The 144,179-nt window shown below is 32.4% G+C and overlaps 6 protein-coding genes and 2 pseudogenes across 7 annotated transcripts; 3 read left to right on the top strand and 5 right to left on the bottom strand.

Annotated features, from left to right (window-relative positions):
* Positions 1–14,887: 14,887 nt before the first annotated feature.
* LOC128180709 (uncharacterized) lies at positions 14,888–20,638 on the bottom strand (annotated as a pseudogene).
* A 3,378-nt stretch (positions 20,639–24,016) lies between these two features.
* LOC128180109 (uncharacterized) lies at positions 24,017–67,727 on the bottom strand. The gene is made up of 8 exons (XM_052847972.1): positions 67,653–67,727; positions 62,089–62,278; positions 61,873–61,983; positions 60,856–60,913; positions 52,814–52,914; positions 38,035–38,139; positions 26,448–28,201; positions 24,017–25,853 (listed from the first exon to the last, which is right to left on the bottom strand). The coding sequence occupies exons 1-8, from the start codon at positions 67,725–67,727 to the stop codon at positions 24,300–24,302; spliced, it is 3,948 nt and encodes a 1,315-aa protein (XP_052703932.1). The 3' UTR covers positions 24,017–24,299.
* A 3,507-nt stretch (positions 67,728–71,234) lies between these two features.
* Positions 71,235–75,282, bottom strand: LOC128180111 (uncharacterized; annotated as a pseudogene).
* Positions 75,283–78,084: 2,802 nt separating this feature from the next.
* On the top strand, positions 78,085–79,568 carry LOC128180114 (uncharacterized). Its single transcript, XM_052847976.1, has 5 exons — positions 78,085–78,217; positions 78,334–78,398; positions 78,499–78,636; positions 78,918–79,010; positions 79,212–79,568. The coding sequence occupies exons 1-5, from the start codon at positions 78,147–78,149 to the stop codon at positions 79,322–79,324; spliced, it is 480 nt and encodes a 159-aa protein (XP_052703936.1). The 5' UTR covers positions 78,085–78,146; the 3' UTR covers positions 79,325–79,568.
* A 14,886-nt stretch (positions 79,569–94,454) lies between these two features.
* LOC128180710 (pancreatic secretory granule membrane major glycoprotein GP2-like) lies at positions 94,455–97,456 on the bottom strand. Its single transcript, XM_052848835.1, has 4 exons — positions 97,331–97,456; positions 96,226–96,434; positions 95,621–95,973; positions 94,455–94,707 (listed from the first exon to the last, which is right to left on the bottom strand). Exons 2-4 carry the CDS (start codon positions 96,283–96,285, stop codon positions 94,455–94,457), a joined length of 666 nt encoding a protein of 221 aa, XP_052704795.1. The 5' UTR covers positions 96,286–96,434; positions 97,331–97,456.
* A 14,658-nt stretch (positions 97,457–112,114) lies between these two features.
* Positions 112,115–116,422, top strand: LOC128180110 (uncharacterized). 2 transcript variants are annotated; one of them, XM_052847973.1, is made up of 9 exons: positions 112,115–112,450; positions 112,870–112,989; positions 113,494–113,655; positions 113,954–114,055; positions 114,166–114,463; positions 114,801–115,083; positions 115,195–115,428; positions 115,660–115,736; positions 115,882–116,422. In XM_052847973.1, exons 1-9 carry the CDS (start codon positions 112,206–112,208, stop codon positions 115,996–115,998), a joined length of 1,638 nt encoding a protein of 545 aa, XP_052703933.1. In that variant the 5' UTR covers positions 112,115–112,205; the 3' UTR covers positions 115,999–116,422. The 2 variants fall into 2 exon arrangements, with proteins under 2 accessions (XP_052703933.1, XP_052703934.1); XM_052847974.1 differs by lacking the exons at positions 115,660–115,736; positions 115,882–116,422 and having other exon boundaries at positions 115,195–115,637.
* A 26-nt stretch (positions 116,423–116,448) lies between these two features.
* On the top strand, positions 116,449–117,904 carry LOC128180711 (uncharacterized). Its single transcript, XM_052848836.1, has 4 exons — positions 116,449–116,457; positions 116,551–116,765; positions 116,854–117,018; positions 117,219–117,904. Exons 1-4 carry the CDS (start codon positions 116,449–116,451, stop codon positions 117,466–117,468), a joined length of 639 nt encoding a protein of 212 aa, XP_052704796.1. The 3' UTR covers positions 117,469–117,904.
* A 325-nt stretch (positions 117,905–118,229) lies between these two features.
* On the bottom strand, positions 118,230–119,630 carry LOC128180113 (P2X purinoceptor 7-like). The gene is made up of 4 exons (XM_052847975.1): positions 119,459–119,630; positions 119,003–119,209; positions 118,630–118,869; positions 118,230–118,493 (listed from the first exon to the last, which is right to left on the bottom strand). Exons 1-4 carry the CDS (start codon positions 119,468–119,470, stop codon positions 118,230–118,232), a joined length of 723 nt encoding a protein of 240 aa, XP_052703935.1. The 5' UTR covers positions 119,471–119,630.
* Between the last annotated feature and the right edge of the window lie 24,549 nt (positions 119,631–144,179).

The raw sequence follows: 144,179 nt of genomic DNA on the forward strand, positions 1-144,179 counted from the left end.
TTTGATCATTTATATCGGAAAACGGAGAAACATTTTGAAAAGCAATGTAGAACAAAAGTTGCTCAAAATAATGTTCTGTACAATATGCCTCCTTAAATTTTTTTGTTGATGGCCCCATTAAGGAGTTTAAGGGTCGGCCCCTTAAACACATTTGTACAGATATCTCGAGAACGGTTAACTCTTTGTGAACACTTGGTGAACAAAATATGTTTATATTTGCAAGACCTTTAATTTGATATCAAGAAAAAGGGGCTGGTCCCTCAAATTAGGGGCCAAGAGGGCTCTAAAATCGTCTTACAATAACTCTTTACTGAACAAAAATTTGTTATTAATTATAGAAGCAAAAATGTTCACTGTACAGCTGTTTATCTTTACAGTACCATAGCAAAGTCATATATTACGTAATTAGGGGTTTCAAGGGGCCAGAAGTTCAAAACTTTGACTATTAATATCTGAAAAAGGAGAAATATTTTGAAAAGCAATGTAGAACACAAAATGTTAAGAATAATGTTCTTAACAATATGGCAACTAAAAAATTTTTGTTGGTCGCCCCGATAAGGAAAGGTCGGCCCCTAAAACACAGCTGTTCAGATATTTCGAAAACGTTTAACAATTCGTGAATACATGTGAACAAAATATGTTTACATTTGGGAGACCTTTATTTGATATAAAGAAAAAAGGACTGGCCCCTAAAAGGGCTAAAAGGGCTAGTAAGTCTTTTTATGATAACTTTTTTCTAAGCGATAATTTGTATTTTTCATTTAGCAAAAACAAAGAACTTTGTAAGCTTAATCTAACACTGAAATTCGTTTTCAAATCGGACCATGCACTACAGAGAAGTTCGGGTTTAAAATTTGATTTTTCCGGAAATTTTGATTCCGCGTTCTTGATTTAAAAAAAAGCGTAAAGTTAAATGAAAAATTAATTCGTACCAAAAATAATCGTGTCAAGTCGTACATAAACACATTCGGGTTTATTTTGTTAAGATATTCTTGAAATCGAAAAAGTTTTTGTTAAGTCGTACCAAGAATTATTCGATTTTATACTAAATTGTTTTAGTTACTCTTGTTCTTGGCTTAAGAACTCTGCTTCTTACAGATACTTCTAGCTTTTCTCTTGACATTAACGGAAGACCCACTCGTTGCTTTGCAACGAGCTTTGCTCTAGTTTTTCTTTTTTTTTTTTTTTTTCTTCCTAGACGCGAACTTTGAGGCTTCATATCGTGCTCATTTCTGAACGGTTTTTGCTCAAATTTTCAGGGCTAATGGACTTTACAAAACACTATCTTCATCAATTCATAAAAGTTAGAATTCCCTTTCCGGTAACGAGTTATTCCCCTTTTAAATTTTTTTAGGGCCTTTGGTTTCCAGACAAAGGCTCCGAGACTATGATAGCAGGGAATGGGAATCCAACGAATTTGAATAACAGAGACATTGTAGTTGTGCACATTAGTTTTTGTTTTTAGATTAAGTTTTTTATTTCGGAAAAGGTAGGGGGTTAAAAAACAGGATTCTAAAAAGTGCAAAAATGTAGACATATTTTCCTTTATATCTTTTTAACGAAAAATATTTTGTAAAGACATGTAGAATAAAAGTTGTGCAGAATATCAAGGGCTTTCATTTAACACCAATGAAAAAGGGCTGGCCCCTTAAATTAAGGGCCAATAGCCTCTAAAAGTTTTTGCTTAATAACTCAAAAACGGTTAGGATTTTGATATGGCTGTCGCTGGAAAAGTTGCTTGTTGGGATCTCATAAAGGTCGTAACAATGTTATTTTGTAAGTGATTTGTGTAGTATGAGTGTAAAAAGCTTTACATGTTGACATGTACCTGTTTTCATTTGACAAGTTAACGAAAGTCTTTGTGCGTACAATTGGCATAAAGTTGCCGCAGAAAGTATGCTGGTTTATACAGGAGGCATTAATTCATAAGAATTTTTGTTGTTGTTGGAGTATAAGCTTTTCCTTTAGGAGTTAAAGTCATTGTTGTTAAGTTCTTATAGTGCACAATCATTAAAAACGGCAATTGGAAAACAAAACATTCTTTTTCTTTTCTAGTGAACCACAAAATTTGGAATTAAAAAACTCTGTGCATTACATTTTAGTTATTAACTCCATGCATTTAAAATCTACCTTGAATCAGAGCTGCATGTGTGTGTGTACCATTACGTAAGCTCTCCCTTGCCCGCGGCCGAGAAAATCGGTTACCATGCTCTCGGCTGGACTACCTAGCGGTCAGCGGTTATCTAATACACGAGAGTTGCGTCTCTCATATATGAGTTTATTTAGCCGCGAACTCAAGAATTGTTTTAGTTTTGATTACACAAAATCTTTTGTGGATTAAACGAGTGGATGTCAAGTAAGAAATAGTTCATTTAATTAATAAAAGCAATGTCATTCTCTAAAGCAATAATAGACATAGATCAATTGTGGGGTTTAAGTTTAAAATATATAACTTCTATTTGATAGAGTAAGGTCATTATACTGCAAACTTTTCAAATCTTCCTTGGTTCTGAGCTGTGCGTTTCTGTGCGTTGTACCTTTACGTAATCTATTCTTCGTCCACGGCCGAGGAGATCAGCCACGGCTGCATTACCTAGCGGTAAGCGGTTATTTAATACACAAGATTCGCACACCGCGACTTACACTTACATGCATATGAACGTGTTTGAGTTAATATAGCCGTATATACAAGAACTGTTTTAATTTTATGTTATAAAAGTTTGTCCTACTTGTATATATATTTAATTAAATATTTGAGTGTAAATGAATATTAATGAACGATATTACTCCAAATCGGAAAAATCGTTAGACATAAACTAATGGTTCGTTTGTTCAGGTAATTAAAGTACTTTAAAAACTGTACAATTAATGTTTTAAATCAACACCCTCCTTCAAATATTAAACCTTTAAATGATGATCATCCCTCGCACATGGCTGAGGAGATCCGGCGCAAGTGGATAAGTGATCCGCCGTCGGTTCGTATTCTTCTACATGTAGCTTATGACGCGTTTATGTTTCATATTTTGCACGGACACAACTATATTTTATTATGTTTTCAACTATTATATTGGTTTAAGACGAAAATATAAATTGATTTTACTTGTACAGTTGATTAAGCATTGATTTATACGATAGCGTACAAGGTAGTTTAATAAACATGAAATCAAATTATAATCAAAGTTCCATATTTGCGGTAGGGGCTAGCACGATAAAGGAATGCCCTGAATTGAGGCATTCGATTATTATTTTAAAAAATATTCACATGAGTTTAAACAACTTTAGATTAGATTCTATCGGTCACATATTAATCACTTCTGTAGTTTCATTGTGCAAGCGAACTCATTGCTGCCCCCCCCCCTTTCCTCCCGCCCCGCTGACAGGTGCTCGCTCTGGATTTTTTTTTTAATCAGAGAAAAGATAATAAGATCTGTCGAAAATCATTTTTGGTGGATTCTTCTTATGTGTAACATTTTGTTTCACTTTCCCACCCCTTTGTTTATTCGGCCAGTCTGTGTTAATTCAAGTGCCGCATGCGACCGAGAATCTTGTGTCGCTTCAGCGCACACATCTCAGAACATTTATAGCTCCAGGTCATCAATTGTTATGTAATTAAGTAACAGTTGGAAGGGTGATTTTACTACATAAAATAATAAAATCATAATATAATCTATTTGAATTGAGTACCATGCGTATAGATTCCCATAATAATAAAAAAAAATTATTTCCTCTCTATGTTTACATTTAATTTTGTTCAAATAATTAATAAATTTTCTATCATTTAAATTGTGTGCTTCATCAAATACTGATTCCGATTACCTTGAAGTCATTAATTTTCCATTGGCTTTTGACAAAAGAGAGACGCCTGACCATCCAATGAAAACAAATACACAGAGTTTGATTGACAGGTTCAGCCAGGTGCAGGTCTCACCCGATGTCCGAGGTTATGTGTGCTGTTTGTACACAGCCGAATGGTCTCAGTAAGAGTTATCAGTAGGAGTTATCGATGTAAATAAATAAAAAAAAGTAAATGCCTATCAAAACATGATCGTGCAAGTTAAAGTTTATTAAGGTTTGTTCCAATAGAAATCATGTTTCACTAACTGTATTTAATATTTTTTATGTATAGCGATTTTTAATATTGTTTCAGTACTGAAACATCGCATGAAAACGTTAAATATACATTTACTCTGTAACTAGTCGTCTTTTAATACATATACTTTCGTTTGTTAAAAATTCGTTCAATTTTGTTAAAGTAATGTAAAACACGGGCGCCATTTTGAAACAATTAACTTGTCAGAGAGTTCCGAATGAAATCTGATGAACATTTCACACGGTTCTCGCACGCTTTGCCCGAAACGCTAAACGGTTTACATGAAACTCTAAAAGGTTTACACGAAACATTTCTCGCACGTAGGCCGCACGCTTTTTTGGTGTAGTAGTACATTTTAGGGTCTGTAAATTTTGTCAGCACGCAATTCTAAACTTGCACATAGTCTTCAAAAAATTTAGAAATATTTTAATATAGAAGTTATCTTTGAGAAAAGTTTACGTGTTTTGTAGGCGGGTTTAGTTTAAAAAAGAAATACACTTCCTGACATGAATCACAAGTACATACTGTTTATAACAATGCTTGCTACCCTTTGAAAATTTAACTCGCCATTAAACATCTCATTTTTTAAAGAATGTTTGAAACGATTACATAAACTCTGCTCGACAAATAGTTTTCCTAAAATATTTTCTTCCTTTCTTTTATCAAAACACGTTTTATATACAGGCTTTCAATCACAACACGTTTTTATAACAAAAGCAGAACTGAAAGAATAGTCATTATAATCGTTTAATTGACACCATATAACATATATTTTCAACTCGCAGCAACAACGGAAGACCTACTCGGGGCTTTGCCACGAGCTCTGCTCTAGTTTTCTTATATAATTAAATAATTGAAAATAGGATAAAGGCTGTTTTATGTCTTTGATAGTTTACATTAGTGGGCAAAACCTTCTAATATGGCTTCAAAGTAGGTAAGTTTTGCTATTTCCCCATCTTTAGCCTCGATTACCATGGCAACGGTTTCCCCCAGCAACTAACTTTTAGTGGTTCTTTGCGTTTTACACCTGGGTGTGTCCATGTATGAAATATAAGGAAAATTGGTGACTATGCGTGGCAAGACCCTTTTCTAAATCATTGAATTGATCTTAATTGTCTGTGATATAACACCACTACTGTCTCAGGTTGTTAAGGGGGATGCTGGTCTAGTACTCGTGTATGCAAATATCTTCAAACTTAGTAAATTTCCTTTTCTAACACAATTGGCATAATAATATTACCAGGAAAAAAGTCTGCAATCAATTATGTTTATCTTTTAATTTCTTAAATGCTTGATATATTTTCGCACCACACAGTGGACATTTCTATGTGTTTGAAATATGGAGGTATACACTTTAAAATGACTTAATTCTATAATTTTTTTATTATGATTTTCACGCCACATACTGTGAAATGTACCTCAATGTTTGAAAATAAAAATATACTTTATAAAAATTCGTAAATTGTTGATATACGTATATTTTCACACCGCATATTGTAGAAATTTCTTCCATGTTTGAGGTAGGTATATACTTTGAAATCCATGTAGCTACAACGACCAAGCCTCCTTAATTAAGCAATATACTTACCTTTTCAGGTCATTAGGGCATGATTGTATGACATGCTCTACACGTGTTTGATATTTATTGCTTTGGCTTATGTCGGCTTTTGATCTATAATTCAACTAAACCACTGCATGCTTAATTATGTATTTATTCCCTGTCTGTTGTTTCTCAGTTGATAGATGTGTTATCCATCTTCAGCTTTTCTTTCATTCATACAATGTCATTGTTCATCAATTGTGTTTTTTACTATGATGTTATAATAAAGGATGTCACTTGCGGTCAAATAAATTCAAAGTCAAATTTTATAGGTTAATATTCTCTTTCTTTAAATCAGTGATCTCCAAAGATTTTAATTTAATTATAATTATGCATGTAGAAAGAAGCAGGTGCTTTCATCTCGGGCTTACTTCCTCGTTGTAAACAAGGAGTCATGATTTGTACAACGCGTACGGTTCCTGGGGACAGATGCTTCAAATTGATGTTGTCAAACTATGCTGCTAAATTCTATTATTAATTAAATAAACAACTATTTCTGATTGAAATGCTGAATATTAATAAAAATAACCAAGAATGTGTTGAAATTAATTTACATTACATGAAGAGACGATAACACTATTTGGTCGTTTTAGTTTGTGGTATATCAGAATCGATAAATCAATAATGCAAATACTGTATGTATTCATGCATTTAAAATCACAGATACTGGATGTACAGAAGTGCACAAAACGCGTATTCGTTTACATGTATAAAGTTTAAAACAACAGATTTTCTGTATAAAACTTCTAGTCATAGTAATTTGTTACACCACAAAAGTGTTGAATAAAAACAAACTAAGATGCCCTATTGATTAATAAACCATTTTGATGCAGCAATACTATGTACTTTAAAAATATTTTGTTTTTACAGTTTATAAAGCTGAGTACCTTGACATTCAAATGCGTCGACAAGCATCTACTAGTATTCTTTTATGAACATTTTTTTCCCTACATAATTACCACTACCCCTGTTTTTTTCTCTCACCCATACACACACCCCTATAAAAGTTCAGATGGAACACTGTTTTTTGTAAAGATCTTGGTGAAAAATACTTTGTAGTAGATACAACAGGTGTGTCAAGAAAAAGAAGATAAGGTGGGCGAAAAAGAACCGAGAAAACAGCTGGCCGCGATATGCGCATGCGTCAACATGGCCTTATTTGTTTTATCGAAAATCATTTTATCATGAAAATGCACATAAATGAAATTAACGTTTGTTTAATGCTTTCACAATTAGTTTGTCAGCTGCCGCAAGCTATCTTATTAGATTTTCAATATATTTATATTTCTGTGTGCGTGTTTGATTGGAATCAATCTTCGATCAATAATACGCCGATTCATAGTATATTAATTATATGTAAAATGTATTAAGGAAGTAACATAACGGTATGATACATGTCGAAGATAATTAGCAAAAATACATTTTAAGGCCAAACGGATACCGGCATGATAAAACATTCTCATTTCTAATAAAAAAAAATTCATCTGCCATTCCATTATATATTTGAGGGGGTAGTAGCTGGAGCATCAAAGAAAAACAAGTTCGATAATTTTGAATATTACATATCAAGTTTGTCTACAATGTGCACATTGTATATGCTGATCTGGCCAATCAGAGAAGGCTTTAACCTTAGAACTTGAAAGAAATAGGATATTAATTATGAAGAGAATTGGTAGAAATATTATCGACCACCCCATGTTTATACAAGTGTGTATTACCATTGCATTGAAAAGCGTCAAGATTCGTTTAAAAATATCTATTTGACAATAATAATATATTTGTGAAAATAAACATTTTATTAAAAAATCTTCAAATTCTTTTATGAGTCATACAGGTAATAAAAAGCTACAGGAAGGCGAAATTAAAATAAAAGTTGCATTGAAATGTAGAAAGGCCATAAGAAATCAAAATGCCTTGTGTGCAGTTCCAGGCGCCTTTTCTTGTTGTGTATGTGAATGCATCCTTGTGCATCAAGGGAGACCACAAAGGAAACACTTTGACAGAAACATCAACGACGCATCAAGAAATGTCTTAGACCTTCTTGAACGTAAAAGGAAAACCAGAGAAAATGATCCTGATTATTTTTTTTGAAAAATACTTCTATGTACATGTAAAAACATTTGACAATACAGTGCACACGTTTACGAACTAAAATGTTAAAGAAAAATATTCTACTTTTTATAAAGCATAACTCAGTCTGAATATTTTCTATGTTTTGTTCGGTTTTGTTGGCTATGAATACGATAACAAGTTTAATGTCCCCATGTCTTTTTCTCGAGGCGAAGCCTCAGAAAATAGTTGCTGTCTCGGTGGAAAATAAAATTGTTATCGTTCTCATGACCAGTTACATGTAGTATAGTACTGCAGGTAATATATAATATAAATACTACCAGACCAGTGGTCCTCACTTTTTTTTTTAAAGTGATTTAACTGCAAAGTACATTTATTTCCCCCGTTTGATTGGCCACCGTATGTGGTATTTCAATTTATTTCCACTAACTCTGAAACAATTTATGATTCTTACGTGATGGGAGCAAAATTAAACGGAAGTAAAACTGTTCCTTACGCCGGGAGTGGTTTCCTTTCATTTGCGTAATTGATTAAATAGGAACAACTCAAAGTTATATTAAGCGTTTCAGAACGATTGCATTTAAAATCTAATGGATTTCAAAGGATTGTCTTGATTGGCTGTAAAAAAACAGAATTCTTTTGACTATACTCTGTCCCAGGTTTCTGCTTCCACCACTTTTTGCATATTATTTTGACAATCATAAATACTTTGGTCCCAACCTAAATTCATCCACTAGAATGAAAAATTCCAGTTTTTCTGTTTTTGAAAACGCCCTCTCTAACACTTCAGATTTCAATACACAACCAAAATAATTTAAAAAAAAATGAAATCTTGAGAATTTTTGCAATATATTAATTTCAATATTTTCTTAATATTTAATATTCAATTTTCACTTACTATTGTACTTTGTATTTATTAAAAAAAACACACACAATTAAAACAGTTGGAAACTGTAACCTGATCAGACTTTAATGAACATGGCGCACGGCCTTAAATAATAAACTACTGTAATTAATAATTGCATTCATAATGTTCATCTGAATTTGTACGACGTTCTTTTCATTGCAAATTTAAAGCATGCACACCCCTAATCCTTCTAACAAAGGATTAGCATTACATGCATAATAAAATCATTGAAAAAAGTAGATGAGGTAGGGGTTACATGTACGTGAGTCAACATTGCAAAACATTAATCCTGGACATATGTGGTATATTCGATAGTATTTATCTATAGCAAATACCAAATGTCATAAGTATACATGACAAAATGACAATAACAAACTGTCAACCATCTCAAAACGAAAAACAAATTCAAAGCAGAGCAACACGGACATCTAAAAGGATAGAGGTAGGATCAGGTACCATCTAACTTTTACTACATCTAACTTAGTTCTTTTAACATAACATGCATATCACAAACTCGGTCCCATGAACAAATAATCGACAATACATAAACTTAAGTTGTCTAGATGGTCTTGACCATTTTTAGACTTTGTTTATCTTCATTAAAGAAAGAGCTATAGATAAAGTAATGAGAAAATACTCAAACTTAAAAGGGGCATGGTCACGATTTTGGTCAAATTTGATTTTATGTTTTTATTATTTACAATGCTTTCGAAATGCATTTTTAATGATCAAATCAAATTTGAGAGTCATTCGTAGAGTTATAAGCAAGATACAGGGCTCACAATTCTTTGTCATGTAAACAAGGCTCGTGTCCTGTTTTTGTTTACATAGGTTTCATATACCAGTAACAAATCTTTTTTCAGCTCATGTGTCTATCTTTTTATTTATTTTAAGCATAGATCAACAATTCCTTACGTTTAACGCATTCGAAATTTGTATTTCAACGACAATCAACGTTCAAAATGTAAACAAACACTTTGTTTAAATAGCAAATAATTTCAAGCTCTGTAACTCGCTTGATTACTCAACAAATGAAACTAAAATTTCGGTTTCCTGTTAAAAATGTCTTTTTGGAGCATTGTAAATATTAAAATCGGAAAAATAATTCTTGAATAAAATCATGACCATGCCCCTTTAAAGTTAATACATATAATTTCTTTCTCTTACACAATAAAAGTCTATGGCTTATAACATCATTTCTGAAAATGCATAGTAGATCGGAATATTAGTTTTTTGACTATGCATCCTCCCTTACCAATTTATTTAAATTAAATGTAATTCTATCTTCTTAAGTAGATGGGTTTTTTAGTTATTCTCTGTCATAATTTAAGAAAATGTATGCAGCTTTTTCAGTTTTTATCAGTGGACATTTTTAAAGAACAAATGCATACCTTTTTAGCAAGTGTCCTTTAAAATTTCAGTTGATAACAAGGGAACAAATAATTAAATGAATTCTAAAACAGCAATATATCAAAGTACGTTTGATTAAAATCATTTGAGACCTTTTGTGGTCAATATTGTACATATATTTTTAGTATACACATACGTGTTTCAAGAAATCAATCACTAGCAACGAACGAATAAAGTAATACATATATATATGTTTTCTTATAACTAACTTTAATTATCTTGTCCACATTAATATTGTCCACATTGTTTAACACGTGCTCAAATTATTTTACATAAATTCAACTAGAACATCCAGGTTATCTCATAGCAAGGGGAAAAAAACAGTCCAAGGAAAATGCAATTAAGAATGCAAATATACTTAAGCTGACAAATAAACTTAATGCACAGGCTAATAATACTACCTAATTCCACACCACAAATCGGACATTTGTCTTTATATTGTAAACCCCAGTGGGGAATTCTTTGGTTTAATAGTTCACTATATATATGAGATAAACTAATTGATCAAATGATTGCATAGTTGGATGTGAATGTTCTAAATGTATGTAATTGACTTCTTTCAAATTATCATTTAATGTTGCGAAATATTTGATGTATTCTAATTAGTATCATGTATACGCATTCATTTGTTTTTATGGTCTGAAAAAGTAAATTGTATATCACGATGCTCGTCTAGAATACACATGTATAACCGGTGCATTCTTGGCAGCTACTACATTATGTAGTATTGGTCGTTTTGATATCGATTCGACAATCTTAATTTTGATTTTTTTTATAAGAAAGCTTGAGTAGTTTGTTAAATTAATACTTGCTAAATTTATTAATTAATTATTAAACGAACATATAAATTTTAACTCTGATAAAGTTAAAGTTCTATGCCCTTTTATTAGCTTAATATGGCCTCTGTGAAAGATTAAATTACCTTATTTTTTGCAGTTGCTAAGAATGTAATTACCTGCCAGACCTTGTAATAAAGTAACCCACTAATGCTTTAGAGTAGATTGGCTAAATTATTACAACAGTGAAGGTGTTGTGAATTGCACATTTACATTGTTTTTGTAATATTTTATGAAAATTTGTTGGCAATTAGCGCCCCTGGAACAAAGTTTGACTCTAGCGTCGCAGGTTTAAATCAACCAGTCAAACCAAGGCGCCTGATACAGTAGGAGTTAGCATGATAAAATTCTGCATTACTCGATCGAAGTTTTAAAGATATTAACTTTATCGAAAAGTTTCATCTCTCAATCTATTCTACTATATTAAAAGAATATACTCGAATTTTGGGCGTCAATACCGAGAAATCGAAAGAGTACTGTCATTTGTTTTATATATTTTAAACATTATTGACTCTTGAAGATTACCAATTTGTTGTTTTTTTCTTAATCAAGCTTCGCTTATTAATAATCCACGAAATTGTTTTTTAAAAATCCGGAAATAATATGGATTTTTCGGATTTTACAATCTTGCGCATGCGCATTATATTCACGCTAAATCACGGAAGGCTCTTTAGTTTTTGTGTCCGTATTATCAAATTTGCATGGATAAACTCGGAAACGATATTACAAATATGTGTAAATTTTCATTGATAATTGGTCTTACATATTTTCTGTTCATCAAAGAAAATACGGGAGTAAACTCTTACTTAGTGCATTTAATATGAAAATTCCCGATTGTTCCGAATGTCAACTTGAAGGGAGTGAAAAACGTTGCTGGAGAACGTGTTGAATTCTTCAATAATACATGTATGAATGAAATTTTTAGATGAAAGGTATTTACAGCCTCATAAGGTTTATTATGAAAAATTTGACTGTTATATTCAATGCAGCTTCATTAATTTTCTCCAAAATCGTTTCAGAGCGATTCTGCAATTTTTGGCTACATTACACGTATATTGGAGGCATTTTAACTGTGGTATAGGCCTGTCCCGAGATACAGTTTTAAATTAGCATTATTGTAGGCTTAAAGCTTTATTATGTTAATGGCAACAATACGGTGTGTCGATTTATCTATTTCGTAAATGTCCGATATCATATACAATTTCAACCCGTGCACGCCGGGTCAAAGTCTAGTTTATTATATTTATGATAACGACTTTATTCTCTGTCATATGAAGATTTATGATATTTATCAAAAATATCCTCGATATCTAAATTCCAACATGCCCACACCTGGCGAATGCCCATGCCAAGGTGTTACTGGAAACCAAATTCTATAGAATTTCCGTATTGACAATACAAGTGTTTGGAAAATACAGTATACATCATTGTATAATATGCACTAACATTTTTTTCAATTTCACGAGGCTAAACTGTCGTGGATTTTGTGCGTATCCCGCACCCGCGAGTTAATGCATACCAGCGAATCCAAATCATACTTTATTGTACGATTATGTAAATATATATAACATTCAACAGTTGAAAATTTTCGAACATTGTATTCAACGAACTTTAAGGATTACACATAAAATAAGCTAAATAAAAAAAATGATAATAATGTTTTGAAAGAATATGGGCGCTTAAGATGTAGATTCGGCAGGAATCTGAGCGCACAAGGAGAATGAAAATTTCATCAATTAATTTTGAATATTGTTCAAATTATAACCGTTATTTGGTTTCTGTTGGATGTGGAATGAGTGGAAAAATATGTGAAATGCAAAAGCTTTTATTATAATATGGGTCTAAATATAGCAACACGATGCAATTCATGCAAAATCCTACTTATTTACAACTGTTTTTAAATGATTTTGTTGTCTCTGGGTCTTCTCTCCACAATTTTGAAACGTGTGAAGATAACATATTTCAACATTAAAAATGTCGTTTTTTAAAAAAAGATGGAGAGATGACCCAGAGATGACTAATTATGTACTTTTTCAAATTATTTTTTGAAGGATAAAAAACAAAGTCCATTGATATGACAGTGTTCTTTCAAACAGTACTTTATAGAGCATATATTGTCAAGTTTCGCATGGCTCAGTGGTTTCGTCCTGGATTAGTGAATACATACATTCAGTGTTTTGGGTTCAAATCCAACTGGTGGTCTTTTTTTTTTTGAATTAAACTTTTTTCTTTTAAATGTTTGTTATAAAAACATGATGTTGAATTATAATATACCGGTATATTTTAATTTGTTGTTATTGATTTCTAGATCTGCTGTATGAACACTAAAAAAAAATCTTTTCTTATTACTAGTTTTTTAGGATATGCACAATATAACTTCATTAAAATGTGTTTGCATTAACATTTCCAACTAGTTATCGGTTTACCTCTCTTCTTTGCCATTTTTTGAAAGCTTTGTGAGTTTTTTAATAACCGGAATAGCCATGTACTTCGACTCTCAACATAATATGTTTTTGTTGAAACCTGTACATAGCCTTTCGAGGTTATAGACATTTAAATCCCAATTGATTCGTGTCGAGGATTCCTGCAAACTTACAATCTTGTGCGCTCACTTTCTTTAGTAAGCATGTATGGAATGTTATTTGAAATTTATATAAAATTATAATTAAGCTGAACGACAATTTATTGAAAAAAAGAAAATACGAGTACACATCTGCTTTTGGCAGCCGCCCTCCCGCCCGCCCGCCCGCCATTTTCACCAATTAGGCGGGCGGGCGGGCGGCTGCCAAAAGGGTACCCTCATTGTACAGATATCTCCTCCTACAGTTTTCGAGATAAGAAGTTGTTCTTTTGCAGATCAATTGTACATATATCAGAGGTGTGCATATTGCTAGGATTTTGAATTCTGATAATTTATCCAAAAAATACCAGCTTTTTAACTTAGTCATTTTTTGGCAAAATATTGCATATAGGGTACCCTCATTGTACGGATAAATCCTCCTACAGTTCTCAAGATAGGAATTTGATCTTTTGCAGATCAATTGAACATATATTAGAGGTGTACATATTGCTAGGATTTAGATTTCCGATAATTTATCGAAAAAATACCAGCTTTTGAACTTAATCATTTTTTGGCAAAATATTGCATATAGGGTACCCTCATTGTACAAATAACTCCTCCTACAGTTCACAAGATAGTCACATTGACAGCTTTTCACTTGTTTAAAAGTAGAATGCTGATGTTTATCAGGATTCTTGTATTGTAAGTGGCATCTCACCTTGCCTTATTGAAAAGTCTTTTCAAGATTTTAAACATTCCAAGCAATGAAAAGAAAAATGTGTTTTAATTCCTTAATGCAATTGATACCCAAAGAATTATTGTTTACATCACTGTTCTGGAGAATTTGGAATGTACTATCGTATTACTTTATCAATCTAAAATCTTTTCTAACATGTCAGAAAGGAACGAACGAGAAGATCTGACTCCTAAATGTTAGGAACTTCTTATTCATGTTCAAAATGAATATTAAGTTGAGAAAGTAGCCTAAATTAGAAATTTTTTTTATTGGTATATTAAACATATGTCTACACAAAGATGTGGCACGAACCTTGTTTACATGAAAAAAAAAAGAATTGTTAGCCCAGTATCTTGCTTATAACTCTACGACTGACTCTAAAATTTCATTTGATCATTAGAAATGCATTCTTAAAGCATTGTAAATAATAAAAATTGAAAAATACAATTTGACCAAAATCGTGACCACGTCCCTTTTTAAAAAATAAAATAAATAATTATGTTTGATCACTAAGGCTTTCAACAATTCTGGAAAAAGAATTAAATCGGCAATTAACAACTTACACTATATCAATATAGATGAAATAAAAAATGCTAAGTTTACTTAATCTATTGTGAATTTGATTGAATGGAAAAATGCTTTAAGTAATATATAGAGTACTTTTTAACGAGTGTATCATCAGATAACAGACGAGGGGGCTTGTCCCCCGAGTCTGATTTCTGAAGATGCACAAGTTAAAAAGTTACTCTATATGTTTTGTATCGTTGTTTTCAATGCACTGAGTTGCCCATGATCTATCAACATTTTATTACGTTCCATTTTATATGACCAATGAAAAAAAGAGCACGTGATTCTAGAAGTTAAGCGCACTACATTTTATGAAAGTTCCATCTACCTCGCCCTTTTAAGCAAAAATGCCGTGGATGACGGTTGTGATTTTATGCTCTCGCAATTCTTAGCTATAGGATATAGTTGAAACCGAATTCCTTAAACAAATTAGGAAACCTGAACATTCACAATCTGTTGATATGCATCTCCGGGACGAAGATCCTAAACAGAATCACTGGTTACAGCGCTTTGTGTTAGAGGTACATAAACAGAATGGCAGTGATTACCCCCGCGTCCTCTATTCGTTGTGTGCGGATAACTGCGTCATTTGCGAGAGGAAAACATTAAATTTGAATTTTCTTGATGAACATGACGACCTTATTGCCGTTTTCCGCAAAGTGTTAGATGTTTGCATGAAGGAATTATTATCAAAGGGTTCAGGTACCAAAGTGCGACAAGTTGATTCGATAATGCCGGAAGATGAGGAAAAAATCTGGACTCGTGGAGTACACCAGATTTAGATAATTGTGTATTTCATTTCGAGTCATAATTAAGTGGCTGTTTAAGCAGTAAAAAATGATAAGTTTTCTTGTAATAATTTTTATAGCTGCTTAAAACATTTCACAGAAACGGGTATGTTCTTTGAACTTCATGAAGCACATGAATTTGTAAATGATAAATACAATTTTCTTGTTTTTTGATACTCTTTTTTTTTTAAAGTGTGATCTATCAGGAAAAAAAGTGTGATCTATCACAGATACACCACAGAAAACTGTTGTGTATCAAGAAAAAATGAATTGCTGACATCAAAGGAAAAGCTCACAAACAATGATACAAACTGAAGAATTTTTTTTACAAAAACAAGTTTGATGATATTTCAACTTGCCAAACGGGTGACTCTCGATAACTACGATAATGAAAGGCACTGTTTGGCAGAATCTTTAAAAAAATAAATAAACACTCCCGAAGAAACGAAAGCTAATTGTAACATTATTTCCGCTTCAAGAAACTAAAAAAAGACCTACTGGGTATTCTGTGAAACTGACCGAAATTATCAGAAGAGGAAGTAAAAAAGATGACGTCATATAACTCGATCTTAACGAGGCCGAGTACAGAACGAGTACGCACGCTTTCGCGCAGCGTTTCGTTTGTATTGTGACGTCATCTTTTTGCTTGGTTGACGCCATGGCGTGATAGTTTCAACTGCAGATATTCAGCGAAATTTGTTGAAAATAGCTCGTTTGATGCGTAAAATTAATGTTATTTTGTGGAATAAATATAAATGTCTCGAAGTATAAGCTATATTTGGGCTCGGGTTGGAAACGTGAAGAGGGTTCAGCAAGCCCAGCCCTCTGTCACGTTTTCTTAACCCGCCTAAATATAGCTTAATTCATATATTTCAAGACAGTTACCATGTATTTTATATTAACGACGCTTAATATGTGATGTTATAAATTTATTTATTACTTAAATATGTCTGAATGCTTTAATAATACTATTAAGATCACCATTTCCGCCTTTGTCAAATAAAAAATAGCCATTATCTGACAAATCCGGGGAATTGGGCATGCAAAAATCAACTTTGATAAGTCCCCTGGATCAAACCAGGAGGTAAAAGGTTGTTTTTATTTGACCATTTGATGCCTTTTAGCAATAACTTTAATATGTAGAACAGAAAAAGAAATCCCTAGGGCAGAAGTTTTTAAAAAATGTAAAAAATGTGCAAAATTGATACATTTCAAGCAAAATCCCATAGGGTTCCTATGTTAAAAATTAACAAACTTTGAGATGACCCCCTAAACAAACGATGTGGTAAATGTCTTATTTTTTTTATCTTAAAATAATAATTATATTAGTGGAAATTCATGTAAAAAATTTCATTCAAAAATCTAGGGCAGAACAAATTAGACCCGGCCTCGTTAAATGCAAAACTGCATTGTATCTCATTTTTGTCTGCTAAATGTTAATAATATTGCAATAACCGTAAAATACAAAATTGGTTTTGGGACGCAATGGTATTGCAGCGTTTTTTAAGATATCAAGTTATTAGTTTATATTTGAGAGAGAGAGAGACAGAGAGAGAGAGAGAGATAGAGAGATTTCAATATATGCATTGCGCATATATATCTTATTTTGCCTAAATAATAGCATGCATTCGATTTTTGACTGCACTATGAAAATCACCTTAAAACCCAAACGATTAATTAAGGGTTTTTCACACATCTGGGAAAAGTTCTGTGTGAAAGCCTATTCTTCGAAACTACTCAAGAATATAGATTTCTAGCATGTGTTCGAATTGAAAATGGAAGAAAAAATGTTTTAAAGTTAGCTACATCCATTTTGCCACAGAAATAGACACCAAACTTTGGCAATTTAAACTCTTTCACGGTGCATTTAAATCGCCATGGTGTACGTATATACTGTCATTAAAAGAAGAAATTACGGCGTGTCGATCTTTGTGTGACAGATAAAAAGACTGAAGGTTTAAAGGGGCATGGTCACGATTTTGGTCAAATTCTATTTTCATGTTTTTATTATTTACAATACTTTAGAAATGCATTTCTAATGATCAAAAAAATTTGAGAGTCATTGGTGGAGTTATAAGCAAGATACAAAGCTCACAATTCTTTGTCATGTAAACAAGGCTTGTGCCCTGTTTTTGTTTACATAGGTTCAAAATATCAGTAAAAAAACCTTTTTCCAGATTACTTGTCCATCTGTTTATTTATTTTACGCATAGATGAACATTTCCTAACGTTTTACACATTCGGTTTAGGTTTAAAACTGAAATTTTTACTTCAACGGTCAAAATGTAAACAAACGCTTTGTTTACATAGCGAAGAATTTCAAGCTCTGTAACTCGCATATAACTAAACAAATGATACTCAAATTTCAGTTGCTCATTACAAATGCCTTTCTGAAGCAAGGTATTTATTAAAATCGGAAAAATAATTATTGACCAAAATCGCGACCATGCCCCTTTAAAATCTAATTTTGGGATTACATTTTGATTTCAAACGATGGCCGGAAAGTGGCATTTTGCAAATTCGGTAATCACCTCAACCAACAGATTCATTTACAATAAAACTAAGTTTACATAGACTAGAAGCAAGTGTTCAACTGGAAAAGGATAGAAAAAAATTCATATTGCTGTGCATGTACACCGTAAATATGAGAAGCTTTTTAATGACAACGATTCAATAAATTGTTTAAATTCCTTCGATATAAACAGGTACCTGATCGCCGTGCTGCGTTTTGGACTATGTTTGTCTCAACGATACCCTAGCTAACGACATGTTACAACGACAGCAAATGCATTTAATGATCTTAGACCCTCGGCCATGTTCTATATCTCTAAATTATCCGGATTGCTTTGTTCGTACCCTAAATCTGCCTATCATATATGCTTGACGTGGTCTGCTAGCCTACATATAGGTAAAGGGGTTCAAACTACCAATGCAACGGTACAACTTTTAAGGTGGCTCTACACATCCACAGTTTATTCCAATTTTCAGTGGAAAACCACAATAAATATATACACCTATCAAATATATGATGATATTGATACTATAGGTATTTTAAAAGAATTGTTGATGGTTTTTTTGTAAAATATGTTTTTAATCATTACAAATAAAGTGTTATATTTTTTCATATGTCTGAAGGAAATATACATCATTTAACAGTTTTCTATCAATTTGTTGATTTAAAAAAATTAAACACAATTTTTTTTTTTAATTTTTTTAAAGTTCACCAGGTAAGAGTTATCTTTCCAAAGTCCCAAAGCCCAAACGCCTTGGGGACTTCCTAAATATTGTTTTGGAATGATAAAAACATAGTATTACATACATATTCCATACAGGTCTATAGGAGTAAACATATTCGCTTTATATGATGTGTTAATGCATCGTCATGGTTGATTTTAAAAAAATACGAATAATTTGTTTTAAATACAATACCACCATTGTTTATTTTATGTTTGTAATACCTGTGCTATAACAGTGCTAATTATCGATATCATTAAAGTCACTGTCCATCCGCATCTTCCGCTAATCCATTCAATAAATCCATGTACAATATTAAAGGGGGTAGGGTCACCACTTCTATCACGCATCTGGGTTTTTTGTCAATGTTAATTCGTTCTTGTTTTTATTTATTGTGCATTTGAAAAACACAACAAATAAACAACGATGAATTCGATGCAATGTATGCTGAAACATTGTTATTCAGGAAAACTTATTTAAACCTTGTGAGATTTTAAATGGCACAAACAAATAAAATCGGTTAGTACATTACTGCCACATCGGTTCAATATCATGTGACAACTATAAATAGCTTAAGTATATTCTTTCATATCAAATGAGATAGAACAACTCTACCCCGCGGTTTCCAAAATATAGTTACGAGCATACAGTATGACGGCAAAACATCTCAGTTTGATCAAAACCGCTGTTAGAATCCTATGTTCTTCTTAATTAAATATTTATTCATCCGGTTCTTAAAAAAAAAACTCCCCAACTTGCATAGAGCTTGCACAGAAAACGATATGTTGCATCAAAACAACACAAAACCTAGAATTCTAGTAGGACTTTTCAACTTTAGCCGTCCTTGACGTTATGTGCGCTCCGAAGGTTTTGAGCGTTGTGTGCGTCCGAAAGGTCCGGGGCGTTGGATCCGTTGCTGATGTTGTTTGCGTTCGGAGCGTTATATCCGTCCGTAGCGTTGTGTGCGTCCGACGGGTCCGGGACTGATTTCGTGTCTATCGAAGGGCGGAAATGTAGTCCTTCCGAAGGAAGCCGCCTGGGATGAAGATGCCTCGTGTGGATTTAGTACCACAGATGGATAGTTGAAATTTAAATCATTATTAGAATAAAACAAAGGCGGGGAAGTTTGCGAAATGTTCTTATAGTTCTTGCTCGATCCTGATGCAAAATCTGGTCTCGATTCTGATACGAAATCTGGTCTATACGTTTTAGCGTTAAATTCAATGTCTGAATCTTCAAAATCAGGCTGAATAAATTTCGAGCCAGATGTTACCGAAAGTCTCGACACAGCTCTTTTAAGTTTTTGAAACGGCGTTAATTTGGCCATTAACAAAGTTCTCTAACTGGAAGAATTGACGTTACCGTGGCTTGGACGAAGACCGGATTTCCACCACTATATCGTACTAGGATTTCGCTTAATACGATATTTCCGTTCATTTGATCCTCGGGATCTTATTCGTCCTTGACCAGACACCTGGCGTTGTCTGTGCCACGTTATATAACCCAGAATTCTCTCCTCCTCAACCTGGGGAGTAGCCCTTTCCCTGTATAAAAAGAGCAGGCAAAAGACAGAATATAATGTATAATTAATAACAATAAACATTGATTACAAAAACTCTGAAAATAAGATATTATATTTACTTGAACCTTCTGAATCATTTTTGTTAACTTTTATTAAAACCGCGCAAGTATCTTACTATGATCTTACCTGTATAAAAAGAGGAGGCAAAAGACAGCTTCCAGTTGACTACTGGAGAGCCGCTTTCCCCGCACCTCCTTTTTATACGCACGGACACTACCTCCGATCTCCGGACCTTATAAGTAAATGTGATTAAGTGCATACTAATGATCTGACGCACCGTGGTCATTAGAAGCGTTTTATTTAGATTTCTGACCCGGCATCGACAGGTTCATCACTAAACTTAATAACACATTTCTCCATGAACCTAAATAAGCATACGTTATCTATTTACCGCATGTCCTTTAACCAATTTCTGTATAATTTCCGTTATGATAACCATAATGATGGCACACAAAATGTAACTATTCATCTTGATGAAAAACTTTAAGTTTTAAATTGTTTGTCAAAACTCATTTAATTTAACAAAGAAACATGAAAAGTTTCTACGAACATTGCCACTTGAACTGTTAAAAGAACTTCAAAGTGCCTGTTGTCATAATATATTTCTAAAATACAGTGTACATGTAGTTGTAGAAAAGCAATATCAACATTTCTACTTTTCTCTAGAATTATTCGAGATGTCCCTGGTTTTGATAAAAGTGCTAGAGCATAAATGCGAGGTCTCGTAAGTTACCATTTTGAAGAAAATCATTGAACCAAATTCAAATTTATTTATTCATCGAACTGTTAAGATTCATGACTTATGACGATCTTTATGTCTAATATGCTGAATTATTAAACATTTTTTTTTTTATAAAAAACCAAATCATTGACAACTAAACAACTTCTTCCCTTATTTCTCTCGCCCGGGAGAAACAATTCACGAAGCCAAAACAGCAACCTTGGACGAAATGTTTTCATTGATGCACACGAAACATTTTAAATCCAGAAGTTACAGTAATTGAGTATACATGCAGTATGGCTGTGAATAACAAATTAAAACTTGTTCAGTATGAACCTAGAATGGCTGCCATCGTTGATAATGCCTTCTTCTTATACAAAAAATGTTTGTGCCATCTCAAAAGTCAATAAAACTCACCTTCTTACATGTATATATGAGATAGAAATAAGAAATCATTCTCTAAGTATGATGAAGTGAGTACTAGTAAATACGTATACGATGGGGCGATCAAGCCCTTCGTACTTTATTTTAAATTTGATTACATCGACCGTATTTAATCACCTCATAATATTCAAAGAATGATTCCTTATAATTGTGGACATGATAGTCCGCGCCAGCGACCTAATATTACAAATTTTTCAGCTTTTGACTGCTTGTTCGATATGCAATATATAATTGCAACTTGAAATACCTTTTTTATTATGAATTGTGTTAAATGCCAACCCAAATTCAATGTACATGCAGATATTTTTTTTAAATTAAAAATCGGGGCGGGGAGGGGGGGGGCAGTGCGTCGAATCTATTCTCATAAATTGTTTTAAATTTGAACACTAGAGAAGGTTTTTTTTGTAAACCCGTTCTGACGCAAGAGCCCCGTTTTTCCGTTCTTTTTTCTTAACCAAAAATTAAAGCCCCAGTACACCATATTAAACAGAGCTATAGTTATGATGAATCATCATCGAAAGAATGTTCCTGAATTTCAAAATCCTGCAGCCATTTTTTTTTCACTTTTGCATGATTCTTTTTTATTTAGATCTCACAAAAGATTCTACTGCGTTACTAGAAGATTATACGTTAAACCATTGTATCAATTGGTTTCTTTTTTTGTTTTTTTTTTAAACTGTCTGCGTGACGGAAAAAGCTTTGATATATTGGAAAATGAAATGCGGCAAGAATGGCCATTTACTTTTCAAACTATATGATACAGAAGTTGGGAGTCGAAGTACTCATTTACGAAGAATATATGATAAATGACTGTTAGCGAGATTAGAATTTTAAAAATTAGTGCCAGCATTTTGGATTATTCAAACAAATCAATCGTACAAAAATGAAATTAATTATTACACATGTAATAACATTCTTTGTGTCTGAATGTTTTATTTGCCATAAACTTAACCTCTAGGTTACTGGTATTCAATTCATATTATGCACTCAATTGAGGTAAGGGGAACAATTTATATGATATTACGATTCATAAGAGTATATTTTTACAAAACGAAAACTGAATAGACTAATTCTATCAATATATGTAAAATAACACATCAACAGGAGGGGACTTTCCAGCAAACATTTTTAACCCGATTACGTTTAAGTATGATATAAGAAAGCAAGTCAAAAGAGCTTTTAAAATTTATATACAATTTATCATGATAAATTGATAAACAATTTTAAATAACAAATCAAGTACAAAAGTTAATTGCTACAAATATTTTAGGAACCTGAACATACAGAAAAAATATGAATACAATTATATTCCTAGTCTAGATATAATTTGTGCACTAAACATGTAGTAAACAAAGAACTATGTGCGGGATAACGTATTTCTATGCCTCAAAATTTAAAATTTTGAATATAGCTTTAGAAACTTGATTTTAGAAAGAATAAAACATGTATCATTTATATCACTCTTATGAGTTTGATTATAGAAAGAATAAAACATATATCGTGTATATTTACAAAATAAATTATCTGATCGATGTCACAATAGAAATATCAAAATATCATATATTGTTGATGATCTAATTTCACAAAAAGTACGGATTAAGGCAAAAAATTGGGTACTGTGGAATCATTAAATTTCGACGGGGCCAATTTTCGTGGATTGCTCAAGTTTTACAGGTTAGTGGGGATGTAATTTCGTGTATTATCTTATACCTACAAAAGGATATATTACTTTATAACCCATATTCAATAATTCGTGGATGAGAGGCAACCACGGATTCCACGAAAATTGAGCCACCACGAAATCTAATGATTCTACAGTTTATCTTTCATCAGTTTTTAAAACAAGAAACATGGAGCGCATCCTTACTCTAAAACCATATTTTAATATGATATGCAAAATAGTACGCGCAATAAGATATGTTGAAATGGTTTTAAAGCAACGATAAGCTCTATATTTCCTACTTTGGAATATGAAGAAAAACTCATTTTTGGGAGTTGATTTTAATCAACCCTCCTATAAAGTTACTCAGAAAAACCGAAAGTGAAACAGTGTTTGGACCTCAGCACAAATCATTGCTGCTGACAAGACTTAGTTCTTTAAAATAATTGATAAATTCGATGTAATGTATTCTAAAGCATTGTTTTTCAAGGAAACTTATTTATAAATACCTTGAAAATAGTCAGATTTTAAATGGTACGAATAATTTAAATATTTTTGTAGTCGTATGTATTCCTACGCCATAGTTCAATATAGTCTCTTTCAACTCGACGCTCGGCTGTCTTGGTAAATCCTTGTCGGAGATATACGGTGTCAGCCGAGCGTTTGGTTGAACGAGACTAGAGTTCAATATTGCTTGGATCCATACGAGAAATATTTCTATTACTGATACATAGTTTGATCTAGGTAACAGTTGTACATGAATTACCACGTCCAGAAGTTTCAGAAAATGAGAGTATATAAATAGAAAAAATAGTAGGTAAAGTTATAGTTTTTGATGCCCATTGAAATAAATGTATGTATGATCATACGAAAACTTAATATGAAAAAAAAAATATAATCTTTACACTGCGTAGGTAGAAAAGAAAAGTCAGATATTGGAAGAAGATAAGTTGTGTCTAATCTAAAACGACCTAACCAATAGGTGTTCTAATGTTTTTTTTCAACGCAAATTCTGCTACATGTATATCTGCTTGAATGTACCATATTGTTAATGCATACTTTTCAGTTTAAGTAATAACATAAATGTATTTTGATCATAAAATCATTCGTGTCACTCTTTCTATCTGACATGACACAAAAAGAGAAAAATACGAATCAGGGTCATACAAGTTGTTTAAAATGTTGTTCTTTTGTAGTAAAAAAACAATTGTGCTGTCTTGTTTATCAAAGAAGTCGACCAAGTCGGGGTTGACTTTCCATCCACAAGCTAGGCTAGTATCTGTACCGTTGTTTAGCAAAATATCAACAATTTTGTATAGTCTATTGTTAAAAGCTAGATATAGAGGGCTAACTCCATCTTTGATAAACAAATTGATGTCTGCTCTATTTTCCAGTAAAAGTTGTACAGTGCTATCATGACCGTTTTGACAAGCTCTATAGAGAGGACTGGCTCCGACCTCATCACATAAATTAATGTCTGCTCCATTACTCAGTAAAAGTTGTACAGTGTAAAAATATCCTTTTTGACAAGCTATATAGAGAGGACTGGATCCGTCCTTTGCACATAAATTAATGTCTGCTCCCTTATTCAGTAAAAGTCTTACAGTGTAAAAATATCCTTTTTGACAAGCTATATAGAGAGGACTGGCTCCGTCCTCATCACATAAATTAATGTTTGCTCCATTACTCGATAAAAGTTGTACAGTGCTGTCATGTCCGTTTTGACAAGCTATATAGAGAGGACTGGCTCCGTCCTCATCACATAAATTAATATCTGCTCCATTACTCAGTAAAAGTTGTACAGTGCTGTCATGTCCGTTTTGACAAGCTATATAGAGAGGACCGGTTCCGTTTTTCTTGCATAAATTAATGTCTGCTCCATTACTCAGTAAAAGTTGTACAGTGCTAAAATGTCTGTTTTGACAAGCTGTAAAGACAGGACTAGCTCCGTCCTTATCACATAAATTAATGTTTGCTCCATAACTCAATAAAAGTCGTAGAATGCTGTCATGTCCGTTTTGACAAGCAATATAGAGAGGACTGGCTCCGACCTCATCACATAAATAAATATCTGCTCCATTTCTCTCCAAAAGTTGTACAGTGCTATCATGTCCGTTTTGACAAGCAATATAGAGAGGACTGGATCCGTCCTTTGCACATAAATTAATGTCTGCTCCATTACTCAGTAAAAGTTGTACAGTGCTATCATGTTCGTTTTGACAAGCTTTATAGAGAGGACTGGCTCCGTCCTTATCACATAAATTAATGTCTGCTCCATTACTCTTCAAAAGTTGTACAGTGTTATCATGTCCGTTTTGACAAGCTATATAGAGAGGACCGGTTCCGTTTTTCTTGCATAAATTAATGTCTGCTCCATTACTCAGTAAAAGTTGTACAGTGCTGTCATGTCCGTTTTGACAAGCTATATAGAGAGGACTGGCTCCGTCCTCATCACATAAATTAATGTTTGCTCCATAACTCGATAAAAGTTGAACAGTGCTATCATGTCCGTTTTGACAAGCAATATAGAGAGGACCGGTTCCGTTTTTCTTGCATAAATTAATGTCTGCTCCATTACTCAGTAAAAGTTGTACAGTGATGTCATGTCCGTTTTGACAAGCTATATAGAGAGGACCGGTTCCGTTTTTCTTGCATAAATTAATGTCTGCTCCTTTACTCAGTAAAAGTTGTACAGTGCTGTCATATCCCTTTTGACAAGCTATATAGAGAGGACTGGCTCCGACCTCATCACATAAATTAATATCTGCTCCATTACTCTCTAAAAGTTGAACAGTGCTATCATGTCCGTTTTGACAAGCTATATAGAGAGGACTGGCTCCGACCTCATCACATAAATTAATATCTGCTCCATTACTCTTCAAAAGTTGTACAGTGCTATCAAGTCCTTTTTGACAAGCTTTATAGAGAGGACTGGCTCCGTCCTTATCACATAAATTAATGTTTGCTCCATAACTCAATAAAAGTTGTACAGTGCTGTCATTTCCGTTTTGACAAGCTATATAGAGAGGACTGGCTCCGACCTCATCACATAAATTAATATCTGCTCCATTACTCTTCAAAAGTTGTACAGTGCTATCAAGTCCTTTTTGACAAGCTATATAGAGAGGACTGGTTCCATTCTTTGCACATAAATTAATATCTGCTTTATTACTCAGTAAAAGTTGTACAGTTGTATTATGTCCGTTTTGACAAGATATATAAAGAGGACTGGCTCCGGCCGCTTCGCATAAATTAATGTCTGCTCCCTTATTCAGTAAAAGTTGTACTGTTTTATCTCTTCGATCTGCACCTGTTTCTCTATTGGAATAATATTCGTTTTCCTGGGTATCGTTACCAGCTGCCAAAAGTAAGGGGGTAAAATGATCCCAGGTTATACTAATTGAATTAACATCACCACCGAGAAAACTTAATTGTTCAAGTAATTCATAGTTATGGAACGCGCTAACAATGTGAATAGGGGATAATCCTCCCAAAGCATTTCTCAGAGATTCTTTTACATGAAAACATTGAAATTTATCAAACAATTGCATTGATCCATTACAATACACTGCAGGAAGCAAGGAACTGCTTTTAAAATTAATATGCATTCTTGTCAGAGTATCTAACCATTTAAGTGATAAATCCGTATGACTATAAACAATCAGTACATATAAGGGTGATAGGTCAATTTTCAAACCCATGAAAGCAATTTTCGTAAGATGAAAGTGTTTTGCTGTGTAAAAATTAGGTTTATTATATTTTATTTTTTTCTTTTCTAGTAGCATTCGCAGTTTTTCTGGATGCTTTTGTATGATTCCTTTCAACGTTTCAATTACTTTTTTATTCTTTAAACAAGGATTGAGAGCAACATCTATTAAACGATTTCCAAACAGTTCAGTAAAAAGCCTTTCTCCAAGATCTTCAATGTACTTGTCACTTAGATAGATGGTGAACGGGTCGGTCTGTTCTTTACAATCTTCTAATCGTACCTTTTTTCTGAGTAAGCCGATGTCAGCGTATTTTATTGTTTCTGTGGGATAATCTGTTCCAAACACATGAGTAGTAACTTCCATCACCAAATCATGATAAAAATGATACCTGTCGCCAATCGTTTTGACAAAACAGTCCTTTAGGGAATCAAGATTGTCCCCAATAGCTGTAATCGGTGTACTCTCTGGTAATCCACAACGTTTTAACGTGTGTTTGAATTTATTTTCCGTGTTTTTATCTTTTAAAAGATCACTTACGCAAAGATCATCGTTAAAAAGAACAAGGAGAGCCAACGCACAATATTTACCCTTGTCTTTTACTTTGAACTCTATTATTTCCTCCTTCAGCACTGTTACAGGTTCAGTAAAAAATCGTATCCCCTTACAAATGGATTTTTTTCTGCTTGAATACAATTTACACAATAACGGGAAATACCTTTCTACTTTGACGATCTCATTACAATCTTTGTCGGATAAGTTCATATAAGATGTGTATTTTGTCAAAATATGACGTTTTTCATTGACAGACAATTTGTAATTCTTATCATCGATGTCTACAATAGCTGACTGATTAACGAGATAACGCGCCACCCTGGAATCAGATATAATATGATTTCTACATGACATGAGAATTTTTGCTGTTTTTAGGAACAACTTTAAATCTTCCTCATATCTTTGCCACGAATCATTACATATTTCATCAAAAGATTCTTTTCCCAATGGATTATTAAAAACACAAACTGTTTTATCTTTTTGATATCGACGTGAATAATATTCATCCACGATGTCTTCTACCTTTTTTACTCGTTTTACGGTCCAGCCCCGTTCTCTGTATTTGAGCGCAATATGTTGAATGATGGCTGACTTTCCGGATCCTGAGTGACCACCCACAATAACTAGGTTCCTGCTTTTTATTATTTTTTCTACTTCTTCACAAGCCTTTGTTGAAATAAAATCAACGTCGTCCTGTTTCCATTGGTCGAATATGACTTCTTCAATAGGATATTCTGGAATTGATAAATAATAAGGAATCAATGATTACATAGTAGATGATGCAGGTAAAACGGGCATATAAAGTGAAAGTGTCCAACAAGTATACATCAGTCAACTTGTCGAAAAAACGCAGATAAAAAATACATTACATAACTTTAAATATATGAATGATCAAAAAAGGAAATTATTTTAACTGAATTATTAAAATACATGATAAGTGTTTACAATCTCTCAGTATATATTTCACATAATATATGTACCTTCGGATTTTAACTGTCCTAATATACCTTTTTTGATAGATGGATATAAAACATATGTACATGTATGTTCATTTTGTGTTCTTATCATCTGCTGATCTTCACCGATTTCCAAAATAATAAAGTTATTCAGAAAGAAAATATGTTCCTGCATTTCACGATATGTACTTTTTGGGAGTTGATTTCAATCAACTCTTTCATGCATGACTCTGGCAAACCAAAAGTGAACAATGTTTGAACCTCAGCACAAATCATCACCGCTGACAAGATTTAGTTTTTGAAAATCATCGATAAATTCGATGTGATGTATCTTGAAGCATTGGTTTTTAAGAAACTTATTTATGAATACCTTGAAAATTGTCAGATGTTAAATAGTACGAACAATTTAGATATTTTTGCAGTCGTATGTATTCATTTGCCATAGTTCAATAAAGTTTCGTTCAACCATCGGCTGTCTCCGTAAATCTCCGACAAGCAGATAGCCATTCTATATTTAAAGGTCACTTCATCAAGCTATCAATAGACCTGGTGTACACATTATCTTGCTCGTTGGAGATTAACGGAGACAGTCGAACATATGGTTGAACGATACCTGAGTTCATTATTGCTTGGATCCATACAATTTTTTGAATATTTCGATTACTAATACATAGTTTGATGGAATCAATTCTATTTTTAATCATTACACAACACGATTCACACGAGGTTTTTCTCAAAAATCTTGTCGGAAACGTCCGAGAATTTATATTATAAAAATGTGCATAATTAAAAGACATATTATAAACTACTTGCCGAGCGAAGTAACATGTCGTTGATTTTAAAATGAATAATAATCGATAGAATCAACTCCCGTCAGTACTTCAGTACTTTGATTTCTATGTGGGATTCATTTTCAAGCAGCGAATGGTATATACGGCCATGAGAGCAATGAGCTTGCTTACTGCTCATGTAATAATACATTTATCCATTATGTGATGAAATAAATATATAAAAAAACTCCTTTTAAATAAACGTTATCACTTCCTTCAATTTATTTTCATTTGAGATATCTTTTCACAAAATTACCTGCCACTTTGATACTAAGTTTGAAATATTGTTATATCATTTAAATACTCTTAAAATATGATATGTTATAAATTGTTTAATACTTGTTTTTCTATTTTGTTTAAATAAATGATATGTAAATCACAGAAAAGAGACGGCAGGTATCAGGTTGTTTAATAAATGTTATACACATTACGAAAATTATGCAGTGAAGAGTTGCATATTATATAGTGTGATAATATATTTACAGGTACTGTGAGCAAGTTAAAAAAAGATACCCCCCCCCCTCCTTGCTTAGAAAAGTTGCACTTTTTCTTCCAGTGATTTTGAACTTGCCAAGATGACCTATGGTATAAATCATGACCCACCCTAAGGTCATAAGCAGTCTTTTTGTGAAATAAGAACTAAAAAAAAAATTTTATAAGAAAGAGTTGGACCTGGAGTATGTTGACAATAATTTGCCTTTTTTTTTACTCAAGCTAGTCCCTTTGTTTTTAAATCTTTTCCGTTGAATATGTATTAGCAGAGGGTTTCACAACTGATAAACACCGGTAAAAGAAGTCCTGCAGGCATTCACACCTGTGCTAATCAGAATACACTCCTGAACTGAGAGTGAAAAAAAATGCCCCCGCTGTAGTGTTCTACGCAACTAAAATTGTCTCTATACCACGTGCTTTGCTTAATCTTAAGTGATAAGAAACTTATGATTTTATACCTATAATTTATACTTCTCTAAGTAAATTTATCACTAGTTTAAGATAAATAATAAAAGGTTGTATATCTGGATTACCGCACCAGACGGTTTACGTTGACAATATAATGCATACGTAGCTGTGGTAGATTAGAATATATTCAATTAGAATATACGTGTACTTATTATAATTAAAAAGCATGTTTTACTACCGGTAAAGTGTTTAAAAAAGTATTAGAAGTGATAATGTTGTTATACCCTCTTTTATAGTGGATGACTCCCTCTCTCTTCTCTCTCTCTCTCTCTCTCTCTCTCTCTCTCTCTCTCTCTCTCTCTCTCTCTCTGTCTCCATAATGCGCATACAATATTGTTAAAAAAGTAAGTGTTTATTCCCGACAGTATTTGATCACTTCATTATTCTTAAAGACGTATTCACATCTGTGCCAATCAGAATACCTTTAATCAGACATGCAATACTTTTATATGTATATAATGATGCATGCATGTAATTAAGCAAGGATTCGGAAACAAGTAAACACTTAATAAGTAAATCCGTTTCCATCGATAAAGTCTATAAATTTCAAAGTTTTGATATGTCTAAGTTAGGATTTCAATGTAAGCACATTTATAAAAAAAAAAAATTAAAGGCAGAGCTAACAGCATCCTTACAAAAATTACGTTGAGGAAGAAAATAACTGCATGTACATGTATATGCAAGGTATATGATTTATGATAAAACTGCCAAGTTCCAAAGCGCTTAAATAGGATTTACCAACTTAGGGTTTAATCCATTTATTGAAGAGCCAAAAAGCTTGTTTCAAGATTTAAATGGGCCATTGCCCTGAAAGTAATATTATCAGTGTCCACGGGCTCATTGGCCTTTCGGACATTATTAACCTCAACCAAATATGTGATGTCATACGCAAGCTCGCCAGTCTTCTCATAAATTCATCCCTCCCTTACGAACCCGTCAATTGTTTTCCATTTAATTAGAATAATTAAACTTTTGCTATACTTAGTTCCACTGCTCTCTCGTGTTTTTCTTGATACAATTTCAGAGAAACATTCATTGGTCCATCTTATATAAGACCAACCCAGTCGTCACAGCTGTAAACAAGTTTACCAGGAATGGGAGCTCTCGGGGCGTCTAATTTGCCCACTAGTAGTGCTTAACTGTTTCCTTTTGACATTGTATTTGCATTTTAATCTATACTAGGTGATCAAGAAGGTGAGCATCTATTCCCAGGGCTCACCATTTTTGCTTGTTTTGTTCGGGGATGTCCAACAAGGAAATAATTGATGCATGGCTCCCTTATTGTAAGCAGCCTTGGCCTAAATCGCCAATAAAATCATTATGAGGTAATGTTTGTTTTGCTATTTTTATAACTCTTATGCTTTAGGCATCTTTGCTAATGCAATATATTTGTAAACTGCCTAAAGACAATATCCTTGCTGATTTATGAGTAGCAGATTGCATTGGTATAGAATAATAACTCTCTCTCTCTCTCTCTCTCTCTCTCTCTCTCTCTCTCGTTATATAGGAAAATACTTAATTAAGTTGACACTTGTACTGACTTTAATTTAATGATGATCTTTTGTTTCAGTGGGTAGGACTAAATGGCATAGTTCAAGAAAAGGTCCGCCCGTTGAAATACTGAATGAAGATAATTAATATTCATATCAATACTTGTTTTGATTTATCCGGATGATCTTTTAATTTACGGGAAGGACCTGATATCATGGCTGAAAAAAGAAAAGGCCTGCCTCTTGAGACATCGAATGCAGAAAATTAATATTCATATTGATACTTGCTTTGATTGGCCCCGATGTTCTTTTAATATAGTGGTAGGACCTAAAGAAAAGGTCCGAACCTTTGAAATAATGTATGCAAAAAAAATTCACAATATTTTGATCCGATAACCTTTTATTTCAGTGGTAGGAGCCAATATTATAGTTCAAGAAATGGTTTCTTGAACTATAAACGAATGCTAATTAATGAATCTAAATTAAAAATATCGATAGCTGGTAAAATGTTGGGAGACACTATTTCGGTAAGTTATTGTGTACAGAAACACTAACAAAGCATTCTGTTTCCATCGCGTCGTCAGGATTAAATCCTTGATACCTAACGTGTATAATAATTGCAGATTAATTTAAAAAACATTTGTGTGTTTTCCTTTATTTTGTTATTTAAATCTTCGCCAGTGATGTGGAAAATATACAAGAGAATTTTGAGGCAACTGATTAGTTGAAGCGATGACCTGAGACAAAAATAGTTCGCGACCGAGGAAGTATTTGAATAAACATCACTCGTTGATAAAGCAAAGGTTAACACAAATTGATATTTTTTTTCGAATCTTCTTATTTCGATTTCATAGCGACAATGCATTCAAGATGCCAATAAATACAATTTCCAAAAGCCTAAAAAAAGCTTATGTATAATAAGGGTTAGTTTAATCACGATTAAGTAGAATGCCTTAAAACACGTACTCAATCTTAGCCACAGAACATGCTGATTTCAAATTTAAGTTTAACGAAATAGTTGAGAGTAATTTATTGACTTTTGGTTGTAAAACAAAAGAGCAGCTCCAAAAAAAAACAACATGTAAAAAAGACCGTAAAGCTAATTTTATTTTTCTTGGTTATTACCTTTTTAAATACAGTTCAATAAAATAAAAGGAGTTGTGCATGCACTGAATGTTTGAATCTTTTTACAGCAATAATAAGCTGACAATTGTGTATTACAGATTGTCAGGAATACGAAATTTATATTATATCGATTCTTACTTGATATCCAGCGGAGCGAGAGACTGACAAAGCCCGCCTCGCGAAGCAAGGATTAATGGTAACACATATGTAAGAAAATCAGTGAAAAATGAGAGTTGAATCAGGTATACTATGGGCTAAAAAAATTCTTCCAGCCTTGGGCGCCACCGTATTGTTTTTTAAAAAATTAGCTCGATCATTGATTGACTCGCACTCATTGATATTTATTGCTCTTAAACTCGATTAAAAACTTTCCAGTGTGTCAATTGATGTACTTAAATTTTTATTATTTTTTTCATTTATGTTTTTATTCATTATTTTTACATCTTTCTTACATACTACATTTCTTTTGGAATCTCAACATTTTTTACATACCATAAAGATGCAAGAATAGATATATGATAATTCACAATGGCGTGAAAGTTTGTTTTTATGTTTTAGTGGGGGTGAGAAAGGACAGAACACATTGAGTGAAATAATATGCATTATTAAAAATTAATGTGAAAACAAGGTAAGTGTCAATAGTGCTTCAATCAAGAAACACGACTAGTTCTACGTACAGTATGTGTTATCATATTATTAGATGAAAAATACAAACATTAACATCACGGAACTGATCTTTAAGATACTGAATAAAGTATCCGAAATAATCGGAATCACGTAACTCTCTTCGAAGATAAAACTTGTACGTTTTACGTTTAAGACATGACGTCCTAAAGTAGACTGAGCACGCGACGTTTAGTTTAACTTTGGTTAATGATTTGAGTAGGCGGATCCTACTGTGTGCGTTTCAAATAAATTGTTGTGCAAAAAAAAAAAACTGCGCTATGTTAAATCTGCGCTCGGTCCAACGGTCACACCGTTTACATATTGATTTTATTTACATCATTTTGTCTTGAATGACAACAGTTCTCAATGTAAATGAAGGTAAATGATTTGACTAATTTTACAGAAATAACAAGGTAGTTTTGATAATTCATGCACAGGAACTTGCACAAGATCTTGCACATGACCAATCAAATGTCAAAGCTCGAAATGTTAAGAACTTCCTACAGATTTTACGGTCTCAAAACGTTATGTTTAATAAGCCACGTGATCATGACAAGAATGGACATGAAAAACGCTCGGCGGATCAGGATCTTCAATGTGATCCAATACCAAAAAAAAAAATTGATGAAATCTGTAAATCTACATATTTTACTCCTACAAATTATATTGTCTGTACTTGTGTTTTGTTTCCATCTCTTTAATCTTTTTCCAGCCAAATCTGTCAAAATGTGTGATCTTTTTACTTTCTTCCTGAAAGCGACACTGAAAGGCTTACAATCGATATGCTTGCGCTATTAAACGAAAGGCAGAGCAAGGAATTAATATTTTATGTATTGCCGTCTATAAAATACAATTTTAACGGTTCGTTTAAGATGTTGTAAAGCATAGTTTTTACAAAGTATGCTATAAACTTTGCAGAAAATTCATTGAAGTTATACAAAAAATTTTCATTTCATGGTATTTGCAGAAAATGAGCTGTAGAGTCTATTTCAAAAGAAACAAATCGTTATTGAAACCACACTATTTCAATTCACTACAGAAATTGAAAAGATATTACTAAAAACGTTGTTATTAAGGAATAATTCTTTATTAATAGGTATACTATAAGGTGACTATCAGGGTCAGCGAACAAATCCAATAAAGCTCGTTGAACTTTCTTTGAGATTTCATAACGCCTGACCGGAATGATGACTCAATGCAATTTAAAAAATAGTCCTTTTTACTTATTTTGATAATATTTTAGCCATTTTATCATTTAGTATTAAACACTGACATTATTTGCACTTTTGTTTTATATGATTTAATATGGAAGTCCAACAACGTGACATTTGTTTTCGTTGATGAAATTATCAAGGCAGGTTGGTCCGATTTTTTGGCTATTATATAGTTTCAGTATTGTATCTAGTATCAAATGAATTTCCACAAAAATCAATTATAGACTAGTTATAGACTTTTAACTTTTTAGACCAGCAGAATCGGTCTAGATTTAAAGATAGGAATATCCAAATTTAATAGAAAACAATTCATTAAGGGGAAAACAACAACCTGTCATTTGTGAGCTTGCTTACAGTATTTCTAGTTATTGACAACATTACTTTATGATATAAAATAAATTGAAGCAAATTAACAAACTGCATGGCTTTTAAGGTGATGGACCATGCAATTTATTTCCAACTGACTAATTTAGGAAAGATCATGTTTATGAACAGTAAGTAAAGCCTGTATTGACCATTGATTTCAATGCATGACTGTTTTCAGTATTCATAAAAGTGCTGTAAGAGCAACTACCTCGATGCTTGCATTTTGATTTAACACAAAACACAATCTGAGATTCCCATAATATGGTATGCTTGATTTCTGACATCTCTTTAGATCCATTGCCTACACTTTCTCTTTCAAAGTTTCTCGTGATTGTTTTTAACAAAACTGTAGTCACTGCCGATACATGCATATGACAGAGGGAAGCTACTTACTGTTAGTATTGAAAAGTAATAAAAAAAACGCTCAAATAAAGAAAGCGATTGCTAGAAATTGAAACTAACACGAAAGGAAAATCAAGGGAATAGCAGAATGCATTACATTAACAGTAGAAAACAGTGCTGAAAATAGAATCTTAGCATAAAAAACATTATTTATCCTAAGTCTATCCTTTCGAAATTCTTACATACAAAACTTTTCTAAAATACTTTAAAACTCACAAAATTCCCGTAAATGTTTTTATGTTAAACTTTCAACCCATCTTCTAGCCCAAATCTTAACCTGAAGCTATGGTTTAAATGATTTAGAATATAACTTATTTTGAGCCTTTTGACCCGTGTACATATATTTTATAACATACTGAATAAAAGTAATGAAGAACTTAATTAAGGACGTTGTTTACTCAGGGTTTGAGTTCTCAATTCCAGATTGTTAAAAAGTTCAAAGTCATGAGTAAAATTTGTTGTTAACACAAAAAGTATTTATGAAATAAGTTATTTTTGATATAAAACTCTATATCTTTACTATATTATGGAATTAAACTCAAATAAAGTTGGACTATTAGCAAAATAGAGGAATTTCTGACTAAATTTTTCAGATTTTGTTTTCCATTGATATATTTTGGTAGTACTATTACATTGAAAATTAAATTTTTATTTCTTAGTCAACATAATTTTACATATTTTCTATTGGTTTTATCTCGCTTTTTCGTTAAAATAATCGTATGGCACATACTATAAAAAATATTGAGAAATGCTTAAAAATTATAAAAGACACCATATTTCAAAATGTTAATCATTGACCGCATATAAATTTTATGCCAGCAGAGAAAGCTTAACATACTTAGTGTAATACTATAAATGTTTTAGCATTATCATCATTCAGTTTTTTGTTATATTGCATCACAAATGGGTATGGATTTGAAAAATGATAAAGAAAATTCGGACTTGAATATCTCTAAAAATTATGAATGAAAACTTAATGCTTGTATCTAATTAATGTCACTGCCATTCATAAACTGTATTTCATTTGTTAAAGAGTTAAGGATGACGTTTACTCAGAATGAAAAAAAAAATTCCACTGATGATAATGGATAACCAACTATTGTGTGTTATAGACCTTACATGGTAGTGTTATTCTTCACTTTCAAAAAAGTAGGTCAATGACCTACTTTTTGACTTAATGGTCATTAAATATTTTTTGAAAATTTAAGAATAATCCAGAAAAATTTTACACTAAGATTGAGATTTTCTTAATTGTGAAAATAATACAAATTGCTAAACTCTTTAACAAATGAAATACAGTTTATGAATGGTAGTGACATTAAATAGATACAAAGCATAAAGTTTTCATTCACAATTTTTATAGATATTCTAGTCCGAATTTCCTCTATCAGTTTTCAAATTACTACCCATTTTTGATTCAATATAACAAAAAACTGAATGATGATAATGCTAAAACATTTATAGTATTAAACTGAGTATATTGACCTTTCTCTGCTGGAATAAAATTTATATGAGGTCAATATTCAAAATTTTAAGATATGGTTTCTTTTACCATTTTTGTAGTGTGTTCCATACGATTATCTAAACGAAAAAGCAAGATAAAACCGACAAAAAATATGCAAAATTATGTTGACTAACAAATAAAATCTTCACTTTAAATATTACAGTACTACCAAAAATATTTCACTGGAAATCAAAATCTGAAAAATTTAGTCCGAATTTCCTCTGTTTTGCTATAAGTCAAACTTTGTCAGAGCCTAATTCCATAGTTTAGTAAAAATATCGATTGTTATGTCAATAATAATTCATTTCATAAATACGTTTTGTATTTAAAACAAATTTTACTCTTGAAATTGAACTTTTTAACAATCCGGATTTGAGAACTCAAACCCTGAGTAAACAACGTCCTTAAATAATTTGTATTATTTTCACAATTAAGAAAATCTCAATCATAGTTTAACATTTTTAGGGATTTTTTTTAAATTTCCAAAAAATATTCAATGGCCATTAACATAAAAAAGTAGATCATTGACAGGCTTAAATTTACATATGGCTGACCTTTCTACTTTGACGCTTTTCAGAATTTCGTTTTCTTTTTCAGATTTTCAGGGTTTTTTTTATTAAAATTACCCGAGTATTAAGTAAATCAAACCAAAAATATAGCATTGCATGTATAACTGCAGATACAGATGACTTTTGTTGATGTTAAACGTGGTACATGTATGCAGGTTACACACTTGTGATAAAAAGTTTCATTGTTTTACTGATTTAGTGAATAGGAAAATAAAACTTATTTTGTGGTGTAAGTCTGGAAACAATACAATATATTTAGTTCAAAATATATTTTTTTTTCGAGTAATCTCTTGCAATTTTAACTGGAAATTAAAATATCAGGAAGTGACCCGCAACAATACCCTAATAACTGTATATAGTACTATACTCCTCAAAATATGAATATTAGATTGTACATGTAAACTAAGATCTTTAACGTAGTACAGTTCAGGAAAAGGGGTTCGCGTAGACATGTGACTTCTTAATCTAAAATAATGTATGTTTACCTTTATTATTGTCCATCGGTTCACGCTGTTCATATCCACAAAGTAGTAATTCCGTTTCCTCATCATCTGTTATTGTATGGCTTCTTCTTATGCGGATACCGAATTCTAAAGTAATAGAAATATTTTCGTCTTACTTGTAAAGACAACATCATGAAGAAATATTGAAAGAAATGTATGTTTCAACAGAAAATTATAAAATAAAAACCATTATATCTAATCAGAAAGTCAAATAACTAAATGTAATAAATTCTACATTAAGAGAAGACATACCCTGGATAACTTGATATATCTAGCAATATTTAATTAGCAAAACGTTTTCATTAAACAAATATTATTTATCGGGTACAGGCCCTCCAAGAAAAGAAGTACTGTAGTTGAAAATATATGTGGAAGTCTTGTGCGTTTTTTATATAGCTGTTTGGGCGAAGAAAAATTATGGAAAGTCTTGCAAAGAAATGTTAGCACTTTTGTTCTTTGTTTTAAACATCGTTTACTTCGCCGTGAATTTACATTTAAACGGATCATTAATCACTATTCCTGAGAAGGTCCACAAATTCCAAGACCCTGATGAACAGATAGTAAGATAGTTATTACAGTTAGACGCTTTTATGGTTAAATTTCTGCATAAATTCGGAAAAAATCATCGAAATGGCGATAGCTTGAACAGAATCGCAACACAAAACGTTAAATGCCTTAATGTAACAGAAGAGTACAATATATTAAAGGATTTACAACTACAAATGTGAATGACAGTTCCTTAACACTTCCTATTGATGATTTGAATGTTAATTTTGTGGATTCTATCAGTGTTGATACTCTTGTAAACTGACCAACGCGGGCAATATATAACATATAACCTTAGGAATTATGGAAGGAAATTACCACCAAAAGTTTATTTAGCTTGCTTTTATTCTTCTTATGCGTACTTCTTTACTCTTCAGCACATTTACACTTGCATTTCACTTTATTGTCTTCATATTTATGCCCATTTAATTTCACTTTGATTTTTTATGGCTTGCTTAATTCTTTGTTGCAATATTATATTCTTATTTGTGTAGATTTCTACTTCTATCTCTGTTACAAACGTGGATTAAATCACGCAAACCATATATCATTTTCAATAAAGACAATTACAAATGGCATGAATATAATGCTGCATTATGACGCCAGGAGGCAGTATGTGCGCTGCAATTGCTGCTCCCGAAGATTCATTAAAACGAAACTAACAAATGGCACAAATACACGTATCATGATTTGGTGAAAACAGATACAATTAAGGACTCAATACAGTATAATATAGGAATATGAAATAGATGTGATCAACTTTTCAATAAGCTACGATATACGCAGGCCCAAAAAGATACACTCTCTTTTTATACATTTATACATACACTGTAAATGTACAATGCGTTTGCACAATTCTATAAAATACTCAAGGTGTGTGTGTGTGTGTGTGTGGGAGGGGGGGGGATCTGAGAGATAAATTTGAATTTTTTTTTATTTTGTTGACTGAATAGGTGTGAATTTTTCAGGGTGTGTGGATCTTACTGCCATTCTAAATCTGCAATACAATGCGTCGTATAAATATCATGTAAGTAATAATAAATTATTCGCATGGGTGATTAATTTTTAGGATAGGAACATGTCATTGCAATGAACCGTGCACTCCCTCTCTTTTCCATATATATATATATATATATATATATATATATATATATATATATATATATATATATATATATATATATATATATATATATATATATATAATTTGAAAAATGAAAGGCAACACAAAGTAAAACGTTAGCGTTTCATTCAATCTTCAGACGTTTTTAAAATAACGTCTATATACCGTTTTCCCTATATATATGATTTAAAAAACTACTGATATCTCGAATACGGTTATCTCGAATACCCCGCTTATGTTGAAGTATGTTTACGGTCCCAATAACAAATTTTACCTGGGTTATCTCGAAGTGAAGTCAATTTTCCGGTCTGCTAATCGCACCCCGCAAATCGTGTCCTCGTTATTCTCGCTCGCGGCAATTTCACACCTTTTCTCAAGACTAATAGTCTATTAACTCCACGCTTAGCCAGTGCAGCTATCGATGACACGGTAATAGTTATAACAGCTTGGGTATATACTCCGGTGATTGATAAAACAAACAAGTTCACAGCTCCCAAAAGTAAGCACCCCTAACATTACCGATAATATGAATAATGATGCACGCTACTTATAAAGCAAACAAGTTCACGGTCACTCAATTACCAAATAGCGCAGCGTAAATTATCGTATAATCGCTATCGATGCATGATCAAAGTGAACTTCTACTTAATGAATAATATACCAAAAATATATTTAATAACACACACTAAATCATGATAAATTACCAACGCGCTGATTTAAATATTTTAATCTATATACGCGATGTGAATTAAAGACTGACAGTGTTCCATAATATCATCATGTGTGTTATGTGATTTGACAATAGTGTGAACGTGATTTATTTATATTCTGAAAAGTTGTATACATGTACATTATGCTTGTATGTTTGATTAACTGTTATTTAAAATAATTGTAACGTTTCATATAAATTCTTATTTAAGTGTATATGATAAATGTCTATAAATAAAACATCGTTTCAATATTCCTTCTTTTTTTTCCGTTCATACCGGTTCTCAAATTATAGTGTATATAAGGACTTCCTGTGTTAACATGTCAGGACAAAAACAAAAACGCTAATGGAGTCGAAGAATTTCGACTTCGGATATCTCGAACACCCGGATATCTCGAAGTTTTTCCGTGGTCCCCCGAACTTCGAGATATCGATATTTAACTGTATATATTAACGACTATATATATATATATATATATATATATATATATATATATATATATATATATATATATATATATATATATATATATATAACACAATTATTTATATATATAACGTTATTTTAAAAACGTCTGAAGATTGAATGAAAGCGCTAACGTTTTACTCTGTGTTGTCTTTCATTTATCAAATTTTCTATATATAAAACCGGACACTGTGGTATTTTTTGGATTTAACTATATATATATATATATATATATATATATATATATATATATATATATATATATATATATATATATATATATATATATATATATATATATATATATATATAACAAATGTAAATAGAAATGCCACCGAGTCGTTAATTACTGTAATCATTAATTTGAGCCGTTAATATTTGATTATTAATTTATTACTTGAGGGGAAGAGACGTGGAGGTGAGTGCGGTTTTGTCAAGAAGTACATGTACATGTTGAACATGTAGATCAAATATAAATAAAGATAAATCAATTTAAAGATGTTTTGAAAAACAATAAAAAGGGCCAGGGTACGGAATGCTTAGAAGTTTGCTTGTCAAGTACAAGTGTGAAAATTCTCACTTCCATGAATCACTGTCTGACTTCAATTAGGCTACAGTACTGTATATTTCTGACTAAACGCGAGGAATTAATATCAGCGTTTTTTGGGGGGTTTTAGAGTTAAAAATTGCAGGTTTTAAAATCTCACCTATTTTTCTAAAGCTTATGAAATTAAAGAGGTTCGTTCCTTTTTTGGAGGGAGGGGGTAACTATTTTATGTCACCTCTAGTTTTTGCATCCATTTATATATTAATTATAATTGTATAATTAAAATTTATGATGTCAGATAAACCATATTGAATAAAATTGTTAAAAAAAGATAAATTTTACTGAGTTAGTTAAGGGACTATATTTTGTGGCGGAAGGTTTACAAAAAGAAAATGATCAATTTTCATAACTCAATAGTTTTAGAGTACTGTTACTTTATCTTTCTAATTTTCAGCGAAGACCAAACTTCCAGGTAGATTGTGTATTACAATATTGTCATGGTGTTCTAAAAAGGCATATTTGAAAAATACTTTGACATTTTTATCGATACATGTATATTTTGGCATATGTAGCTTATATTTCATAAAAGTCAAGAAAAAATTAACTCCAATTTTTGCCTAAAAGAGCTAGGCCCTGGAATATGACAAGAATTTGGCGATAGTTTTGATAAATTATATTCTGCTTTAAATATGGCTTAGGTATTGTAGTTAATTAGAATTAGAAAATCTTTAGCATCAGTGGGGATATATCGTAGATCCATAGCTCGAAATGTCTTTAGATACAGTAATTTTCTAATATAAATATAATCACATTTTTCAAATTAATTTTTCATATTTTAATTTACATATCAATTTAAGTATAACTTAAAGAAGATTTCAATTTTGATTCAAAGTTTTTTGGGGCAGACCTATGCTCATGTAAAAATCAACATTTTGCAAAAATTCTAACGAAGGCAATATTCCTACAATTCTGCATATTTAAAAAAAATTTATTGTTTATCATTATGCTGTAATTGAAATTTCCAATATATGTGTCTTTCAGTTGTTTAGTTCTATTTCAAAAATCCATGTCAGCGAATTATTTGTAATATATTTTTCAACCTGCAAAAGAGAGATTAATTTATGGTGCTACTGTTATTAGTCATACCCATCTTCAATGTGATTATAAACAGACAATAAATGTTGATGCATAATCCAGTTTACTTTTACATTCAACTATAAAAAGAATACAATCTTAACACATTGATAATATATTTTAGCAATGAGTAGATTTATTTAAGAATGACTTTCCTTATCTGAAAAAGATAAATTCATCTCAACAATAATGAAACCTGCACCAGTCATGACTGTATATAGGCCTATACATATGCATGTACCATGTGCACATGACGGACAGTCTGTACAAAACAAATGGACTTATATAATTAACGTTCGATTATTTGTTATACTAAAAACTGTGAATAATGTTTGAATTATGGAATAATTCTGCCCTCCCCATTTGAAATTATTTTATAAATCTAAAATGTTTAGATCTATTATAGCACTTTATATATAATTTTCATTCAATTCAAACATATTCATCTTTATAACAAATTATTCACTTTTTTAAAGAATGTGTTAATATGACATTGTAATTGGGCCGACAGTTTAAAAGTGAAAGTTACTGTTAATGCCTAAAATAACTGATTTGAACAGATTAGCCTAAACAGTTACCCGATGTTTACAGAAAGAAACATATTTCATTATTTTATCAGCTTCAAAATGAATATAATAAAACATTAAGGTATCTCACTCCTCAAGTTTTGATTTCATTGCGCAGATGATCATTATATTTTAAAATGAATATGATTTTGTTTATTTAATCATTACAAAAAGATAAATATTTTATAATTACACAACATTCATAGAAAAAATCCATTTGAATTAGAGAAACAAAAAAGTTTTTGGGATAGCGATTTTTTCTTGCAAAACGTTTTTAGACGAAAATGACAGAGACAAGCAGTTTTATAAATTTTTGATATATGTACCTTTTTTCATTATACGTTATTCATTATTCACATTTATAACATTTGATATTTTTGAAACAAATTATATAGATTTTGTGTGACATGTACAAAACTAAATCTGAGAGATAGAATGATAGACGTTTAGCAAAAAAATTCATGCACATATATAGAAATGTCTTTATTTTTAAGCCAAATTTTGTGAGAAGTTTACCGTTGAAGCCTAATATCTCAAATTTGACATCACTGACCCCCATATATTATTATGTTATAATGATACCGAATACATATCAAGGCAAGCTGGATAAATCCTAAATAGCATAAACAAATGACCTTTTTACTATTCAAAACATTCTTAATTGAATAACGGCTGCTTAAAAGTTAAAAGCATTTCCCGCAATTCAAATTTATAATACCGGTAAAATCTAAGTAATATATGTACATGTAGTACAAACAGAAAATGAAAATGTTTTCTTTCATTGTTCAAATTTTACTATGACCTACTGACATTTAATCTAGATGTAGTGTATTAACACATTTTTTACTTAAAAGTATTTTGATTAAATACCCTCTGATATATAAAATATGATAGTTCAACTGTATATTCTACTAATTTCTTTATTTTCGTGACAGGGCTGATATAACCCTTCGTCGCCCTTGCTCTTTCTGCACATTTCATATTTGTTTCTATTGTAACCAGACTGATAGCTATGCTGTGACTCTGATAAGTGAGAACAGAATTGTGTTAGACAGTAGTTATGCAGTCTTAATTTTTTAATCATCAACTATTTGCATGCAACACAAATCTGTCACCAATTAAGGAATCAGGACTGTGAGTCTGAAATTCATTGACCTGCGATCAGCTCAAAGATTAGACAATTTTGATCAATATCTAATTTAACATAATATATGGATGTAAAATTGCATGTTGGCCATGTGCAATCTACTGTGGGAAAAAGGTTTAATGTCAATAGGTTTTATAAATAAGAGTCTTCATACTTGTAGCACGAATTGTCATTGTTTATGTTGTTGCTTAGTTACTCTCATGCTTCGTGCATATACCTATTTGTATAGAATAGTTCAGGTCAGCAGTTACTTGTAAATTATGATCATACCAGGTGTACCAACCAATCAAGCAGAACTGTTTAATTGAATGTATATCTTGGTAAAGGTTGCGTGTTTGACTTTAAATTTGGATGTTGAATTTGTTTTAACTACATGTAGTATGTAATTCACGCTGACATAAGTGTTATTGAAAACTTATTTGGACTTAGTTATTTCCTTTAGTAGACCTGAAGGAACTTAATAATAGGCTTACGTTTGAATAACATTAAGATAGTAAGATTTAAAAAATACCCGTTAGTGACCCCCAATAAAGTAAAGTGTAGGTATAAAAAAAACCAAGTCGAATTCGCTACATCAAAGATAAAACATCTTGTTACGCAGATCTCTTTTCTTACAAAAACTTCTTACTGTCGTTATTAAACAAAAATTATGCATGTGTTATTTACAGTTCTTGTAGTAAAGATGTAACGTGTAATTAGGAATACCCAAACTAACTAAATTTTATAATAGTATGCTCCCAAAAATATAAAAATAGGTTTTTAAGCTAAGATTTGTGTCTTTAACGTAATATAGTGTAGACAAATTAATTTGTGTATGCATACCTTTGTAGGTGACCATTAGTTCACTGGGTTCTTGATTACTAGGTTGGGGATATTAAATATATTGCCACTTCGATTCGATTTTCTAAATCCCTTCTTCTTTTGCAGATACACAATTCTAACAAGAGGCCCTCTGGCCTTGACGGTCATCTAAGTACCATATTCCTTAGACTGACATGTCAGAGAGTCTCATGTTTGTATTTTAAGCTTCATTTTGAAGTCTAAGCCCCTATCCGAGGCTCCTCTGACTTTTACCCTTCTTTTATCATTGAATGTTTCAAAAACCTTCATTCAAGAAAAGTGGAGGGGGGGGGGGGGTCAAGGGTCGGAGGAATCTCGGGTTATCTATACCTCAGTTCCAAGGGCCAAACAGTGTAAGCTTTTTGGTAATTAGGGATCTGAAGTATTAAGTTATATATGTTCATGGATGACATACAGCATGTTCAATATATGACCAAACTTATCAACCTCCAACCCTGCCCCAATAAAAAGCCCCAACTTCTGCTCCGTCGCCTGGGCAGTAAATTGCACACTTTAACGTCAGGACATTATGAACATAAAAACAATGTATGACCTCATCTCCCTTTACCGTGATAGTACAGAAGAAAATATTATTGAAGCAATACATTTTTCTTAGGTGGCTATTTTGTTCACGCTTTATGGCATGAACCCCTGTCCCAGCCCTGAGGGACAATGACTTTTACAATTCAGGTAGAGGACTTCAAGGACATCATAACAATGCATTTAGTTTTTCTCAAATATACATGTATATGAGAGTAGAGAAGAAGATTTAATATATTTTCACTTTATTGTTATATTGGCCCCACCCTCGGTCCTGAACCCCTGTCTCAGGGATCATGCATTTCATCATTTGGTAGAGGACTCCACGAATATCAGAATCACCAGAACAAAAATTTATAACTTATAACTCTCAATAGATGGTGCAATTGTAAACCTATAAAAATATGTTTTGTCTGCTTGGTCACTGGTTTGTTACTAGAGGAGCGGATCCGAAACACTTTGTTTTGAGGAGACAAAATTTTTAAAATGATAGTAATCATGAAATGAAGTTAATATCTCTATTGTAGCTTTCTTTGGAAACAACACAGTCATTTTGGGTACATGTATTTTAAGTCACAATGCGATTTATGTTTCTCAAAAGTTTGCACAAATGAAACATCAACAAGTAATATCCAAAAGACAACAACATCAGTATGTAAGTCTAACAGTCTATACACAGTTTGATATTTTTTTTACATCACATATAATATGTGGACCTAGTTACCGCATTTTCGACCACTTTTGGTTGGGGTTATCTTCTTGAATCACGTTTTATACACAATGACCGTAACAGTATAAAAGTGTGCCTACCACGCACGTGTGTTAAATATCTTAAGCTTAATTGTGCGTGTTTTTGTGCAAAGTTCTAATATTACAATGCTATGGCTGTCGAACTTCGTGCATAATTATACAGACTTTGTAGTAGCTATCATACAAGTTGTTGTTGGTTGTCCTTAGATACCCTCTATAGGGTACATAGGAAAAATCATGCAGCCGCAATTTTGATTAGACATTTTTATTCCACTCAAATGCACACTGTCAGCCTTAATGTAAAGATAGACAGTGCATGTATCATCGACGTAGATATTCTGAGCTTGAAAATACTAATTGGGACACCTCTATTGACCATACGATGTCATAAATAGACCAGATGCTAGAAAATGACGTGTTTATTGTATGTTTAGAACAGTGAACTTTGTTTTGTGAGAACAGCGACATTGAAAACTTTAGAATATCTACAAGGAGTAAAAGAACAAGAAATAATATTTGTAGGATTATTTTAGCAAAGTATATGAATACAAAGGTAAATTGCATATGCCATCATTTGTTTACAGTTATATTTAAATGGTTCAAAGAAAGTGGGCGCACAAGATCGCAAGTTTGCAGAAATCATCGATACGAATCAATTGGGACTTAAATGGCTATAACCCCAAAATACTACAGGCTCGAACAAAAACTTGATTACTCAAATAGTGCAAGGTATTATTGGTCCCCTACCGGTTTCACCGGAGGGGACTTTAGCTTTCCTCTGCATTCGTCAGTCCATCTGTCCGTCTGTCTGTCATTCTGTCTGTCCGTCTGTCTGTCTGTCTGTCCCTTTTCATAATCAAGAAAATTCTTTTAAAAAATCTGGAAATCATCTGTATTTTTTGAATTTTACAATCTTGCACATGCGTATTACATTCACGGGAGGCTCTTTAGTTTATGTTTTCACGATATCATATTTGCATGGATAAACTCAGAAACAATATTACAAATACATGTAAATTTTTATTGAAAATTTGTCATATATTCTGCTCATCAAAGGAAAAACGGGAAATAACTCTAAATCAGTGCATTTAATATGAAAAATCCTGAGAGTCCCGAATGTCAACATGGTGTGTAAATTCGAAGCTAATAAAACACTATTGTGAAAAAGTGTTCAATTCTTCATTAATATGAATAAAATTTTTAGATTAAAGATACTTACAGCTTCAACATTGTTTGTTATGAATAATTTAACTCTTATTTTCATGCTTCATTAATTTTCTCCAAAATCGTTTCAGAGCGATTTTGCAATTTTTTGCTACAATACAGGTATATGGGAGACATTTTAACTGTGGCGATGGCATGTCCCGAGACACAGATTATTCTAACAAAGCAGATTGTTGTGAAATTAATAGCATTATTGTAGGCTTAAAGCTTGGTTATGTAAATGTCAACAATACGGTTTGTTGATGTATCTATTTTGTAAATGTCCGATACCATATGCAATGTCAACCCGTGCACGCAGCACCTAGTTTATTTGAAACATATACAAATTAGGTCACGGGTCAAAGTCTAGTATTGTACTACTAAAATCATAATATACTAGTTCTAAGAACATAAAATAATGTGCATTTAACAGGAATCAATTACAACACACTGATATAAATTCTATAGTTCAACATAATGTAATAGTTCCAAAAATTAAATAACACAAGCAGGATTTGAACCCAAAACACTACATGTCTTTATTTACTAATCCAGGACGAGACCAGTGAGCAATGCGAGACTTTATGATATCTGGTAAATTTAGACTTTGTTTACCTTCCTTCCAAAATTATTTTGAAAAAGTACATATTGTTTTGTCATCTCTGGGGCTTCTTCTTTTGAAAGAGCAGCATATTTTAAGTTGAAATATATCATTTTTACGCGTTTCAAATTAATGAAGGTAAGACCCAGAGACAACAAAATTATTTAAAACATTTGTAAATAAGTAGGATTTTGCATTGATTACGTCGTGTTGGTATATTCAGAAACAAACTATAATAAAATTTTCGGTATTTCAAACATTTTTCTACCCATTTTAAGTTTAAAAGAAACCAAATAACAGTACTGTTATTATTCGAAAACTATGCAAAAAATAATCGATTTAACTTTCATTCTCCCTGTGCGCCCATTCCTTTATCAATACAAAAACTTGCGCTAATAATGGACTGATTGACCTGATTTAAACGCAGATTCTGTGAAAACAATTCGTACCATTGAACTCTTCATGCAATTTACTACTGATATCATCTCTGTCCATATAAGGCATCCGGCAAATTTTACTATATGCGCACCCATTGCGCCATGCACTTTTTTATCATTTATGCAATGACAGGTTTATAAATGCACGTAGATTACTGAAAACGTTAGAATTCTTATCCGTTTGCCTTGAAAGTAAAACATGTATGCAGTTACATACATAATGATTCAAACCACGTTTGTCTTACACATATCCGTTAGAATATTAATCGGAAGTATAATTTGCCTTTCTTAATGTAAACTTTATTCATACCTTGTTATTCCAGAAATCAACAAAACGGTGTTGTATAATGCGTATCTTATTATCATGTTTATTGAAAGTAGTATGCTTTTATATTACATAAACAGTTCTGACCACAGATATTGCATGCCGATCATTACTTTAAAAAAGAATACTTGTCTAGAAATATTGTCATGAATGATCCGCCATTACCATGACAGGAATGACGTAAAGGGGGAAACTCTACTTTCTTCATTTGTTTCCGATTAGCTATTTTTATTTCATCAGTTCTAATTTAACGTTTTTAATCTATTTTTAGAGCAAAAGATTTATCCTATTATACTGTTTCGATTTTCTTCATAAACATGACTCTGCATGTTTAGTCAGTTTACTTAAGCCAATAATTATTGTAGAAAGATTAATTCTAATCTCTGACGCTTGTTCTGTTTTTAGCTTACCTGAGCTCAAGTGAGCTTTTCTGATCACCTTTTTTCCCTCGTCCGTCTGTCCGTCTGTCCGTCTGTAAACTGTTCACATTTTAAACTTCTTCTCTAAACCACTTGGCTAATTTCAACTAAATTTGGCACAAAGCATCCCTATACAAAGGTGATTATAAATTGCAGAAATGAAAGACCAATCATTATTTAAAACGGAGAAAACCTCGAAACTGTAGAAAGGGGGGTCATTTTTAAAAATCTTCTTCTCAAGAACTACTGAGTCAAATTCAACGTAATTTTGCATAAATAATCCTTATGGAAAGGAAAATATAAATTGCAAAAATTAACGGCGATTTATGTTTCAAATTTATGTAATTAACGAAAATAAAAATAAAGAGATAATCGCTGTCAATTAGTTTATAACTTCGGGTTCGGTATTTCATATCGAAAACGAAAGTTCATTGTATAAGGCAGCCATGTTTGAATGTTGACGCATGACAAACGGGTCAAACTGACAAAGATGAATTTGCTTGTTGTGCGACAGTTTAAGTGCGAAGGGATACTTGAAACATACTAAATATATTTGTGCCGATTTTGTGAAGTGAATTGAGGTTAAATCTTTCATTGCGTTGACATTTTCACTTGTGACAGTGGTTTTACGTTAATTTAATTTTCGTTTATGCTTTTCAACTTGAAGTTGAGGGGAAATATCGCCTGTATTTTGGAATTTGTACGTATCGAATCAAATATAGAATTCTGTAAATCAGACAGTTAATTATTTAATTGTGCAAAATGAGCAAAATCTGATGCACTAACAACATATTATATTATGAATACTATGCATTCTATTGGTAATTCGGTACGATCTCTACGTTATGGTTGATTATAATGCAACGTGTTTTGTTAAGATGCTCTGCATTTTCAATCTAAACGGAGATTGTTTTTGCTGCTAGAAATATATAGCTATATATATATTATGAAAAATAGATTGTGCTCTTTCTTTATAGTGCATGTTTCTTTCGTTTTAATTGTTTACATTTTGTTCTTTACTAACCATATTCAGCTGTGTAAAGTTTCGAATGATAAGCAAGATACAGAGGTTTGCTCACAAAACTGAGGGCATGCTTTTGTTCATTCTGAATAGGAAATACCAAGTTTAAAAATCTTAAGTTGAATGTAATTAACTCTTGTGAACAAAAAATTGACTCAAACCAAGCTGAATTGTGAGTTCTGTATCTTGCTTATAATTTTACGATTGACGCTGAAATTTTGATTTATCACTAGAAATGTCTCACTAAATGTTAAATACTTGTACAGAAAAAGGATGATATGCTGTAACAACTTTTTTGGACCCCCTCCTTATACAATGAATCTACACCAATTTTGTTGGTTTTTCAGACATAATTAAATAAAAACGACCTCTTTAAAACAGTTTCATAAGAAAAAATTACAGCGGAAAATAATTTTGATTTATAGCCATTTGTAAACGGTGATTTTGAATAAAGATGAAAAATAAATGGGTGCACCTTATTAAAATATGCCTGTCAATACATTGCAGTATGGGGCTCATTAAGAGGGGTGGGGGTGGAGCTAGACCTAATCAGATATCTTGACAACATAAAAAAAAAATTTGTTTGAGTGCGGCTATATCTAACTTTGCAAAAAAAATATGTGGGGGTGGGGGTGATCCCCCTCCCCTCCACCCAGATATGACGCCTATGCATTGATTATACATGTAATAGCTCTTTAACATATCACATGACAACATTTTTCAATAGAGTGTATTCATCGATCAAGTGAGTAAGGTTATAAAACGTAGCACGAGTTCACGTCTGGTAAACAACGATCGTTTTTTTAATGCGGAAGACCAATAAAAGTTTTGAATGCTTTTTAATTTGAGCGCCTTGAGGTACAATTTTCCTATTTCACATATAGGAATTTTTTAAATAAAATACAATAACTAGCTAGTACAATGCAGTTGAAAATGAATATGTACCTATATGCATACTCTCATACATAATTTGATTGTTTTATAAAGTGAGGGGCCAGAACTGAAATAAAGGGAATCGGAAGTTAAGAGTGTACCCCTACCAAAAAATTAGTTTTATATCTTGCAAAGGATCTTAGTTTTGGTAAAAATGGTATTTCATAAGGGTACAATGTCAAGAAAGTGTAAGAAAATAAGTGTAAAATTTGGATACAGTTTATTTTATGGTATTCTTTTTTTGTTTTTCTACCGAGGGGCCATATGGCACAATATCTCTTGAACAGCCATTGTTGCTCAGGTGAGCGATGTGGCCCCATGGACCTCTTGTTTAGATTAGTTATATACAGAAGTATATGTTTAACATCAACGTATAAATCGTAATGTTTGTTCGTCGAAAAATATTAACATATTTTTTTAAACTGACCGTTGATGAAAAACTTCGAGAAGATATTCCAAACATTTCAACATATCACTTGATTCGTGGATCGATGAAACTGTGTTTCAGACTCTTATTTTCGCTAATTATTAATGTATTGCATCAGGAAATCCTATTCTGTATTGCATGAATTTTCGGGAGGTATGCATATTTATTCTCCCTAGATTAATCATAATTCCCGAGGGCGACGCCCGAAAGAAATATGATATTTCTGAGGAAATAAATCTTAATACCTCCCGAAAACTCATGCAATAAAGAATAGGATTTCTTTCTTTGATAGTTTTCTGATTATAAAAAGGCATTTAAAACTTTTTTTTAGAATTGATTAGTTGATTCGTCGTATGCCCATCCTCGAGATTTTTCATATGCATGGAATGAAAATTATAATGTTAGCGTAATATTTTACGATTACGATGTCAGGAAAATATGAAGTTGTAATGCACTGCATGCCACGTGATTGTCGAGACCCAATCAGTAGAATTATTATAATTAGGATAAAAATAAATTTTATTTTCAAGATAAAAAAAAAACCGTTGAAACCAATTTCGAAGTGCCACGAGCAGTAGAGTTACGATTCTTCTAACTAAACCAGCATTGACACTCAGTGCTACCAAAACTTTATGCATCTGCAATTTGATTGTTTATATTTGTAGTTGATTGACCACCAGTCTAAAGTGTGAATTCTTTATTCATTGTCACACTCACTAGGTAGGTGTATAACATGCTGTATATCAAATAATCATTACCATTAATTGAATGTTAAAGCCATCAATGAAAGACAAAACAATATGGTAGTATTGGTTCAAATTATGGAGATTTCGCAGTTCATGTAGATTCAACAATTAGGCATACAGAGGACAATATGACAGACATCCTTGGTTTAAAAAACTAAGCATATATATTAATTTTACGAACTACACAGAACATAAATATCTAATAAAACAGCGCTAAAGAAACAGAATTAAATTAATATAGTGTAATAAAACGTTTGATAAGTACATGTATATACACTCACTTATTCCGATCACGGTGAGTCCAAGAATGCATACAGGAATAAATACACCCAAAATGATTGGAAGAGTATCGTCGTTTGAAGTTTTGCTCTGTAAAGGTTGTCTGCAATTTAGATTAAAAAAATAGTATTTAAGTAATAAAATGTTCCAGATCTATTGCAGACCTTTCATAAACGTAAAATGTTTGAATCTGAAAGGAAAGATTCTTTTTATTTTTAAAATTATATACCTATAAATTAAGACATTTTGCAAATTAAATGCATACATTGTAATGCCTGCACCAGAGTAACTGCGTACACCTTTGGTATTTCAACACGTGTGAGATGATGTTCGTAAGCTTTAACTGAATTTTCACTGATAAATAATTATTGTGATGTTAATCAAAAACCTACTTTTATTTTCGATAAAAAAGTTCCAAAATAGTAAAAATGGGTGAGGTAGAGGACACGCTTTGGCGGATCCAAGTCAGGGGTAGTTTGCATCAAAATGAAAATATATACTTTCAATGAAATGCTATTGAATGATTGCTCAAAGAACGAATATAGCCACAGGTGACGTTTTTAGAGTATTTATAGAAGTTAAGATTAATAAAGTGTTGACATGCGCGTATCGACCCCCTTTCCCGGTTAAATCAAATTTCTTTAAATATACATTATAACATTGCCAAAAGTTTGTCTAAGACCCCCCCCCCCCCCCCCGGCAAACTCAAATAACCGTCGGACCCCCCCCCCCCCCCCCCCCCGAAAATGGATCCGTGCATGCTTGAAAACATTGATAAGCCAATTCGTTTTTTGAATGTGCAATTTTAGTTCTGAATGATAGAGAGCTTGTGAAGCACAACCTCTGGTGGAAAAGGGGAAAGAAATCGGGGTAATTAAAAAGGTGGGTTGACTTATTAACGTCATGACGAAAAGTTGAACAGTTTATTTTATCTCTTTTGTTGTAATTTACAACAAAGAGAATATTACAAAGATATACACAATTATATATACTTTATGCGTGAGTAAAGAACAAAAAATAAACATTTATAATTGTTCACTACAAAACATATATGAACTATTTATTATGTAGATAAATAAATAGGAATTCATGACCAGGAGGTTTAGCCTTATCGTTAACAATACTTATGAATTTATATAACTTGCATAATAAGCTCGCATTGTTTGAGAAAAAAGCTCGTTTTTCACAATAATTGGTCTCAAAAGGTTAAAATTTAAGTATAGACTTTTCTCTTTCGTTTTTCAACACAGTGCAACACAAAATATAGTGAAATTCATCTCCAATGTCTCTGTTACATAAATTACCTATCCTGTTACTTCTTTCTATGTGTTTTACAGAAACAAAAACAGACGATACAACACCAGTAGAGAATACTGAGTTTTTATTTGATGCTAAGAATAGACATGAATATTCTTACAGACGCTCTGGAGGTATTGTTGTTGGCTACAAAAGATCTTTGAAAGATAATGTTTCTGTTGTTCACACTGATAGTAAATATGTACACTGGCTAAAGTTAAAGTCTGTTTTAGTAAATTCTGTTGAAGATTTGGTTTTAGGAATTGTTTACATACCTCCAGAGAATTCTGTTTATAGCTCAAACGAAGCATTTAATGAAATTGAACTAGAATTTTTTAACTTAAAGAGTGAATTTAGTCATATTTGTTTAATTGGTGATTCTAACTGAAGAACTTCTGATAAAGATGATTTTATTGAATTAGATAATATCTCAAACCACGAGTATGATTTAGATGATCCTGATCTAGATTGTTTATCCAATATTTTTGAATTACATAACATGGGAGTTCCAAAAATAAGGAAATCGTTTGATAAGAATAAGAACAACTTTGGTAATTTTTTACTAAATTTTTGTAAAAAAATAAATAATATGTATTTAATGAATGGTCAATTATAAGAAGGAAAATTTACCACAATAAAATCAAATGTTGTTGATTACTGTATTAGTGTTACATTAAAGTTTTAATATTCAGAGAGTTTAAAACTATCTATAACAATTTAATCATTTAAATTCTACTTACTTTAAATGCTTTGCTTTTTTTCTCACTGTTTAAAGTTTTACTTTATTTCTTAATCGAGAAAATTTATTGGTAGCGTTTTACTTTTTAATTGTATAACCATGGCATCTAAACCATTTGACACGTTTCTGGAATTTATTTAGTTACGACAGATTGTCGGACAATAACTTAATTTGTTAAATAAACTGACAAATTCCTCGTCCAGGCAAACCTTTGAAGATAAATTCTTTGTGTTATCAGAGCGACACTTTAGCGACTCGCGAAGATTATTCTATTTTCATTACGTCAAAAAACTTATTCATCATTTCGGCTTTACTTAATCTTCTCTTTTTTAACATACGTACATCGAAATTCATCTAATTGACTTTATCACCTTTTTGGCCTTTAGTAATCAGTGTCAGCTCGTAGAAGAAATTCTGTGAAATTAGCCCGCTAGCATTTAAATCAAGTATCCTGATTGGTCAATGAGAGCAATTCCAAATTGAGCCGGATGGTGAGTGAATTTTATTAATTCACTTTCCATCCGACGTTTAAAGAATAAAGGACTTGTTTTAGTTTTACGGATTTAAGAACATTGATTAACTAAATATTTCTTATTATTCTGCGGAACTATGAATTCGTCATTCCAGAATTTTAGTTTTCATTTTCTATAAAAGATATTTCGCGTCATTGTTTATTATGCCATGATACATAATTTTGCTTCATTTTGTTTAAATGTGTGGTTTTTATTATTGAACTTCTATGCTGTTAAATGCTGTTTTTATAAAGTTTGAATTCGCCGCGTAAATATTGTAAACCTGTAGTGAACTCTTCAGTGCGAGAAGGTGAATTTAAGAATCGGTAGAAATTCGTCAGCTAAGTAATATTTGTAAGTTATTTTCTCTCTAATTATTTAATGACAACAGTTTATATTTTGTTTTCTAGTTTTACATTTTATAAGCGTTATGCATTTCTATACTTATGCGGAATTATCGATCCTTAGATTATAAGCCGTAAAGCGTAAAACCGATCATTGCTGTGTTTTACTACAGGGTGTTTCGAAATATGTTTTTGTATTAATTCACTTTCCATCCGACGTTTAAAGAATAAAGAACTTGTTTTAATTTACGGAATTGTTTCTCTTTTCCATTGGCAACCAGTAGAAAGCCGAGTGGCATCCTACCAAGCTATTCCCCAACTTAATCATATTCATAAACAGAGAAATCTCAGTTTGAAATTAGTAGTATATAATTTTTGAACATGTCATTGATTTTTCTGTTCTAGATTTTAGCAAGTTATATTCTGATATACATATACCATTACTGTGTGCAATAGGTATAAATACTCAGACAAAGAATATCTTTAATTCTGTTGATACTGATTAAATTGAAAGGTCAATTATTGATTTACCATGTATAAAAACAAAACCTTGGGTTGCTGAGAAATCAGTTACATTTTTAAGAACCATTGATATGCACGACTATGAGAGAGTTCTATCCTCTCTAAATAATATTGATGCCAACAATTTAAGCAAATAACATGTAGATGATATCTTTACAAACACTGCTAATTTACTTTTTAACTCTGCTTAAAAACATTTGGCACATCTAAAATTAATTAAAATCATAGTAAAAAACCAAAGAAAACAAAGGACTGGTTCAATACGGAATGTTTTATAGCCCGTAAAAAATATCAAAGATCAAAACGGTTATATAGAAAGTATGGGGTCAATCATATTCAAGGACGAGGTTCGGGAAAGAGAACGTTAATGTAAGAAAATCATGGACCAAAGCATGAAACAGTATACAAAAACTATAATGACAAAAATAAGAAAACTAAGGAGCAGGGAGCCCTAAAAACTACTGGAAAATAATAATAAATAAAAAAGTAAATAAAAAATGTAAGGTTAATATTAATGAATTTTATGAATATTTTAAAAATAAGAATAAGGGTGACATAGAAAGTAACGAATTTGTACCACACGTGGACTCAGATGCAGATGAATATTTGGATGATGTTATAACTGAAGAAGAAGTTAATTAATCAAGCTTTAGCCAATTGTAAAAATAATAAAAGTGCTGGAAGCGATTGTATTTTTAATGAATATATCAAATCTTCAGCCAGTCTTATGTTGCCCATTTATGTAAGAATATTTAATGTTGTGTTTGAAATTGCAATATTACCCGAAGCTTATATTGTGGGTAATACCCTGCCTATTTATAAAAAAAGGTAATGATAATCTCCCAGAAAATTCAAGACCAATTACCCTTCTTAGTTGCATGGGTAAATTTTTACATCTATATTGTCCCAACGGTTAAACACATATGCCGATCAACAAAATATTTTGAATGAGAATCAAGGTGGTTTCAGATCAAATTATTCTACCATAGATAATATATTGACTTTACATTCTTTGATTGAATTATCTTTGATAGCAAAAAAGAAAATGCATAGTGAACTTTATTGATTTTATAGCTGCTTTTGACGATGTATGGAGAGTGGGACTATGGCAGAAGCTTATACAAAATGGTATTGCTGGAAAATGCTTTGATGTAATAGTTAAGATGTATTTGAATGTAAGTCGAGAATTGCTGTACAAATAATTTTTTTGAATATTTTCCATGCAGAATAGGAGTGCGTCAAGGGGAAAATTTATCACCATTTTTGTTTGCTTTATTTCTTAATGATGTAGAATCTTTTTTGATAACTACTAACAATATTGTTGTTTCTACAATATCATATGAAATTAAACATGAGCTTGGGATATTGTTAAGATTGTTGATTATTTTGAAAGCTGATGATAAAATTTTACTCTCAGAAACACCTGAAGATCTTCAAAACCAACTTAATAGTTTCCTACTTCATTGTCAAAAATGGAAACTTGAATTTAATATTGAAAAAACAAAAATAGTTATTTTTACAAAGGGACGGATGAAAAATAATGTGTTTTATTACTATGGTGAAGAAGTTGAAATTGTAAAAAACTTTAAATATCTTGGAGTTATATTTTCGTCATCGGGTTCCTTTATTAAGACAAAAATATACAACTGAAAGAGCTACTTAAGCTATGTATGAGATTCTTAAAAAAGGGTAATCAACTGCATCTTTCTTAAGATGATCAGTTGCATTTGTTTGATAAGATCGTAGTTCCTATACTGTTATATGGTTGCGAGGTATGGGGATACAGTAATGTTGCTATAATAGAAAGAATACATGTTAATTTTTGTAAACAACTTTTTCATCTTAAGTCGCCTACTCCAAATTACATGATATATGGAAAATTAGAGAGAGTACCATTAATTTTACTTATCAAGACAATAATTATTGCATTTTGGTTAACAATTATTCATGGAAAACAGTCAAAATATTGTTACATAATGTATAGTTTACTTTATGCTAAATATGTGAATGGTTAGAAATCCAAATGGCTAAAAAACTCGAAATCAATTTTAGATGACAGTGGGTATAGTAATATGAGGATGAATAACCAAGTAGTTAATCATGATTGGCTAATCAAAAGCTTAAAACAAAAGCTAACAGATTCACTAACAGTTTCAACAAAACTGGGAATCAATCTGCAATAGTTCTTCAAAAGGTGTTATATACAAGTTGTTTACTTATTTAGACTTTAGATGCCAATCGTATGTTAATTGTAATTTAAGTAATTTTATGAAACAAGTTTTAGCTAGATTTTGAACTTCAAACCATAAATTACGTATTTAAACTGGTAAATGTAGATGGAATGACATAGAAAGAAGTAACAGGTTACTATATTTTGTGTTGCACTGTGTTGATGAACGAAAGAGAAAAGTATATATCAAAATGATATCTTTTTAGACCAAATATTTGTACATTTAACGAGCTTTTTTCCTCAAACAATGTGAGCTTATTAAGCAAGTTACGTAAGTTTATAAATATTGTTAGCGAGAAGGCTAAACCTCCAGGTTATTAATCTACATAAAAAATTGTACTTTAATACTTCATAAATATTTTGTAGAGAATCGTTAGAATTGTTTATTTTTTTCTCTACTCACGCATAAAGTATATATTGTGTATATGTTTGTAATATTCTCTATGTTGTACATTACAACCAAAGAGATAAAATAAACTGTTCAAACTGTTCAACCCATATATCTACCCATGCAGTTGGGTTTTTATGTTAATACTAAAGAATAGTTTAAGAAAGCAATGAAGAAAACAATCGGAAACAGTAAATACAACTTAACAATGAACGAAAAATATCGTTCAGAATATTAACACTGTATCATAATAATGTGTAACGTGTAAATTCCCGCGCGTACGGGGGATATCATCTAGTGTGTTTAAAAATTAGCTTTAAAAATCACCAATGCAAATTTAACTTATATTTTGAACACTGAAGCATTGAATCATTATTTTTTGAAAGATGTGGTCTCATAACTGCAACGGTGTGTGCATACAAATTGAATAACGCGTTGCAGTTTCGAGACACATCTTTCAAGAAATAATGATTCAATCCTTATATTTACGTTTAATTTAACTTTATTTGCCTTCGACAAAAAGATTTATCTGTCAAAATTTCTGCCTTATTCTACGAGTAAATGCGCAATAAACCGAAGAGCCATTGGAACAGCCGAATTATGCGGACAGAAATAGTGCACAACACTATACATTTTAACGAGGCCGAGTACAGAACGAGTACGCACGCTTTCGCGCAGCGTTACATTTGTATTGTGACGTCATCTTTTTGCTTGGTTGACGCCATGGCGTGATAGTTTCAACTGCAGATATTCAGCGAAAATTGTTGAAAATATCTCGTTTAATGCGTAAAAATAATGTTATATTGTGGAATAAACATAAATGTCTCGAAGTATAAGCTATATTTAGGCTCGGGTCGAAAACGTGAAGAGGGTTCAGCAAGCCTAGCCTTCTGTCACGTTTTTTTAACCCGCCTAAATATAGCTAAATTCATATATTTCAGACAGTAACCATGTATTTTATATCAATGACCCTTAATATGTGATGTTATATATTTTTTTATTACTTAAATATGTCTGAATGTTTTAATAATACTATTCAGATCACCTTTTCCGCTTTTGTCAAATAAAAAATAGCCATTATCTGACGAATCTGGGAAATTGAGCATACAAAAATCAACTTTGATAAGACCCCTGGAACAAACCAGGAGGTAAAAGGTTTTTTTTATTTGACCATTAGATGCCTTTTAGCAATAACTTTAATATGTAGAACAGAAAAAGAAATCCCTAGGGCAGAAGTTTTGAAAAAATGTAAAAAATATGCAAAATTGATACATTTCAAGCAAAATCCCATAGGGTCCTGTGTTAAAGATTAACACACTTTGATATGACCCCCTAAACAAACGGTGTGGTAAATGTCTTATTTTTTAATCTTAAAATAATAATTATATCAGTAGAAATTCATGTAAAAAGTTTCATCCAAAAATCTAGGGCAGAACAAATTAGACCCGGCCTCGTTAAGTACACAATATTATTTTAAAATCTGTTATTCAGTGAATATAACCCTTGGTAGATATAATAAGATAATTTGAAATTAATTTGAAATTGATTTCATTTAATTGTTAAAAATATTGACACCAATAAATTGTTGATCAGCATAAATATAATATCAGGGTGTGATCTGGTTTGAATCGGCAAGGAGAGTCAGTCATGTTTTACGAGAAATACTTTCAGTATTTATACGTACCAGATCTGGTGATTGGGTCTTCTGTGTTATGCGTAAATATTACTCAAATCGATCAATGCAATTCAATAGGGCAAAAGAAAGTGAATGTGAATATACTACTTTATCATTACTTTTAAAAACGAACATATTTTCACAGTTACCCGTAGAACTTGGCATTCAAACAGACGCTTTCTCTGAGCAAAGTTTTAAATCGTTTCTATAAATGTACATGTACAAAGCGTCTGGATGACCATGAATAGTTTATAATACACGTGAATCAGCATTAAAATACGGTTAATTAACTAACCGACCGTCCTCTGGTGGTAAAAAAAAACCTGAAGCCGTCTTACCTTTTGCAACTAGGTTCAGCAGAGAAACACCCATTTTCAATTTCCATACAACTCGGATCTGTAGACATTTTGAATAATTTTGATATAAACTTCATGACATTTCTTTGTATAAAAATAAAAAAGTTTTAATCAATCATAGACCTAACAACAAATGATTGATACTAAACACCATGGTATATGTACTAGTAGATGAATATACAGCAGGGAATATAAATCAATTACTGTAGTATTCAAGTACCATAATACAGGAGAAGAGGATATATCTTGGCGTCATGTTTTCCAATAGTCTTACACTAAACGCTACCCCTAATAATTGTGTCTTTTGGAACTTTACATTTTTAACCCCCCCCCCCCCCCCCCCAGGAAGGGAGAGCTACATTATTGCAGTTAGCCCGCCGTGTAGCCTAAACCCCTGACCAGGAGCCATGAATTTCACCATTTTGGTAGAGGGCTTCATGGACATCATAACCATGAATGTTGTTTTTCTCAAATATGAATAAGAAATAAAAGATTGAGGGGGTTATCTAATTAAGATTTAATACATTTTCATTATATGGCCATATTGATCCAGCCCTGGGGCCTTAACCTTGATACAGGTGGCACGAATTTCACAATTTTTGTAGGGAACTGTATGGACATCGTAACCATTAAGTTAGGTTTTTTTCTCAAATCGAAGACTTAAAAATTTGTGCATATTTAGCCCCACTCATGAGGCCCCGGGGGATACATGTATTAAGGTTATGAGATTATTATTTACAATTATGGTTCCCTTTATCCTATATGTACTTTAAACCAAAAATAGTAGCAATTGGTCGTTTAGCTTTTAGAAAAAAGCTATTAACGAAGACGGACGAATACCGATTGCAAAATGTCACCTGAGTAACTCAAGTGATCGAGAAAATAACAGTTAAACTTGTATATACCGATTAGAGCAGTTGTGGTTGTTCTGAGTTTTTAAAAGAGTGGTATTACAATGAAAAAATTAAACCATTAAGTATATGAAGATCGTTTACTTACGAACATATGTTTCAGAGGAGAAATATTTCAATTCAGGGCATCCATGTGTAAATTTGCGGCAGTTATATGAATTAACTCTAGAGACGCGTTTGTCCAAGTATAAACAGAGATCTACAACGAAATAGAACATCATGGAATGAATCAATTGTCTTGTTGAATGCAAGCAAATTGCACATTTAGTTTATTAACAAGAGTGTTAATATTAATTTTCCTTACCTTCTTTAACCAGTATTCGTGGATATATGTAACAAAATTCTAACAAGTCTGTAAAGTTTTCGTTTGGTGTACACATGTATCCATTTTTCTCCGTGCAGTTGATAGCAGAGGACCTGTTTATCCACTCTGCTTGATTTCCAGGGCATTTTTTTGTTGAATATACCGGGAACTCGTAACCTTTCAGCTTTCTCTGAATAATATTAAATCGTATTGTTAGTAATGTTTACATTCTTACTACGACTTTATGTTTTTGCAATGATATTTTAATACAAGAGCTTTTTCAAAGGCCCAGGGGCAACATTGCCTACGTGAGTAACATTTGTCATAACTTTGACGAGCTTGCGGCAGTGCTTGTAATCGAGGACAGGCTACATGTATCTAATGTCTTATACATAGAGTAGTATTTCAGTGCTGTGTTTTATTAGTCCACTACCGCTTTCACCGGAGGGGACTTAAGCTTGCCTCTGCGTCCGTCTGTTTGTCCAACATCATTTCTAACAAACAAATAAGTTCTTTCTAAAAGTGTCAAGTATGGTGTTCTAAATTTAATCGGCAGTTTTTTACACTTGAGTGAAAGCTCAAGTGTGCTATTCTGATCACATTTTGTCTGTCGTCCGTCTTATTGTCTGTCTGTAAACTTTTACATTGTCAACATCTTCTCAAGAACCACTGGGCCAAACTCAAACAAACATGGCACAAAACATCCTTAGGCTAAGGGGATTCAAAGTTGTGAAAATTAAGGACCATGCCCTTTTGCAAAGGCAGATGATTAAGAATTATTGAAAATATTCGAGAATTTTTCAAAAATCTTCTTCTCAAAAACCACTTGGCCAGGAAAGCTGAAATTTGTGTGGAGGCATCCTCAGGTTTAGTGTGGCTTTAAAGTTGTATAAATCGTGACTCCTGGGGAAATGATGAGGCCGCATTGGGGCGGGGGTCGAATTTTTACATAGGAATATATAGAGTAAATCTTTAAAAATATTCTCATGAACCATTTGGCAAGGAAAGTGTAAGCTTATGTGAAAGCATCCTTAGGTAGCGTAGATTCACGGTTGTGAAAATCATGACCCTCAGGGGTTGGGTGAGGCCACAATGGGAGTGGGGTGAAATTTTAACATATGAATGTGTAAAGTTAATCTTTAAAAATCTTCTTCTCAAGAACCATTTGCACAGGAAACACAGGAAAGCTTAAACTTGTGTGGAAGCGTTCTACGGTAGTGAAGATTCAAGGTTTTGAAAATCATGACCCCCAAAGGTAAAGTGAAGCCACAATGAGTGTTGAATTTTTTACACAGGAACATATAGAGTAAAACTTTAAAATGTTCTTCTTGGAAATTATTTGGCTAGGAAAACTTGAAAAGTGTGTTGAAGCATTCTCAGGTAGTGTAGAGTCAAAGTTGTAAAAATCATTAAACCCAGGGTAGGGTGAGGCCACAATGGGGGGGGGGGTGCATTTTTACATATGATTATATAGAGAAAATCTTTAAAAAATCTTTTACTCAGAAACCATCATGCCAGGAAAGCTGAAACATGTGTAGAACCTTCCTTTATGTAGTGAATATTCAAAGTTTTGAAAATCATGACCTTCGGGGGTAGGGTGGAGCCACAATTGGGGTAAGGGATTCTTTGAATAATCAAGAATATATTGAATAAAACTTTTAAAACCTTCTTCTCAAGAACCATTTGCCCAGGAAAGCTAAAACTTATGTGGAAGCATCTTCAGGTAATGTAGATTAACGTTTGTGAAAATCATAACTCCCGAGAGTATGGTGGAGCCACAAAGGATGATTGAAGTTTTACATAGGAATATATAGAGTAATGCTTTAAAAATCTTCCTCTCAAGAACAATTACACCAGGAAAGCTGAAACGTGTGTGGAAGCATCCTTTGGTGGTGAAAATTTAAAGTTGTGAAAATCATGACCCTTATGGGTAGGGTGGGACCTCGATGGGGAGGGTGGTCGACTTTTTACATAGAAATTTGTAGAGTAAATCTTTAAAAAAGAACCATTTGCGCAGGAAAGCTGAAACTTGTTTGGAAGCATCGCCAGGCAGTGAAAATGTAATGTTTATTCAAATAAAGATTCCCGAGGGGGGGGGGGGTGTAGGATGGGGTCACAAGAGGGGGGGGGGGACAATTTTTTACAAAGGAATATATAGAGAAATATCTTAAAATCTTTTTCTAAAAAATCATTTGCCTAGAAAATCTGTAACCTTAGTGAAAGCAACTTCAGATAGTGTAGATTCAAATTTGTTCAAATCACAATCTTTAGGAGTAGGGTGGGGCCACATTAGGGATTCAGTTGTACAAAGAAAAACATTTTTATTATTCACAAAAACTGAAATGTTATTTTATATATATGCTTTTACTTATATGTAAGCATTTTTATATATTGCTGATTCTTTAAAATTGTTTAAATTTGCCCCTTGGCGATTAATGGGCATTACAAGGGGTTCAGAGTTTGATGTAGATTTATATTCTGTGTATAAACAATTGTAAAGGGTCTTTTTGAGAACTGCAATATTGAATGTGATATGACTGTAAAATCATCCTTTTAAAAAAGAGACATAAGAACATTCAGAGGGAAACAATTTGTTTTATACAGGATCTACATATATTATACAACAATGTCCATATATTTTGCATAATAACTCCATGAAGCTGCTTTTATCATGCCTATTGTTGCTCAGGTGAGCGATGTGGCCCGTTGGCCTCTTGTTTGTTTTTTTGTAATATTACACTCGGGTTTGTTATCGGGTATGGCTGTTTAACTCGTGGTACAGCAGACGGTACAAAATGATACTGTGCATTGTTTTCACATATTTCTACAAGCGAATACTTAATGAAACAGCGAAATTACAGGAGATAATATAATACAGCATTATTGTAAATAATAGCATTTATGTAAGTTGTGATATGTTATTTTTATGCCAGTACCAAAATAATATTCTATACATAATATAATTGTAATTCTTATTTTCGAGTATTTTTGAGCATTTAGCTGATCTTCTTTAATTGTCTACATTAGCCAATCGGAGTGCGGCGTTTAGTCGCGCGATGTTTTGACTACGTCATTTTAACTGTCAGCTGTCAACAAGTTTGTAAATACCGCAATCAACCCACCCTCCTTCCCCTTCATCACCTTTGTAGTTGGGGATTTATTTTGCACTGTATTAGACACATGTAGTTGCTGTTGATGTGTGAAATGCTGTTTTTGTTCAACAATATTTTTGTTGTATGTATATTTGGTACATGTTGATATTGTATACATTTTTAATTAATATGGGGGAGGTCATTTGCTCACCTTTTATAACTTACATTCAATGTCTGGTAATTGATTTTATTACTGTTTGAAGACCTCCCCTTATTGCCTAATTTTTCTTATTAGCAAAAATAAATGGCAGTATATACACACAACCATGTTTTATGTTCATAAAATATGTTCAAGGATATCAATCCTTGCCAGATCAACAATATTACATAAAGAGTATTATTTTACCCAGTTTGTTTTTAATTTCGACGATTACAACTGTATTGTTTGAATATCCCCTGTTCTTTATCTCATACAAAGTATAACATCTCGTTTAGTAATACATGAAATAGTTCTGAAATAGTTGTATTCTTTGAAGCTTTCATAAAACAATACAAACCGGTAGGGGGCTTGTATTGCTTGTGCAATATTCTCAGAATGCTTGTTTTATTTATGGCTGAGTACAGGCAGAGCACAACCTCTTTACGAAGCAATACCCGCCTATTTATTCTAATTTAATTTTCAAGTTTTCATTGATTTCTAGACTAAGTCCATTGCTTTATATGCCTATAAAGATTTTACTTCTGATCTTAATTTGACTTCCTTATTAAAAATAATATTAATGTGCTCATAAAATAGGAGAAAATACAGAAATTAATCAGTCTTAACCAGAGTAACAATCTTAAGTTTTGTTTTCTCAACCCCCCCCCCCCCTCTCAAAGAGAATAAGGCTTAATCTCTGATATAACAGCTGGTATATCATGAATTAGCGATAAAACATTTGGTAAAAAGCAACCCCCTAAACTAATAAACCTTAAGCATTTGTAAACTCAAATAAAATATAGATATACACCACTGTCATTCATGTGTAGTAGTAATATATTGACATTCTCCATTTTTTGAGAAAATAAGAGTAGAACAAAATGTATGAAATACTATGTGATGGGACCGAAATTCTTGATCTCTTAAAAACAACTAAAAGGGTTCCTGGGCCACATCCCTCACCTTGCCAATAGTTTTGGGCATCAAATTCTAAAATTTAAGATGTTTTATCATTTTCATGTTGAATTTTAAACCCTTGTGGAGTTGTGGAGATCCTGTGTTGACCTCGGGGTCATGTCTTTAACAATTAGTAATACCATCTGAGGATGCGTGCATAGTAATGGCATTGTACATGTATGTAGCTTTTGTGAAGAAGATTTTTAAACATCTTTTTGTATATTTCTGTGAAACTCCTCTTGGGATCCCTAATTGATCCGGGGGTCTCGGATTCAACAATTTTGAATCAACACTTTCTGAAGATCGTCGTATAATAATCACATACAATGTAGGTTTGTTGTTCTGAGAAGATTTTTTAGCATGTTAAAGTATTGGTCGTTTGATATTATGTGCAGACTTGTATTGTTATTACTCCTTTGGTTTGGATAAACACCAAGCTTCTCAAATTACAGGGACATACCAGAACGCCTAATTCGCACATCCACTGATTGTGATGCGCAGAATCAAAGCCACGTCTTGTCAGAACGCAGATTTACACGACTTCACTGTTCAAGGCAGTGGATTTATGATAAACACCCATGTTCATATTTCCTTTTTTGTTTCAAACTACCATCATGCATAATTATCAGTTTTTAATTTCCATTGATTCATTTGAACTATCGCGTTTATGGTACATTTTAAGAAAACACTACATCCAGTCAAAATGTAACCATATTTAATAAGCAACAAAACAGACTGTATAAATCAAGCTGGAATCAGCCAACCGTACCTTTCTCGACCGGTAAGAAACAAGTACCCCGGCTGAGAGCAGTTGAGAAACGATTGATTAAAAATATGGGGACAAAGTCTTTTTTGGAATTAATGTTAAATTCACTCAATTAACCCGGTCATTGTAAGTTTCTTTAAAAAGTAAGTTACAGCCGATATGTTTTTTCGATCACTCGCGTATCTTTCTTTTCTCATCTTAATTGTCGCATTTTACCCTTTTTTGATAAACAGACTTAGATATCATTCCAAACTTTCTGCATATTACGAAGTATAATTTAACTGACCAATAACACCATACTACGAAATTCATTTCTATGCATTTCTTTTATGCATTGAACGATTTCAAACGTTAAACAGTATAACGAATTTGTTTGCAAAATCACGTACTTCCAATAAAATAATATTATTTATCAATATTATACATGTACATAACATGAAGAATGACTATGATGTGAAATTTCAGATAATGATACTAGGCTACATTTTGTCCGGGTTTGTCTCAGTTTAGATTAAAACAAATCACAGTTCTGTATAAAAAAGATACTTACACACTCGAGGAGCAGGAGAGTAGAGAAAAGATATGTTCCAAAAAGCATAATGCACAGTTGCGTGTGATGAGCCATTGTTTCTATTCAGCTTCACATTAACAAAGTCCTAAAGCAGAAGCGGGCTTTGGGACAACGCCTAGCCTTTAATGCGCATATCTGAAACCAAATATGGTTTATAAATAGACCATGACTCGTGATTCTAGTTTTCACCGAATTTGGGCAACAAAAGGGGAATAGTATATGATGTGAGTCATATATTTAAAATGGTGGCCGCCAATATTTTGCAATTTTAATTGTTTCAGTGGTTTATATGACGATATTTTCACTATTTTAAATTAAAATATAATGACTTAATATATATAGTTATTTGTCATGTTTTCAACAAATATTCCGATTCTACCAAATCAAAATCGGAATAACAATCCATTAACCGTTTCCCTATCATCTTTATGACTCCGAATTCAAATTCTATATAGGTTGTATCCAACGATAATATATGGTAGTTTTATTTTAGATAAAACATACTACAAGAGAACTGAAACTACATTTAACTTTTATTTATTGCTTGTAGCTCACTCTGACTAGTGTGAATACGTATTGAATAAATAAAGATATACAAACATAATTAGTAATTGTTTTCTATAAACTATTTATAGTCGTTATATAACGTATATGTATAGTCCTACTACAGCGTACTGTGTGCGAGAGTGGCAATTTTGCAGTAAAGTGCTAATGATAATTTAATAATAACAGTTTTTCGTATATTATAAATGAAGATCTAAATAATCAACAAGGCATTTTCGTTTGAATTTTAAAGAACTACATGTGTAGTTATTGTGTTAATCTGGGAACATACAGTTTAAAACGACAAAATATGAAATATCCGTTTTGGTTTTCATTTAAAAATATCACATTTTCCGCCCATCAGCCTTCGAGTTGTTAAAAGGAATGTGTCAGTGTGCATGACGGCATTCACCTTAACCACACACCAAGTCAAAAAGCATTGAATTTCACAATCTCGCATCTCTCTCATGCGCCGCAATAAAATGTTAATTCATACCCCAAAAACAAGGAGGTATTTGTGTTACCATCGATACAAGTACCTGTTCTGAATAAACCAAAAATATTCAAGTAAATCGATATATGTAATATGTAAAACATGCATATGTAAAAGTGTTGGTTATATACATTGCGAACAATGATTAGGGTTCTGTACACACAGGTGCTTGAGAACAGGACCGACCACCCCCTCCATCCCCCACTCCCAAGTATCTAGACCCCCGGGACGAATTTACTAAAAATTTTCTTGACATATTCATAATCAAATGTATACATTCCCTGCTCAAAATAACTTAAAACAAACATTTTGAAAAAAAAATATCTCCTCTAGATATAATACAACAAGGTTGGAACTTCGTCTGCCAACCGAGGGGTACTGGCGATGAATATTTGTTGAAGTGTGCTATTAAACTACGTTTTCCAGTAAAAACGGTGGGCAAATGTCGTAGCCTGATAATTCCCTCCACTGAATATCTGCATGTTTTTGTTTGTTGAAAAAAATGGCTTGTATACAACTAATTTAATCTTTAAACGTGCAATAAATTAGTTACCCATCGAAGGGAAATATTTAGATTTCCGATACAAAATTAAGTTTGATAGTGTCAATTCTACATTAAGACACACAACAAAATCCGTTTATAGCTCAACTTTTGTCGGAAAAACTCGAGGAATAAAAATTGCTATTCATATTTAAAGAATGTACAAGAAATTCAAATAAAACTAAGTAACTATTTGCCATACGAACAAAAAAAACTGGTTGTCTTTGATTTTAAAGGACTATAACAGTTTTTTGAACCATTATACCATATATATCATTATTTGTCGGTGTAATGAATAATCTATTAAACTCAAAAGCATTATTTAATGTCAAAAAATGTCATAAAAAGATGTACATTTTGGGAACTACATTTTTAAACGTATGCACTTAACATATACCTTTATATAAATATAGTACAGGATTTTGGGGTTTTTTTCCCTGTTCATATATTTACACCTTTGTATACATCTCTTTTGTTATATGTCGCTGCAAAATATTGATTCCCTTTTAAAATATTGAACCTGGGGTTAAAAAAAATAGTATAGTTGCGAAATACTGTTCACCCCTTTTCTTTTTGACAGGAAGTTTAAGATATTATGGCGGCGAAATATTGAACCTTACTCATATTTTGTATTCCTACTAGATAGGAAAGGGGGGGGGGGGCAAAATATTACTAAAATAGACCTGATACCTTGAATTCATGTCTGACTTGTTAACTGAAATTTTTCCTAATTCATTGTTTTAATAACATTCATGGATAAATATAATTGAAATGAAATCTCTTAAAAACAGTTTTGTAATACACATATCATTAAAAAGAAAAAAGGACATTCACATTTAGTGTTTGTTGCAAATATAAGGATTCATCTGGACATTAAACTCCGGTCTATAAAATATACAAAATTTCTATAGTTTGTAGAGTAAAACTGATTTTTTTATTATTTGTTCCATATTACTTTAGATGCGTTTGATGATCCTAAGCCATGAGTTACATTATCTGTGAAGTAGGTGAATACCCATTGCTTAAACAAGACATCATTCACTCCTGAATAAAAATCAACTATCGTCAGTACTTTCGATACTTTGTTGTTGCTTTTTTTTTATTTTGCGATCAATCAAACCGAGCGCTCTCATGAACTTAGCATTATAATATTAGAGTTGACATAAGACGCTAGCTTACATGTTCCCTCTGACCACCTGCCTTTTGACTTTCTTCTTTATTCATAAGAAATGCGTATGTTTTAAAAAAAAAAACATTGGAATCACCTATACGGCATCATGATAACTAACTTTTACTTAAAGTTCAATATATCAATTTAAACACCTTTTATGATGATTTGTAATCAGTCAAATCCAATATTCATCGCATCTTGAAGTTCTTTATTTTCTTTTTTTTCTATTTTATTTAAGTATTATTTTTTCGGGCTATTGCGATCATTGTATGCTTATAAATGTATTTAAATATCGTAGGTCTTATAACAAACTATTATCTCAGAAAAGTGCGCGACAAAACACAAATAGTAAAACATTTTTAATTTTCTTTAATTTTATTTCAAATCTGGCGATGATTGGGCACGGCTGATGAAGGGTAATGGGCCGCCATACATGACAAAGGGCATGCCCCAAATTTCAAAATTCAACACATCAAGTAACATCATACATGTAGTTAACATAATTCAACAAATTCAAACAAAGTTCAAAGTTCATTCAAAGTTCATTCAAAGTTCACTCAAAGTTCACAGGTTTAATACCTTGACTCTGGGAGGTGCAGAAGTCAAGAATTTACGATTGATCCTTGGGAGGTGCAGGGGTCGATGTCCACATAATAATACATCGCTAGTCTGAAATGACCAGCGCCGCTCATTCACGCCATAAGTTCCCAAACTCAAAAGCAGCTATGGGGCTTTAGAGATTGGGAACTCCGCCACCATATAGGTGGGGGTATGAGCGGATTTAACTTACAACCGTGCCCTAGGGTAAGCTTGCTAAGCCGGATAACAAGCATGCCCTTTTGTTAAGATAGCCTCAAGACCCCGCTGTAGAGTATTTAGGAAAACAGCATTAGCCAATTTTGACAAGTGTACTCTATCACAGAAAAACAAGGAGTCACGCTTTATATCAGGATGGCGGATAATTGCGCCTTCATACCGCAAGGCCAACCTGCACAAGAATTAAGGCGTTTACGTTGTGATTCCATAGCACGAGAGTTTTGAGAGTAACGCCATTGTATGTGTGGAAGGATGCAAGACCAAATGACCTTAGAATGTGGGAAGTTGGTTTGAATAAATTGAAAAAGCTTCATGCAACATAGCCTGAGTTTTCTAATTGAAGTCTCCCCTAAGTCATTTCCCCCACAGTGTATTAAAATGACATTAAGTGCAGGACCCACCTTTGCAAGGGTTTTAAGCTTCTGCCCTACTTGAGACAATTTCAGGCCACTGTACCCCTGCCACCATAATGAAATATTTAGCCTTTTGAAGTTCAGGTGAAGACCTTTAGGTCTTAAAAATGCTTCTAATTGAGCATGCTTCAGTATTGAGGACCCCACTAACCACACTTTTTGTTTGTCTACGATAGATAAGCAAAGCCTTTTAGTTAGAATTTTGGTATGCGAATGTATGACTTGTAACACAAAGATTTCCATCTTCCACATTTCTGAATTGTTTCCGCAGAAACACCTTGCAATGCCAATTCAGTGCTAGCTCCAATCCGAAAAGAATGAGATTTGTATCTTGGGTTCTCCGGTAACTTAAGACGAACTATTGCTTTTGAGAGTACTGTCGTAAACTGGTATCTTGTGAGCGGGGTCGTATCAAAGTGACAAAAAAGAGGCCCTGCAGTCAACGGACGGACACTTAAATATTTCTCAACAAGCTTAAATGGACACGCAACTCCCTTAAATTAACCAATTTGCAAAATGGTACCTTTCCCTACCTGGTCAGTCTTGGAATGTTTGAGATTGATTAACAATAGCTGTTTCTCAGTGTCTAGAGTTAGATTTTCCATACCAAGTACAATATTGTTCGGAATTGTACAGTGAAGAGTCAATTCACCGACACGAAATAAACCATGAAATGCCAGTGAAAATGCTGCCGAGAAAAGACTTGTTACATAAGAATTAGTGCATATTGTGGGTAAAACAAAAATTATTTTTTCAAGCAAGTCTTTAGTTATAGGCAGTCTGGATCAGAATTGTGATTTAAGCGTTTCATGTCCTGCAAAAGCTTTGTAACTAAAAATTGAGAAGTTGGGTCCCCTATTCCTTGTAACTTGCAATGGTAAGGAATTGCAGACAAAAACGAACGGACCGTTGAATAAGCAAGGCCAGATGTTGATAGATACAATAAATACTGAACCACCGAACATAGTGTTGGAGGCCAATATGCAAATGCCAACTGATGACAAAATTTTTGATACGACAGGAAATCGACTTTTTGAACCCTATGTGTGTTATCGGATATTGCAGCTTCTAGCAGCCGATCAAATTCAAACTTGAAATAAGGTTGTGAAATGACTGGGGGATAGGTTCGGGGTCCCTCCTTTCGTTTGGTGCAGCATGGCGAAACCTGGTTCACTGTTTACGAGAAATGGCATCAGCAATATTATTAGATTTGGTTGAAATATATTCTGCACGAAATAAAATGTTGTGTCGCATGCATTTTAAGACAAATGCTCTAACTAATAACATGACAAGCTCAGATTTAGAGGTTAGTTTGTTCAAAACTGCAACCAATGCCTGATTGTCTATGTGAAATGTATTTTTTTTGTTGGCTAATTTGTTGCCCCAAATGATAACAGATAAAACCACAAGGATAAACTCTAATAGCGTCATGTCGTGATGCCCATCGATATGTTTCCAACTTTTGAGCCAACTAAAGAAACACCACTCCCCATTCAAATACACCCCACTCCTAGTTGAGCAGACCCTGAGCTATCGGTGAACAAATTGAGATTTTGATCTGATTACCATTCTTTTCTTAAGAAATAAACCACACCGTTAAAATACTCCAAAAAACTACACCACATAAAAATGTCCTCCCGCATCGATTGAGTAACTCTTAGGTAATGATGGGGTTGCGTGACACCGATGGTAGCGTCATACAGGCGCCGAACAAATGCACGGCCTGGCCGAATTGCCCTTGTAAAGAAATTAAGTTTTCCCAGCACTGACTGCAACTGCATAAATGTGACTTTTTTGAGTGGAAACAATTGTTTTAAAAGATTTCGGAGTTCAACACATTTTGGATAAGGTTCTCTAACCAGCATTTCAATAGTGTTGATTTCCAAACCTAAAAATGTTAAGCAAGTGGTAGGACCTACAGTTTTATCCTCAGCTAAAGGTACCCCTAGATCATGACAAATATTATTAAATGTAGACTTGGTGTCCTTACAAACAGAAGCATTGTGACCCGCAAATATAAAATCGTCAAAATAGTAGTCTATTGTGTCTACATGAGATTTTTTTTATTGCCAACCAGTTTAAAAATGTTTGCAAATTCTTCAAAGACCTTACATGACACAGAACACCCAATTGGTAAACGCTTATCAATGAAGTACATATCATCAAACATAAAACCAAATCGGTCAAAATCCCCTGGACATATTGGCAAAAGTATAAAAGCTGATTTTATATCGCATTTTGCTATAAATGCCCCCTGACCAATTTTTAGTAATCATCTGTATAACCGAGTCAAAAGATGTATATTTAACTGAGCATTCCTCTGGGTCTATGAAAAAATTTACGCTGTTGAATTTAGGAAATGAGAGGTGTGTTATTAATCTCCAGCCAGAGTTGTCCCCCTTTGGCACCACTCGGATAGGAGATATGCGGGGGTTTGGAATTGGTAGATCCCGAAATGCCCCCCCCTCCACCCGTCCTAATTCTACTTCCTTCATTATTTTTCTCGAAGCTCGTTGTGCTGTTTATACGCCGATACCAAATTTTTGATTGAATATGAATTCTTGGCCCTGTGTAATATAATTGAAAACCCTGGGAAAACCCTAAAAATAATCTTTTCGCAGTCTGAGTTTTTGGATAATCTGACAAGTACTTCTCCAGTGCCGGGAGTTTAATAGGGGTTTTGCCGAGGCCCCACACCTTGTGGGTTTGTAAATCTAAAACGGGGGCGCGGGTTGTTGGAGTTCTGGCGTCCCCTGAAATGCAATTGTTGTGTCCTGGGTTGATTGTTAGCATGTTGTGTTGGAAATCTGGGGGCACGAAAAGTATGCATATGAGTTTGAGCAAGAGTGCAGTGTATGATAGCATGCTGACCGATATAACGTAAACAACTATGAGTGTACGTGCAAGGAAACTTATCGTAAGACCCTTTAAAATTGAAGTTGTAGCACTTTCCTATAGATGTACCTCTAGGCAGGGTTTGAGGAGCGTTAACGGTTAAAGTTGGGGTCATGTACATTAACCAGAGCTCATAATCCACTATTACCCATGATGATGCTGGATTATGAGCCTTACGTAACCTATACTGAACATCCCACTGCTCCCCTATTAGCCCCCATCCTAACACGGTGCATGTATTTCAAAAGCTCTTGGGATTTAGCAGGGTGACACTAAGATAAATCCCAGAAAATATAAACATGAGATCAGTCCAGTGTTCTATGGTAAGTTTTTGGGGTTTGCATCCTTGGATATTATTTCTCCCATATTATTTACAATTAATTTCTTTTCATCCCCACCAGGTCTAGGAGGCAATATAAAGGCCAGATCAATGTTCTGCCTTTCTATAGTTTTTTTGTTTAATTGCGTTGCTAACGTGCATACCTAGCATGTTGTGGACCGATGGGACTGCTGGAGGAATATCGTCCATGCATGTGGCATAAGAAGATGACGTCGTTGTCCTTGATGGTTGCGTGACCTCCGAATTGGTTTGCACCGGTTCTGATGGGCCATCATCCATTATGGGCCGCTGCTCCCTGGTCCTTGCCGTTCTACTTTCGCTCGCCCTTGTCGTCTCAATTCTCATCCGTTTGGACCGCCATGGTGGCATTTTAGTCAGTTGATAATTCGCAATATGTATAAATAAACAAGTGTTAATTAAATAAAATTGATTTCAAATTAGTCTACAATTGTTTTATCTATGGATTTGCTTATCTTAACGTTACACTTTATATCTATTATTTATATATTTACACATTATATTATATAAACATGTGTACATGTTTATATTTATGAGGGATTAATTGATAATTATCTTGATCAAACGAGGAATTCAGAAAATTCAACAAAAAATCAAAATGGCTAGGGGAAAGGTTATCCAAATACATGTATTGGGCTACCCGAAATAAAATCCATATAAATCAAAACATAATGAAAGCATCGGCATTAATTGAGCCGAAAATAAAGATTGACTATAATTTGTAAATTGTATTTTTTGAAAAATTTATTTGCAGCACGTGCTTATCAAAGATAAAAATTTAATATTAACTTAACCAACCTATCTTTTCAGCAACAGGAAGTGAAAGAAAGATTATTGGTCTTGGGCTTTAATTTATATATTCAATGGGGAGATAACTCTAGTAATAAAGTGCGTGGCAAAGGGGAGATAATGGTGTCGGCCCTTTCTTCGATAACACCATCCAATACATAAAGAATTGAATGTAAATATTATCTCAGGTCTTGCAGACTAATAATTATAACTCGCATTAACTCAATTTGTCTCCACGGCCTGCTGTAATATGACGGACGATATTAAAAAAAATACGCTTTCAAGGCTTATATCTATATATTGATTTGGAAAATTGATAGGACAGTCATAAAACATTGTTTAGTGCGATCCCGTGTGCGGAATCCCCCCCCCCCCTAAAAAAAAATAGTGCCAGAAGCTGTATCGGAAAACCTATTATGATATAAAAATATGATTAAATGATTATATTTTTCAAAAGGTCATTTAAAAAGGGTTATGTAAGTTTTATATAATCATACAATAATCAGTTATAAAAAACGCATGAGGACGTTCACTTCATACGCCGAGTGTGTTATTAAAAATTGAACGGAGCAGATTCCACCTTTGATGATCACACCAGGCTCGTACAGTGGCATGAGTTTACCTATCAAATCCAGGTGTTGGCCACGGCACCAAATATACTGTAACGGGAAGGGGGAAATGATGTAGGACCAGACCGGGATTCAAGCCTGGGGCTGGGTCATTAAGGGAAATAAACACCTAATATGAATATTCCATGTTAATTATATTATATTTCTAAAAACGTTTTATCATAATGTCAATGTGAAGTTTAATTATAACTGTGCACATTTTCATAAATTATTTTCGATGATTATGGCACTCAAGAGACGCGAGATGCATTGCGTGACATTACTTTTAGATCAAACCTTGTGAACGTAGCCGATGAAATAAAGTTTTGACTGTACAAAATAAATGATGAAAAAAGTATATTTCAATATCAATTTCTAGTTTTGTACCTGGAATTATTAGAGCTTTTTTTTTTTAATCAAAAGAGATCAATTACTAGCCACTTAAAAAAATGCTCCAGGGATACCGATGGAAAAAAGTAACTTACGGATCAAACATGTCGAGAAAAGAAACCTGTTAATTACAGCGTTTAGAAATAAAAAAAAAAATTATGAGGATGTGATCCATTACCAGTTATGACAGATCTTTAACTCAGTTGTGAAGTTCTACAAAAAGTAAAACTGGACGAGACATATAGAAATATAAAAATAGACTATTAGAAAGGTAAACTGGGAACATGTTCATATTTAACAGGAATATGTATCATAAAATTGTTAAAATTGAGGCTCCAGGGTGAGGTGTTCTGCAGTAGGGCGCGGCCTAGGTGGTCATTTGATGATTATATGCATTTATTCTTTTAAAACCATCTACGTTTAAACTTAGCATCACTCAGTGCAGAGTGAGGATAATGAAGTCAATATCTACCAAAGGTTGTGAAAATGATGACTTGTGTGTAAAAGGTAGTGGCATTTAGGTGGTTATATCATTGTGAACATGGATTAACTAGTCTAATAAAATTAGTCACCCTACCACTGGACGTTTAACAGGCATAAATGCACGGATGCCTCTTCTAGCTTTGTAAAATCCATAATCCTGTATCAATGTTTTTGTTTGTTGGAGGGGGGGGGGGGGGATTGTAGTACATATTAACACAAATACACAATGCTGATAAAAAAGCATTTTACAATCAAATGAAACATCATTTACATATTAAATATTTAATAAAAAGAGTAAATAATAGAAAAAGGCGTCCTATTGGAAAAACATAATCAGATTTTTGCACTGAATTTTAGAGATTTTTGGTTTAGGTTTCTTTATCTTAAGAGCAGTTATTATTTCTACAGATTTGATGCAGTTTTCAGAGTTGGTATTAGTACGATAAATATCATATATTATACAACATAACTAACCTATCAAAATAAGGAAATATTAAACATTTTTATTAGAAAAATTAGTTTCTTTATTTTTTAAATCATATATTAAAAAGAATATGATTGTGAAAAAATGAGCATAACGATTTTAATAAATTAATAACATTAACAAACCAATATGAAATTTTAGGTACAAAGATACATTTGCAAAAATTATATATATAGTTTTGATTTAATGACCTCAACTTATCTTATCTGTTAGTATTGCACGCCGAAAAGTAAATTATGAGAATAAGAAACAAAAATACTTCAGAATAACAATATAACTTAAACATCTTACAATATGGAAATGGCAAATACAAGTCATTTAGAAATTCAATAGGAATTCATTTCATTTGTTTGATTGTTTGACAGACAAAGATGTAAGTTGTTGACATCCGTGATATATTTTTGTATATGAGGAAAAACATGAAACACATTTTTTCAAATATTTGCACACGCAAATAGTAACAAATCCATTTCACAAAATCTTATCAATATGCAAGGATGGTTTTGGATGAAAAGTAGAGCTTTGACTCTTTTTGTAATTTGGACATCCCTAATTCAAGAGTAAGTATAGATTTATACAATGTTGACTAATTATATAGTTTACCGTTTGTTAAGATGCTTATGTATTTTACCATTTTTTTGTATAAATCGTTCATTGTTATCCATATATTTCACAGAGGTGATAACAATTCCAATGGAGGTTGCAGTTATGGTGAAGTCAAGGTTGGAAACAATTGTACAGGTAAAAAAAACAACGAGCATCCCATACAAAATCATATTAACAGTGAAGAAGAAAATCATTTTGTGAAAAATATAAGCAAATCATATTTTGTAATTTATAGATTGTCCGGTTGGATATTTTGGGGAAAATTGCACCGATAAATGTACCCCACCTAGCTACGGAGAGTTATGTAGTGACGTATGTGACTGTACATTATGCCATCACATATTCGGTTGCAATGAAACAGGGGAGACAACAGGTAAGAAATTTAAAAATAAAGATTTTTAAACATTAAATTCTCTCCTTAGTTTATTTTTTTTAACGTAAACGAGAATTAAACTAAATTCCTTTCAATTTGCGGTGTACGTTTTTTTGTTGTTTTTTTTTTTTTTTTTTTTTTTTTTTGGTTATTTTTTTTTTTTGGGGGGGGGGGGGGGGTTATTTGAGTATTTAAACAATTGTAGTTTTAATGTATCAACACTATTCTGGGTGTAACTTCTAGAAATAAAAAAAAACAATGCTTTGTTTATTTTAATACAGATGCAAAAACAACTGAGGATATGAAATCAGAAACAACCGTTACCTATAGTGTAATCAACGTAACAAACCAAACCATTCTCGGTAAAAAGAAAGGTGATTCAAATTTTGTTTGAAAAGATAAAGTTTTATGCTTTATTTCGTAAAGCTTAAAACACAACAACAAACATACAGACACATTGCTGCTTTATAGATTTTAATAATAAGAGTTGTATTTGTAGATTTTATCATATCACTTAGAGAAATACAAACTGTATTTATTAAATACTTAAAATTGCCTTTTGTATTTGTATTCAGAATCACTGCAGAGTACAAGTAAACATGTGACGTCAGGCTCGCCGGTACCCCTTGCTTTAAACAACACAAGAAACAAACAAATCCGCAGTAAGTCGGAATTTTTTAAACTTTAAGATATCTGATATTTCCATTTTAAAAGTTAGAGAAAGCTGCATGCTATATTCCGTTTGGTATAAAGAATTGATTGCATTGCACTCGCTTAATTTGAAAGTTTTGTCACAAATATATTATGTCGTAACTATCGCGTAAGGTAACAAAACTATGTAAGGTAGAAAATTCTCTTAATTTATTTCTAATCTGAAAGTTAGAATATAAAACGACAATTTCTTCATTAGATCTCATATTCTATCGAGCGTGAGGTACTATGAGCTTGTTCAGAAGTGCCGTTATTTCTGTTTGCATGCTCAAAGAAATGAAATCCTACGTGTAGTTAATAAAAACGAAAACATCTTTTACTTTAATAATAAATTATACAGACAATGTAGAAAGTGTAAAAATATTGTGTTGAATGTTATTAACTCTGTTCTAAAATCTTCTATCTAGGCTAGTGTTTTTATTAAACATGTATCGTTTTGAACATATTAAAATAACAAGAAATCACCTATTTTCAATAATCCGAAGCAATTTATATTTAATAGATGTATCCCTTGAAAAATGTATAAATATCTAACAATTAAAAATTAATAGCATACGTTTAAATCTTGTTTATCATATACATGGTGTAAAATATAGGGTGTTTAGCACCCCTAATATAAACAAAGACACGCGCTTATATCACATTGTATCATCACTATTTATTTTACCATTTATCACACACAATATTACACCTTTTCTGAACACCTTTTCACTTTTGATTCGTGTTGACTCGGGTTTTTTTTTCTTTTTTATTTAATTCTCATCTGCAGTTTAAACTATGACGTCATACCATAGACTAGATAACGTCGCAATACATTTGAGTGTCAAAAATACGTCGGTTTCGAGATGAGAAAACTTGGATAGAGCTGGATAGAATTTTTCATATCAAAATAAAAACGAACTATCAATTCAAATATATAATAAAAATATCAATGCTTGTTTAAATATGCATAACCCCCAAATTAACCCTCGACTAATACCAGCCCTCTGGCCCTCGGCCTTCGGGTTGATATAGGGTTTGATACGGATTTTGCCATGTATTATTCTCTATTTATTGTATATTTAGTATAATATAAAGGGTTTTTTGCTCCCTTGATATGAACAAATGCACGCACCTCTTACACATTCCTTGTATATTGTACCTATATTTCATCCTTTATCGCACCCTTTATAACATCTTTCCGAAACACTTTTGTACTTTTTATTCGTAACAACGTTTTCTCTCCCCCTCTCTATTATGTTCATATCTGCAGTTAAAACTATGACGTCGAGGCATATACAAAAATATTCAAAAATACATACAATTTCCATATCTGAGAAGAAATAATGTATTTTTTTTTCAAATGTTCGACAGAAAAGGTGAATGTATTTCTCCATCGCGACTTGTTTTTTTTCATTCAAACAAGCCTGTGAAGAAGAGTTTTGGGATGGAAAAGACTCTTGTGTGTACGTTGGTACATTTTTTTTTACGTAAAACAAATTTGATACATATAAAGAACCCGACTGTTTGTTTCTTGTGATTTTGAAATAATTCTTAAAATCATCTTAAATCTTAATTAGGTAAGTAGGAATATGTCTGATAAAATTATTTAAATATGGTTAATATGGTGAGAAAACACGAACTCTGTAGTTTCTAATTTAAACATACATTGTACGTCAGAAAAGGTAATCTAAACCTATCATTTTCTTTTGGTTTAATCAAAGAAATAAAAAAATCAGAGTACTTTTTTGTTAACGTTAAAATCAATATATAACCCAAGACACTGACGATGTGATTGTTATGTTCTCGATTTGATGGAAGAAGAAATAACGGGTGGATTGTGAGTATATAATTTAATATTGTAAGTATATTACCATCATTTTATTAAACTTCTAACAGGTTATGAATTTCAAGAAAAAAAACCTTTTTAAAATGAATTTGAGCTCATGCTTATACAATCATGTTTACCATAGAACGAATGAAAATCAAGTCATGTTTTAAAACACTACGGAAAATATACTGTGATATATATCTAAATATGAATTAATTTATCTGTTGGATCGCGCAGTACAAGGAAGCTTACTAAGGAATGTCACGGAAGGATATTCATTAGTGAAATGTATATATTATCTAAATGTATTTGAATTAGATATATAACGTTATGATATTTTTACTTATGAATGAACACGTTTTTAGTTATAGTTTCAAACTGACGAAGTTTTGAGTGCACAAAAATGAGCATGCAATTTAATAAGTTTGCAGTTTCAGTTGGAAAAGTGAAAGATCTTTTACAATGACCGTCACATATGTCTGATTTTTTTTTCTTTTGGTAAATGCTCTACATAGTTCTTTTTCTTTGCAGAAATCAGAAAGCCGATAAAGATTACTGACGTTTTTTTAATTACTTCTTGCTCATCTAGTGTATAATAATCATGTTTTATATATATCTTTGAGTGTTTCTACTGTTTCTTGTTATTAAAACGCGTTTTTTTATTATTAAATATTATTCTAGCACGATATAGCCAGTTTAGATATTATCATTGGTTAGACTATCTGGAGATTCAGATTACCAATAGTCAGTTACATATGTTGTTGAGACTAGTCGATATGCCAAGCCCGTATCTTGAAATCAAAATTTCAGAAAATCTAAATGAGGAACTTATTACAGATAGTAACAAAAATGAACAGCATACGGATGACCAATATAGAAAATCTACCTTGAGCTAATTCAGGTCAGAAGATCGGAAAACAGAAAACAATAACACGCTGGGCTAATTTAACCTATTGTTTTACCACAAATATCAAATAAAATATTAACATTTGATACCAATAGGAAATATGACAATCTTGTAGAGATATGGAAACTAAAACAATGTATTTAAGTTGGTGCTGGTAGCAAACGTCATTTGGATATGTGTATTGCCTTCTATAACAAAGTCAAAACATGGAAAAGTTGAAACGTTGACTTTCTGTAAAGCACAAGTTTCCTGAGAAGTTTCATTTGGCTATGAATATTTTGACTGTTAGACATTTGCACTATGACATCGAACTTTATGATAATGTATGTAAAGAATATTATTGTATAACTTTTCAAAGTACGCAGCTTTTGCTGAGCATGAGTATGAAATAACACCAACATTAGTGTTTCTCTGTCATCTTCAGTCTTACAAAAATGAAATTTAGATTTAATTGCTTCGATGTTTATTATAACGTGTTTACATACAAATAAGTTTGACAATTTAGCATCAAAGTGTCTATATTGGTTGGATATCTTGGCCCTATCATTAGTGAGGGTAGAACCACTATGCAGTTACCTATTGTTTATGTAAAGCTTATCATTTTTTTAAATAAGGTAATACAAAGTAATAAAACGACACTAATATTAAAAAAATTTTCCGCTTTTTATTTAACGTAATCACATTTCTAAATAGTATGTGTTAATTTGTTTAGAGGACCGTACCGCCTGTATGTACAGATATTAAATTTCAACATACTCGTGCACAATATCTAGGGGCATTATGTGACACAAAAATCCTAATTTCTACAAAAAAGACGTGTGCTTCACCTGAATACCAAAACAATACGTACAAGGGTTGATATGATAAAGACAAATGATAGTATTTAAAGTATGAGTACGACAGATTAGCGTGAAAGTGTCAATATCGATTCGATCTTTAAGCATTATTATCATATTGTTCAAAAGCAAAAATAACTCTCTACCTGTTATCATAGGATATAAATTAAGAAAAGCGTATCCATTTTAAAAAAAAAAATAGCCAACAAAAGCCTTCAAAATGCTTGTTTTGGTTTTCATTCAACGATAGCACATTTTTGAATTATATGTGTATAAGGTACAAAACTTGACTTTATAATATATGTGCACAATATCAAGAGACATACAATTTTACCATCATCTTGTATCTCTCTCATGCGCTATCAAAATACCGGCATTTCTTACAAAAACAAGAATTGTGTTGTTTCTCAAAAAGGAAATAGCCGATTTTCTGTGTCTTACTATTCAGAAAAAAACCCGATGAATATTACATGTGTTTAGAACATTCATTAAAGTATTTTTAAAATAATGATTATTATAGAATACTGTAGGTAATAATTTCAATGCCGTGATTAAGATGTCAGTACATGTAAATACCAAGGCTAACTTGTGTAATTTAAACCAGGTTTTTTTCAGTAGCCGGTGTAAAAATCTAGTTGGACCTGAAATAAAACCCATGATACCACATTCATCTTAACCGACAATGATTATATTCTATCTACAAAACCCGGTCCGCACGTACTTTTAAAATATAATTGAAGATGTAATTTTATAAAATTGTTGTTAAACCTCTAACAATTAACAATATCTATTTTTTTATACTTATGACAAACATGTCCTGTTCGGGCTCAATCTCACATTTTAAAATAAAAGGACTTGTAAACAATGAAGACTAAAGTTTATAGGTAAAAAATATGACACATATGTCACAAATGCACTGTGCCAGAGCAAGGAGAATTAACAAGAATGTCCACAATACGCATCTTACATAGTCAGGTATTCAGTCTAGGATATCGTCTTTAACAAAGTATGTAAGTAGTATTTAAAAGGACATTAAAATAACAACACAGTTTTGAAGAGTTTCGTTTTTGGTTATGCGTTGTGCTGCGGAGATAAAGAGACGACACTACAATAGAAATATTGCAAGATCATTCAAATGGATGGGTTATATCCTCCTTTTTAAAAAAAAAACGCTTAGGTCATTTTACACACAAATGCACAAAAGATTTACTTACAAATGTTCTGGTTTGAGATGTGCACCTGATGTTTTATTGTTGCTGCTTTTTAAAAGACGGGATCATTTTACACCGATTACATACACGATGGGTTTTAAAACTGATACCAAAGTCAAAATATGTGTACAGGTAGGCAACTGCAAGTTCCTCGCTATGTATGAATGTCCTCGATTGCACTGGAAAAAAAAACCTTTTCAGATTTGTGTTGCTCATATACATCGTTGTACTTTAATTAAATGTACTGCAAGAAAACAATTTCTATGAAAAATAATTCAATAACTTTATCACAACCTGTTTAAATCATACCATGTTGATAGTAACGATTAAGTGTGATAACCTCGTAGATATTTTGTAAAAGTTTATCATTCATACGGATTTTGCTTATTGGTTTTGATCTTTATGACTTTTTATCTTTAACAATGTTACCCCAAACGGAGTTTGATACATTTTATAAGCATGTTTTTGGTGGGTTTTTTTAAAATCTTCTTCAATATGATCATGCGAAATACCTTCTGATTCTAAATAAGGAAAAGGAGTGTATATGTTATAGTTTTTCATGATATAGAATGTTAGAAAAATAGAAAATAAAATGATGAACTATTACACATTACACAATGTACCCATAGTGATTTATTAGTCAATCTTTGTAAGCTACTGATTATCATGGAAAGTTGTAAAAATGGTGGCTTTTCATAACTTTTTTCAGCATAAATTTCTACTTCGCAATCCTGTATGAATACAGAGAGCCAATGACCAGTCTAATATTACACTAATAATGAGACTGATACAGTATTTGTTTTGTTCAAACTTGCACCATCTCGTAAATCAACAAATGAATTATCAAAATATTTTGATGATTAAAAGGAATGTATGAAGTATGATTACTGCTTCATACCATTCTGTGTTAAAGATAATGATACATATGAAACCTTTGGCCGGACAGATCTCAGACTGCCTGATACTTTTTTTGTAAATTCAATTTGAAATAAACTTTTATTAAACTAACGAACATATATTAAGCAATTGTGAAGGAATATCATTTTATAGAACATTATTTCTGTAGACAATGGTCTTAGAAAATGACAAAAATGCAATGCTGCGATAAAGAGACGACAGTTATATCAGAGTATTTCAATTTCATTTTAATGAATAGATTTAAATCTTATCAAAAGGGACGATTGGGTCATTTTACACATAGACTCACACATAAGATTTTACAAAAGTTTGGGTTTAAGATGAGCGCTGATTTTTTTTATCTATATCATATATGATCACAGTAAAAATAAGAGTCAGTTTGACATGTTGCATAGTATATACCTTTGACCACCTTTGATACACATCTTCCGAAATCTGTTGCATGTTTATACATTGATATAATTAATATAGTCTAATCCAAATATCCATAGATTAATCTTTCTTTTAATGTTAAGTGACATGTATGCATGTTTGGCATCGTGCCATTTTGAAATAACTGTGCTTTTAGAGAATTATCTGTGGACCATATTCAACATTACAATGCATTCATCCATTTATGTATGAATCAATCGACTATACAGAAACCCATTTGCAGTATTATATCTTTGAAAAATACAATACACAATGTCATAAATTTGTGATATCTTAGAATTATAATGCTTCTAATATTTTACGAACAAATGAATGCAGATGTCTATAGATATTTATTTTCCTGTTTTAGGGATATGATCACGATTTTTGGCAAATTTTATTTTCTTTTTTTATTGTTTACATTGCCTTAATAATGCATTTCTATTCATTAATTTGAGTGCCAATTTAAGGTATTTGGTAACATTGGTTAAATATACATGTTAGTTTTGTATCTCGCTTATAACTTGACAACTGACATTCAAATTTTGGTTAATTATCAGAAATACCTTACTGAAGCATTGTAAACATTAAAAACGTAATAATAGATTTTGACCGCAATCGTAACCAATATACACACATATGAAACTAATAAAACAAATAATTCAGAGCACTTTTATAAAGTTTAAATCAATATATAATCTAAGACAATGACGATATATCATATGATTGTTTTGCAATCATTTTGAAGAAAGACGTATACCAGTCCTTTGATTATCGTAAGTATATTACCATGAATTTCTCAACATGAATCAAATAATAATTGTTAAGAAAAAACAATACCAAATCAAAATAATTTATGTTTAGTAACATTACGGAAGAAAATATATGAGTATGTATTCAAATCTAAATCTAATTTTAGTGGCTTGATCGCTCGGTACAAGGAACCATAAAAAGATATGTCACGGAAGGACGTTCATTAGAGAAATGCAAATTTCGTCTAAATGTTTTTGAGTTAAATATATTACCTAAGTATATTTTTAATTAAAAAATAACAATCATTCAGTCGAAATTTCAAACTAATAATAACGATGAGGATGAAAAAGCAAAGAATTATCATTGTTAATGTAATAAACATGGGGTTATTAGGAATTATAATTCCTATTTGTCAGATATGTATGCTGTTGAAACCAATCAAGATGACTAAGCCCGTATCCTGAGCTCAGAATTTCAGAAAATTTGAAAGAGGATGTTCTTATAGATAACATCAAAATGAAACAGCAAACCGATGACTAGCTTACAAAAAACAACACCGAGCTGATTTAAGCGAAGAATAAGACAAACAGAAAAAGATAATACAATGGGATCTGCTTGAAATATTAAACACAAATATCAAACAAAAAAATAAGATACAGATAAGAGTTAAAACCATCTTGTAGTTTTCAAGAAATTTAATGTTTGTTATAACGATGGTTCATGAGTTACAATATGTATATTGTCATATTGGATCTTATTTTTCAATGCAGCAGGTATTGTTAAAAATGATGCTTTTGCGAGCCTCTGAAGTATTCTAACTAGCGAGTTGGTTCACAGTATATGACCAAAATGAGTTAAGCATAATCATCAGGTATAGAAAAAATAAAGTTTAAGAATATTTTAAAAACAATTCATATATATGAAAGCTTCCTACAAGTAACGTTGATAACGAAGACTTTATCAAGGACTGTATTATCATTTAATGCCTCTTACAAAAATAGGTAACAGGCAGAAAAGAATAGGACTTTAGGTAAAAACGTTGACCTTAATTTTTAAAGTCGAGCTTCCTGAACAATGGTATTAGGTATTACATATTATCTGAATGACATTTGCACTATGACCTCGAAATGTATGGGAATGGCATGTACATGTATATATATAAGGTATTTGTGTACAACGTACCAATTAGGCTTTTGCTAGTTATGAGTAAATGATAACAACACAGTTAGTGTTTCCCTATCGTTTTAACGACTTGTATTTTACAATGATGACATGTTAATTTTATGATCTTGATTTATCTAGTAAGAGTAAATAACTGTAAAGTGTATTGATATATAAAGTATTAATGGGTCATTGTTACATATCTTAAATTGTTTGTATCCGTTTGATTTACTCAAACTAAAACTTACTATGTCTTTGCGTATAGTCATTCAGATATTATTTCTAATAAGGAAATATTAATCAAAATTGACAATAGCATTTAAATGTTTGTTTCCCTTTTCTTTAAACGATATCACATTTCCGAATAATTTGTGTTTAAATTGCTTAAAGGATCGTGCCACCAGTTTGTACAGATATATTAAATTTCTTCATTTATGTGCACAATATAGAAAGGCATTAAATGGCTACTGAAATCCCTACAAAAGCGAACATGTGCTTTAAAAAACCCAGTTACACGGGTTGTCATATGTTGCAATAGAGACAAATTAAAGCTTATTTGTATGAGTGCGACAGATTAGCAATAAAATGTCTAAATCAATCGCTAATTAAAACTCTTAGCGCTATCATTCAAAAAAGCTATAACTCTCTCCACGTAATTACATGTAAATGCTAAGGCTAACTTTTGTCGATTAAAAGTAGCTGTTTCTTATTACTAGTCGGTGTAAAACTGAATTGGCTAGATGTGAAATACAGCACATGACGAATACTTAACACATCTTAACTTACAATGATTGATGTTATATACACAATACACAACCGGTCGTTACAGACTTTTAAACTATAATTGCAAAAGATGTAATTTTATAAAAATGTTATTTAACTTCTAACAATTAACATTTACGATTCGTTATACTTTTACAAGTATGTCCAGTTGACTGCAATCTGATTGTTTAAAAATATTTGAACTGGTAAAAAAATAAAATGTAGTGTTAGTAACTAGATAAGTACTAGTGTTATACATATGGTCCAAATTCTTTTTTCCAGAATAAATAGAATGAACAAAATTGTTCTCAATACGTGAAATACATAGTCAGGTATTCAGTACAAGGTACCGTCTTTCACAAAATACGTGAGTACTGCTAAAATTGTCATTAATATGACCATTGAAAAGTTTCGTTTTCGGGTTATGCGCTGTACTGCTGAGATAAAAAAAACCCACTACAATGGTTCAAGATATGCGCCCGATGTTTCATTCTTGCCTCTTAATAAAGTTTTAATCATTTTACACCGATATCATACACAATGGATTACAAAAACTGATACCAAAAACATAATGTGTGAACAGGCAAGTGCAAGCTCTTTCTCCCCCCCCCCCCCCCCCCGCCCACCCTCATGAACATATGAATTTCGTTCAATGCACACGTTCTTTTTATCTAAATATACTCTCAGAAGATTTATTTGTATGAAAATGTTTAACTTTTAACCATTAACAGTCTCTTCTTTTGAATACATGTTAAGTTTGGCCTTAATTAATCTAATTTTTCAAATAACGAGATTGGTAAACAATAAAGACGTAGAGTTTCTATTTAAATAAATATCATACATATGTTACATATACACTGTTCCAGATCAAGGAGAATGAACAAGAATGTTTAGAATACGTAATTTACTTAGTCAGGGATTCATGATCAGTGCACGATATCGTATTTCACAAGATATGAAGGTATTATTAAAATGACATTAAAATAACGATACAATTTCGAAAGGTTTCGTTTTTGATGCGCTGTACGGCTGAGATTAAGAGACGACACTACAATGCCATATTTCAATGTCATTCACAAGGGTGGATTTTATTCTCACCTCAAAAAAGGACGATTTGATCATTTTACACAAAAACTTGTGGTTTAAGATATGCGCCTGATGTTTCTCTGTTGCTGCTTTAAAAAAAATAGGATCAGTTTACACCGACTTTATAGTCGATCGTTTGAAAAATTGAAAGACAGAATATGTGTACAGGCAGGGATGGCTTCCCCCTATGTATGGAATTTGTAGACTGCACTTTTTAAAATCGCTATTTTTGTTGTTGTGCATATACAAACGTGTACCTTGATTAAATTCACCGCCAAATAGTTTTACAATAGTAAACAATTTCAAATCGAAACTTTTTTAATCTGTTTTGATATGTAGATATACATTTTAAAGCCTTATAGTTATTTTATGAAAGATTATCATTTGTTCTTTTCTATTCATAACTTTATTATCTTACACTTATTATCCCAAACGATGCTTGTATCTGATATAAATACAACTAAGTTATTTTATGAGTAAAGTCATGTAAAACATTGTTTCAATATTTAAAGGGAAACCTTGAGAGACCGGTAAATGATAAATGCTTTCTATCATTCTTTATGATAGATTAGGATACTTTTTTAACGTTCAGCCCTACAGACATCAAACTATTTCATACATTGCTTAAATGCAGATTTGTGTCTGAAAATTTATCCAAAATAGCAAACAGATGTAAAACCATTGTCAGGTGATATCATTTAATAGAACATTACAATTATGGATAATGGTTTTCGAAAATGAATAAAAGTTAGCTGCTAGGAAAAATAGACTACATTAATACACGCCTATTTCAATTTCATTCACAAAAATGGTTTTTATTTTTATTATTTTTTTTTTTGTTTCGAAAAGGATGTTCGGGTCATTTTACACTCAGACTCATGAAAGATTTGCTGTTACAAAAGTTGTGGTTTAAGATATGCACGTGATGTTTTATTGTTTTTTTTAAAGATTGGATCATATTATATAGATCGTTTACACACCCGGTAGGTTTGGAAAAAAAAACCCTGATACTAAGGACAAAATATGTGTACATTAGTCCGGCTTCCCCTAAGTATAAAATTTGTCGATTGCACTGAGACAAAACCTGCAAATATTCGTTGTACAAACGTGTATCATTATCGAATTCACTGTATAAAAGTTTAGTTATAGAAAACAAATCAATATATTTATCAAAACTTTTTACTTTATCATTTTAATATGTAGAGATTAAGTGTTTAAACCTTATTGATAATTTAAAAAAAGATAATTATTTGTATTTATTCCGGTCAATAACTTTGATCCTCATTGCCAATGATCCTTTGCCTTATACACCCGAAGATGCTTGCATCTGACTAAAAACAAGCAAGTTTGTATGAATATAGTGACGTAAAACTCATTTAAATTTCAAAAACATGTGTCAGTTTTAATTAATATTTATGTTTGATATCATCTGATTCTGGATAAATAAAGAAAAGCGTATACATTTAATCGTTTGGAGAATTGGTGTTAGTTTCAAGATATGGAATGATATAGAAAAGTAAAATGATGAACTTGAATTTTGATCATTATATTGTACAAAACGTAATCTTGCAGGTGTCACTACAATATTACATTTTACTATATATTCTTGCCAAAATTGCTCAACTTTAGATACAGATTAAAAATTCAAATCGAACTTCTGGAAAAAATCCTCTTGACATCTTTTTAAACAACGCTTCATTTACAATTTTCTAGCAAAATACACACGTGCATCCAGCAAGGCGTAAGACTTTGTTTACCTCGAAGTTACACATGTGCTTGAAAATCAAGCTCGGGCCTTTTCACCCCCCTCCGGAAAGAACACGCATCAAAAATTCAAATGACCTCGCATTATTACAAAAATGGGATAGTTAGACCTCTTACACATTGTTTTTCATCTCATAAACAAAATCAGCTCCTGTCGCGTGCGGAACCGCCCCGAATTCAATGGAAAATTCGGGAATTATTTTGGCTCAGCCATGTTTTGACGTGAACCTTCAGTGAAATACTGTTATGACACCTGCAATGTAACTCATTTTTTGTTATCGCAAAATCAACATTAATAAATTGATTAATACTCATTGTGTTGTGTGAAAAAAAAAAATTATGAAGATATCTACTCATTTCAGACAGTTATGAGCGATTTTTTAACACCACGGTGTACATGGTGGCCACTGATTTATGAAAATATGATCAAAGTTATACTGTATGCATTTACACGGTGTTTTGATATTCAGTGATTTTTTGGTTTTAAATTGACAAGTGATGTATGAAAATGTATAAAATGACGCAAATTAATTAATATCATGTGGACCCCTGAAATTAAGTCAGCAAAATATTCCATGACACTGCCTCTGGGGGGTGGGGTAGAGAAAACGTCATTATTTCATACAATTTATGAAAATAGTGAGAACCTCTGTCCAAAATAGCATGGTCTGGTTCTAATCTAAATTACATGAGTGATGCGTCTCAGCTGTTTTCCGCTTTCATATCAATATTTCTCAATTTTGGACATAATTTGAGAATTTCTTACTGTAACACAAGGGCCTAAACAACCGATTTTATTTGAAACTCACACCCCGTAGAAGATTTTGTTGCTTACGACGATGAATACTACATCGTATTTGATCTGCTGAAAATTTTCCGGGCAATTTAGACGGTCCGATCTATTATAAATGGGTCATTGTTTTGAGGCAGTAGAACATTTCAGAGGAAATGTGGGCTAATTTTGTATGCATCATTAAAAACAAAATAAGCGTGCTGCTGGCTACAAAACCCCATTGTTTGTCATTTTACGTCTAAACACACTGATTCAACACCTAAAACACAGGTAAAACACTTTTTAACACAGCAAACCCGTTTCCCTGCAGGTGTCAATACAGTATTAAATTTTACTATATTTTCTTACCAAAATTGCTCAACTTTAGATACAGATTAAAAATTCAAATCGAACTTCTGGAAAAAATCCTCTTGACATCTTTTTAAACAACGCTTCATTTACAATTTTCTAGCAAAATACACACGTGCATCCAGCAAGGCGTAAGACTTTGTTTACCTCGAAGTTACACATGTGCTTGAAAATCAAGCTCGGGCCTTTTCACCCCCCTCCGGAAAGAACACGCATCACAAATACAAATGACCTCGCATTATTACAAAAATGGGATAGTTAGACCTCTTACACATTGTTTTTCATCTCATAAACAAAATCAGCTCCTGTCGCGTGCGGAACCGCCCCGAATTCAAAGGAAAATTCGGGAATTATTTTGGCTCAGCCATGTTTTGACGTGAACCTTCAGTGAAATACTGTTATGACACCTATAGTCATTTTTGGAACTTATGTGCTTATAATGTGCTTATAATAAAAATCTAAACGGTTTTGACGTTGTTACTAAGGTTTTTTTCCGCATTTCACTTTTGGCATTTTATATTTATTTTATAAATTAGCAAATGATCAGTTTGGTAAGCAGCAAACACTTTATTTTTAGAGACAATGTACAAGTACATGTATGCACAATTTCCTTTTGAATGAACGAATAAGACGTTTTGAATTTAGGACCTGGACTTTTTTTTAACACGAAAATGGTTTCAACATATATTCAATACATACATACATGCATTACATACATACATACATACATACATACATACATACATACATACATACATACATACATACATACATACATACATACATACATACATACATACATACATACATACATACATACATACATACATACATTCATACATACATACATACACCAAAAACCAATTGATATCATTTTAGATAAGAAACTTCTATAATGGTCTTAGGAAATGAAAAAATAAATGACTGCATGGTGAAAGAAATGATACATTGTTTAAACCCACACTTAACTAGGTTGTATTTATATTCTATAAACTGTGCAACAATCTCAATCTAACATATTATTGGTCTTGGAAATATCACTTTCTAAACGTTGTTTCCCCTAAAGCATGATAATAAAAGTACTCTTTTTCTCTTGATTCTAATGCAAGGGAGGCAACCTGAATTTAAAAAATGCAATACTATCGCAATTTTGTCTATATAAGTGGGGAATATTTACTTATGCGACATGTGTATTTGTTGATCGTTAATACGAATGTTCATTCACTGGACAATCATATTATACACTGATATACAGTTACACTTGCCTCGCTCTAATTTTATCATTTATCTCAGTACATGTATTTTATTCAACTGAAAGAGATAATGATGACTTATCTATTTACACAGTTATGTGTTTATTTTCTGTTCATTTAAATATCGACGTCTACATGCCTTATGTATAAAAGAAAATTGCTAACGCCTGAACATCTAAAAACAAAAAGTTGATCATACCAAAAAAAATTTGCGCTGCCTCGGATTTTTCTTTGAGTCAGCACATTGCATTGTTAAGTGACTTAGTTTTAACAATTGTCTATGCATCATATATCTTAATAATCCACGTATATATATCATAACTATATCTTTTACATTTAATGTATTATCATTGCAAAACGGAAATGACCTGTCATGTATCCTAATAACGACTTCTTATGAAAATTGTACGACATTTTATCTCAGAATGAATTTCAATTTGTTTTATCTCGTTATAGCTTTCAAGTATATATATTCGTTTTCCACTTATTTTTACAAGTCATTAACTCACTGGTACCAATATAATATATTGCATTTTTGGCAGTATTGTTTGAATGATGTTCCTTTTAAACCTGTTAACGATTAATCTCGAATCCAAATATAATTTGAATGCATATGGTATCATAATGGTGTCGCCTTATTTACAATATTCAATAGATAATCGGTATTTAGATTTACATTAACGAGAGAAAGGGGGAAAACAAAGAAGCTATCTTATTTCGACTTTTTATATTGATAGTGATAAATGCTATATAGTAGATACATTGCATATTTTCATTATAAATCAACATTTCCTATTGTGCAATCATTAGCATTACAAAAATGCATAATACTCAGTTATAGTTCATTTTTAAATGCAAAATTATTCCTGTGTTTTGCGTCATAGTATAAATGTGCAATGTATGAATCAAAGATCTGGGATCTGTTCAGAAACATTCATTTTGTTTAAAAACGGATATACTGCATTGACGCTGAAAGTTGTGCGGGAGACCTGAAAATATAAAAGAAAAACATAACCTAAATATTTCCTCCCATTTAACATTAGAATTTAGCAAGTTTTAATCGGATATTGTGAATTATAACCTACCATATTCAGCTAACGACGTTTTTCTTCATCATTGTCGGTATCATTTTGGATATTGATAACGTAATTTTCCCTTAAACTTCTGGCCACATTACTAGAACACGTGGGTTGACAGGCGGGAGAATGATCATTTTTCTGACAGAAAGTAGCGTTACAGTATAAATGCACAGTACCATGACTGCTAGAGAACTCAACATACTGGAAGGAGAACCTTGTTTCGTGATCTAACTGATAGAATACTACAGCATTAGGATCAATTACACACCTGCAAAGACACAAAAGTACATTCACGTAGTAGACGTAAATACATGGCAGATTCATAACATACAGTCCATCTGATGGTGCGCATAAATGAACATGTACGAGTGAAAAGGTGGAAATCTATGCTGCATATAACTTGTGTGTTCTTCAACATTACGATTTACCATTTATACGAGCGAATGCTTATAAAGTAATTAGTGTTTGTTAAAGTTCGGACTGCAGTGGACAACGGTAACAAGATTTATTAAAACGTATGAAATTTGTTTCAAATAACACTCGCTGAACAACATTAAACAAGTGCTTTAAATAGACAGACGCAAGAAGAATGTGATCCCTGCTGAACTGATAAAAAGGATTTCTTTACATTTAGGCAGGTGTTAGGGAAACTAGTGGCGTTAACCATCCTTTAAATGAATTGTTTATACAGTGTAGCAATAAGTTATATATTAATTGTCAATAGAAAGTGACTGTATTTAAGAAAAATGGACGAATTAAGAAAACAAATCGCTAAGTTACATCTATTATGTATTCTCAACAACATTCGATATATATTTGTATGATATATATTTGGTATTAGATATAATTAGATATTGCAAATGTAGACTTCAGACCATATTCACTACGACAAAAATATCGGGAAAAAGTAAAGTGGTTAAATTTTCTTATACTAAAAAATACTTATTAAACACTTTTCGTCCGTGGTTTACAATTATCATTAAACAAAAAGTATCATACCCGTGACATTCATTATGTTATCTGATATTTTCTGTTACTGTTTCGTATTAATAAATGTATTGCTAAATGGTAATGCAATCATTGGCAATTGAATAATTCTCATAAAAAGACAACTATGTAGTGTTATAAAAATACTGCAAGGGGATTTAAGGTACTTGTAAATGATGTGAAAAAATGTTTACCCATCTTTGATGATATAATACTGCATCCCAAGGTCAGTGATAACCGCTGGTGTGATATAGCAGTGTGATAATCTCATTTTTATGTTACTGTCCGTGACGTCACTCAATGCCCGAACATATAGCTTCTCTCCAGCTTGGCATCTATTGAAATCCTTGGCCCTTGTGAGCGCGGGGTCAGAAAAGTATTGAAGATGAACTTGTCGATCCGTAGGTGTTGAAGAAACCACATCAAGAGAGAAAAATTTGCAAAGCAGTTTCACTTGAAGTCGAACTTCACGAATTATGAAGTGGTACAGACGATCATGACGGGCGCAGAGAAGTTCATTGCTGTATTCAATACCTTCCGTCAGATTCTGTAAAGAATTAAGACTAATGGCTAAATACCTTTTCATGTATTTTTCTTCCGAATGTTTCCTTCAGGATTACTTTTCTGTGCAAATATAAACACCGAAGTGATTACTCCATAGTTAGTTACTTGTAATAGTCTGGTAGAATTGCATGTTGATAGTTGTGTATGCATACCATATGCTATACAAAAATATGATAATGTATATATTTTATGTCGTCGTACACAATAACAATTTTAACATTTTTCATTAAATTACCTTTTCAATTGTTTTGCAGTCCTTGTAATTTTGTCTGAAATAGAGACTATCACCATGCATACTTCCGGTACAGTTAGCGTTGTCAAAACCTATATAACATTCATCTGGATCAAAATCCGGGTATTTTTGACGCAAAGGTTGAAGATCCACTGTGATGTTCCATGCGTCATCAAGACAGCTGACAAAGACTGATGACGAGGAAGATGTATCTGAAAACATAAGGTACAAAAGTGCATCTCGTGTAATTAAGTACATGTATTTAATTAGTATTTTTTTGAAGATGTGGTCTCATATGTAAATGCAACGGTGTATGCATACAAATTACATAACGCTCTCAAATGTTTTAACGTGCGCTACTGCGTTATGAAACTTTGTTTACACATACCGTTGAAGTCCACATCTTTAAAAGAATTAATTATTTAATGCTTACATTTGCGTTTTTTCACTTTTTCCCTTCCAACAATTTTGACTATTTCAAAATATCCGTGGGTTTTTTAAAAAACGAGTTGTGCGCAATCAACGGAAAAGGCATTGACACAGCCGAACTATGCTGCCAATCCTATAGATTATGGTTTTCTATTTCCACAATTTTGTTTTCATTTTGATATAAGATTAATACAATCTATGGTATTCTAATAAATATAAAAGTAATTACTTGAATTTATTCAAGTATAAAAAATATTCACAACAATGAAATAATTATATTTATAAGCATACGTATAATACCAGATCGATTGTAATCCGGTTTGAAGTCGCGAGGAGAGTCAGTCAAGTTCTATAAGAAATACTAAAGAAATATTGTTTTCATACGCACCAGATTTGGTGGTATGATTTTCTGTGTTGTAAGTAAATAACACTCATATCAATTAAAGAAATTTAAGGGGGGGGGGGGGGGCAGAAAGTGAATGAAAATATATATGAATGATTGCCATAATGACAAACGTATATTTACCCATTTTCCATTTAAATCAATATCTGGGCAGTTCGTTTTGGGCGTATCCTTCAAATGTTTTTTTTTTATTTGTATACAATATGTCAATAAATTAGTAGTTGAAATTAAATAGGTATATTCATTGACAATTTTCATACAAAGTTGAATACTCACCTGTTTCACAAGTGTGTCCAGTATAGCTATGAGGACACGCACATGTGTATCCTGTTTGGGAACTAGTTTGAAAACATGTGCCCCCATTTTGACAATGGTTGATTGGACAAGCGCTTTTCGTTGTTGTTCTTGCAATACCTGATTTATTCATAACAATCATAAACAAACATAATGTTAAAACCGATATCGAAACGTTTGTAACACTTTTCAACCTTTAACGTGTTCCAGGACATTTAATGTCATATAATTTCATTGTTCAAGATATTGATTACGTATAATATCGTGTTTTCGTGTCACGCAAAGTTAAATATAATTTTGAAAATTGTAAATTATGCATGCATAGATAGCAAAGTAACTCCTTCAAAATATTCGAAGTATCTTCACACGTTACAGAAATTCATGGCAATATTTTAATCGTTTGTACTTAAAGGTGCATGGTCACGATCTTCCATTTTAAAAAAAAATGTTTTAAATGTTTATAATGCTTCAGTAAAGCATTAAAATAGGCAACCACCATTTGAGGGTCATTCGTTGAGTCATAAGCAACATACAGCATTCACAATTCTCTGTTAGCTGTTATGAAACAAAGCTAAGGCGATGTTTTCGATTACATTTTGAATATTCCATGTTTAGACCTATAGCTTCATTGAAAGTGACAAAACAATTGGAACTGTCCATTTATATATCAAATCGAATCAGCAGATAGAAATATCAGATTGAAAAGAGCTTTAACGGGTTTATTTACCAATGTGAATAAAAACAAGGCACGATCCTTGTAAACATTTACTTATTATTTTTGTTGATAATTGGAAATGCATTACTAACGCATTGTTAATCATAAAAATTGAAAAATATTATTTGGCCAAAATTGTGACCATGCCCCTTGAATTTATCAAAATATTTAACATGCACATTGTTTAAGTGTGTAATGCGTTGCATTCATAAAAAGTACGTTGAAAATACAAAAGCGTAATTAAATAAAACATGCCGTATTGACAGTAAGCTCCATCAAGTCCTTCCGGGCATATACATGTGTAACCGTAATTTGAACTGACAACACATGTACCGCCGTTCTTGCACGGTGTCGAGGTCAAAGTGCAAGGGTTTCCTACCGTCGTCCTCTGATTCAAATGAATGTTACCAAACTCATAAGGTACTGAAATTAAAAAAAAGTTTTTATTTGTTTATAAAATCATTTATATTGATATATTTTTTAGCTATGTGACCTGGATTACAGAACTATTTAAAATTTTCACTATCGGATTACGTCTAGATTAAACTCATTACAGATAATCAGTTATACATTTATGTAATTGCACATGAAGATTTTATCAAGATTAACAGCTAACCACAAGAAACCCCAGCGTCCTCCCCGTGACCACAGTCAGTGTTTCCCCATCCATTTGAGGGACAGTCTCCGATCTCTGTCTCATTCCCCACACATTGTAAATTGTCTTGCCAGATTGGTCCGTATCCGTTTGAAAAGTGGGCATATTTAAACACTTGACTGCAAAGGAAGGAAAGCCAATTATTCCTATCATTAGAATATTTTTCCCTTAATAAGTGAGAAAACGTTCAGGCCTTTCGAAATTAATACCTATAAAAACAATTATTTCATAAGCAGAACCAAAACCCAAAACTGTTTACTTGTCATCATTTGTCATCATTTTTAATTTGTAAACTCTTACAACGAGTTGTAGGCATTGGGTTGCCTATATTGAACAGTAAAAAAAAAATTAATTAACTGTGAGAAATGATCATTCATTATTCATCTACCTTGCCTCTTTGTAACCAATCATTCTGCAGATGACATCACCATCTGCTTTATCAAACATGTCGTCACAGACCGTACCCCATTTCCCGTCATGCAACAGCTCTACTCTACCTTCCGTCTCAGACTCTCCATTTATAAGTCTTACAACTATGAAACACGTTCTAATTTTATATGTTTCATTTTCATAGAAAGGGAAAAAACATGTATCATCATTGAAAATTGTATTTATTCATTAACATGCGTATGATATAGGAAAAAGTGGAAGTATAAACCGATGAATTAACTCACGCTTCGTAATTTAGTAAATTTATTAGATTTTGTTGTATATACAGACCTTATAGTTTGTGCAGAAAATTGTTTTTGATAAATCCTGCAAATATCCCGTAAAACTTACGTGTTGGAGAACTGGTTGTTGTAACTTCAATGTAAGATAATACTTGTATTTTTAAGAGATGACAGTTTATAGAAAAAAGTGTAAAGATGAGTAGTAAGGCTTGACATTTTTTAACTGCAAATATTAAGTTGAAAATATATATTTTTTTTAGAATTGTATGTATGTATTTTGCAAAGACTGTTTTACATTAAAATTGAACAAGAAATGATTTATATTACTTACCTATCGGATTTGTTGAATATCCTGCTTAAAAGAAATAAAATGAAATACTTAAAAAATGTGATTTTCTCATACATATCAAGTTATTTATCAACCTTTTAATCCTTTCTTTCTAACTATCAGATTTTGTGTTTTAAACTACAGCAGAAGGACAAAATATTGAAAAAAAGTTTTATAATTGTAAACTAAGTTTATGTTCATAAATACCTCTAACACTTATTAAGTATTTATCTGAAACAGGATTGAAAGACTTTATAGTCATATGGTCTCACACAATGGCAAAAATATTTTTAGAAACATTTCCAAGAAGATTATGTTTCTCAAAACAACTGTTTTTAATCGTATATAACGTTTATAAATATGTAGTAGAAACAACAGTTGGTGACACAACACAACACATTGTTATTACCCCCTTGTTATTATTATTAAGGTAAGGGCTGTAGAATTTTGTGTTATAATGAGATTTCGCGTTGCACAAAGCACCTTATACATGTAGATGTACAAACAACCAGTCAAAGACATCAATTTCCATCTGAAATTCTACAAATGTATTGTCAAGGTACACTTTTTAATGACAATTTCGAACTAAGTTCTTGAAATTGATACTTTGATGATTTTATTTGTTTCCTCGCTGTACTGTTTCAATTCATTTGTTATTACATAATTGTTTCTTCTCCTGGTCAAGTGATCAACATACCAATATTTGAAACAAAACAGTTTGATAAAACATTGGATTCCAAATGAGTTCGAAGCCTTATTAGATATAAAGGTATGTTTTAGAACCAAAGCATCTCATAAATTTAAAATTCTTATATCATTCATCTGCTTACTTTTGATTGATAAACAGCTGATAGTCTCTTATGAATCGTTTTTTTTTTCGAAGGCTCAGGAGGCTCATTTGAGATTCGAGATACGAGATTCGAGATTCGTACTTTTCGTTACGAAAACAAACGCAAACCTGTACAATGTAATTCAACAGCCTCATCACAAAATCTCTGGAAAATGTAGCAATAAGACAGGTCTGGATAGGAACAGCGAAGCAGCTGGGATCTATAACGGTCGTACATTATTGTTCTACAACATACGAAATCACAAAATTAGTTTATGAATTGTTTCCTTAATTTGATTTATATATGTTAATGAACATTTCAGAAACTTTCAATGTAAAAGTTAAACAAAAGTTTTGAAATATCCTGTTGGCGTTTTTTCTTCTCATACATGTATTTTAGAATATGTTTTTTTTTTCATCGAAAAAAAAGTTTTTGCTGAATTTCATAGTATGCCTGATGATTTTTGTTCAATTTTTACAGGAAATTAAATAACAATATGATGTCATTTTAAGAAATCAAGCTTTGTTTTAGAAACGTTATACTTCATCCTTAGGAATGTTCATACAGCCTAATATACTGTCTGACGTTTGACTGATGTCAAATTTAAAAAATAATTTTACGTAAAGTTTTATTGATTATAATTATTACTGTTCAACGGTACTCGACTTGCTTATGCTTTCATCTTTAACCAGATCATAAAATATATTTTTTAAAAAACGTTGCCTCTATGGCATACTAGTATTTCTTAATCGAATATACCTGTTATGCGACCCATACTGCAGCCCTTTTGATTGGCAGAGTGCCTCCCCTGCTGTTTTGGTGAAGGATCTATAACACAGCTCCCTACCGTTGAGTTTGATGTGTCCCCCATAGCGAAAAGGAAACAGTACATCAGATATTCCTGTCGCAAAATAGATACTTATCTATACTACTACTGTGGAATCATTAGATTTTGTGGTGGCTCAATTTTCGTGGAATTCGTGGGTATCTCTCATCCACGAATTAACATCCTCCATGAATTAATAAATTAGAGTAATAAAGTCATATATCCTTTGTAGGTTTTAGAGAATACACGAAATTACGTCCCCACGAACCAGTAAAATTTAAGCAATCCACGAAAATTGGCCCCCACGAAATTTAATGATTCCACAGTATATTAAAATAATATACTCAAATTTTTGGGTTTTAATACCGAGAAATTGGGAGAGTATTGTCTTTTTCATATACATTTTAAACATTATTGGTACTTGAAGATTACCAATTTGTTTTTATTTTTTCTCAATCAAGCTTTGCTTATTAATAATAAACAAAAATTCCTTTTAAAATCCGGAAATCATCTGATTTTTTGGATTTTACAATCCTGCACAGGCGCATTACACGCTAAATCACGCGAGGCTCTATAATTTATGTTTCCACAATATCATATTTGCATGGATAAACTCAGAACCAATACTACAAATACGTGTACATTTTCATTCAAAATTTGACATATATTCTATTCACCAAAGTAAATATGGGAGATAACTATAACTCAGTGCATGAAATATGAAAAGTCCCGAGAGTTCCGAACGTCAACATTGTGTGTAGATTCGAAGCGAGTAAAAGATTAATATCATAGACATAAATAACATTAATTTATAACAGTTATTTATGTCTCTCTTAATATGAATTACATTTTAGATGAAAGGTATTTACAGTCTCAAAATGGTTTGTAATGAATAATTTAACTGTGATTTTCAATGCAGCCTTCGTTAATTTTCTCCAAAATCGTTTCGGGGCGATTGTTCAATGTTTGCCTACATTACATGTATAGGGAGACATTTCAACTGTGGTGAAGGCCTGTCCCAAGGCACAGTTACATTGTAGATTACTCTAACTAAGCAGAAGGTATTGAAATTAATAGTATTATTGTAGGCTGAAAGCTTGGTTTAGTTATGTAAATGTCATCAATACGGTGTGTCGATGTATCTACTTCGTAAACGTCCGATATCATTTGCAATGTCAACCCATGCACGCACGGGTCAAAGTCTAGTATGTTCTAAAATAGAACTGTAAATTCAAAAAGGCCAGAAAAAGGATTTAAAGTGACAGTGGGAATATTCCCATGCGTTGATTAATCTTACCTACTGTACGAGCGTAGACTACAAAATAAAATCATTACATATATTAGATTTAAGTTGAAAAGTAGGTTCTTAGATATTGCATTTTGATGTATTAAAAATACATATTTACCTGGAATTGTCATTCTGGAGGACAATGAGGTAGTTGCTTTAGAACTGATCTTTGTTTGATGAACTGGTGTCGTATGGACTTCAAAATAAACACAAGTGATTTAAAACCTCAAACACCTCTTTAGCACTACATTACTATACTCTGTTCCAAGATATCCTGAATTTACATTTTGCTTAATTGCATTATATTTATAAATATTTCAGGGTCAAAACGATGTTCATTCAAAAGTATGAAACATGTCCATGATTTCTCAGTGGAAACGCCCCTGTTAGCTCATCAGGTTTAAATACAATGGTAAAAAATGTTATGTCTACGAGGATTTTGTATTGAAGCAAGTCCGTATGATAACGTTGTAAAATTGTAAAATGTATTCCGAGTGTATTCCGAATTTAGAAAAGATGGAAACATTTCCCATTATAAATCTCCGTAAGGAATCTGTTTTCGTTCCTGTGAATTTTTCCAAGTGAAAGATGACAATGTGTCAATGAAATTATCTTGGAAATTATCCCTTTCAACTATTTCAATTGCACTTCTTTTACAGGTATGTGTATATTTTATTAAGAATCGTCCAAATGGGCTGCATAAATATCTTGGGACAGACTATACATAACTATACTCCGTAAATACACATTTCAAACTGGATGGCATGTAGGAACAACGTCTGATATATAACATATATTACATGTAACTATGTCCTTGTACAAGTTTGTATATTCGTTTATTTAGTAGGAAAGGCTAATATTTGATCAGTCTAATGGAGAGAAAAATCACAATTTTATAACGCTAGGAAAAACACCTGGCGATTCATTATTTAAAATACTGCTACAATGAAGAAGATTGTTAACAACACTATGCTATTGTAGGCAATTAAGTTGTTGAAAAGTAGGAAATTCTGAAAAGGGTTAATTTAATAATGGCATTTTCCTATTTAAACAATTTCAATTCCCCTTAACATAGAATGACATTATTTAAATTTGGAAACAGTGTGATTTGCATATAAAATAGATGTTGGAAAGGAATGCGATAGAAAGGTCAGACACATGTGCTAGTGTATTATTCAATTGTATAAATTTTTACTTAGTATGTTATGGTGCTAGTTTATTATTTCGTGATATTCTTGGGCACCTCTCATCAACGAATTAACATCCCCCAAGAATTAATAGACTAGGGTTTCAAAGTCATATTTCCTTATGTTGGTTTGAGTAAATACACGAAAGTACGTTCACACGAACCTGTAAAATGTAAGTAATCCAGGGAAATTGGTCCCCATGAATTAAAATGATTCCACAAATCATTCTCTAGTATTAATATTTATATTGTATGGTATGATGACAGTATATCATTCTAATGTATAATTTTTTATATTGTATGGTATGATGACATGGTATTATCATACTTTTATATTATGGGTTGTGTATATGTATTCGGAGAAGAAATTGAATAAAACATTGAAATGTGATTGACAATCCCGTCTAAAAATTGAAAACAGTACCTTCCGTTGACAAATTGTCAGCAAAACAGCAGAGATACTACGTCTAAAACGACGATTTAAGGACTATTTTGCAATCAGTTGGATATGCATGTAATAATAATTCTATGAATGGATAGTACCATTGTAGAAAATCTAAAAACAAATAATTAAATGACTTTGTCTGAATTTTCAAACATTTAAACTATAGAGATTGATTTTACATTTTTAAATTTCAGCTTAAATTCATTATCAAAAGTATTTCAACGGTACATAGATATGTTTGATCAATAGGGTTAGACGAAAGTGTGTCTGAGATTAGTGTGTTTGTTTTGGGTTGATATATAGTTTGGGTCATGTAATAATTGTGTCATATAATATGTAAGCATCAGGGAGAACACACACCTTTTATAAATCATACCATATTTTTGACTCATCCATTGATCTATTATCTCAAAATATATATCTTAAGAGTTCTGTCAAGCTTAAAAAGGAAAGACGTGTGTTCAAATTGAATAAATATAAACTATATAATAGACAACTCGGAAAAAAACCATATTGTTCTATACTTTAAAAAGGTAAACGTTTTAACATGTCTATTTATTTATTAACTATCGCGAGTCCGTGGGAGGTTAAACAACTATTCCTTTTAAAGGAATGAACGGCATGTGAAACAAGTTGTCAAAATGAAATGTTTTGCCAAAAGTACAACATGCATTATATAGGACAAATTGCGTTGTTTGTTGGCTTCCGGAACAACCAAGAACAAATACACTCTATATTTAGTAGGAAAACTATTTCCGAACAACATTCATACGCATGTAATGAAAAACAAAACATGATTTAAACCATAAGTAACTGTATAAATGGTTAAATTTAAAATCAACTACATTGTTCCTTGGCTTTAGAACTATTAATTGATGATTAACATGAAAAGCTTCACCTCATTCATTTTTCAGGCCATGATTCTTGATACCGTGGGAGTAAGACTGTCAATATTGTTTGTAATGCGCGTTGTATTGTTACACTTACAGAGTCACATTTTACTTTGTCAAAATGCTCCATTCTTTAGTAAATTCCCGTTTTTTATTTAAATTCCCGTATATTTATCATTGGTTCCTTTTCAAAACAGTGCTTGTCATTACATAATCAGCCAGATGTCGCGTGGTAAATGTTTGTTTAACTATATGCGGGGATTCCTGCACTTGTCTCGTGTCGGACTTCTCAAGTTAATCGGATGTTTGAAAATTTATCAGTTACGATTATTTGATTCACAAGTATTTCATCGTAAGTAATCCGTTATGCAATTATTGTTTTCCTAATTGAAAATGTAAATCTGCACCGTGATTACGACCAAAGAGAGCTAAAATATTTCAGAAAAATTAAAACCATTTGCAAGAATAGACGATCAAGACCTACTGTATGAAATACTAAAATTAATTAACAACAATGTTCTCCAAACCGGATGTTGCCTAATCCGACCAAATTTTTCAGAACCATCCTCCGCCGGATTAGACAAGTTTTACTGTATGTGGATGCGTTAACTTTACCTAAACGAAAAGAAATTAAAACGTTACTTGAAATATACCACATTTTGAAAACGAGGCTATTTTAAAACCAGGTAAACACGTTCTTACCTCACACATGGATGACTTCTTAAAAGAATAATGTTTAGAGTGCAGGTAAAATACTTCGGATATAACCACTTTTTGTTTGGTAATAGAACAGGATTTTTCGCTTATTAGACTTGCAAAGCTTGGTTAAGCTGACAGAATGTTTAGATGTGCCTAGACAGGAAAGGCACGAAATGCAAGGTAAATAATAATAAAATGAAACGTCTATATTGACCGCCTTTTTCTACTTAATTCAAGTCGCAATTATAACACTATTGATAAGAGTGTCTGTCTCGATCTTTCCTCACTGTATGTTATATCGTGAGTGTGTGTCAATTGGGTGTGATTTTGTACAATTATCATTTTGAGTTTAAACAAAAATGTCGCCATTTATACATATGTAAGATGATATAAAAAATGCATAACTCATACCTTTAAAAATAGCAAATAAAAAAATCAGTTTAAGAGCTTTTTTTTTTTAAAAGATTGAATTGTAGTACTTATCCATTGAAGCTCCATTTGAAAAAAATGGATGATCAAAATTGAAATAAATGCTACCTCTGACGACCAATAAAAATGGTTAAAATAATTTTATTGATGGGTTTGAATTTGTAAATTCTGTGCTTAGAATTTTGTTAAATTTGATAGCTAAAAAATGTTCAAACCATCGTCTGAGTATAATCCAAGTATCTGAAAAAAAATATTTGTTCTAAAATCAAAAACACATACCATTTTGAAATCAATAGGACTCACTTTCACAATTAAAAATCGCAGAAAATATTTAAAAACTTAAGCTTTATAACAAATCTTTGAGACATGATTCATTAACTGATGAACTGCTTGATGTCTTACCAAAATAACGAAAAGAATTCCCATTGTGAAAGAGTTGTCTAACAGTCAAGCACCTTTTCATTTAATCTAAGTCTTAATCTTGGAAGTCTAATTCATACATAAGTATTCATGATTAGATCACGTGTATGATGAATGATGATGTAAGCAAAGCTTAAATGGACCATCAAGATAACAAAATTGTATGGAATATGTTAATTAGAATTAAACTGTATCGCTATACAAACTCCGTTTTATCTGTTAAAAAAACAATTTTTATTATAAATAACAAAAGTAAATATTAAATAAAACCTTTATTATGATTTTTTCTCCGAAGTAGAAGTATAGATTAAACAGTGTTAATTCGAAAATGCTCCAAGCTTCTAATTTGTAGTAACAGTAAAATTGTATTTTTTATTATGTTTTCGAAAATAACTGTATTTCTATTCAAATCTGTTATTATTAGATTATACAATGGTGCTTTCTAAATCATGCATTATCAGGGTGTTTCGTCGTACTTTGCGACAAAACTTGAATCAATGTCGACACCCGATTATTAAAAGGTGAATGGCCTTAAGATAAATCTGTCTTGTTTGCGCCGGCGTTATCTGTCGTATTTTTGATTCATTTTAACAACTTGAAAATTTTGCCGTTTCTAAACAATAAAACTAATTATTTAAACAAAGATTAAAATAGTGATATTGTACATGATGTAGAATGATATGATAATGGAAGATAATAAATGAAATAAAATATTTTTTTTTTTCATGTTTCATTAAGTAAATGTCGAAAAGAATTTTCGTTTTCTTTCTTAACATTTTGCATCAATATAGTTGAAAGATTTAAACCAAGTTCACAAGACAAGTTCAAAGTTTGCACCATCTCAAATTGTTTGATTGAGGGAAATCTCAAGGATGAAAATCATAAATTTGATTTAATAAGAGTTTGCTAAGTTATCAAGTACTTGGGACTTTGTTTGAGGTTGCAATCATCAAACTGAAAAGAAATCAATGATTGTTTAATCTATATTTCACCTCGGTTATTTTATTCATTATCAACTTTGTAACTAATATAAATCATCTAGCATGGTCAAACGGAGTACGTACAAACCATACTCTTTATGTCTGAAAAATAGAAAATCAAAATTATGTTTTACACCGAAAAAGGTTCAATTTACTATCACTTCAATAAAATATCCTGTCCTTGGTTAAAACAGGTTTTGAGTCTTTTAAGATTTAAGTAAAATCTTCATCTTGCTGGCAATACTTAGTGAGATTCGTTCCATTTTCTGGAGTACAAGTCATATAAATCCCTTTAATCGAATTCTTTTAAAACTGTTTAAGTACTTTCTTACGTTCAAAATTGTGCGTGAATAAAAAATAAATTTTCCATTTCTGAGTGCACATAACACTATACATTTTTATTACAGGAACGAAACAAAGCTTTAAAACTAAGTAAACAAGTTCCAAACGGTAATGTAGAAAACATTACCCAATAAAATTAACTTAAACAAACAAATGACTTAGAAAGTGTTTAAGAATGAAACAATCCGTAGCAGCGAAAATTTCAGTATAAACCAGTGTTGTCTTGAGGAGGGCCGCGGGGGTTGTCAATGACTTAGAGTACAAAACTTTCAAAATACATAATCTTGCCATAGTTTCCGTATGAACCTCATTGGCCTTGGTGTCAATAAGTTACACCTAGTCGCTGTTTAGAGATTTAACCTGCTGTATCACGCTGTTTGATAATGACGTAGGGTAAAGGTTGAACAAACAGGGGGAGATGAATCAGTGTGTCAGAAAAGGTAAACAAAATTGTCAGTGTTACTTTTTAAGTGAAATGAAAATGTGACGTTATTTTTCCGTTATTTGACAACAATCACAAAACGAAATTAATGTATATGTTGTTGGTTTTTTTTTTTTTTGCTCATTGATAATATAATAATTCATAAACGTTTAGGCAACATTTCAAGATGTATACCATTGGGGTTTACTTTCTAAAACAAAAGGTCTACATCACTTATCGCATGTTTTCTTGAAATCTTTAAATTGAAAAAGCTTTCATTTCAAACTAAATTGTTACTATAAAACAAACAAATAAAGGCGTTTAAAGGGACAACAATCTGTGTAAAAAATATAAATTAATATTAATGCAGCTAAAGAGAAAATAAACTGTGAAGAAGTTCTGTAATGTAGAATTCGAATTTCATGGGCTTTTTTGAACAAATCAATATATAACCTAAAATCGTCAACAATAAGTATAGTTCAAGTGTTTCGAGGTGGCTGGACTTTAAAACACACATTTCTTATCTAAAAAAAACAACAGTAATAAACATTTTATAAATCCACATGAATGCACAGATGCATATACGTTTTAAATGATGTTCTACAGGAAGTTGCAAATTTAAGTAAAACTGGATATCAAATTTTAATTGATGGTTTTAAATTTTAGAGAGTTTGATCTTTTATTTCAAAAGTTTTCAGAAAATTATTGCATTGATGAATGTTTGCCAAAGTGATGTGCAATTTCCAGTCATAAGTATGAAAAACGTCATTTATTTTTCATTGGCAAAAGCAGAGACGAGTAGGAATATAATATTTTTAACTTTTTATTTTTTTTGGGGGGTGGGGGGTGGAGTGGGCTTTCTCTTTTTCTCGGGTTTTTCGGGTTCAAATGAATGTGCTCATTAATGCAGGGTCTAAGGAATTTGTGTGAAACTACTTGGGTTCCAATAAAACCAAAGAAAACAGTAGGCTTCTGAACAAAGGTTGTGTTTTTGGAATAAGAAATAGACAGAGTAGATATGGTTGTAGAATACCGCAAGAAAAAAGTCAACAATTGACTGCAGCCCTGATTAAGAAATCTGGTCTCATCTTCTAGCACGAAGAAAAAAAAGAGATATTAACATACTCGTTCAATTTTTCTACTATTGGTCTCCTTTTGATAGGCTTTATGTCTGCAAAGGGTTTGGTAGATTCAATAGGAAGATCTAACATTTCCGGCATCGCTTATTCCCTTAAGTTAGATAATTGGGCCAAAATTAAAATTATATATCTTTCCCCTTACTCGACCGACCCAATTAAATCCCGTTGACTGAATTTTTTTTTTACACATTGAAAATATTTTTTTTATAAGAAACCTGATTTATCCAAATTCGTTTTTAGAATACCCACATCTTTTTCGTTTAACAATTATTTTGATAGTATCGATCATCAACATGGGCGAAATACTCGCTTTTTGATCAGTAACTTCGCCGAAATTTCCTCCCAAAGAGTTGAAGTCGTCCTGATTTCTGAGTTCACGTTCGTGTTATTTAACCCCAGATACATTAAATCGATAATCATTTATTTCAAAAGACGTTTCCACAGTCTCAGTTAACCACTTTTGTGATTAATCGATTGTCTTATTTTTTATTGGTATAAATACGGGGTGATGCAACATATAGCCTACTCACAGTGCATTGAAAATTACACCGCGGGTATGATAAGGCAACTCTCAGCGATCGACTGAGTAAAATTCCTCTGATCGATAAGACGTCACAATAAGCAGCATGGTGTCATATTTTACTCAGAAACATGTCAATTTTAACTTTATCTCTGGTTTGAATTATAAAAACTTCAGAAGAAAAAACTTCTAACTGATATATCTTCGATTTCTCTGTATTACGTATGTATGACAACGTCAGAAGCATGTTTAATAGAGAAGATCAATGTCGGTAGACAAATCATCGGAATGCAGTGTAAACAATGCCGAAATAAGACTTAATTAATACAGATAACCCAAGATTTATATGAGTGTCAGTTAGGATATAATCAGGATAATAAAGGCATTGATATTTTGTTTTATTAGCGAGTTTTACAAGGTAAGCAAATAGACATGTATATGCCTTGACCGGCCTTTCCTCTGTCAGTGTGTACAAAAAAGGGAAAAGTGAAACACTACCCAGAATATTATGAAAGATGAATTTGGTAAATTTCAAAAGTGTATGACCCTAAGTACTTGAAAAGTGCTGCTAGAATCATGTGCTTCGTTGCTGTAAATTAAAATACAAAGAATCTTCAATAAAATTAAAGAAGTTGAGGGGGTTTCCGAGAAATAATGACAATATTTATTTTATGCGATTAACAATAGGATTCTAGCAGTAATACTTATAAACATGAGCTAATTGCCGATCGAATTTTTGTATCATACATACAAATGAACTTCGGGGTAGTGTTAAACTTTTAGATTTTTTGTTAAGGTGAAAAAGTGATCTATTTTTAAATGTCAAGTGATACTATGGCACGGCAGCTTCAAATATTGAGTCGATTCTGAAGTAAAAAAAATAATATCTTGGTTAACATATTCATTTCAAGTTGGTATTAATATTCAGCACTGTCTTCATAAAAGCAAACAATTTTTAAATTGATCATAATTTTGACGGTCGTTAAACTCAGAGTTGCCTTAACCTACCCGGGAACCGATGATTACTACTTTTAGTGTTGATATTACAATTGGTTGGTAACTTGTAATTAGTTAATGACTCTGCCAAATTAATGCTAAAATAATCATAAAATCGTCTGCTTATATTTATCATAAAAATTAAAATAATCTTCTACACAACGGTTAATTGGGTCAAAAGGTGTGACTAATACCTCAAAATACACAGAGGTACAGAGACTGATTTTATTTGTCATTTAGCTAACACAATTACAAAACATTTCTATGAAATGTATGAATACATAAAATACATTAAATCTATTAGATTGGAAAATGAGTTTTAAAATTTTCAAAAGTGTTTTAATTCTTTATTAACTTGGTTGGAATATTAATTATAAGGTTAAAACTGTGTATATTATCATTCTTGTAGATTATGCTGTATCATAAATATTGACAGTTTCCCTACATTTCTGTTAGGGAGAAACAATCTCCCCAAATTTAGGTTGGTACTTGTGAAGTAAAAAACTCTTTGTTTTGGAAAATTTAAACAGTTCTCTTAATTTCGTCAAATTTCAAATCAACAGAAACAAAAGAGTTGGCTTGGTAATGACTATATTTAAAGTGAAATTGGGTAAATTTACAAAAATCTTTATCATTTAAATTTCTTTTTTCTTTTTTCTTCCTAGCTAGCATTATGTTTCAAATATGGGTTAAATTTTTTTTGTCGAAAAGGAAATTCTCTGAAAATATATTGATTTCGTGTAACCTTATTATTGCAGAATTATTAAATATGACTTTACAAATATCTACATTTATTACACCACCTTAAGTTTCTCATATTATTGTTTTAAAGTACTTGTAGACATTTTATAAACGAAATTTTAAAAAATTAATATACACTTAAAGCTGCTTGGTCCGATTTTCTGTCCCAAAAAATACACAGATTTCTTTTTAGCAATACCAAATTCCATAAAATATATGAACTTTCACCAAATAAGACCCTTCGATTCAATCTCTGTTTAAAGTTAAAAGTATTTAAAGTATATAAATATAATTTCTCTTTGGGCAAACGGAAAAACAAAGAGGCGGTCTTAGCGCATGCGCAATGTATATGTACACAAAGATGCGGAAAATATGGATGTCCCAAAAAAGAGAGGACGTCCTCAAAGCTTAACAGATTCAACTCGTAAGAAGAAAAGGCTCCAAGCTAACCAGACTCACGCGAAAAGTAGGATTTTTATTGGTGAATATATTGAAGACTGGAACAGTTTGCGTGACTCGCTTGGATTGAAATCAAACCCCGAACTTGCGGGATTTCTCCTCAACTCTCACTATGAGTCCCAGTAAGTACGATCTCTTCTCTTCTTCAAAAATTGAATTTTTAGACAGCATTTTGTTTATCTATATTGTATATTATGGTAACATTGTTACACTTAAAACGTATTAATGCGTAAGATTAGAAATGTTCTAGAAAATATACGTTAAAACACTTTGTTTTGTGTATGTAATGATAATGGGGCCTTCGAAGGGGTAAAAACAGAAATCAAATAAATCGTACGTTTACAGAGCGAGACTGTACACTAGAAATGTCTGTTTGTATCAATAGCACAGAAATAAAGCATTTTAAAAATTAAAAACAAATGTACAGCTGATTTCAGATTCTTTATGTTTTTATTGTAGTTTGTTTAAAAAATATATAAAGCAATTTTTTCTTTACAAAAACTCGAATATTCATAAATGGGATTTGTTTCAATTTATATAGGAAACGCCTTTCAAGGCAAGGAATACTTTCTTCAACTCCTGCTAGGCCTCATCCTCTGCCAAGGATATCAGAGTTGATACTATCAGAAATTTCGTCAACAGATTCTAAAGGAAATGGCAGGTATATATGTACACCATGTACATGCATGTCTATATACAATATTTATATATTATGATATAATGTATTTTACACGTAAATACTTTTGAAAGTCATCATGGAAGATATTTCGGTTACGTGCATGTAAATAACATATTATGCATGATTTTATTAGAATGAACACATGCACCTTCAACCTGTATTAAGGTAGATGCATGTACATATGTAATTGTTATAGCTCCATGTACAAGCATTTTTTTAGAAATTTTTTCCTGATTAGTAATCAAAACATAACTATGGATTTCAAATGTATCAAAATAGCTAGTAAAGACAGTAGTAGGTCAACTAACACCAAGGGCAGGGGGGGGGGGTATTGTCAGTGTAAGGAGTGGTCTGTTTGTAACCAACCACATGAAATAGACAGTGGAAAATGAAGACTATGATATTCATATTGAACACTCTCAATGTACTTGTCAATGCTGATGTTCAAAGCTTAGTTTATGTATAAATTAAAAATTCTGATTGCAGTACTACAGAAACAGCAGAGTCAGGAGTTGAAGAAATGGAGAAATCAAGTTTTTTGAGGCCAGCTACTGCATCTCATCAGTCACCAATATCCAAAGGGGAAGAAACAAAGAGAAAAAGTTCATTGGAAACAGCTTTCTCATCTTCATTTGTAGACCCTTTTAGGTAAATGAAAAAAAAGGTGTAAAAATTAAAGTTTAACCTTGTGGAATATCAAATAGAAATACATTGTTCGATACAGTGTTGATGGAATAAATGTCAAAGGATTATTGATGAATTTTAATATTCATTAACAATAAATCAATAAGGTGTTATAAGTAATATTTAAACAGGTGTAATGCAGGTTCTTAAATGCAGATGTGTTTTTATAAATATATGTACATGGCTGTTATTTTGTAAATTTATCTAATATATGATATTCAAACAATGTAGAGTAAAAGTTTTGTTTACTCTTATATTCTAGTTTGAGTATTAGCATTACGAAAGAATCTGAAGAAGAAAAAGGAAGCGTTGATGATGATAGTGATGATGATTTTGATGTAGAAGAATATGAAGTGACTTTAGGGTAAGTACACCTCACATAATTTTGTTTACCCAGAAAATGTACATCCATCTGATAAAGCTAAAAGAAAAAATTGTACTGATGAGGTAATAGATGAATCTTTCAAATTGAAGTGAAGATGAAACTATTGACATCGAAGATGTAGCTGGAGGTGACTTGGTCTTTGGAAGTGACGAAGTTATAGAGACGGAGGATGAACCACCAGAATACTTCACTGGCCCAGGTATCACCCAGGTGTTGTCGATTGAGGAATCAGATGTTGTACTTGCATCAGAAAAAGTGATCGCATATGAGAAACAGTTGCTGCTTTTAGCAAAAACAAAGATTGATGAGCGCTGTTTGGTTAAAGGGTGTCCAGAGCTTGTAGAGATTTCAACAAAATATGTTGCATCTGCATTATACATTATCTGGGTAAGTTTGACAAGTGTTATAATTAAGTACTGTATACATAGTTATTTTTTGTCTGTGCTATTTTTGCCCTTCTGGACTTGCAAATAGTATGGTGTTTCCCCATCTTGAAATAACCAAGACAACGTTGTGCTTTAAGAAAGATAATTAGAAACATTAGAATTTTGCCAGTTTTAAATTGGCCTGCAGACAACAATGCTAAAAGGGGCGTAAATAAAATGGGGACAATATTTCCCTATATGCGGTATGCACTTTTATTGTAGTAGAAATCTATGTTTTAAAAGCAGCGCTTTATGAAATAAGTTACAAAAAAGGTTAAACATTTTTTTTTATTATGCAGTCATGTCCTAGGAAGCATATCAAACACAGATGGTGCTCCCAACCACTGCTCAACAATGGACTACACAGTGGGGACCTGATGATAGCAGCAGCAGTTCTGTGCTCGGGAAACAACTTTAGCAAGGTGGAATTGATGGCAAAGATCCTAAAACTGCATTTTCCAAGCCAGTCATCATTTACTCGTATGCAACGCACCTATCTTGTTCCTGCGATTGAAGAAAAATGGGATGAACATCTTCGCAGCTTTCGGGCAGAGCTTGAGGATAAAGACGTAGTTCTTCTTGGTAGGTTTGTTGTTGTGGTTTGTTTATAAACCAACAATTTTTTTTTCTTTATTGATGATTTGGACTGTGTGTGTATGTATGTATGTAAACTATTTCATTTTTCTCTGAAAGGGGATGGACGTATGGACAGTCCTGGCCATTGTGCCAAATATTGTACATATTCCATGATGGAGAATGACAGCAAGAAGATCATTGCGATTGAAACACTTGACAAGAGGGAGGTGGGGAAGAAAAGCACTAACATGGAGAAAGCTGGCTTTCAGAGAGCTTTGGAAGATGTGAGGTCCAGCAACAATGTCACTGAAGTAGTGACTGATGCACATTTACAGATTGGTGCATTAATGAGTATGTTAAACTCTAATACACGTAATAGAATAAATGACATCACTAATTAAGGACATTGCCATTAATAATATATGCGTGTTATTGCTAGCCACATATTATTTGAAACAGAGCTTAACTTTATTTTTAGTATAACTACGGGGAAAAAGGTATCTTTACGTAACATAACGCTGTACAAGCATTACAATCAGTTGTATAACCGCTTAGCATAGTTTATTATTTATTTTATGACAGAACGCCAGTACCCTCAAATTAAACACTCCCATGACATATGGCATGCCGCCAAAAACCTCGGGAAAAAAATTGTCAAGGTAATTATTTTTAACCACATTTAGTTTATTTTATTTATTTCATCTTCAATAAGTTAAAGTATTTAAATGAAAAAAAATTGTATTGGGCAATTAAGCTTAAAATATAAACAAACATAGATATAGCATTATAAACTTGCCATCATAGGCTGGTCAAGAAAAGAGCTGTCGGGAGCTGCTGAACTGGAGCCAAGATATAGTTAATCACTTTTGGCACTGCAGTAAAATGGCCAACACCCATGAAGAATTTTTGGTAACTATTTAATTTGTTTACTTTAATGAAAATTAAACTGATATAATTACTACAAATCTCCCATCACAGACTGAGGTCTGTTGTATTATTTCATACCCATGGGTGGCTTATAAATTAAATTCATAAAGTGGAATACTGTAAACAGTGAAGTATTTGCCCTGTTATATTTTTGCCCCTATTGCTCTTTTTGCCAACAAACAAATTTAAAATTGATGTCTCAAATGATCTCTCCTTAAACACAGCTTTGTGTTGGCAATTCAAGACAGGGTGAAACGATTTAAAAGTGTAGAAGAGCGAAAATTACATTGGTAAAAAATTATCCTGTATACAGTATTCACTTGTAATATGTGTCATGTGAAACCTTCAGCACATTCAGAAAACTGTGAGCTTTGAATGCATAAGTTTTAATCAACATGTTAATCTTTAAAATATCAAAGTAAATTTTTTGTTAGTTTTAAAGCCATGCATAGTGTACTCAGAAAAGATAATTTTCTTCCAATGCAAAATTGGTCATGTGGGAGAGCTCAAAAGATGCAGAGATCATTTTCTCTCTCTTGATTTTAGGATCTTTGGGTAGGAGTGCTTCAACATGTTCAGAACGAACATGAATGGGCATTGTCATATGTCGGTCTGTCACCAGGATCGTGCTCCCATGGTGAATTAGAAGAAAACAGGGACAAAGAATGGATAGAGAAAGGAAGCCCAGCACATCTAGCCCTGACCAAAATCGTACTTGACAAGCGCTTCCTGAATAATATCCACTACTATCTCAATTTCAGGTATGAATTATCAGAATGCCTTATTCTGCATGTAATTATTATTGTATTTACAGTTTACTGACATAACTTCTTTTTTTTTTCTTTTAAGGAGTACATCAAATTTAGAGATTTTTAATAACCATATTCTCATGTATGCATCCAAGAGGATATCGTATTCACCACCAGTATATAGAGCAAGAAACATCTTGGCAGCTCTTGACTACAATTTGAGTGTGGATCTTCCAACAGATACTCGAAAGGATGGCACAACAAGGTAAAATATTTGGGATTTCACATATGCTCTCAGGTCTATTTAACTGTAAGAATCAATATACAGCAATATCTCATACATTGTCTACTACTGAGCAATGGTCGAAAGTTATTTTTGCCATTTTATTCTCTCATGTTAAACAATGCTGAAAGGTTAAACCTAATTTTTATCAATCCTTAATTACATGTCTTATTTTTATTCAGATATCATAGGACTTATTCCAAGAAGACTGGGAGGTGGACTGTAGTCCAAAGGAAAACTCAGAAGACCTACAGCCATGTCTCGGATATCATGAGGAAGATTCTCCAAAGTCGCTTGGAGTCGGTGGGAGGCATGCACCAGGCAGCTGAACTTGCAGAAGGAGACCCTCGACGCATTTCCAGAACCATAGCCCCAAAGTCACCACCTCCAACAACCGAGCTTGTGGTCAAGAAGAAATCAAGATTTCAATAAATAGACTTTAAATTTCTTATGACAGGCTCAAGTGAGCTGTTCTGTTCAAAATTTGTCTCCCGTTTATGGTCATAATAGTAACAAATTCTTCAAAAATAGTTAGAAATATTCAAAGCACACATATTTTAAAGCCAGATGAAGGTGAGAATCAAAATCGGCATATTAAAGTAACAGACAGGTCTGCTGTTATTGATTACGAGTGAAACGCCCCAAAATTAATGACATCAGTATATTTCTCTTTATATTTTTGGGGTATTATTGAAATTGTTAGTTGTATTTTTTTTTTAATGTTTAATGTTTCATTTTGTTAGGTGCACAAATAAAATAATTAAACTGAAATAAACTAAAATGACTAAGATAGCTAAATGTTAATGATGGCTTTTAATCAGTAGAAAGAAATAGATTGACAATGTGTACCGAGATTCCATTGTTTGTGTTCAACGTTTCAAAGTGTATGCTTTTTATTGAATGTCGGTTATGTTTTGCAATTATTGCACATCATTTACACTTCTTTTCTTATAATTCAGGTTTTGCTTGGTTTACCTATTTCTGTTTGCTTTATTAAAAATGCACTTGCTTTGTATTGCAGTAAATATGGACCAAATTCATTGTAAAGGTGTGACAATTTGTAACATCTCAAAAAGCTACTGTGTAGCAAATAACTTTTGTTTTTTTCATTTGTATGTTCAATACATGTGCAATCTAAGAAAAAGAATATTGAGAATCATGGAATAAAACATTTATTTGACAAAAGTATCTTATTATGCAAGTCTCCCAGGATGAAATCCGACGTATTGTCCAGAAGGCTCTGGGTATTTGTCCCTAATTTTCCACACCACACAGCTTGGAATGACCTTCCTCTGCCCTGCTCCAAGCTTTCCATAGGTCCACAAGATGAATTGTCTGTAGGCAGCATGCCTGTTGGCCCTATTGTAGTTCTCATCAGCAGGGAGAGCTAACACATCTTCCCTGTATAGTCTGGCCAAGGCGAGAACAGCTTCGTCCAAGCACAACACATGAAAATCCTGTTTGATAAGAAGAAACTAATCAATTTAATCCAAAGTCTTGCGCCTAGGAAAAAGCTTATTAAAATATCATTTTGTATATTAATTTGTATTATTTTGAAAAATATTCTTAATTACGGTTACAATAAGTACATACAGGCAAGAGAGTTGTGCAGTTTTCTGGAGTCTTCCTGCAGCAGACCTTTTCCTCCTCTGTTGGCATATCTCTGCACCTGGTGCAAGTGCACCAAGAGGGAACTCCAGGTCGAGGTGGCTGTGGTGTGTCAGGCATGGGGTTTGATTGCTCCAAAATGTCTAATATGAAGCTGGCGGATCTAGTGGCTATTTGAACCAGCATGTTTTGACATTGTTCCAACGTCATATTTTGAACATGTCTCTGAATAAAACAGTATTAAAAATATTGACAAATTGATGCATTGATTCCCATGTACATGTGGAACTTACTTTTTATTTAAACAAAAATGTCTTTTAAAACTTCTATTTATATAGTCAAGCATACAAAAATTTACCTTTGCGACTTCTTCTCTGTTTTGTGTCTGCCTAAGGGCAATGAAATCCCGCCTGTCTTCCTGCCTCTCTGTTCCTCTCGCCCCACCTCGCAATATCCTACCCCGTCCCCGACCGCGTCCACTGGTAGATCTAGATCTCCCTCTAACAGACCTAGATCTCCCTCTACCACGACGTACAGGAGAATCCCCGGCAGTTGACGAAGATGACTGAAATATTACAAAAATAATGTATTGTCTTTGCCGTATTCATTGTATCGTCCAATTTACCCCTTAGGAGCCCCTTCATTTTTCCCGCTACTACATCACTTCTCAAAGTACGTGTTTCTGATAGTTTTAAATGTTATTTTACATATAATTTATCAACAAGAATGCTTTTTCGCCTAACTTAACATGTATCTTTTGAAATAACCAACAAAATCATCAATTATCTTACATGCTAAAACACATGTTACAAACCTCAGTTTCCATGTCTTGTTGTGAAATTGAAAGTCACGTGATCTTCTCTGTTGAATATTCAAACTTCCGCTCGGCGTATTTTGTTTGGTAAACAAACTTTGTTTCTCGTTTTAAACTTGTAAATATCGTTTTCATAATCGAACAAACTACTAGAATATTCATTTAAATACATAAACAACACAAAATCGATGTTTTTATTGCATCAAAAAAATATGCCTCAAAATCGGACCAAGCAGCTTTAAAGTAGGTACATTATGATCATTAAAATGATATTCAAATATATGCTTACATGTACATCAACATACAAATGATAATGAATTAATGTATTCATGCACATGTAATCATTGAATCAAACATGTTTAAATATAAGATTAACAATACCAAATGGTGAATTCGACATTAAAGGACTATGTGCGGTTTTATGCATTTTTGCCCCCAACATTAAAGTTTTATAAAGAGCTTTAAACATAAGGTGGAAGATAGTTAAAATCATATTGAAAATAATTGTGTATTATGTAGTAATGACGTCATAAAGATTGTCTTATTTTGAACAATTGATGTTTTGTAGCAAAATATGGGTGTTTTCTGATGGGTTTTCGACTGGGAAACAACGAGCGCATGCTTGCTCAAGGACCATTTTTTAATATAATGTGTATAATTACCTGAAAACAAATATATGTTAAAATCGTACTTGAGCAGACCTGCGCTCTATACTTCCGAATCCTAAATCTAAAGCAAAAATGAGAATATTTTCATTTGTTTGCAAATTTGAAGGAATTAGGTCATTTAGATGACGTCATAGATAAACACCGATTGAGCAATTATGACTAAAATCATGATTAAAGTTATAGGCGTCTTCTATACAATGATTTATGAAGATTTTGATTTTTATACAGTACTATTTAAAAATTGGTTAGAATTGGAGGAAGATATTTGACCATACCGCACATAGTCCTTTGTTTAACATTCCATCAAGTTATATCATTATATACAAGTATATCATTTTGTTTTACAACTGGTCAAACTTTTTTGTTAGTTTTGTAATCAAATAAAAAATTGATTTATTTTATAATATATTCTATATTTTACCATGGCAGAAAAAAATTTTTTACTTACCTACCTACCCAACTTCAAAATTTAGGGTCGGGTTAGGGGAAATATAGATATTTTTATTGATAGCCTTGTAAAAATGTAACTCAAAATAAACTTCTTTGTCATAAGGTAATCGATAACCCAAACATTTTTGATTACTTCTTGAGAGTATCTTCCTCTGTCTGCACTAAATCCCACAAAGCAAAGCTAATTGCAGTTATTTGCATTGTATCTTTTGAATGTGTTAAGGGGCATGGTCACGATTTTGGTCAAAAATTATTTTTACGATTTCTATCTTTATAATGCTTCAGTAAGGCATTTTTAAAAGGCAATCAGAATTTGAATGCCATTTTTTGAGTTATAAGCGAGTTACACAGCTTACAATTCCTCGCTATGTAAACAAAGCTTTTGTTTACATTTTGAATGTTGAAGTGAAAATTCCAGTTTTAGACTTAAAATGAATGTGTTAATCGGTAGGAACTGTTTGTTTATGCTTAAAAAGAATAAGAATATAGACAAATCATCTTGAAAAAGATTTTTTACTGTTATATTGAACATATGTAAACAAAAACAGGGCACGAGCCTTGTTTACTTGACGAAGAATTGTGAGCCCTGTATCTTGCTTAAAACTCATCGACGGGCACCCAAATTTCATTTGATCATTTAAAATGCATTCATTAAGTATTGTTAATAATACAAGAGACCCATGGGGCCACATCGCTCACCTGAGCAACAATGGGCGTTCAAAAGATATTGTGCCATATGGCCCTCGGTAGAATGGCAAAAAAATAAATATTGTAAAGTATTCGAATTTTACACTTATTTTTTCATACACGTAATCTTTGACATTGTACCTTCATGAAATACTGTTTTTACACAGAATAAGAATATCCTACGCAAGATATAGAACTAAATATTTGGTAGGGGTACACTGTTATATAACTTCTAATTCCCTGTATTTTCGTTCTGCCCCCCTCCCCCACTTAATAAAGCGATCAAAATATATGAGAGCATATAGGTACATTTTCTTCCCCAACTACTTACTAGTTATTGTATTTTTTTAAAATATAATAGTTATTGTATTTTATCAAAAACATCCTACATGAATATATGAAAAGAAGAAAATTGCATCTCAATGCGGTCAATTTCTCAAATTAAAAATAATCAACAATTTAATTTGTCTTCTCCATTATAATTAAATGACTATTATTTACCTCGAGTAAACTCGTCACTTTTATAACTTTACTCACACTTGATTGATGAATACACTGGAATGAAAAATGTTGTCACGTGACATGTTAAAGAGCTATAAAAATCATTGTTACCGTATTGACAGGCACATCACTCTAATTTACTATGGCCCACCCATTATTTTCATTTTTAATTAAAAATATCAAATGGCTACAAACCAGGATAATTTTCCGCTGTAATATTTTCTTGGGAATAGCGATAATTTTTTTTTAGCCCTGCAACAGAAATGTGTCAGAACTATGGAAACTGTTTTAACGATGTCGTTTTTATTTCCTCACATTTCACATGATAATTCATATAGAATTTCTAATAATCAACCAAAATTTCAGCGTCAATCGTAGAATTATAAGCAAGATGAGCTCAAAATTTTGCTTGTTTGAGTCATATTTTGTTCACATGAGTTTATTACATTCAGCTTAAGATTTTTAACTTGGTATATCCTATTCGGCATTTAAAATGGAAAAAAATGAATCTGTGTACAAACATAAAATTGTGAGCAAATCTCTGTATCTTGCTTATAATTCGAAGCTTAACACTAAAATATGGTAAGTAAATAGAAATTGTAAACAATTAAACACAAGAAACATGCACTATAACAAATAAAGAACACAATTTATTTTTCAAAATGAATCATATACATGTATATACCCACATATTTCCGTCAGCGATATTAAACTCTATTTAAACTGAATAAACTCGAGAAAATGCCGAGCGTCTCAACAAAACATTTTGCATTATTCTACCATTACACAAAAGATGATACCGAATTACCGATAGCCTGAATGAATTGCATTTTAGTACTTTCTTAATACATCAGATGTTGCTTAATTTGCGCAGGTAAACAGTAAACTGTTTGATTTACCGAAGTCTCTGTTTGATTTGACACGTAAAAATCAAGAAATACAACGACAGTTCCCAGGTTAACGCAAAGCATAAATGAAAACGAAGCGAAAATCGCAACAAGCTAACACCACCGTCATATGAAAAAGAAATATTTAGCCTCAATTTACTTCACAAAATCGGCACCAATGTATTTTGCATGTTTCAAAGATTCCCTTCGTACACGACCTGTTGCACAACAAACAAATTCATCATTGTCAGATCGACCCGTTTATCATATAGTGTCATGGCTGCTTTAAACAAAAAACCTCGTTTTAGAATTATGGAATACGAGTCTTGGTAAAATGGGTAAGCAAACCTGGGCCGGGGCAAAATAAAAGCCGGGGCAGATCGGCAATCGTCAATTCCAATTACGCATTATTTTGCAGCAATATTTACAGCGAATACAAATATACTGGTCAGTAAATATCTTGAAATTTTAATGAGATTGGCAGATTAATAACTGTCAATCTTTTGTTTTGCCCTGGCCCGGTCATGCCTACCCATTTTACCAAGACTCATGGATGCTATAAATTGCTTGAAACACGCCTTTTCTATCTTATTATTTTCGTTATTACTCAGATTTGAAACAGAATTAGCCCATAATTTTTGCAATTTATATTTTCCTTCCCATAAGGATTATTTATGCTAAAATTACGTTGAATTTGCATCAGTAGTTCTTGAGAAGAAGATCTTTTAAAATGCACCGCCTTTTTTAAAGTTTTGAGGTTTTCTCCGCTTTCAATGAAAATTTTTCTTTCATTTCTGCAATTTATATTCATCTTTCCATAAGAATGCTTTGAGCCAAATTTGATTGAATCTGGTTAAGTGGTTTTAGAGAAGAAGTTCAAAATGTGAAAAGTTTACAGACGGACAGACGGACGACGGACAAAATGTGATCAGAATAGCTCACTTGAGCTTTCAGCTCAGGTGAGCTAAAAACAGAAAAATAAAATTTGACCAAAATTGTGACCATGCCCCTTTAAGGGCATGTGAGACCACCTAGAGGAGACAACAATAAATAAGCTTTGCTTTAGAGTATAAGAACCCGAAATAACAATTTATAAAACGAGGCAAGCTACTGACAAACAAGATGATAAAACAAGTTTATCAACTGTCTCGATTGAAGTCATCATTGACTTAGTTCTATGACCGATAAAACGACCTGTTTATTTTGTTACTTTCGGAGGGGGGGGGGGGGGGTCATCAAAATGAATTGGGGCACATAGCACTATGTTTTAGTCTCATTCATCTATAAAAGGTGCAGCCATTAATGTGGCTAAGTTGTGGAAATCTTTGTCTTTGTCTTACAAGCTATCAATCAGAACTAAATATTTGTATTACTTGTTTTATTCAAATTTACAATCTAGCTGTAAAACTATCATTTTAGAGTTTGATACATGTATCTCGGTTGTGGGTTTCTCAATTATTTACAAGGCATTTATTGCATACAGAACTAGGTCAAAAGGTGTGTGCATACTTAGGAACATAAATGTTAGAAATAAAATTGTGGCGGCAATGAAAAAAAGGTATATAATGGTTGATTATGTGTGTAAAATATTTAAACTTTTTGAGAGGTTTAAGACAAGCCACATTATTGGATCTTTTATATGGTGCCAATGATATTGGCAAAATAAAATTGAAAGAATGGATATAAAGCATTCAAATTATTTAAATGCAAAACTCATTTCCTTCGAGTTGCTGCCCCGAAAAATTAAGATATTCTGATGACATTGAAGCCATTAACACAACAGTAAGATAGCCCAGAAGGCTCATTCGAGATTCATCGAGCGCAATTCGAAATACGAGAATAAATTAAAGATTCGAATTTTAAGATTCAAAAATAAATTCACCAATCAAATTAAGGATTTGAAAAACTGTAACGAAGCGACATCATACTATTCTAAATAAAGATAATCCGTCCATGCTCTTATTAATCAAAAAATAATAGGTTATCCCTAACTTTAGTATAGAGTAATTAAGCAATCGAGGATATCTTGGGACAGAGTGTAGTGTGGAAGCAATTTCAGACAGTGTAGATTTAAGTTTAATTTTCGGGGATATAGTGAGGCCGTGTATACATGTGTATCATTATCTTTTAGGTTGTTTGAGAGACAACGGCCGACAAGCTGAAGACGGGTAATTCATGTCTCTAATGTAATGTGCATGTAATTGTTGTTGGAATCGATATATTTATTGCTATGAGACTGTTTGATTTCTCTAGGATATATTTGGTAAGCAGAGACTGTTGGATATCTTGCTATTGAATTGACGTTGATGGGTTAAAGCTGACATGAATTCATAAAAGCATTTGGTCGCCATTCTAGTTTCGATCGCTCCTCTACTGCCACTGGGGTATATATACCGGTTGAGAAAGTTACGGTCGGTTGCTTTCCGAACGAGGCATTCACGTTGCACGGAATTCTAAATGCATGAACTACACATTGTAGTAAAATGTAGTAATAAAGAAAACAATAATCAATGAAATACAAAATATATTTATTCTTTGAAAGGATGTCCAAGGTATGCGTTTTATTTTGCACAGACAGTGCTGCCTTACTTCGCATGCACATCGAACACGTGTGTAGTTCATACAGAGTTCATAACGTCTGCATCTTCTTGAAAACCCCGGCGACACTACATCCAACACAGTAGCTGAATGATAGTAAATCCAAGAAAGTAACAACGTGTCCATACGTTCCTTCAAAAACACCACGTTTCTAAAATCCATGCGATAATTGACATTGCTCGATCTGCCACAGTGTGTGGTTTGCGCATGTGCGATGTTATAACATACACAGGAAAACGTTCTACAATTTTCGAAGTATCTGCGCCTGGATTTCAGTCTGTCTTGTTTCGTCGTTTATTGGATATATCTTGCCAGTGCAGTGGTTGTCATATTATTTTTGTTCAAAACGCGTTTTTACAAGTCTTTTCGTCCAAGGTAACGTGTTCGGGTGTATGAAATTCCTGAATGCGGTGAAGCATGAATAGTGCTCTCGGACTTATATAGGGGGGTGTAGCGATGAGCAGAACAATAGAAATCGACAACTAATATGGCGGTAGTCGGAGATAAAGGGAAATAATGCGTATTTATGAATTCATGTCAGCTTTAAGATCATGCAGGGTAGCATCTTTTGTGATATTCATATGACTAAATACTGTGTATACTTTGTTAGAGGATCTCTTGTCCTATCTAAATAAAGTAAAGTTTATATTGGAATGGTAGTTTTGTAGAATTTGCATCTGTTGGTTACAAAACAGTAATTTTCCATGCATTTTCGAACGTTAAACTGCTTGCGTTTTTTAAATATTACATGTAGCTGGAAATGGGTATGGCGTCAAGACATATGGGTGTAACATCACAACATGAAAGATAGAACAGAGTGCATGTATTTGTATTTGATTACGTTTGAAGGGACATTTCTACATGTAATTGTTGCGGGCTGGCCGACAGGCTTCAAAACACCTCCAGAATTGATAAAATAAAACACCAAAAGTAACGTTTTCACAATTTATATTACACGAAATTTGAAAAGAAATTCATGGGCTGATAGTCGTCGTCAGGGCACTGGTACACCAAACTTCACAGGTCACTCCATTCCTGTACACAAACACTACTCAGTATTCGATATTCGGGACCTGCGTACACAGAACATATACATTAAGTTACACATACAAAAAGTTTCATACAAGTAATGACCCACATGACCCACCGTACATAACAGTGAGACAACGTGGTACACGTGGCAGCGCTGCATTACATTTACTTGCATTTCACGATACATAATAATAAACCAAATTACTTTACACGTAACTTAAAATACTGTAACGACATTTACTTGCCAATTACACTGTTAGAGTCACTAAACACGACATACACATTACTACTCAAATTACGGCAGCCCTATGAATATACTCTACTCACGACAATGGATAACTAAAGAAAGACTAGTAATGAACTATATAACGAACATAACAAACGAATAACTTACGAAAGGGACATTCAAACAATACAAATTACAAATAAAACACATTGAAACAACAAAGTTATCCCAGGACCATTTAATAAACAAATAGAATGAGAATGAATAATTGAATTTGTTTACTCACCCCAGAAGCCGTATCTGTATTATAAAATTAGACTATTGAACTAACGAAACTGATAATATCAGGAAGAACGTGCAGGTGATTTTACCCGGTCCAAAGAGAGCCAAAACCATAAACTCAGGTGGATATATACAGGTATCGAGGGGTACCAGAAAGGGTAATAGAATAAGAGGTCCTGTACAGGATAACTAAAAATAGAAGACAAATTAAAACAGCATCGTAAATGTAACAATACCTCCCCCTTTACAAGAAGTATACTTATACTTCCGAACTTACATTAACGAACACCTAAAACCAACAGTTTATATGTACACAAAATAACACGCATTCATTGTCTACTGAGATAAGCTGCACCCTGATTATCCTTGCCTCTAATTGCAATGACTCGGTATCTATATGATTGAAGACCAAGTGCCCATCTCATGATTCTAGCGTTGATCACCTTAGCCCTGTTCAAATACATCAACGACTGATGATCTGTTTCAATTAGAAATTCACGACCATAGAGATACAGTTGAAATTTGTTGACCGCCCAAACAATTGCTAAGCATTCCTTCTCGATTGTGGAATACCTGCATTCACTATCCTTCAGTTTCCTGCTGGCATATGCTACCGGAAGTTTCAATCCGCTTTCATCGTCAAACTGCATTAGGACTGCACCAATTACTCTCTTAGAAGCATCCGTCTGAAGAATGAACTGCTTTGATAAACATGTAAAAAGTAACACAATTGATAACAAGATTGGAATGAACTTCTTGTAAAAGCTATAATGTCCACGAACAGTTCTTAATTTACGTTTTGTGCAAAGTACATGTACCACCGCTTCTTCGATTGTCTTTACCTTGTCTGATTGTGCTTTCAATTGGTTTTTACCTACGATTTTGGCATAACAAAAAGGAAACTACATGCAGCTTATTCCGGATAGTTTGATTTGAGGTTGCTATAATATTATGTTCAATCAAATGCGTATATCCTGGATCGTCAGATAACACATAATCAAACTGGTTCAAAAGAGAAGTTACCTTCTGCCTATCTTCAGCTCTTGGTTGATATCCACACTCGATAACTCCTCCTTATACTCGACACTTGGTAATCCATATTTTGCGACGTCTTCATCTTCAGGGCAGTCAATCACAGCAGAGCTGACTATAGCTTCATCGTCTTGGTTTACATTCGGTTGATCAGCATATCTGTCAATATACCTTGTCACCATATTTACATGAAACGTTTTTGATTTACCTTTCACATCAATCTTATAGTCTTCTTTGCCTGAATTTGACACATGACGTACTTTCTGTACAAGTCACAAGTTTGCTGTTCTACTTTATTATCCTTTGGAGTGATGTTCTTGCTTGCAATTTTCGGCACTTTGAGCTGAGGATGCGTTTTGAGATTTGCTTTGGCTTGCATTCGGGTTTCAACAGCATGAGCCTCCGACCATTGCGGATCTGGATTTCCAGGTGGTCTCACTTTCTCCACATTACCAATGATGAGGTCGTAAACTGGCTTCTCCATACACCATGCTTCAAATGTAATATAGGGTGTGTCAATAAAAATAGAAGCAACAGGTACTTTAATTGATGAACCATCTGCCAAAATGCAGTTTTGAAACTTATCTTTAATTATATTCCCCTTATTAACTTTACTTGTTCGTACAACTATACCACTGCATCCTGCGTCTCGCAATACTGTTACTGGCTTTCCCTTAACATACCCTGCTGACGATGGCATGTTGTGCTTCTGCTGACGACAGTGTGATGAGGACACTGCTGTAGGGGAATCAAGTTGAAGTTAATCGATATCAGTTTTTATAGGTATTGTAGTAACAAAAGATACCTGTGTTAGAAGTTCCGCCTCTACTGGTGAGGTTTTCTGAAAGTCCCACGGTTCTTGGGTGGTAACAGCGTTAACCTTTGGTTTTGGTTTGCACTCTGATGCAATGTGGCCCATTCTGTTACATTTATAACAACGTGTCAGATTTTGGAACAAACGGTTTTCTGGAATTTTGATTACTTTTCTCAACTGAACTGTCACTGGGATTTCCAGGACGGTTTACTGTTGGAGGCTGGGATCCGTAAGCTTTAACCTTGATCAAATTGACAGCATTGGTCATTCTTGCTTCCCGATACTGGTCTGCCAACTGTGCCATGTCTTGAACAGTGTTGAATACTCTTTGGCGTTCTCTCTTTCAAAAACAGAATTAGATCTCTATTACAAACATTAAGAAACTGATCACGTAAAACTAAATCAAACAATGCTTCATAAGTTTCTGCTATGTGTGCCATTTTCAACCATCTCTGCAAATAACTACTCATTCTGACAGAATACTGAACAAAAGTTTCGCCAAAGTCTGGCTTAGCTAATCTGAACTTTCGTTTAAAGCCATCTTCTGTAAGTTCATAACGCTGAAGGAGAGCTAACTTCAACTTATCATAATCTAAAGCATCCTCTTTAGTTAACAATGCATACACATCTAAAGCCCTACCTTTCAAAAGTGCACTCAAACTCATCCCCCACGACGTTTTTGGCCACTGCTGTAATTCTGCATATATCTCAAATCTACGTAAGTAACTATCCATTTCATCTCTGCCATCTTCAAAAGCCGGGATCTTTGGTCCCTTAAACTTAACACTCACCTCATCAACACCTGCAGCTTTTAACTTTTCTTTCTCATGCATCATCTCCATTTGCTGCTGATGAGTGATTTGCTGTATCTGTAGTTCTTTGTCATGTTTTTCCATCAATCTCTTAAAATCTAGCTCCTCCTTTACTCGTTCTCTTTCCGCCATCTGCTCTTCACGTTCTATTTCTTGTTGGAGCTTAACAAAGTCTCTAAGAGTTTCCTCCTTGTAACCCAATGACGCTCCATATTCAATGATCGATTTTAAAGACTGTGACATAATGAAAACTCAAGAGACAATAACTCATACAGACAACACACTATGTGACAACTGAAAAAATGGGAACTTCCAAAATACCAGTCGATACACACCTGAGTTTGATAGTACACCAACACACGATATATATTATATTTCAAATGTGATGTGAAAACGTTAACAACTTACAGACACACAACTTACTGAGGTGATGTATCCATGACGTAATTTCAGTGTCAACAGCTGACCTCTAGGTCCCGAATAACTCTGTCAAACACTTTCCTACAAAAAATGTCAAAAATAGATACATGAACATACAAACAATGAATTTTGTCCAAATTAAAAAAAAAAATTCTAAATCACACAATAAACAAATAAATATAATTTTGAACAATTTTATCAGTAGATCAAGAAATTCAAATTTCAATTGTTTATGTTATGCTCAAAGCGAAAACAAGAAACTGTCCTTCCGCCTGGTCAATGCATAGACTTTAAACTCGACTGGATGAACCGTCTAGATGCATTTCCCTCATAACATCGAATTTCATCATGGCTGGTAGAATGATACACACAGGAGATAATATTCTGGTCACAGTGTGCTGACTTTCCTGAATCCCATGAAGTCGATGAGGGTCATTAACAAATCTGTTGGTACAACGGAGCACTCGTTCATCCAATGAAGATTGATCCGTGCATTGAGGTGGTCTGCGCCAAAACTAACGTCATCATGTTGAAGTGGAGGTTTGTCTCTGTCGACTGGATTTGCATCCCACTTCTGACACCATTTGTTGCGGGCTGGCCGACAGGCTTCAAAACACCTCCAGAATTGATAAAATAAAACACCAAAAGTAACGTTTTCACAATTTATATTACACGAAATTTGAAAAGAAATTCATGGGCTGATAGTCGTCGTCAGGGCACTGGTACACCAAACTTCACAGGTCACTCCATTCCTGTACACAAACACTACTCAGTATTCGATATTCGGGACCTGCGTACACAGAACATACACATTAAGTTACACATACAAAAAGTTTCATACAAGTAATGACCCACATGACCCACCGTACATAACAGTGAGACAACGTGGTACACGTGGCAGCGCTGCATTACATTTACTTGCATTTCACGATACATAATAATAAACCAAATTACTTTACACGTAACTTAAAATACTGTAACGACATTTACTTGCCAATTACACTGTTAGAGTCACTAAACACGACATACACATTACTACTCAAATTACGGCAGCCCTATAAATATACTCTACTCACGACAATGGATAACTAAAGAAAGACTAGTAATGAACTATATAAAGAACATAACAAACGAATAACTTACGAAAGGGACATTCAAACAATACAAATTACAAATAAAACACATTGAAACAACAAAGTTATCCCAGGACCATTTAATAAACAAATAGAATGAGAATGAATAATTGAATTGGTTTACGCACCCCAGAAGCCGTGTCTGTATTATAAAATTAGACTATTGAACTAACGAAACTGATAATATCAGGAAGAACGTGCAGGTGATTTTACCCGGTCCAAAGAGAGCCAAAACCCTAAACTCAGGTGGATATATACAGGTATCGAGGGGTACCAGAAAGGGTAATAGAATAAGAGGTCCAGTACAGGATAACTAAAAATAGAAGACAAATTAAAACAGCATCGTAAATGTAACAGTAATAAGTTCCTCTTTCTGTAGTCATAGAGCAACATGTAAAGTTGAGTATTACTGTAAACGTATTAAATTTGGCTGTGAATTCTATTCAGTGTTTTCGGCGGAAAATAGGGTACGCTAAATAAAGTTTATCGCCAAATGTGAAATATATTAGTAGATAAATAGGTACCTTCAGAAATGCGCTAAATCAAATCCACGTTGACTTGTTGAAAGATCATTTTTCGCCAAATATCGTACACGCTAAATGTAGTAAGTTTATAGTACACATTCATTAAAGGATTATCCCTCCTCCCAGTGATACGGAAGATGAAGGAGAGCGATGTGAGAAGTTTAATGGAATTCGAGAGGATCGATGAGAAAAAAGGAGAGCTTAAAAAGAGCCACTTCATGTTATTTTGGAATTGGCAGGTAAGATTCAAAATAACACTTTAAATGCATGCGAGTGTGAATAACTGTTGATGGCAGTTTCAGATATATATCATATACAACATATATATACATTCAAGAAGATATAATGTTGTATTTGGGATACTTACCTGGCATTTCTAATGTGGCAATGTTAGCAGGTTGATGAATGTCATCATTATCATGTCCAAATACTTTTAATGATCTTGTTTAATTTTGTTAAATAAGGTTGTTTAGATGGGTAATTAATTATGGAAAAGTTAGCCAAAATGAGGTAAATTAATGACATATCTTGTTATCACAAAAATTTAAATGGTAAAAAATATTTTAGGTTGTTTGATTATTGCAGATATTTGTAGCCTGGTGTGGTTAGGAAGAAGAAATAAATAACAAGGAAAATAGAAGACGTGATGAAGCAATCCCTCTGGCTGGAAAGGGGTATGAGGGAAAGACGAAAGAAAAGGTGAAGATTTTGGCCACATAGCATGATCCTTAAGAGTTAGTACTGTTAATAACTGTAGACGAAATAGCTAGTTTAGCTCTTAAAGTGCGTCTTAAGAAGTTGGGGGTATATGAGGTAAAGACACTGTGGGCGTTTACAGGGAAAAATTAACATGGCGTATTTGTGTTTAACTGTATCAGGAGGGCGGGGTGCCGATGTTTTATCTACAGCTGTGAATAAGCATTTCAAAGAGCATCATTATTGAGAGTCTATATGTGAGTTGGCTAAAGAAGTTAGAATTAAAACATGGCCAAAAACATGGGGACATTAATATTAAAGGTCACCATTGGCAGGACTGTAGCGCATGTATCCTGGACCAGGTTATCCCTTCCTCTTTTTACCTCAGAATCAGTATATGGGTGAGTGTACTAGACAAAGGGGAATCATTTTTGTTATTTTGTATATTGTGGGATGGGACCTCCTCCTTTATGAAAATCATCAATTTTAAAAATTTCCAAAAATTACATGTTGCCTTCATTTTCATCTAAACTGTTACAAAACAGTTTTAAAGAGGGGCAAACACTCGGTGCGGGTATTACTGTCTAATGACAGCATCTAGTTTTTAAAAAAATTGTCAGCATTGTTTAAATTGGAAATGGCATGGACGGATAGGAATAGGATATTTTGAATTTTTTTCGAATGATTTCTTTTTCGGACTCAAATTAATGCGCTCTGAACAGAATTTTTTTTTAAAATAAGAAATAAACAATAAATACGGTTGTAGACTACCGCAAGAAAAGGTTTAATAATTGACTGTAGCACTGATTAAAATGGTCTCTGCTGCTGCTACGAAGAAAATAGAGATGCTAACAAAGGCTCGTTCAATTTTCTCAAGTAGTATTAGTCAACAGAGAGTACTTTACAATTTATAGGCTCTATGTCTCCAAAGTGTTTGGAAGATTCAATAACAAAAAACTCAGATATCCGGAATTGCTTATTCTCTAAAGTTTGATAATTGTAAAGCTGAAGCTCAAAAGACTCCTTGGTCAAAAGGTTTTGGGAGTGATTCAAGAGAAAATCTAAGTAAATAAACATCGATACCCAAATATTTTAGATTACTTCTTGAGAGTGTCAACCTCTGTCTGCACTAAATCATATAAAGGATAGTTAACTGCCGCTATTTGTATTGTGGCTTTATTGGATATATAGGGGCATGTGCGGTCACCGAGGGGAAAAACAATGAATAGGATAAGCTTTCGAGAATAAGAACCTAGAAATAAAAATTCCTAAAAACAAGGCAAGCTACTGGATTTTTTTAGATAGCCTAGAGTACAAAACCTTCAAATTACGTTATCTCGCTTTAGTTTCCATAACCTCATTGGCCTTGGTGTCAATGAGGTACGTCTAGTCGCTGTTTGGGGCTTTAACCTGCTCTACACACTGCTGTATCACGATGTTTGATAATGGCTAATGATAAAGGGTAAAGAAACAGGGGAGAGCTACCGGTGTGTGAGAATATGCCAAAAACTTGTCAGTATTGCTTTTTAAGTGAAATGAAATGTAACGTTATTTTTCCGTCGTAATATTGTGATATGATTACATCACAAAAGGTATTAATATATTCGTTTATTTTGCACAGTGATAATATAAATCATTCATAGTTTTTACAAACGTTTAGTCAATATTGCAAGATATGTATCTTTGAGGTCATCTTTATTAAACAAAAATTCTACATCACCTACATGTTTTCTTAATAACTTAAAATCAAAATAAGCATTCATTATTAATCATTATTAATTCTTCATGTAAAAAAAAAAGTTAGAAAGTACATTTAAAGGGACAACAATTTGTTGCACCGTTAGTTAAAACATTGGATGTCAAATTTTAACATGGTTACAAATCCCGAAAAGTTGATCTAGTATGTTTTAATATCTGCTAATGTGCTGTACAATTGTTTGTCATTGTTGTGAAATACTGTCAACATTTTTACATTGGGAATAGTAGAAGCGAGTAGGAATGGGATATTTTCAATTTATTTGGATGATTTCCCTTTTTCCGGGTTCTTCGGGTTCAAATATGTATGCTCATTAAATGCAAGATCTTCAGCATTTGTGTGAAACTACTATTGCTCCAATAGCACAAATGTGTATTTTTTAGAAGTAGAAATAGACAAAGAAGATATTGTTGTAGAATACAGTAAGAAAAAGTTGAAAAATTGACTGCAACTGTGTGGCAACGCACTTTGAAAAAAATACGCACAGTGAAAAAAATGTTCACATCTTTTTTTTCACATATTTCATATTTGCAATAAGCCAATTGAAATATATTATACATTGATCTCCATTATTCATATATATAAATCATATTCGTTCGGGCATAGCCCAATATAACAGATAAGAGGTAAATTTGCTGCATATTCAAAAAAAGGAAAATGCAATTGCAACACGATGAAGTTTGTGTCATATTTGGATAATTCAAACCTCCCAATCTTTTTTTTTCTGTGTAAATTGTCTTTATTGTCTTATGTGAATAGAAAAAATTCTCATATAGAAACTTTTTATAAAGTCAGCTGAGAATGCAATGAGTTCTTTTTTAAATATATCACATTAAGCTAAACATGGTTCAAAAAATCATTTATTGTACATTGCATTGTGTAAAACTATTAACTATTTTCACTACACTATGAACATTTTTTTTCAAAATGCGTTAATATCGACGATTTCAACGCACTTTGAAAACAATGTATTTTTTTCAAAGTGCGTTGACTTGGTCCAAAAATTTCAAAGTGCGTAGTTTTTCAAAGTGCGTTGTAACACAGCTGTGATTAAGAAATTTGGTCTCTGCTGCTGCCACGAAGAATATAGAGATATTGACAAAGATTCGTTTAATTTTCTACTAGTGGTCTTTTCCTGTAAAGCACACTTTACAATTTATAGGCTTTATGTCTGCAGAGGATTTGGTAGATTCAATAGTATAAGCTCAATGTACAACCAAAATCCAAAGCTTTTTATAATTGTTCATGGAATTTTATGCGCATTATACATGGTATTGTTTTTAAAACATGTGTTAAAAAAAGAAAAAAACTCTAGCTAAATTTATTCGCAAAAACGTAGAATTGATAAAACATGGTATTAGAGCAGAAGCTTAAACTTTGGCACTGTTCGGATAGGTAATATTCCATTTGAGTTTACGAATTGAAATACTGACTGTCGCACTACAAGTAAAACAAACTCGTTTGGAGGGCGAAGCCAAAAATCTTCTCTGGCTTGTCATCTCATACCCAGATTATTGTTTGTTTTGTTTTGGCAGCTCTAATCTCATTGCTGGTCCAAGGGCATTGGGCCCTTGTTTAATTTGTTCAAACCCTAAGTATAGTCTTTCTCAAGGTACTGTTTCTCATCACAATCTGATGGTTTTTATAAAAAAAAAAAAATACACATACATGTATATGCTAAAAATAGTAGATTTGGAGTAATCTTTACAAAATGTATTGTATTAATTAATCATATATAAATGGTTCACACATGGTTGAGGGGGGAGGGGGTTGGGAGTGAATTGGAGTGGCGAAATGTTTTACAATGTGTTTATTAAAGACTAGGGTGTCTGCAAGTTCAGATTTGATAATCTTATGTTTTTACTGAATTAGTTATTGATTGATACTTGCCTTATTTTTTGGTTTTTGAAGAAAAATTGAATTCTGGGTACGAATTGACCTGGGAAAGTAGGAAAAAATGGCCTTTTATATTTTAGAAAGATAATGAGAAGGTAAATTAAATTAAATAGCATGATATTATTTTTAAAAGGGTGAAAAAAAAATTGCTTCACTGTTTAAACACATCTTTTATCCAATCAGATGTGTTGAAATTCATTTGATCGGATCTAATGCAACTGTTGAAAGTTGTAGGAAAGAAAAATTTGTTTCCTTTATTAAGGATTATTTTTCAAGAACAAACAAGGTATGTTTGAATGTATTTATTACTCATTAAACAATATTGACAAGTTATCACCAAATGTAAATAAGTACGAGATGCAAATTTAAACGACGATGTCTCTGCGCATGAAGTTATTCTTTTTGTAACCCTTCAGACTTTGTTATCTTCTGGTGATGATACTCAACTACGAAGTCCAGTACTTCTTTGACCAATAGCTATAGTTTATTAACAATCGTGATCGTACAGTTAGAATTACATCAACTTAAAGCAGCCCAAATCAAGAGTCTGCTTAACCTCATTTCACATGGGTATATATAAGATTTTATTTATAATGGACAGTTCTGACTAGTTCGGCCCATATACGACGATCATGAGTGAACATTTAATATTCAAAATTAAGATTCATATTTTATTCCTAAATAAAGTAACAAAACCGTCAAAACTGCCAATCAAAGAGTCTGAATGCAGGATTTGAGTCTCCGAGTCCTGGGTCTCGGAGTCCCCCACCTAGTATGAGGCATCACTTACTCATAATACGTTCATTCATGTGGTATAAAAGGTTACAAAGGTTAATATATAGAATACACAATACATGAGTCAATATAGAGTACTAGAGCTATCGTTGCAGACACAGACTCGCCAAATATGTCGCTTGTTGTTAAACTCTCAATTTGGATATTATTATGCCTGTATTATGCACCTGGTTTCAAAACATCATTTAGGAATACTACGCATTGCTACAAGAATCATTCTGTTAATTATCATTAACACCATTCGATGCGCAGTACCTAGGTACACTTAAATATCATAGTGACCATTTATTTAATACTAGCAGTTTAAGGTCATAGCATGGCTATCTGTTTACATTTTTCTCCGCCATCTTGGAAAAGTTTTTTTTTATAACTTCATAGGTCTAGAGTGTAATTTCTATTTTAGAGATATATACACATGTTGTCTTTAGGGTGAGCTTCGCTCTCACGGGCCTTTCGGGCCCGTGAGAGGGTTCGCCCTCTAACATAGCTAATTGATTTTATTTCAAGTAAAAACGGACTCTTGTTACTACAAGGCGGCCACATGGCTTTTACCTGTTGATTCTTGTGGTTTCAGCTCTTGAGGTTAACCTGTACTCCTCTACCGCCATGCATATTCCTTGTTTACTACAGACTATTTGTCGGTAATTCAAATTAAACCAGATTATGCATGAACAACAATGGAACTTGAAGAAAGCATCATGCCTTGTTGTGGTTTGTGTTTGATAAGAAATTATGAAAACCAAAATTAAGGATGATTAAATAAATTTACATTTGTTAGTTGTGAAAATTTGTTTTTCAATAAAAGCATGCAATTATGTTTCCTTTATTTTGTCTCTAATAATGATATTTAGATGTGCTTACAAAATTAAAAATCACCCTCCTCTTTTTAATTGCTACCATTAAAATTACATGTAGGATATGTAAATGTACATTTGATCTTGAAATAACATCTGCTATTATATAATAATAATTACTTTTGAAATGAACAAGAAACAACATTTTTTACCTTTTTAATGTATATATGCATAAACTACTGTAGTAAACATGTCAAATTTGAAAAATTTTCATGGAATTCTCCTCCGTCTCCAGCTGTTTTTGAATTTAGTTTTAAGTTAAGGCAGATGTCTAATTTGAAGGTCTTACTGTTTTGGCATGGTTAAAGGAAACTAGAAAACAGAATAGATTAGATATACACTAAATATGATTGTTAGCTTACTTTTTTCATGGAAGCAAGAAATTACATGCAGGAATATTTGTTAATTAAAACGCTACAAATCTTTCAATAAACAAGCAAATATAAAATTTAAGTATCATTAATGATTGTTTTCATATATGTTTAAGAAATGACTCAAAGAAATCGCCACAAGTTTCATAAAATTAGGTTAAAGATTTAAACCATGACTTTTTATGAAAATTAACAGATAGGGGGAGGGTATATATGTAAAGACATTTAAAAGTGATGTGATGCTTTTATCATGATATTGTCAATGTAGATTTATGTTGTATTGTATTAGGTTTCTTATTAAAGGAGGCTGAACAACAATTGACCTCTAAAAGGTCATGTAAAGATGTTTAAGTAATAAGAAACATATGAATCTGTGTTGAATAGAGGAAAGTGGAAATGATGGGTTCACTTAAATTGCCATATATCTTTTTAAATTTCAATGAAATTGGCAATTTGTGGTACACTTTTTCGCAGAATTGCATAATCTTTTCAATTCTAAGACAAAACGTCTTTTCATAAAATGTAAGTGTACTAAGTTAAAAGTATCAAGGTACAGCTTCGGGTAAAGTACCCGTTAATATTTTCGTAAAATTGAGTTGCTGTACTTGAGGGTTTATGAATGTTGCTAGGATTCATGAAATAAATTTTAATGATTATCGTTAGTTAGAGGGATGTCTATTGTAGGAATCGGTATGCAATATGAAGCCCCCTAATGTTAAGTTCATAGGAAGCAGAAATAAATTGTGAATCTTGCGTCAATGACTGTTGTTTTGACTTTACACAGTGTAATTGCAGGTAACAAACGGGAGGTTATATAACTCGAAATGAAGGTGGATGGGACACTACATACATTTTTAATGGGTTTAAGGATGTAGCAAGTTTAATTTCCTCCAAGACAGCAATTATATTATGAGGCGAAGCCGAGGGAAGAAATTGCTGTCGAGGGGAACAATAAACTTGCAATCCTCCGAATAGTCAGTGAATAGGTTCATGTATTTTATTATACAGAAGAAAACTTTATTTGTAGGCGATGCAGAATCTTTTGATGATAGAGTTATCGGACTTTGAATTTAATGCAATGATAGGATTACGTCAGAGATGTTCCGAGTTTTAAAAGGAGGGAAGTCGTATGTCGCCAATGAATAGTTTCGATGACTTTCCATCATGGGCAGATAGCACGGAAACTAAATTACACTAGAGAGAGAACAAGTTTATTCATTGTAATTTTACATATAAAATATTCTCAGAGTTATAATAAAGTAAACTATACATCGGTATGTTTCTGACATTTGATGGTGCAACAAGCACTCAGTATGAAAGGTCAACCCAAAAGTTTTCTGTTAGTGGCCCTGTTAAGAAATTTAAAGGTCGGCCCCTAAAACACTGTTCAAATATATTTAGAAGGGTCAACTAATCTAGAACACTTGTACATGTTGAACAAAATATGTTTATTTTTACGAGACCTTTTATTTGATATCAGGAATAAGGGACTGGCACGTCACATTTTGGGCTAGGAGGGCTCTAAAAGCTCTTCATGATAACTCTTTTTGATATCCCGATTAATAATCGGTCGACAATTGATTGCATGGATATTAGAGTGAAAAAACTGATTTTTACAAAACTTTTGATTCCGTATTCTTGGGTTAAGAAAAAAGAAAATAGTTGTTAGTCTAAGTCGTACTTGAACAAATTCAATTTTTTTTTGCTATGTTGTTCTTGAAATTAATGAAATTAAGGTTTTTGTTATTTTGTACTTAAAATCTTTCGGATTTTGTAAGGACGTACCAGGAAATGTACGATTTTTTGCATCTCTTTCTCTTTTAGTCACTATTGTTTTTTATTTAAGAGTTTTTTTCCAGTAAATTCCAACTTTACTTTCGATATTAAGGATGACGTTGACTCAGAATAAAAAAAGTCCACTGTTGATAATGATAAACCATCTATTGTTTGTTATAGACCTTTGATTGTAGTGTTATTTTTCACTGACGTACTTTTTAAGTTAATGGCCATTAAATATTTTTTGAAAAATCAAAAACAAAATCCCGTAAAATTTTACACTACGATTGAGATTGTTTTGATTGTAAAAATATTACAAATAATTACGAACTTAAAAAAATAAAATACAGTTTCTGAATGGTAGTGGCACTAAATAGGTACAAAACAATAATATTTCAGCAACACTCTTAAAAAATATTTCAGTCCGAATTTTCCCTATTATTTTTTATAAAATTCCTACCAACTTTTGATCCAATTTTAAAAAATTGAACGATGATAATACAAACAAATCTATAGTATCAAACTACTATATTAACCTTATTATGTATGCATAACATTGATATGAAGTCAATGATCAAAATTTTAAGATATAGTGCCTTTTATCGTTTTGAAACATTTTTCAATATTTTTACATTTTACTCATGACATTGAACTTCATAACAATCCGAATTAGAGAACTCAAACCCCAAGTAAAACGCAACCTGAACGGAAGTCCCAATCATTGCTATGAAACGAGCTTAACACTAGTTTTTATTTTTTATTCTACCGAGGGACAATATTCCACATTATCCTTTGAACGCCCATATAAAGTCATTATTGTTCAGGTGAGCGATTTGGCCCTATGTGCCTCTTGTTATACTTGTACAAGCATTTTGATATATTTTGAATGCTTATTGTTAAATTGTGGGCACCTGGACGATTTTTTGGGTCCCACAAAAGGTTCATAGTCTGATATAGGTTTACATATGCATTAAAAATTGTTAAAGTTAAAGTAAAGGACTATAAATGATATGGGCCTAAAATGGCCCCCTGAAATGAACATCATCATTTTACTGTAATTTTTTGTTTTCTTTGTACACATATATATGTGATGGTTTTACATAATGTTCATTTTGATTCAACTGCCCACAATTAAGAAATATGACATCGTATAGACAACCTTTTCGCGCAATTTTTGCATTTGTAGCATAACACAGCTTGTTTTCAAGCAGTTTTTCTTTCAGAAAACATAGAGCGCATGCTTGAACAAGCAAAATATTTCAATCAGAAATGTATTTAGCTAAGACTAATAGTTGACCCAAAATATGTCCTTGTTCAAGCATAGGAAAAGAGTTAATCTTTAAAAATCTCCTTCTCAAAACCATTAGGCCAGAAAAGCTGAAACTTGTGTAGAAGCATCCTCAGGTAGTTTAGATTCAAAATTGTGAAAATCATGTCCCTTGGGGGTAGGGTGGGGCCACAATGGGGGGTGGTTGACGATTTTTTCATAGGAATATATCGAGTTAATTTAAAAAAAAAAATCTTTTCTAAACCATTATGCCAGGAAAGTTGAAACTTGTATGGAAGCATCCTCAGGTAGTGAAAATTCAAAATTGTGAAAATCATGATCCTTTAATGGGGCCATAATGGGGATCATCGACTTTTTACATTGGAATATATAGAGTAAATCTTCTCAAGAACCATTTTGCCAGGAAAGCGGAAACTTGTTTTGAAGCACCGTCAGGTAGTGAAATTTCAAGTTTATTCAAATCATTATTCCCGGGGGAAGAATGGAGTCCGAAGAGGGGAAACACATTTTTACATAGGAATATATAGAAACATATGCAATGCAAGCACAACAGTGCAAAAAGGGATAAGTAATCGAGAGTTTGACACCTTTCGATTGTTGGAGACATATGCTTTTCCGTACGGTCTTATTAGAAGTGTTGTCCGAAAGATTTCGAATTTGTCTATCATAGTTTGTTTGGATCACCTTGGTATTTAACCTTACAAAACATTCGTTTGCAATAAGCCTCTTCTACTAAAATGTGTTCATATTAATCGGGCATATTTAATATTGAGTCAGACATTCATAAAATACAGTTCAAGTTATATTTTCAATGAATATAAACGTATTTTCCATCATAATAATCCCAAAAGGTGGTTGAATTATTATAACTTGATTATACATAATTCCATCGATATTTTTTTCTATCAAGGCTTGTAGCCGAAAAATTACATGCATAATTGGTTAGACAAAATCGGAAATAAGAGGTAGAGAATAATAAATGAAAACAGCATTACTTGACTGATAAAAGCACGGGAACAGATAAATCATTTCGATAGATAACTCTAGATATTCGGTTTTTGTAAAATGACGTTACAAAAACAATTAATTGTGCATTATGAAACCTTTGTACTGTTGTATGCAAGCTATTTATTGAGCTTTTTTTCAAACATGTCAATTCATCAGGAAAATGTATAAAACTTCTTACTTATAAAAAAAGAATAAGAGTTTATACCAATATTGTGATGAAAATGAAATGGGACGCCACACTTGTCACATCATTTGAGGGTCTCAGCCAGTACCCCAAGTTTTTCAATTCGGAAGGTCAGTGGACCAAGTGCTCTCCGGCTCATACGATACGTCTCAATAATTATGTCGTCGTTGACATGGCCGATGTCAGGAATAACGTTAAAGTTTGGGTTATGAAGAACCGCCTTTTGGACTGTTCGGTTGACCAACACTGGCTACGTCTTCCGAACAAGAGCATGAATGATCCTTTTTTAATCGCAAAACGAATCCGTAAACGCTTAAACATTGTTTGTCTTTTTTCTCTTATTCGGTACAAAACCACGTTTTCTTACTAGTTTTACCCAATCTACGTGTTCCACTGACGTTTCCGACGTTGTTGTTTACAAACATACGACAGTGGGATAGGACATGACTGCCGTACATTGCACCCGACATATCAACAAAAACAAACGCGACTGAAATATATATATATATATATATATATATATATATATATATATATATATATATATATATATATATATATATATATATATATATATATATATATAAATAAATAAAATTTTGTATAACTGTCTGAAGAGCCGACATGGCTGAAAGCGCTAACAGTAAACAATTTATTTAATTTGAACTGTCGCATTCTGTTTTATTTATTTAAGTATTTTTTGCTGTACCAAGGCTTTATTTATCTACATATAAATATATATATATATATTTATATATATATATATATATATATATATATATATATATATATATATATATATATATATATATATATATATATATATATATATATATATATATATATATAATCCAAAATGAGTGAAAGGTGATATCACACAGTATAAATAATCAAAATAGAAAACGAAAATGAACAGTTCCAAAGTTTCTATTCACTAGCGCTTTCTGGATTTACATCCTTCTTCAGGTGAATGTACATAAGTTATGAAATTGTTTTCCTTTGAAACGTTTATAATGACGTCATGATGTAACGAGAGTCTTTTCAGCGAAGCAATAAATCCATGACTTCATTATACAATATATAACGTTAAAGTTCGGGAAAACTGAATTAGACAAAATATGATCATAACGACATCAATTAAGTTTTAAATACAAAGACTGTCTAGAATTAAGATGATTATATATACAGATATTTAATGTTTGTTGAGTTTAGGGGAAAATAATTTAATAAAGTAGTTCTCTTTCACAAGTCTCATGGCGGTTGATTCGGTTTTAAGTTTATAAAATGGGAATACTTTATCATCTCCCTTAGCACATCTGTCAAAATGTTCACTGCATGGGATGTTTCTGGTAATTGGATCATTGATCTGCGGGCGGTAATTTGTGTTCCGGTTTGAGCGATGTAATCTTTGCCACAGTGGTTACATGTAATACAATAAGCAGATGTTTGGATTTACACGACATAATGTCATTAACATAAAAAAAGTATTGCCGCATTTAAAAGAAATAGAATCTCTTGTCTTTAGATAAGGACACGTGCCGCACCTTGAATCTCCGCATTTGGAAACAACATATTTTTCTGGTGTTGAATGACATTTTGCTCTTGTTAATTTTTTCTTCAGATCTGGTGGTTGTATTTGGCTATGGAGTAGGTCAGATTTTTTAATTAGTTGTTAAAGTTCTTGATCCCACTCATTGATAGAAAAATTCTTTTTTGCTTCTTGAAATATATTAAAATGTTTGGTATTGTACATGTAGGTTGTAACAAAAGGAATTAAAAATGGATATCTTTCCTTTTTTCTGATTGTTCTGAGTATATTCTGTTGTATTTTCTTTGGTTCTTCTTTGGCCGAATCTATTAGTTTTTCGGGATAATTTTGAGCATTAAGATACATTTTCAAATCCATCAAATTTTGATCTTTTGTTGTTTCTTCACTAACAATCATGCAAATCCTTCTTGATAAATTGTACGGGATATTTCTTTTGGTGTGCGTAGGGTGACATGATTTTAAATTTAGATACTGATGAGTGT

The sequence above is a fragment of the Crassostrea angulata genome, chromosome 4 (assembly GCF_025612915.1).
Source record: "Crassostrea angulata isolate pt1a10 chromosome 4, ASM2561291v2, whole genome shotgun sequence".
Lineage (NCBI taxonomy): Eukaryota > Metazoa > Mollusca > Bivalvia > Ostreida > Ostreidae > Magallana > Magallana angulata.

Bases quoted from the DNA above. Each gene is read 5' to 3' on its own strand.
- LOC128180109 (XM_052847972.1), bottom strand. From the start codon at position 67,727: ATGGCTCATCACACGCAACTGTGCATTATGCTTTTTGGAACATATCTT. The intron at 38,140-52,813 runs GTGAGTGTATAT...CTATTACTTTAG, and splicing joins ACTCACCGTGATCGGAATAA to AATTCGGTATCCGCATAAGA. The intron at 25,854-26,447 runs GCGGCCGGAGCC...AATTTATGCAAG, and splicing joins CAGACATTAATTTATGCGAA to AAAAACGGAACCGGTCCTCT.
- LOC128180114 (XM_052847976.1), top strand. From the start codon at position 78,147: ATGCAAGGATGGTTTTGGATGAAAAGTAGAGCTTTGACTCTTTTTGTA. The intron at 78,218-78,333 runs GTAAGTATAGAT...TATATTTCACAG, and splicing joins TGGACATCCCTAATTCAAGA to AGGTGATAACAATTCCAATG. The intron at 78,637-78,917 runs GTAAGAAATTTA...ATTTTAATACAG, and splicing joins TGAAACAGGGGAGACAACAG to ATGCAAAAACAACTGAGGAT.
- LOC128180710 (XM_052848835.1), bottom strand. From the start codon at position 96,285: ATGCATGGTGATAGTCTCTATTTCAGACAAAATTACAAGGACTGCAAA. The intron at 95,974-96,225 runs GTAATTTAATGA...AATTCTTTACAG, and splicing joins ACTGCAAAACAATTGAAAAG to AATCTGACGGAAGGTATTGA. The intron at 94,708-95,620 runs GTAAACATTTTT...GTGTCTTTGCAG, and splicing joins TATTATATCATCAAAGATGG to GTGTGTAATTGATCCTAATG.
- LOC128180110 (XM_052847973.1), top strand. From the start codon at position 112,206: ATGCGCAATGTATATGTACACAAAGATGCGGAAAATATGGATGTCCCA. The intron at 115,084-115,194 runs GTAGGTTTGTTG...TTTCTCTGAAAG, and splicing joins TAAAGACGTAGTTCTTCTTG to GGGATGGACGTATGGACAGT. The intron at 115,429-115,659 runs GTATGTTAAACT...ATTTTATGACAG, and splicing joins ACAGATTGGTGCATTAATGA to AACGCCAGTACCCTCAAATT.
- LOC128180711 (XM_052848836.1), top strand. The intron at 116,766-116,853 runs GTATGAATTATC...TTTTCTTTTAAG, and splicing joins CACTACTATCTCAATTTCAG to GAGTACATCAAATTTAGAGA. The intron at 117,019-117,218 runs GTAAAATATTTG...ATTTTTATTCAG, and splicing joins CGAAAGGATGGCACAACAAG to ATATCATAGGACTTATTCCA.
- LOC128180113 (XM_052847975.1), bottom strand. The intron at 118,870-119,002 runs GTAAATTTTTGT...TGTTTTATTCAG, and splicing joins ACAGAGAAGAAGTCGCAAAG to AGACATGTTCAAAATATGAC. The intron at 118,494-118,629 runs GTATGTACTTAT...CTTATCAAACAG, and splicing joins ACTGCACAACTCTCTTGCCT to GATTTTCATGTGTTGTGCTT.